The sequence below is a fragment of the Stegodyphus dumicola genome, chromosome 2, assembly GCF_044657685.1.
Source record: "Stegodyphus dumicola isolate Sdum_Otavi_A_Nest chromosome 2, ASM4465768v1".
In the NCBI taxonomy this organism is placed as follows: domain Eukaryota; kingdom Metazoa; phylum Arthropoda; class Arachnida; order Araneae; family Eresidae; genus Stegodyphus; species Stegodyphus dumicola.
In genome coordinates this window covers 164,812,061-164,937,181 of record NC_140769.1, presented here as the reverse complement: position 1 = coordinate 164,937,181, position 125,121 = coordinate 164,812,061, and the positions used below count along the sequence as shown (strand labels likewise).

The following is a 125,121-nucleotide window of genomic DNA, read 5'->3' as shown; positions in this document are numbered from 1 at the left end:
AATTACCTTGTAACTGTGAAAAGAATTCATTCTGAAAAAAGCAGCACTAGTCAAGAAATTTAGAACTGGAAGGTCTTAAACTATTAACAAATCAATGTATTTTCTTGGAGTACTTGGTTCATGTTTGTCGTATAAGTTCTATTCCTAAAGTAAAAATTATTCAAAAACATACTAGGAACATCTTTATCTGCCATAGCTAAGTTACTAAATTCAATCTCATCTGAAAGCTAGTTTATAATAAATATAATGTTCTTTAATAAGTAAAATAGATTATGGTAAAGTACCCAAGAGCTCTGTCAAAGGGAAGGGAAGATTTAAGAATTGGTTTGAAAGGCTAATAAGCTAGGGCCTTGAATAAAATTATTACTTTTAATTTTGCAGTAGATATAGATAGCTGTTATTGCTGACTAAAGTTAATAAGTATTTTTGAAATCTTTTCCATGGATCTTAACTATACTTCTTACCTTGATCTCTGTAATTGACATTAACCAAATCTAAATGAAGCTCTTCATATCCTTTCTGCATTATTGAATAGGATAGGCACTGTATGGAGAAGTGCTGTGCTACCACATTTCTAGAAATCTTCATATAAGATATCTCTTTCTGAAGGTAGCTAAATTAAGTATACTGTATTGTAAAATGAGCCAGTCTTAATTAACCCTTCTCATCATTTAAGAAGTAAGGTAACTGGCCTCTTCTAGACAAACCTCTTTTTCACAAGCAATCGTACATATGGAAAGTAGTTATACATATATTTTGTTTAACTACTGTTTATACATTTATTTTGTTTAACTACTGTTTATACCTATATTTATATAACATACACTATGTCTTTTCGAAACATTGTGTCATTGGTACACCAAAGCAGTCTCTGAAGCCATATAGTGGGAGCATCCTGAATGTGTGAATTGCTTGTCTTCCAGGTTCATCATCATGCTTTAAGAGATAATCCCAGTGGGTACAATATCAAGACCAGGGAGAAAGATTCAGTACCTTCCAAATGTAGTGCTACAACAAATTAAGTAGAATGTTGGCAGTGTGTACTTAGCGTTTCAAAATAGGAATGGCTGTTAATGGGTTCTTCCGATTCTAAGAGTATGTTGGTACCCGGGCGAAAGGCCCTACTCCATGTAGAACAGTTTACCTTTCCTAATTGTTATAAAGAGAGGTTGTAGCTGACTGAATTTACAGAGATTTAATAATAATTAGACAATTGAACATGATACAGCACCCTACATTCGCAGACCAGAAAAGGCAGTTCGAGCTGGTGATTTGGCTAGAAGCATAGAAATAGAATGACATAGGCAGTTGATGCATTAGGTAATACCATAAACAGAAGAGGGAAGGAGCAACATTGCATTAGTGAGATATGAGGTTTGGAACTTTAATAGTGGCAACTATTTATTTACAAGGAATACAAAAGTGATTCATGTCACCATTTTTACAGTCCTTCCATATAGTCGCCCGTTTCCAACGGTGTGGAAGTCGCAGAATACCTGTAGCAGCACCTGTTTTGTTGATAGTTTGAATGGACTGGTCTACTGCCACAAGAATCTCAAGAACAGTTGGAAGCGAGTGCCACGAAGTGGTTCCTTCATCTTAGGAATTAAGTCATATAAACAAGGGCTTAGATATGGGGAGTATGGTGGATGCTAAAGCACTTCCCAGCCCCATCGCTTGAACAAATCAGTCACAGCTTGCGCTGCATGCGGCCGAGCATTGTCATGCAAAATGAGAGGAGCGTTCTGCAGAAAGTGTTGCCGTTTTTTCCTCAAAGCTGGTCGGAGATTGTGCTCCAAAAATGCGCAGTGATGGTCTGCTGTGGGGGAACGGTATGCGTTAGGATGACACCATGACGGTCGTACATGAGAGTCACCATAACTTTCACATTGCTGGGGTTCTGACAAAATTTTGAACGTCGTGATGACGCCTTTCGTTTGATTGGCATTTCAGTTCTGGCTGGTACGATCGGGCCCAAGTCTCATTCAGCGTAATGATACAGCGTAAAAAAGCATCTCCTTCGTGCTCCAGGTGGGTTCGGGAAGCATCGTATCGTAGCCATTTCTGCATTTCCGTCAATTGATGTGGAACCCATCGTGAAGCAATTTTTCTCATGGACAGGCGTTCCTTCAGAATGTGCAGCACAGTCGTATGCACTAATCCTGTTTGTTTGGCCAGCTGATGAATCGTTTGGCGGTGATCACTGTCCATTAGTACGGCAACAGCTTGCACGTCTGCATCGCTGACACTCGGGACGACCTGGCTGCAACATGTCTGACATGTTTTGGCGTCCTTCATTGAATGCTTTCACCCATCTTGCTACGGTTCTGGAAGCCAATGCAGATTCCCCCCAAGCCTCTTGAAGCCCTGATGACACTGTCGTGCTGTACGACCTCTGGCACATTAAATTTTTATCCAACGTCGTTCTTGTTTTGACAACACTTACTTTAGACCTCGAGCTAATACAAGCATTCATTCTTCATGTCACTCCGCATGCGCATGACGTAGGCAGGACGAGTCTTTTTGCTGAGAGGTAAGGTAGGTATGTAGTTTACGTGTGGTATACGCGATATTCTTTGGTTTTGTTGCGTAGCGTTTTTTCAGCTGTATTGCCACTATTAAAGTTCCAACCCTCGTACATCGGTATAACAAATACAATTTTACATTATATAGTTGTTGAGGACAGCCCCTTGGCCTATTACTATTTGCTAAATCATTGTAATCATAAGAACATGTCTTAATAACGGCTTGTTTATAGACTTCTGCCTCTCATGAAGTCTTTGCTAGAAAATAGTAATGCATCTTGAGCCTGAACAATATTTAGTTCCTCATGGTTGCGGTTATTACAAAGGTACCACGGGGCATGTACTGTGTGGGTTTCATGAGAGTGAATTATTGAGGATCATAACGGTTCCTTATGCGAAAATTTTCTAAACAAACTGTGCATGCGTCGTTTGTTTTTACCGCCAACAAGTGATGGTAAACCGTAGTTTCGCGTTTCATTTGCATTAGAATAGATACTGTTAGTGACTTAATAACAATTTATAATAAAAAAGTTCTTATCAGAACCCTTAAGCCTTTTTTCATTAATAGTAGAATAAGGTTTAATATATCTACAAATTTTATCTCATGCCCTGAATGCCAGCACACTATTAAAGCTTAGAAAATTTTATACAACCATGTAAGAAAGTTCCATCCTTTTTTAGTCTTTGATGGACTCATGAGCTAAAGGAAATTCAGTTTTTGCACATGGACTTAATAATATCAACGATCCCAGTGGGTTTTAGCCGCCCGTACTGCTGCAACGGCTCAGGATCTAGCTCTGCTTGCATAAAAGAAGTGACCAGATTTCGAGGTGCTATATATATATATAAATTTTTATAAATAAATTATTGTTATGGTAGAGGTGTAGAGCAATATATATATATGTAAATAAGTTATATTTTTAATTAAAAAAATAATTGTTTTTTTAATAAATCAAAGCGTAATATTCACTTTTAAACAAAATAATAAATTTGTAACACTTCTAAATTATTTTTATGAAGTAGTATGAATATTTCTTAGAACGTCTAGTTCTTTTTTGATCTTATAAAAGTCCGTGCAATTTTCTTAAAAATTTATTTTGGTTAAAAATTGTCGGCGGTAGTTAAATAGTTGCTGACAAAATCGGATGTTTCACCTAATAAGGATTTAAATTCTAAAATTTTTACTGTGATTCTTTAACCCTTTAACTGCTTAAGACGTGTTTAAACGTTTTTGGAATTTCTTTTAAAATGCTTAAGACGTCTTTACACGAATTTCAAATCGCACGAAAAATGCTTAAGACGTGTATACACGAAGCCCGAATTTCGCGAAGATTGCTTAAGACGTGTTTAGACGACGCGATCTGGTCTTCCTTCCCCTACCTTTCTGCAGGCGGCTGTCAGTTGACGCAAAGCTCTTAATAGGGTGAGAAGTCTCTTTCAAAAGAGCACTTTAGGAAAAAGTCCTTAGAGTGAAGTATCTTTGTCAGACAGCAGGTATGTATTATCTGTGTGCCGACTAAAAGTTTGCGAAAGAAGATAAATCGTTTTACAACTGTTTGCCTTATGGTACAGTCAAAAGTCGTTAATCCGGACTCGTCGGGACTTCGGCGATTCCGGATTATAGATCATCAGTTTAAATCTGGTAAGATGGCATGCAAAAATTACAAAATTAGAAATATGAAACCGTAATTTATGAAATAAAGAATAATTATGATCTAAAGGGTATCAAAATTTACAAAAAGAAAAAGCTTAATATTTATTTGTTTACTTTATTAAACATTTCCTTCAATGTAAGTTGCTTCGTTTCATGTGATAATACTTTGTCTTTAATTCTATTAAACAGACATAATTTCTTGTTTAGTTACAAAGTTCCGCTGTTCAAGTCCTATAATTGCTGTGTTGAGAATACCGACTAATTTGTCAATCGAAATGTTTTCGTTTTCAATAACCTCTGGGTCACTTTCTTCACTATCGGAAGCGAATTATAATGACGAGGAACTTGATTTAAATCATATCAAAGACGGAGTACATCGAGACGAAATACTAAACTTAGTACGGAATTATAATCCAAATAAAATAAAAACATCTGCTCTGAAGATAAGGATAGTGTTGACAGATCAACTTCCAATCCGCGGCGTGAAATTCATAAACAGATTTCGGATTTCAAAACATACTTTCGCTTTGTAGATACAAATTACATATTAGTAAATATATATTGGAAATTCTATTTGACATAATCTTTCTAATCTATCATAATCTAATAATGACGTTTCTGCCCCCCCCCCTCTGCCGCAGAGCAGCGTGAAATTGATAAACAGATTTCGGATTTCAAAACATACTTTCGCTTTGTAGTAAATATATATCGGAAATTCTATTTGACATAATCGAAAGTTCAAGCTTACTTTTATAAAATTGCTCTAACAGTCTGCAAAAAATAATAAGCCGGATCCAATTCGAAGATTAAGGAACAACGCAATCTGCAACATTAACTGAATTAGATAACTTTAGCTTAGCGTATAACTCCGTTACACATTAAACGGGAATGCGCACAAACATATTCGCAGCCGTAAAGGTCTTACGCGCTCTCGTGAACGCGAAGCATGCGCAGAAAGTTTGTAGCTTTGAGGTCCAGATTATAGATCATTCCGGATTATGGGTGTCCGAATTAACGACTTTTGACTGTACTTTATACAAATGAAAGTCAAACAGGATCCGACGTTGTTATAGTACATTGCCGAATTTTAGTAGAAACAAGAAAAAATAAGAATTGTAACGGAGGACGCCTTTATGCCTATATGTTATAGAATCAAATATTTTATTTTTGTATTGAAAAATGATTACAATTTCTGATTCGTCAGGAAACAATATAAAATGTTGCAACCAGATTTCTTGTTTGCCTTCGTATTTCAAATGCGCGTTATTAAAATGTTATATTCTTCTTTTTACATTCTTAAATGTTAAAACTGTGCTTTCAGCATGCCTGAGTTTTGTACTCGTATGTGTGGCTCTATGCTCCGTAGAAATGGCGAACTGACATATAAAAATTATATGAATGTTCAAAGGAAGATATTCTACTCGAAACTTCAACTAAATGGAATAAATGAATACGCCGAAGGAATTTCTAGAAATATTTGTTTTAAAAATTTTATTATTAAGATTTTAAATACAAAATGTTTTGAAATCTAAAGAAAAAAATATGTAATCCTTGAAACATTTTTGGAAAGAAATCTATCGATATAAAATCTCTTAAAATTAATGGAGTGTAAATTAATTAAAACAGTTAGTGTACGGAAGGGTTAGATATACTGCGCACAAAAAATTACAGTCAGAAGATCAATTATTTAAAGATATAAATTAATTACATTAAAAGAATTTAAAATAAATTAACATTTGTCCAAATGTCAATGCTAACAGCAATAGCACGAATGAAAGTTATTCTTTAAATTCCGAACTTAGTTCATCCGTCGGTACGCAATGATTGTGTCTTTGCGATTACTTTTCTTATAGATACTACAAAAGGCCGCCAACGAAGTAGCGGTAAAATCGTTGAATACTAATAGTTTGAAGCGGGTTCAAATCCTGATGAATGGATTGCCTGCATACCAGTTTTAGCGAATGTTTGTTGCGCATGTTTAATGTGAATATGAGACAATTTATTTAGCTTTTCATGATGACGTGCCTTGACTACGAGTCCTCGCTCGGGTTGTGTTTGGTTTGGCTTGTTAGATTATTAAGCACGTGAAGGCGATCTGTCTAAGGGGAGGTATGCTTTCGTGACAGATTTTCTAAGGGAAACAATCTCGCACTGCAAAAAGTTAAAACCATAAAAAAGCCCATGCAATCAGCTTGTTCACGGGGGTTTGAATGCAGGTCAAACTACCAGTATGTTAAGAGAAGCGATTCCAAGAATGTTTAATTATTTTATTTAGTTTGTCATAAGCTAAATAAAATAATTAAACATTCTTGAAATCTCTTCACATTACTGAAATGGCAATAACTTCGAATTATACTATGCTACTACTTTTCCTCTAATATGAAATTTTGAACTTTCCCGTTATCGGACAGCCCACCAGGGACTGAGCGGAGTCTAACGGAACAACTGGTGGTTCTGTCCGGGGTTCGAATCCCGGCAAACGAGCTGGTTGCCAGGATGATATTCTTAGTTTTCCATATGTGTAACATGTATGCAAGCTAATTTCCGTTAGGCAGTCCTCGAACGAAGGCATCCTTCACCTTAGGCAAATAACCATCGAGTACTTTGCCATAATCAAATAAACCTTTATCCATAACATGCTTCAAATATTTTTATGTTGAAAAGTTCATGCGCCAAAATTGGCCCCCGTTGAATGAAATATGTTGTTTATTTTTTCTTTGTTTTTTATAACAACAATGTTCTTGTTTTCAGAATCTGAATTATCAATAAAATTCTTTTAATAATATGCGATTCTATTTTGTTTTTTTTGTTTAATGAAAAATTAATTTAAGCGACAAATTTCTTACATTTAGAAAAATTTTCGATTTTCGAAACGAGTTGCTGTCAAAAGCGCATCTTCTCGTTGCTGCATATATTTATTTAAAGCAAACTGCTTGGCGCGCGTGCTTTTATATTTGAAAAGATTCAGAGAATTTTCAACATGGAAATAAAGTTATTAATTTTACTGAATTTTGTGGATTCTTTGTGTTTTGAGGTAAAAGTCAAACCATCAGATATGTGATAACCTTAAAATAAGGGTATATATAATCAGGATTTTGCGGCCAGACATTCCCAGCGAAATAAATTACAAAAAATTACCTATGTAGAATTAATGTATATTCCGTTTAGTATTTTAATTTATCAGTGTTATTACACATCAGTTTATCAGTGTAAGTTATATCGAGTTTTAGTTGTGTTCGATATAAGAATTTTATTTGGTTTATATAAATCCGATTCGTTTAATAATATTATATTTATTAAATATTATTTATTAGGTTTTCAAATCTGTCAAACCCAATCAATGGCCTCCTGGCTAAGATATCTGATTATTGCTATTTCGACTCGTATTCGAACCCAAACAAACGAACTGGTTGAATTTTGTGATTTCCCCTATGTGTAACATGAACATGAGTACGTTTTACTTAGAAAGTCGTCCATGGAGACATTCATTGCCTTCGGCTGATAGATCTCGTTTCCGTTGCCATACTCAAAAAATCTAAAAATTTTTCAAAAACACTAACAGATGCATATAACAAAATAAAATTAAGTAAATGCATATAAGAAAATAAATTAAGTAAATGCATATAAAAAAACTGAAGTAAATGTATATAACGAAAAAAAAAATGAGGTAAAAACAAATTTTCAATAATTTTTCAATACAGTAGTTTTTAAATTGCTTGTTTTCAAATTTTATTTCATTTTTTAGTATGTACTAATATACAGTGTATGTGTGCGGAAGTGTGCTTGTTCGGCATATCCATATATATTAATTAAATAAATCTGATTTGAAAATGCATGCACTAACGCGCTATTCTCGTAATTTGAAAAACACTAAAGTATTGTCTGAGAAAAATATTTATAAAGAAAATTAAATTTCGTCTCCTTACTCGGTGCTGTGTAAAAAATTTAAATAAGCTTATTAATTTTTTCTTCTTTATTAAAAACAAATTAGTTTCTTTTCATCTATATATGAAAAATAACAAAATCTTGCTGTCAGAATGGAAATTCTTAAAAATATGAAATTCGTTTTTTTCGAACAAAAGTTTCTGAGAAATTTCTCTAGGTCAGCAGGTAGTAACAGGACCACTGACTGCTTTGCTTGAAAAACCCGATGAAGTGGATGATTTTACCCCCAAAAGGTTTTCTTTAACAAAGCAGATGCGGTCCAAATGGCTTTTCTGAGAAGCGTTCGTATTTGAATAGCTTGAAGCTTGAAAGCTTGAGTTGGAAGATGTTCCCGAAGTCAGACAGCAATAAAATTTGTTATAGATATTTCTCTATCTCTCTGTGTGAGTTCTTGAAATCTTGGAATGGGTGAAAGTTTATTTTGTTTTACATATATAAGGAAACTGCATGTAAAGCAAAATAATTCAAGGCACCCATTGTATGTTAATCATTGTACGTCCCCTCAGCTCTTCGGTTGGGTATTAGGAAAAGAAATTCCTATACTGCTTTTGTATTACTTGTATAGTGAAAGATTTGAAAAAAATAGCTTCATATGAAAAGTTTTTCTCCGATGAACGAATACAGCTGAAACATGTTTCTGTCTTCAAGTATATCCACAAAACATGAAATAGTATTGTACTCTTTTGTATTCTATTGCATTTTTATATTACTTCGTGGTAAATTTTTTTATTCTTAAATTTCTCTCTCTCTTTTCTTATAATACACAAGTACTCTTTCAAATATGGCTGACCTATGAACCTAAATTTTTATACTATAAAATTTTATATAAAAATTAGCCGTAATCATTAGACACAGCTTTGTGTATATTATATTCTTGAATACATGCCTGCAATTAATACTAAGAATACTATTGATAAAATTCGTGATATAATTAATAATGAAAATACTGTTTAAGCTAAAAACCGATTTGAATCTTTTTTTTCATTATAGGGTAACATGAGCCAAACAATTTTCGTTAGAAATATACAATTATGCTAACTTGACACATCAGATAGAAAATATTTTATCGTCATCATCGGCTATGATAAAAGATTTATACGCTTAAGATTTTGGATTATGATAAAGCACACAGGACCTATTTGTCTAAGGGAAAGGAGTAGATTTTTTTTTTTTTTTTTTTTTTTTTTTTTTTTTTTTTTTTTTTTTTTGTGGGAAACAAACTGTTAATTCACAATCGATTGTACTTATGAAAAACCCCTAAGCCTCCCATGCAGCCGCTAGAATTTACCGGTGCTCAGCTATCTTACCGCTTGGAGACTAGTTGGCTTTCTGAACTTACACAATATCTATCTGAATTTGAATATTTGCATAAAAAACGAGTAAAATAAAATGACACATTGTAAATAGTACATTTTACTGAAATCAAACTTTCTTTGAAAAAGGAAAATTAATTGTAAGGAATAAGATGGATGCATTTAATTAAACGGCGGGCAATAACAGCGCTGATCATATGTTTCGTATAGGAAATCATTTTCTTCATGTTATCGTATAACGGAAAATATCCACAGATTATATTTTACTGTTTTTAAGAAGTCATGGGTTATCTTCTTTAAGAGAACACCTTCGTGGGCAATTTTCTAAATAAAACTGGCTTGAATTCACGTTACGCATCGAGAAAATCATAAATACCACAAGCAGCTAAACTGTTCGGTTGCCAACAACAAAATATCAACATCCAGCAATCTTATTCACTCAACTATAGTGAACTTAAACTAATGTTTGTATATTATTAGTAGTATTAAAATAACGAAAATATTTATTCTAATAAAAATTTTTGTTTGAATATCCTCCCTAGTAAGGTATTTCCTTTGGTTGGAGATTTGTCAACAATAAATGCTGTGTTTAAACAAGACATTTATTTAGAGCATAATGCTTCAAAAATGTATGCTGGAATCCCTAGGAAAAAAAATATCGCCGGAAAATATATCTCCGAAAAAATATTTAATTATTCACATTGTTATGATTAATTATTAAATAATTAATAACTTTTATAATTATTAAATGAAATGCTTATTTATACTTTACCAAATGCTTTCTTTACAAAAATACCATATTGAATAAATTATATTGTAAGCTAATAAGTAACAATATTGCTTTGTTTAATTAAGATACAATAACAACCCGAACAAACATTAAATTGGAAGTCAAACAACAAAAATCAGCGTTATATTTTCAAATTTTCACAATCTAATTTTCATTATATCTTATCTCGTTCATTTGCGCTTTTGCAGCTGAAGATGATGGTTCGGTAAAACCATCGAAACTAGTCCTGTGAAAATTTGAAAATATAACGCTGATTTTTGTTCTTTGACTTCCAAATTAATTGCTTTGTTTGTTATTAATATGTCTCATCCTTCCTATTTCAGATAAAATTTACTAGTGTTTCTTGGACAGGAAAGCAAGAATTTTTAATTTGAATCCATAAATTTATGATACACTGAAAACGGTTTCATGTTATAATTCCCTTTCTGAATATCTTGAATTTATATGAAAAAGTAAAATGCAAATTTAATATTAATATTACCACCCTTAAAAACACCCAAATATTTCGTTTATTACTCTCTTAAAACTACGTAATAATTAAGGAAAAAAGAAATTATTTAAAATAATTATTAGTTGCCTGCAGTCGAAGAATATAGGAAAATGCAGAAGGTTTTAAAGATTTTTAATTAATGACAAAAATACAGAAAATCGGAAAGAATACGAAATGTTTCAGCAATATCTCATAAGGAATGAAAATTGCACCAGATATTTGTCAGAATATAATTTTAGTGATAGCAGTTTAATCAGTCTGCATTGAAATTCCGGTGATAATCAGTGACATACAGATTTAGGTTACTTAGGTTAAAAATGCGTAATAATTTAAAATTTAACCGGGTAAATTTTAAAACCAATTTATTGGAAAACTATCAGCTTCGCTACGAGCCTTCGTCTGGCTTTTAAATGTACCGGAAAAATGGCTGAAGGGAACTCCAAACTTTAAATTTAAAAACTGCGTAGGATTTTACTCTGCAGAACAACTTCATAAAAAAAGTTATTACGTATAACAAAATTACAATGAAATAAGCAATGTCCCTTAATACAAATATTAATTATCCTAATAAATAAATTAACCAAATTCCCTTTGCAAAATCTTAAGAACTCAAATGGTATAAAGGAGGTTAATAACTTTGTTTCTTAAAAAAATCAGTCAAAACTTTGCAATATCTTAAAAACAGTGAAATGAGCAATAAATAAAATAAAGAAATGCAAAAAAACAAAAAATTCTGAAAAGCAAAGTATAATTAATGATATTTTATCTTATGTTTTCAAGGGAAAAAGTTACAATGAAATAAGCTATATCCCTTAATACAAATATTAATTATCCTAATTAAAAAATTAACCAACTTTCCGTAGAAGAACAAAAATCATGTAAAACTTTTCAATATCTTATAAACAGTGAAATAAGCAAAAAAATGACATGAAAGCAAATCAAAAAACATAAAATTCCGCGCAGAATTTTACTCCACAGAACAACTTTATCAGAAAAAAAAATCAATAAAAATATATTATATTTATATAAAAATGACAATGAAATATGCCAATCTCTTAAAAACAGTGACATAAGAAATACGATGAAAAATTGTTGCCAAACCCATATTTCTAAAAGAATGAAACTATTCAAAATGATGCGATTTCATCAAAAATCTATCAACAACAATAAGACAGGAAAATTGTTGCCCAAATCACATTTTTAAAGATGTAAGATGTGAGAAATGTACTCGGAAGCTTCATTTAAAAAATCTTTTAAAAATACAAAATATTATCATTTTTCCAAAATTTTTTTGTAAAAGCATTCGCAAGGATGAAAGTTTAACGTGTCCAAAAATCAAAGAAAAATAATCTGTACATTTTTAAAAATAAACTTTTTTAGAAAAAATCCCATTGAAAAAGTGTTAAAGCTCCCTTTGTTAAATAAATTCGTATTTAATCGATTTATTTTAAGTTCGTAAAATAGCTAAGTGCCTACGTTTCATGATGATGTGAAAATGGAGTGTTTAGAGTAAAATCTCACTTTCCCATAGCCCATTATGTTTCAAAATGACACGATTTCGTTACAAAACATGAAATAAAAAAAATTCGAATTCGAATTTCGAAAAAATCGCTTCGAAGTGCACTGGCTCTTGTGTAGATGTACCTATGTACCAAATTTCGTAGCCGTGGGTCTATTAGCTTACGCGCAGCGCGAACGAAAGGCGCGCACACACAGACAGACTCTTTCTTTTATTATATGTAGAGAAGATATGTAGAGATAAGATTGTTTAAGGGAAGGAAACTTTCAAGTTTCGCAGCTGTAACCTGCAGCATTAAGACGGACATCACGGAGAGTCTAGCCTTTTGCAATTCTCTTGAGAGCTCACAGGTACTGAACAATATATAGCAATCAATCTCACTTAGCGGAATCATTGAAGTAAAATTCTGGGATGGATGGGAAATAACAAAAAGAACTGCTTGACAATTTTCAGAGGTTTAGGGTTATTTTCGCGACATTTTACGGGAAGTTCGGTCCAAAAACTAGCGACAGTTTTAAAGAGATTCGCAGATAATCACTCGACAGGCTAAGGGTTAACTGCAATGTGAAAAATCTAACAAGCACCCGAGTAAATACGGTAAAATATATGCATTTGAAATTTTATGTTGCGACGCTACTGCTTTTCGGGACAAATGCTTTAAATTCCAGACAGGGACTAAAAATTTGGGACATATGGTCACCTTAGTAAAAGATGTGCACAGACAAAGTAGACCATGTCTTGCTTTGCCCCCGCAAGACAAAAATCAAGCTGAGGTACAAAGAAAAGGCAATTCTGTTTGAGAGAAAAATAATATTGTAGTTTTTGATACGAAGCCAGACAAAGTAGGTTAAAAAAGATAAGGTTCAGACTAAATAAATATAGGCCTAAGTAAGATCGAGAAGATGAAAGAAAAACGTGAAGAAACCTAACCGTAAATGTATCCTCATGTACAATGAACGATTGGTCAAATATTCAAGGAAGAAGTCCATGTGACCTAACACTTAATCATGAACGCCCTAATGTGCTATTGTAAATATACACTGCTGGCCACCGTAAATGCAACACCCTGAAGGAAGTATGCAAATAACATGAAATTTACAAAATGCATTAGCGGAGGTGAGATATGCAAATGATTAGAATTTCAGCGCAGACGCACATCACGCGCGATTTCAAGTTGTGTTTTTCGTGTGGTTTTTTCAAAAAAAAAACCGATCAATTATGCCTCGTAGTAAACAGCGATCATCGTTTGATCAAGTATCCGAATTCAACAGAGGAAGGATAGTGGATTATCTTTTAGGGAAATAGTCGTGTTGAACGAAGCCAAACAACTGTAATGCGGATATGTGACCGTTGGATGCAGGAGGGTATGACGGACCGACGTGTTCGATCGCATCCACTTCACGTGATGACAGGAACATTGTGTGCATGGCAGTGACGGATCGCTCAGTCACGAACCATAGCACAGCACATTCAGTCTGTAACGCATCATCCAGGGGTCTAGTCTGGACACCGGTCGAAATCGATATCTGAAAACCAGTCGGGATTCTGTTTACTCGACAGCAGAAGGGAGAGCGAGTCTGGCCCCTTCAAATTCCGTCGGCGGAAAATGAAGTGGAAATTCCGTGCGGAAGTGACGTTTATTGCATAGCAACCAGTCTATCTCACGCCTACATTGCTCGAGGCTCAGGAGAAGGGGGTAGTTTGTTGTCAAAGGGGCTGTTTCGTACGTGTTTATTACTGAAGATGGCGGTAGCAAGAAAAAAAAAGCAACAAGTTCCAGTAAATGGTGAAATTTTCCGAAAAAATCCGCTGCTGTTAAGCTGCTGGATAGCACATTTAGTAAAGAGTATGGAAAAAAGAAATTGTGAACGTTAATGGATATTTTAAACGTAGAAAGAAATGGCCTTTTTAAAACTTCAGGTATGTGAAGAAACGTAAACATATTTTTACGTATGATCTTTTGCAAAATGGAAATTTTCTAAAAGGTTACATGTTTGTAAACTATTTGTTAACAGGATTTTTATGATTAAAATACATTATTTTGTTTGAAAATGTTATGCAACAACGTCATAAATCAAACCATTGAAATATAGCATCGAGTACGCGTGTTTAATATTCCCAAAGAAAATAATCATTTTTAAATTATTCAATAATAATTCAAAAAAAATTAATTTTTAGCAACCCATGATTATATCAATAATTTTATTTATTCAGGAATTATACTTATCACGTAGCTACAAATATACTATGTATCGTAGATACTAATAAGCAGAAAACTTTGGTTTGATGCATTAAAAGACGATTTACTAGTGAGTAAAAATATAACAAATTTTTAACAAAAGTAATAGGAAGAAAAATAAAAAGCATTAAATAACAATAGATTAAATCATAAAACATATCATCTTGCACACACACAAACATATATGGGCGAGCGGTAAAATCTCCGAATACTGGTAGTGCGGTCCGAGGTTCGAATCCCGCGAATGGGCTTGGTAACTTCCAGAAGCATAGAAGTTTACGCAAAATCTGTTTTAAAAATATATATTTATAACTGTATTATAAATATATTAACAGATGCAGTGAAAGAAATTTCAGCGCATATTCCTATTTATACCCTTTTTAAATCGATCCCACCAGCGGCCGAGCGATAAAATCGCTGAACACTGGAAGTTCGGTCCAAGGTTGGAATTCCGCGAACGGGCTGGCTGCATGGACGTTTTCGTGGTTTCCTTCATGTGTTACGTGTATACGAGCTAGTTTACCTTAGAATGTCCTCCACGAAGGTAACCCTCACTTAAGGCAGATAGCCCTCGAGGCTTTGCCGTAATTACATAAATCGCGAACCAAACACTTTTTGTATCTGAATAAAAATACAGAAAATTGATGTAATATCTAAAAGTAGACCACATTAAAAAATCTGATAACTAATTATAAATCATGCATTATATTATTTACAAGAATTTAGTTTAACCGAAAATTATATAGGAATTTAACTTGTTTAGCTATCAATTGACATTCATATCGGTACAGTTAAAATTACTTAAATAAATTTTTTAACTCAAAGCAATTTAATGTAAATGTTGAATTTAGGATGTGCATAGTTTGAATTATATACTGCAGATTCTTTAATGCATGTCTGATGTATTACATTTTTATACACTACAAATTAAAATAAAAGTAGAGGAAATACATTATAATTTAAAACATAAAATTTCAAAATTTACAAATTACTCATCAAAACATGAAATTAAGTTCATTGATATATACATTAGTTTAAAAATTGCAATTCTAAATTAAAAGTATGCACCCCTTCTTAATATGTAAAATAGGAAAAACACTAAATATATTACTTTCACTAAAATTTAATTAAGGCATTGGTAAAGTAGAATAAATAAATAATGTAGAATCGTCAGCATCAAATGCGTTATTTCTATTGCGAATACTCGAGTTTTTCACAAATCTTAAGAAATTAAAATATCTATTACGTGCACTTCCAAAAACAATCCGTGACCTCCGCCGTCCTCAGTTTAGATCTAAAACGACAGTCAAAAACATAAACGGCAGCTGTCCAGCTGACGGAAAAATTTCCGACGCGTCGATCTCTGTAATGATCGAGACGATGACACCAGACTCGCTCTCTGTCGAGTAGATCGCAAAAAACGACCCATTTTTCTATCTCGACGGTGTCCAGACTAGAGCCCCCAGTGTCTGCGCGTACCATTCGACGCCGTTTACAGCAGAGTGGTCTGTCTGCAAGTCGTCCCATTGCTTCGTCTACCCTTGACGCAAAACCACAGATGACTCCGCCGCCAATGGTGCGATGAAAGAAGGATGCGGACGGCAGAATGGAATGAAATTGTCTTTACTGACGAGTCGCGCTTCTGTCTGCAACACCGCGATGGTCGGATTCGACACCGTGGAGAGAGGATGCTGAACAGCTGCGTTATGCACCGCCACACTGGTTCTGAACCGGGTATTATGGTATGGGGCGGTATTGGATATCACTTTCGCACTCCTCTAATACGCATTGCCGGTACTTTAATCAGCCAGCGCTACATCTCCGAGGTGTTGGAGCCAGTTGTTCTTATTTACCATCAGGGCTTGCCCACAGCCATATTTCAACAGAATAAAGCGCGACCACACCTGGCACGCATTGTCCAAGGGTTCTTCGTCAATCGCCAGATTGAATTGCTTCCCTGGTCGGCTTGCTCTTCGGATCTTTCGCCGATAGAAAACATGTGGTCCATGGTTGCTGAACGATTGACCCAAATTACATCCCAAGCTGCCACACCAGATCAACTTTGGCAACGTGTGGAAACTGCTTGGTCTGCTGTACCCCAAGAACACATCCAAAGTCTCTTTGAATCAATGCCGAGGCGTGTGGCAGCGGTGATCTCCAACAATGGTGGCTACTCTGGCTACTGATTCTGGAAGGGGCCACACTTCACAGAAGTCTATAAATTTAATCATTTGATACTTAATCAACATGTTATCTACTAAATAAATTTTGTTGTGATATTTCTTGTCTTTCTTGGTGTTGCAATTTGGGTGGCCAGCAGTAAGTGAGATGCTGAAAATGCTGGCCGAATCTAAATGAAAAAGGTGGAGGATGCTTCGTCCTTCTGAACATTTATTTCTCATCAAAGAAAAAAAATGAAGCTAAAATGTCCTCTGATCGGGGAGTGCGACGCTTTGAAAACTCTAAGTGTGCTTGAGCTAGTTAAGAGCGCCGGCAAAACCAAAGGGGGTCCAGTTTGATAACAATTTAAAATCTAGTTAGGAAGCTAACTGTAAGCTAAGACAGGAAAGTAAAATAATGATAACATTTATAAAATAAAAAATAAAAACAATAAATAAAAAGGGAAACTTCAAACAGGGAATTCAAGGCAAAGTGCATACTTCTGCCTTGAGACACATCAGCAATAAAGAAACACAACCTCAGAGAAAAATAGATTTTCACACACGTTTTTAGAGCACTGCCGCATACAAAAGTAAATATGCATAGACAGTTTGAGACTACATAAAAAAAAGAGATAGAGAATATATTCATACTGAGATGAGTTCAAAAAAAGATAGCAGTAAGTTAGAACGCACAGTGAAGCTTCAGATAGAAGCACAAAATGTTTGGAGTAGATAACGAAATGTTACGAAACAATCACATAGTCCTAAAAATCGGAATCTTTAAAGCCACTGTGTTCTAAGGCGATGGTTATTTGAGTTAAAAGGCGAAAAATCGTCCCGCCATAAAGGCGAATTGGTAGATAAATAAAATTTGTAGGAAAAAAACTGTTCGAGCTGAGATCTTCGCATAGTGAAGATGGAGTTTGATTTGCCAAAGCCAGTCACGTGAAAGGTCACCCTCCCAAGTACTGAAACCGAGAGATGCATTGGTTGAAGCAGACATGATAATCATGCAAAATGGGAAAAACAGAGTTCTTTATTGAATGATCAGCAGTTTCTTCTATTAAAACATAAATTAACCCTCTTCTTCAGCAAACTTCATTAGATCGTGGCTGCGTGGAATCCAGCGGTGAACTTCTTTGGTGTGGATTTAGCAGCTCAGATCTTCTCAATGTGTGTGATAATACTTTTTAAGTCTGCTTATTTTCTCGTCTTTCAACCAGGAAATGGCTTTGTTGAAGTCATTAGGGGAAGCTTGGAGTGTTTTCTTCAGTTTCTCGCTGTAAAGTACTTTTGGGAAACTTTTCTGTTCAGTTGCTGCTGTTCTTGACAGACAGACGGACAGACAGACAAAGTAGACAGATGTTTTTGTTGCACCCGCTAAGTCTTTCTGCGCCGATGGGCGAAAAATCAAGCATGGGTGCGAAGGAAAGGTATATAGAAAGGAGGGCAATTTCGTATTTCAGAGGAGAGTAAAAAGGAACTTCGTATATTTTATACGAGTTCGAAAGGCCAGGAAGAAAAGATGGGACAAAACAAAGTAAAAAATAAATGGCCCAAAAGTAATGGAGAGGAAAAAAAATTATATTTTTAATTTTACAAAAAAAAAAAAAAAAAAAAAAAAAAGGCCTATAGAAAGAAAAGGAAAGGAAGTAAGAGAATTTTGTTTAAAAAAAAACCCACGATTGTGTCCATGAGTGTAGTCAAAGGAAGTTGTTATCCTTTACATTAAATAGAGTCTTCCAGGTGTGTGTAATGAGTGTGTTTTGTAAAGCTGAATAGATGTGAAGATGGGGGAAAATTAATAATAAAATATAAATATTGGGGGTCCAGTCACATAACAGTATAAGTCTAGTTTAGAAGCTAACTTTTAATATAACAGGGAAACTAAAATTTAAAAATTTTCGAATTAAATTTTATTTTTTAACATGGGAAACAATATGTTAGCCTCTACCTTGAGACACAGTAACAGAAGACACATAAGATCAAGATACATATAATATCATGCAAAATTATACATTAACTAAAGTAACATCATCTATTGCGGTTTCCAACATATTCATATACTCAGAAAACACCATCAGATAAAATCATAAATCTAAAACAAGGCGAGAACACATCAGCAAAAATAAATAAGTAAATAAAGTACAGAGTTTTTTATTTTAATATTAATTAATTAAAAAAAATAAGCATTTTATTTATTTATTAAGTCAATGGTCATAATTTATGATATGTGTACTATTTTATCAAGTTGAGGCACACTGTATTAATATATGCTTTTAATTTAAATAGATAGGAAATATAGATTAAAGAAGTAAAAACTACAAATCTATACATTCATTGAGGACCAAGATCGTGTTTTTTCCCTCTCGAGAAATTCCTCAAAGGGGCCCCAATGGGTAGCGCTAACAGACTACACTACTGATAAGGATAGCGTCCCTACGAGATGGTAACACAACCAAAAACCCAAACAACACAACCAAAAAAAGAAAAAAAAAAGAAACCACATGATTTAAAGCAATTACTAAAAATTTAATGCCAGAATATACACTGGTGTGCAAAAATTAAGCAACAGGTGTTCTTTTTGGCATAACTGAGAACATCTGAGAGACATGAAATTCAGAATTAAGAGACAGCATTTTGTATTTAAACGATGACGAAATCATAATTGCTCTAAAAATTAATACAATGCATATAGTATGGAATCAAAGAAAAACAGGCTTTATTGAACTCATAGTATCGTTACACATAATTGTCTGTACAAGAGGAAGAACACCAAGCATGTGTTCCTTAGTATGGGATATGCCCTCCCCTTATTGCAATGGGTGCTTCGAACGGTTTCTCCATACTCAGCACCAGATTGTCCAACAGATTTGAGGTAAGAGTGCCCATTCCTCAATCAGCATCTGTTTCAGTTGCTGAGTGTTCCCCGGAGGATGTAATCGTGTCGCAAGCGTCTCCCCAAAGCATCCCACACAGGTTCTTAGGGGTTTAAATCAGGTGAGCACGCTGGCCAATCCATTTGAGTGATATCTTTAGTTTTCAGTAGCTTCTGAACAGCAAGATTCTGGTGTGGCCCTGCATTGTCATCCATAAAAACGAAGTCTACTCCAATGGCACTTCGGAACAGACGCACATGGGGAAGGATCACCTCCTGACGATAGTGATCTTCGGTTACAAAACTTCTGTCGAAAACGTGGAGCTCTCTCTGCTCTTTCAGCATAATGTCTCTCCAGACGAGATCTTCAGAACACCGTAACGGTCTCTTTCCCTAATGTTACTGAGATTAAATGTGTCCCGACCTCTCTCCAAATCAATTTGTGTTGAGAATCGCTTGTAGCACTAAGAGATTCTCATCCGTAAAGAGGATACGATTCCATTGCTGAGATGCCCAGTTTTTGCCCTCCTTGCACCACTGTAAACGGTGATGCCAATGGCCAACTTTCAAAGGGATGCAGCGTTCAGGACGGCAGGCGCATAGGCCACCTTTGTGAAGGTGTTTGGACACAGTAAACCATGACAATTGTCGCCCGTTGCTGTTTACAGTTGTTGAACTGGGGCTCTTGCTGACTGGTTTTGGGCTCTTTTCATCTGCAGGACTATATATCGATTATTTTCTGCAGTTGCTTTCCTGGGATGGCCACCATCAACCTTTCTAATAGCTGTACCTATGGTTTGGAAGGCTTTCCAAACGCGCGAAACGCCACTTTTGTTGATTCCGAACTCTTCAGCTATACCGACCCCTACTCCAGATTTTCGATCATTCTTCCACGTGTGAAGTCATCCAGAACATTTCTTCTAGACATATTTCACGAAAGAACTCCTTGTATTTGCAGCGAATGTCTTTAATTGCATCTCCATCCTTCCTTTTATGGTAATCTCGAGTTGAGCGCACCGACCGTACGCGTTTTGCGTACGCTCACGTAGCCTGTGACGTTTTTTTCTTGACATTTGCATACGCATTACCTTTCTACTGAATTGCGTGTTCATTGTACTGAACGCAAGAACCCCTTTTCTACAATTTTATGGCTATCTGATTAAAATTCACATTGTTGCTTAAGTTTTGCACACCAGTGTAATAAGATGAGCATAATAATAATGATCATAATAAATAAATGAATTTAAAGGTACTTTAGTGACAGATATTTGATTTAGCTTAGAGAAAAGAAGTTCTACTTATCTGAATGTTCCGTCTTGGTGTTGTAAAAGACTGCAAGGAAGATAAGAGCTTTAGGTACAGGAGAACTTTCGGTTTTGAGAACAAGACAATGTAGAGGATATTCGCGAAAATTGTTCTTAAATAAATGAACATTTTATGAAAAACACCTTTGAAAATTTAGGAGCTCTTCTAAGATCCTGCCTCCATCCACTCCATCGTACGTGATCACAGCGCATCTCCGCTGCTGTTCTTGAGCGTTGAGGGAATTCATCTTAGTTAAGAATAGAGGATCTTTGTGATTTTTATTGCCGCCTATCTAGGGCATTTTATGATAAACAGGAACTTCTGGACAATCCTGTGGTTGTTAACTATTGTTATGATACTAGGGACCCCAATTTCAGTAAACGCCCAAGGGCGATCCTAAATGTTAGTAATGTGTAATTTTGTATATGTGTTATGCAAATTGTTGCTCAGATTCTTTATTGTATATTGTTCTACTTTCCTCCTGATTGCTTTTTGTTTTTACTAGTGGCACTAAGGCGTCGCGCTTCGTATTTTGTTTCTCTTGTGTGTACATGTATTCTTCTGTGAAATAGTTGTTAAAAAATAGTTAATTATGTATGGATTAGTAATTAGGTACTTAAGGAAAAAATATGTATTTAACTATTAGCAATTATGAATTTAACCTCTTGCTCATTTAATTATTTAGCACATTCAGTTATATTTCTCATTATTCGAAACTTTTATCATGTTATTCGATGAGGGGTAGGGCTATGGCGCCCAGGCACCCTGGTGGTTAAGCACCGCAGTTCAACATCATCAGGAATTCATCTTGCGTAGGAATGGAAGTTACATTCTTACATGGCAGGTTTCTTTTCAAACTTCTCTGTGTAGGTTGCACATCCTCTCTAAAATCCTTCCGAAGCTCTTTTATTTAAGGTTCTGACTAGAATTAACGTTTATCTCAAAACAGAAACTACCAGAATGGGCTCCAGGACGCTAAGACGCAATTTAAGCTCGTGCTTTGATTTTCATGTAGCAGTAATTCAACTAAACTTCGCTTTTAATCGCATAGCTGATAGCAAAGCTGAATACATTGTATTCAAAAGAAAAGTGCAGTTTTTATCTTAAAATAAAGCGTCGTTTTACTTTATTTTTTTTTTCTTACATAGAAATTTTATTTACTTTATTGAAAGAAAAAAAAATCATGCCGTATGTTGTAATATCTACTCAAATACGTGTGGTAAGGTTTCTTGCAGAAATTTGGTTAACACAGTATGGGATGTTTTGACGTGTCACTCTAAACATATTTTATCATTTTTAGGAGAATGGGCCAACAATTGTTGGAGATGAGAAATCGGATCCCGATTTGATGAACTACTTAGGAGCAGAGTTAATTACGCAACTAGGAAATGATTTGTAAGACAGTTTCGTGAAGTATTTCGTAATTATATAATAAAATCATGTCAGTTTTCTTTTTCCCTTGTACAAAAACTTAGAAGTATGACTGAAAATCAATAGGAAACTTCGAACTGAGCTTTGTTTGTTGAAAAGAATATAATTTCATTAAATTCTTATCCTGAATAAAATATTGACTGATCTTTACTTGACAATAATTATAGTTGTTAATTTTCTAAGTAACAAGATATCCGATGATTCCCCCAAGATATTTCTATTTCAAGCTGTAGTCAATAACAAAAATATTTACGAATAGAAAGTAAATTAAATTTTCTTTTAATGTAATAAATAAAAGTTATAATTATGAGAAGGTTATTATAAACCTTATTATAAAAAGAGGTTTTTTCTTGGTTGTTGTTGTATTCTGGCTTATTTTATTCAGATGAAATTCTAAGCATAGGTGTATGTAATCAACGAAAGGCAGAGTTATTATGAACGGTGATAATGTTTTCAATGAAATGCAAAATAATCAAATTCTGTTCTGTGTCATTAAATTTGGTAAGCCAGAGAGTAGTTGTTTGAGTATCCTCATGTAACGTTAATCTAGCCTTCAAAAGATGTGGAATAACTCTTGGCTGATTATAGAGATAGTGACTAGAAAGTGCTATAGTTGATGCTTGAGATTTGACAGAAATGTTTATTGAAAACCACTCAAGTTCTCAACCTCACTCAGTTCAATGAAATAATGTTTCAACATGGATGTTGTGAAGTTATTCCAGTAGAAAGCAATTTAAAAAATATTTTATCTGTATACTTATAGATCAAGCCCTTTCTTTGAAGTAAAAGTTTGAGCACTTCAACATAGTGAATGTATACTGATCATATCTATATAAACTTCAAAAATTATGAGATGATTAGCAGAAAATTAAAACAAAAAAAATTGCTACTTGCTTTAATGCAGAAGACAGCTGAGGGCAATCAGCTGCCAGTCACAAATTAATGTTGAAGAAATGGTATAGAACTTCCATTGGTCTAACTTTTAAAATGGCTAAAAGCACTAAAAGAAGTTGTTTCACAAACACATTTATATAGTATAAATTTACAAGATACTCACCTGTATGTATGTGTCGCCAGATGAATGTTCTTGATTATTCCATTATCATTAGCTGCTGCAGAAAAGAATTTTTGAAAGCTAAAATTGATGAAAACATGTTGAAGGTTATGTTTAAATTAAAAAAAAAAAGTGGAATCCTCTTGCACTTATATATATAGAAAATATTACTGAAGAATTGTAGTATAATTACATAATCAACATTAAGCTTATAAAGCTTCATAATAATTTGCATTTATAATAGATTGCAAAAATTATAAATGTTCTATTTTTTTATTAATTGAGTAAAGGTATATTACAGTTGAAATATTAATTGAGTAAAGGTATATTACGGTTGAAATATTAATGTGTTTAATTTATAAGAGATGCTAATTATATCAATCACCTGGGGTGTTCAAAATGTGAATTACTGATAATCTAAATATGGGTATGCAGATATCATTAAATCAAAGGTGTAGATAGGATTTTTAGCACCTGGGGACAACTGAAGATCTTGTGACCTTTCTGTTAGCCAAGAGTGGAAAACATTTAACTCTAAAAATTCTTAACATTAATTTAGTTGCACCCGCGAACAAATGCCTCCCTTGCCCCCCTCTAGCTATGACCCTGCATTTAATTTAACTTCTTAAATTAACCTATTAAAATCTTTGTTGTGATCCACCTGTTGCAATTGAAATGTGATAATGGTGATGTTGCCCAATAAGCATCTTTTTCTGATAATAGTAGTTTCTTGACATACAGATTTTTACAAAGGGTAAATTAATGCAGAAATTTTATCACATTTTTACATTTCTATCTAGGAAGTATGCTTAAATAATAAGCCGAAGGATTTAAAAAGTAGTAATTAAAAACTGAAGGATATGATGTTGTGAAATAAGAAAAATAATGCAAGAAAAAATAAATTACTTGAGTAGTGAGACATTTTGGATCCATTTGTAGAGAACTTTATTTACATAGTATTTTACTTTTGTCTTTTATGAACTTCTATTCATAAAGATAATATCGCGACCATTTAAAAATGTAAGAGAGTAAAATATTTTGAATAACCTAGTAATATATACAATGTGGGAATAAATCTTATACAGTAAAATAACGTTGTGAAAAGCTTCTAATTTTGTTTTGCCATTTATAAGCATTCAGCAATATCATTAGATTGTGTTTGTGCTATTAGATTTATATAAATAACATTTACAGACTATTTAATGTAGATTATATTTTTTACAGCAAAGAGTATCGGTGTTCAGATCCTCCCAGAGTTATTCTAGACAAGCTAGAACTAAAGGGTTATAAAGTTATAGCAATGGCTGGAATAGGACAAACCTGTGTTTGGACTTTAGGCAAGCCTCCAGACTTTTTGTCCTAAGCATCATATGTATTTTGCAATAGATATTTATATGACCAAATATATCAATACAAAATTTTATTTCTTTTGTAAAATTTCTGATAACATTTCTCTGCATATTTTTAACTTTTATAACTATATGCATATATTTTAGATTGAACAGTTGAACCTTCATCAATAGGTGTTCCATTTTTAGCAGACATTCCCCATTAATGAACTGTTCTTGAATTCCTGGGCCCTTGAAGTAGGAGACCAATGGCTTCTCATTTAATGGACACTCCCTGTTAATGGACAAAACCTCGATCCCATGAGTGTCTGTTAATGAGATGTTTAGTTGTATTAACTACTTTAGCAATGATTAAATTTTATGTATATTTTAGTTTTAGAATATAATTATGCTTCTATTATTTCAATTAAATATGTATTATTTTACACATATAAACAGTTTTTTATTAAAGACAAGCTGATTTATTTTATAAATTATTTAGAATTTGTTTAAATTTTTCAAATTTAAATATTAATAATTTTGTTTGCGTTGTGTGCACTGTAATTAAAAACTAATTTCATCAGATAAATTACTGTTTAATATCAAGTCAAAAATTTTTGAAGTAATTTTTCATAAAAATTAACACACTTAATGGAGTACAAAAACAGAAGTTTGATATAATCTATTTATTTTTTAAACATCAAGAAAAATTCCTAATCTTGCTTTAATTATATTAGTTTAGAGATTCTATATATGTTATATTTTCAGAGCATGTTTTAGAAAGGCAAAGTTTTATTTTATTTTGTGCCAAGTCTATAGTTTTTAATTTTTATTTAAGCGAAGTCAAGAAGATTTTTGTTATCTTATTTTTCAGCAATTTATTATATATATATATATATATATATATATATATTTTTTTTTTTAGTGTAGATAGATTTTATATGTTGTTATTAGATTTTATATGTTGTTATAATATCAGAAGGTAACTTGGAAATGCAAGTTTTTTCAAATATTTTTTATTTTGTGCCAAGTATATATATATATAGTTTTATATTTTATGTAGCATTAGTTAAATCATAGACTTTATAAAGTATGATTAAGACATTATGGACACACTGTATAATAGTAAGGGCACTTACCTATTATATTGTTAGGGTGGCACAAAATTGACTTGCCTCTTGTGCCTCTGAAATGAATTAAGGCTATTCTGAGAAAATCAGAAATTTAGACTCTAATATGAATTTTAAGAAATAATTTTTATTTTTTCAAAACTTCCCAAGAATCATTAGAATATGAATTTCAGCCAAAGATTATTAAACCTATACGTGTGAAATTTTCTTTAACGCATTTCAAATATTTCTACATAATAAAGAAAATTTTACATAATTATTATATTATAACATGCTTATGAACACTGTTTAATTTGAGCTGGAGTATAGTGGAATCTCACTTTGGTACTTCTTTCTTGAAAGTAATTATAATTCTTTATAAAGTTTCATAAAAGTCGATTAATATGTTTCGTTAGATATTATGTTAAACCTCTTATACATGGTTTCAATTATTAATATTGTTGAGAAATTGCCTTGCTTTGACTCCAGTTTACTTTTAACTTCAAATGCTTTAAGTTTGTATATATATATATATATATATATATATATATATGGTCTAGAATAGTTTTTGCAACTCTTTAAAAAAAGTATGTATATGTGTATATTGAAATATGTTAAAAAATTTGAATCAATACATATGCACATTTTCTGCTGTAAGAATAACATTTTGAGCATCATGGTGAATGTTACTTCGTTTCCAAAGGTAAAAATGTAACCATTTTAATGCAGAAAAATTAAATGTTCCCCCAAATGAAAAAATGACTATCAACCCAGTTAGAGTTGTGGTACCATCTATTTTTTAACATTGATACTAACTAAAAAATGTTAAAAAATAAAAGTGATATTCAGCAAAAATTTATTTATAATAATATAAAATATGCCATTTTTTTAATTCTGCAGAATTTTGAAGATATATTCAATGTAGCAGCAGACTCTTTCAGTACTTCACTACATTTTTTTATGTAATACAGTCAAAAGTCGTTAATTCTGACGTGCGCGCAAGACATTTACGACTGCGCATATGCGTCTGCGCAAGTGCAGAATTCGTTTTCGCGTGCGCGTTTAATGTATAACGAACGGTATAAGCTAAAATTATCTAATTATCTATTTCAGTTAATTTTGATGATTGCGTTGTTCCTTAATCTTCGAATTGGATCCGGCTTATTTTTTTTTTTTTTTTTTTTTTTTTTGCAGACTGTAAGAGCAATTTTATAAATGTAAGCTTGAACTTTCGATTATGTCAAATAGAATTTCCGATGCTGGAGCCTCAAAGGATCTGGAAAACGAAAGTATGTTTCGATGTCCATCAAACAAAAAACGAATTGCTACAAAAAATGGATAAAGGCATATCCTTTGTTTATCTAACCGTTCCGAAATCTGTTTTATCAATTTCACGCTGCTCTGCGCGGGGGGGGGGGACGTCGCGGCGCGCAATGAACTGGAAGTTGATCTGTCAACACTATCGTTATCTTCAGAGCAGATGTTTTTATTTTATTCGGCTTATAATTTCTTACTAAATGTAGTATTTAATCTCAAAGTACTCTGTCTTTGATATGATTTAAATCAAATTCCTCGTCATTATAAATATCACGAATACAAATCAAATAGCTTTCTGGTTGCAATTTTCTAATTTCGGCTATGCGTAAGGTATGCTTTACGCATGTGCGCGTTGAAAGAAATGTTTAATAAAGTAAACAAATAAATATTAAGCTTCTTTTTTGGTAAATTTTGATACCCTTTAGATCATAATTGCTCATTATTTTATAAATTACGGTTTCATATTTTTAATTTTATAATTTCTGCATGCCATCTTACCAGATTTAAACTGATGATCTATAATCCGGAAAAATCGTTAATCCGGAATTGCCGAAGTCCCGACAAGTCCGGATTAAAGACTTTTGACTGTAATATACTGCTAAATTTGCTTATGTTGAAAGAATAGCCAGACATTTCTCAACTAATCATCTTTAGACTATATATTAAAAGTATATAAATCCAGGTAAGAAGTACCAGGGTCAGTTTGGCATTGAAGTCAAGAAAATATCTCTTCCTCATGGCAGTTTTGAGACATTTGATGTTTATTAGCAAAACCTTGGCTGGTTGGAGGGTTGTCATTTAATATCATCCCAAAGTGTATATTAGGCTTTTAGACAAGTGCATTTATGCTTTCATGCAAGCTTTTAGACAGGTGCTAATGATAATGCACAGAAACTATTTTATTATTAAGAGCAGTCATTTTGTAAATGCAAACATATTTGGAGGAGGAGAATTTAGAGTCATTTGTTTATTAATACCTTGTCATTAGAAAAAATTGAGATATAAAATCTAAATATTAATTATCTGCTCTGGTATTAGAAGTTAAAAAGTTTTTACCTAAGCCTCAGGTTTTTTTTATCTGCATTTAGAATCGTTGCAAAACTTAATCCTTTATAAATTATTTAAAAAAATATCCATAAAGTATTGAAGTAAAAGTTTCAAACTGTGTTATATTAGAGGTATGAAATGACTGGAAAAAATATTTACATTTAATCTAACTTATTATTTATTCTTATCTTTTCACTATATTTTATTTTAGTTTTTATTTTAAATTTATTTATTTTATTAATGTATATGCACATATATAGTTTTAATTAAATTTCTTTTCCTTGGAGATGATGTATAAATACCTTTTATAATAATAAATTATATATATATATTCATCATTTAATATTTTTAGTAATGAATGAATAATTTCTGACTATCTTCTTTTAGGTGCATATGCATCTTTTAAGTCCAAAATTAAACTCTGTTTGTGAAAGTCTTACATATTTACAAAAGCCATGCCAAATATTTATATTAGTTTATGTACAAATTACCCCGATGTTTCTTTCAAGTATTTTTTAACATATAATTTCTTATATAAGATACTTTGGATGGGTAATTTACAGAAGTAATTTTGAACTATCAGTGTGAGATATGTGATTTATATTTATTATTATAATTATATGCAATTTTATTTTTGTGTAGTTATTATTTTTTATCTGCTTAAATTTTTCATTTAATGCTGAATAATTATAAGAATTGCTTATTAAAGTCACTGTATTAATTTAAAAGATGCTAATTTGTGTACAATAATGCATTACTAAATTTACTGCATGATGAATTTATGATATAATTAACTGGATATTGAATTGAATAAGTACCTAGGAAGCAATTGTAGTGTACCATAGATTTATTTTGTGTTTATTCTTTGGTTTCTAAATGAGATAAGTCTAATTTTGGATAAACATCAGCTATTAATTACATAAAGCTATCTGCAACTTGTGTAAAAGTGATGCAAGTTTAACTTCAAAAATAAAACATAAAAAAACAGAACACTATTTCATGATATACTATAATTTCAATATAATCACAAATTCCTAATCTGAATTCTCCAAAATTCACAAAATTAAATTTACAGACTTACTCAAGACTTTGTTTTCAATAGTGTGAATTATTTAAAATGAGCATGTTTTAAGGTTATTGAATTGATCATATTATAAGATTATTAAATCAATCTCTGTTGAAGATTGTGTCAGAATCATTTATAACTAAGAAGAATTTCATATTGAATCCTGGGTTTATGCAGTATTTTACAAATGCACTGCATTCACAAATATAAACTAGTAAAAAAAGCTTATTTTATGGATTTATTTTATTAGTAAGATTTTATAAAATTATTTATATGATTTATTATTATTTTTTTATAACTCAAACAGTTAACACTCACCACATACATATTTATTTACCAATTCTGCTAAAATATAATTTCAATAAAAGGTAAAGAAATCTGAAACTTGACAAACTGACTAGCTAATTCAAAAATCATTTATCTGAATTTTGAATTATATTTGCTAAATTTTCTGTTTATTTTGATTACATATGTGGCTGCTGAAGTTCAAAAATTCACCTCTTAAAAATTATTTATGAAGTGAAATTAATTGTAGATTTTTCAGCGATACTATTCGAGTTGTTAATGCAGCTCTTAAAATTTTTAATGAAGTATAAAAGTATGAGGTTGGAAAAGAAGATGTTAATAATATGTATGCAAGTGGTTGCTGTGGATGCTAAGTGATGTATAGTAAATATAAGGAGAGTTTAATTTTAAAACATTATAAAAAAATCTTAACTAGTCATTTTCATTGATGATGTATGTATAATGTTTTATAAGATAACACTATAAGAATGTGCATTTTCATGTTTTTTGTAACTCTGCTATGTTGTCACTTTTTATGTACATATGTCATGAATCAATCTGCATTATTAAAATGACAAAGCTGTATTCTTGAATTTAGCTGTTCATATTTATTTTTATTGAATGTTTCTAATTAATACCATTTTTTTTCTTTATCACAATTTGCATTTTTTGCTAAACCCAAGGTATTATATAAAAATCTGGACTATTTCAGTATGCCAGATACTTTATATTTGTAATTGTCTCTGTTGTAATATTTTTTTACTTACATTTATTGTAAATTGCAGTTGTCTGTACTGTAATGTACTATTTACTTGTTCATTAAAAAGTGCAAAAGGATTTCAAATCAGAATTTTTGACAAATAATAATTGATCTTTCACTTGGAAGATCATGCAGTCTTGTATTTAAAATAATCTTTTAGTATTATGGTGGAATACAAAGATTTTAAAAGAATAATATAATTTTTATTGCTACAAAAAAGGTAATTAATTACATGTAGCATCCTCTAGAAATAGTGGGTGCCTATTAATGTTAGAGTGAAATAAATATTGTGTCTATAGCTAATAAACAATCATTTTAGACAGAATCTAAGAGTCATTCCAGAATATTAACATGAGTTTTCTCAACAGTGATGATGTGTGATCATGCCTGGTTAGAGGGTGACTTTATTTTTGAAACAAGTGGTTAATGATTATCATCATATTAAACAAATTACAATAAACCACATGCTTCCGTTAAAACTTCTTTGATAGTTTTCACCTTAGTTTATTACATCTACAGATAAGATTATACATATATCTGTTCCAAATAGTCTGGTTAAAAAGAATTCTGTTGTATATAATTTAACTGTGCCATGTATTTTCTTCTAGCTATTATGTGTTAATAATACTGATGGCTTTATTATATAAGAAAGTTAAGAAATAACTATGAATTAATCTTTATCATTTATGAGAATGTAGAATACTTAGTAAAATTTTCTTTAAAAAGAAAAATGGGTACTTGCATATTATTCTGTCAACCTTGAAATAGCCACCAAGAAGGGCAATTTACTACCAACTATGTATGGATAAGAGTGAAATGATAACACCCACATAACATCTGCACTTTGATTTGATGTAACCCTGACTGATTCTGGATAAGTAACATTTTGTTTATATGAACAAGAACATAAATAAACTGTTATTGCTACATTTTCTTTTCCTGCAGTTTGGAAACAATTATTAAAATTTATGACCTATCTTTCATAGAACAGTCAGCAGCAGATTATTTTTCAAAGTTATGGGATCTTACCTCCAAAAAACATAGGTATGAATGGACACAATATGATCAGCTGAATATGGCCAACAAAAACAATAATGGATTGAAACAATTACCTATGGAAAGTTTGTACTTATAGCTTTCTAAACAAACTCCCCATTAAATCAAAGTGTTAACAAAATATTAGAAATCCAAGAGTGTTTTTATATGAAATGGGTCAAATATTTATTGTTTATTAAATAAAGAGGATATCAATTCCTTCAGAATTCTGCAGGAACAATTGGCACAACTTTAGTTAACATATGAAAGAAGGCAGTAAGATCTCCACCATCTTGGTTCACTAGCCAACTTTCATGGTCAACAGAAAATACATAGCTACCAAAAAATATTATTTCAGATTTAATATGTTTCATGGTAGATTTTAACTTCTTTACCAAAAGGATCATGCTTTTGATATAATAAATCACATATTTGATTTTCAAACAAAATATAAAGAAACATACTGTACATAAAATAAAAAAAAAAAATTTGGTTTTATCTTTGGCACAACTGTTTGTTACTGTTGTGGATTTGACTATTTGGTTTTACTTAAATTTATAGTGTGGGTAGTTTACTGAATAGTCAGAGTGTAAAAACTGTTATATTTCATGTCATATGATCATCATCATATATACCTTCTGGCACTGTCAGTATTTTGCTCAAAAAAACAGAGTTTTGATAACTGAAACTTAGCAATCTGACTTTTTTTGTATCCATATTATGAGTATGAAAGAAATATATTAAGCTTTTATTCAGCTCACAAGAGTTAAATATATATTCTAATTTATATAGCGTTCTGACTATCATTATGCAGGTCATTATCATTATGCCATTATGCCTACACATGGTGGATGGCCAAATATTTCTTACTGTAATATTCCTTTCTTTTTTTTTTTTTTTAATGAAGGGGAGAGACTTAACAAAGTAATGCATTTGAAAGCTCAAGAAAAATTATTGTGGAAATATCTTTATACTCAGTGTTTATTTTCTTTTATTTTATGAACACCACTCCTATAACGAAAAAAAAAAAAAAAATTATCAAGATTTATTATTAGCATTTATGTAAAATGAACTTTTTGTGCATTTATTTCTTCTTTTTGGCTCATAGCAAATTGCTATTAATATTATGGCTAGGATATATTGCTTTTTCATACTTTTTGCAATTGTAAAATTTTAGCTCTTGTTTTATCATAAAATTTTGTCAAAATGAATCTATTTCTTAAAATATTTTATTTCTGTTGTGCAATATAAATAAAAATAAAAATTAGTGTTATTAATCTTAATATCAAATGAATTATGCATAAATAAACATGGAGTTTTTCCAATATGCAGTCAGTCATATAAGTTGATTTCTTTTTAAAGATACAGGGTGATCTAAAAATTGATAAACATAAGAATTTTATATTTCAGAAATGTTTTTATTATAGAACAAAACAGTTAGCTCATAAATATAAAATGACAGTCTAGAAAGAAATTTCAATTATATTATTTTTTTAATTTCAGTTAGATCATCTGAAATCTGCATTTTGCTTCATCTGAAGCAAAATACTGATAATAAATGCTGAATGAGAAGAATTTGGTTATTTCCTGAAGATAAACTAGGATGTTATGGGCAGTATGAAAATCATTTCTATAAGAATCACTTATGCATGTAATCAGATATTGCCTTTCAATGTTACTAGCAACATTGGATGATCTTTATATTTTCTTGTCATCAGGTGGCTCCACAGGGAAAAAAAAAAAAAAAAAAAAAAAACAACACCATTTAGTATTGACAGTCAACTGTGCCATTTTTATTGAAAGTTGAGAGTAAGAGAGAAGTGGTATTGGGTGATGCTCCACCCTACATGAATATCACAAAACTCAGTGCTTATGTTTCTTCCAGGTTAAGAATAATATTATTTCAAACAGGTCAAAGTTCAGATGCAGTACTGTATTTAGGATTACAGAGTTCTAATAAATGAAATATACATAACTACATAGTGGTCTCAAAATTACATTGTTAATCCATTCCAGATCCTTGGACATATATGAAATGAACTTTTCCAGTGAGAAATAAAGGTCAAATAATTAATCTGTTCTTATAAAAAATCCTTTTGTTGTTCTAAAATTTAATATTAAAATACAAATGTATTGGATGAAACATATACTTTACTTAAGGGAAATGCTGCATGATACTGTACATAAATGTTTTTCTGCTGTCCAGGTCAAAAGCAATTTTTCAGTATGCTCTAATATCTGTGATCTTTGTTCGGGAATCAGTTTTACTCCTTTTGCAATAATTGATTTAATAGTATCTTTGTTTTTCACAACTGTACTTGGCATGTGCTATGTAATAACCAAGTCCTGGATATGCATGCCATCTTTACACTTGACACCTCCATGGTGATCCTAAGAATTTCCTTCATTGCTTGACTTTTCTCATTAACTTTCCTAAAACTTGTTTTTATGCTAATTGCATTACCATATCATATAAATTTGCTATAAATGTTTATCGACATTTGGATCATCTTGTATATAATGCAGGCCTTAAAAACTGTTCTGCTGTAAATATATTTTTTTTTTTTTTCTGCATTTTCTTACAGAAAATTGTTTTTATGTAAATGAAAGTTACATTTCATAAAATTTTGTAAATTTCAACTGAATATATTTTATTAAAATATGTTTTATGGTATTTCACATTATTTTTGCACAGTTTAGAATTTTGTACTGCACTGATATATGATAATTTCATGCTGTATTTTGGAGTACATTATTAATGTTTTATATAATGAAGAATAATATATTTTTGCAGCAGTGGTTATTACATTTTTATTAAATGATTTAATTAATATATAAATAAATGTGCAAAACTATCTGCATGTTATGAGATATGAATAAATATTTTTATGAAAATTTGCATATTTTTATTTTTCAAAAACTTGAAATATAATAATCAATGAATTTACTCTTTATGAACTAAAACCAATTTTTAAAGCAATGCACTTAAAAGATATCATTGTTATACATAAATTAATATACCAGTATATTTCTGTTGACTATTTCATGATGACTGTGTTCAAAAATTAGGAATTTAAACTTTTATCTCTCTTTCTATGAAATTAAATTAATCATTCCTTTTCTGATGCAACATTATATTGAAAATAGTTTTAAGATAAATATGCATGCTCACTTTGTACGACATTATTCTCAAACTTTTTTTTGGGGGGGGGAGGAGAGAGCTTGACGGATTATTAGTCTCAAATCGGCATTTTGCATCCCTTCTTTATAAATGTCAGTTTCACTTTTCAAATTGTTGCCACCAAATATTATCGCCGTATATTATATTGTTGCGTGTGTATGGGTTTGTAATACGCTGAATGCACAAGTCTAATGAAAAGTTAATAAAATTTATTAACTTATCACAAGAAATGAATATTATTTCTTGTGATAAGTTAATAAATTTTTATCACAAGAAATGAAACAAAATGCTGGAATTTTTCCTCGCAGATATTCGTATAGTATCACACAGAAGTTATATTTTAAACTACTAAAACATTAAATAGAACACAATTCAAAGTGCAGAGAAAGCTAATCCAATCTCAAAATTACAGCAGCTAAGTAAAACAACAACTTAGTAAACAACTGAACTGAGATGTTTTTCTCCGGCTTTTAAAAGCTTTTTAATCAGTCATGAGAAGCTTCTCATAATTTCTTGAATCCCTCCTCCCTTCTTGCTAGAAAAGAATTATTTGTAAAGAAATTAAGCTTACTACTGAAGTGTTCTGCTATTTTGCAAATCTTATTTTTTTTCCTTTTTATACAGATTTTTCATTTAGTATTAATTTTATTTTATTGCTGTGTGCTTATTTCATTACTGCATAGAACAAAAAGTTTAGAAACAGACTTCAAAAACAAACTGGGGCTCTACTCTTATATGTGCACTAAGATCACCAAATGTGGCAATATGTGTTCTGTGCTGGTTTTTGGTGCGATTCCGTGTTGTGGGATGGTTTGGTGGACGATGCTGTTTGTATGGCAACCCTTTTGATGTTGAAAATTAACTCTTTTGCTGCAGTGGTTTAATTGCTCGTTGGTTCTTCTCGTGTGTGTTTTGAATGTTGCAATGAGAGACATGATGGCAAAATTTCAGTCGCGTATTTTAGATTGTGTGCAAAGTAAATTTAGTATTAAAAGGTAGGATGTTGGAGTTGTTAACGAGTCTTTTGTTCAAGGGTTTGCTTATGCCGATAGAAGTGCATTTTTGGAATTTCTGTGGGAGTCAGGACTTTTAAGACAGAGTTTGGCGTGTCCAAAATGCCGAGCTGATATGAGAACTCAGACGAAGAATGGTGTTTCTGATAGACTTGTGTGGGTTTGCAGTCAAATGGTTGCTGGTAAAGTATGTGGCTGTCAGCGAAGTTTAAAATTTGAATTGTGGTTTTCGTGTAGTAAGTTACTTTTGGAGGAAGTTTTTATATCATTACGTTCGAAATTTTGAATCACAGAAAGACATGTAATATAGCAAAGTCGTGGTACTTTTGTTCACAGACGAACGACTGGCGAAATTTTATTCACGTATGTATTATAGTAATCGCATTTTATTTTATTGTTTTTACTTTGTAGAATGTTATGTTCATTGTTTTTTTACTATGAATTTCTGTTGCTATTTGAATTGTTTGCAATTTATTTTGTTGATTTGTGCGCAATGGCTAAATTGTGCAATTCGTAGATGGTTTTTAAAGTTTAAACTTAATGCTGTGTACATGGTATTCTTTAAAATTTATTGTTGTTATGTTAATTTATTAAAGCGAGATCTGCGTAGTTCGTAGATTCTTTCGCTGCCTAGATCGTGCAATTCGTAGATTTTTTTTTAAGTTAAAATGTATCGCTGTGTACATGAATTCTTGTCAAATATTTTTGGTTAGAAACTATGTTTTTGCTATCTAAATTTTTTGTTTTTGTTTTGGATTTTTAGCTTAAATTGCGTATTCAGAACGTGGTTTTTGCATGTACGAAAACTGCGTTTTTGGAGACATTTTAGGCTTAAAGTTCGAAATGTAGACACAACATTTAGGTAGTAATATGGCAACTTGACGAGAAATTTGGCGACCTGAGGGTGCATATATAAGAGTAGTTCCCAGACTGGAATTTAAAATAATTGCAATGAAATCTGCCATTTAACTTACAATTTTTTTCCCGTTTTACTACTATATAAATTTTTTTTATCAGCATTTCACTTTTGGAGTCAATTTTCTGAATTTTACAGTGATATGTAATATATTCATTTTCAGGATGTGAAAAATTCTAGCATCCAAAATAATATTTTTCTTTTTTTTCAAACTTGGTTAGTTTTGTGGCCAAATTTCAGTCTAGCATATGTAATTTGTTAGATCATATGCAAGCCAGATTGGATGCTAGCTATATAAGTAGCTAATGCTTGATCAAGAGACTTGTATTAGAAGACTAACATACACAGATGATTGACTATTCATTTTTGACATTGGATACTAATGGTTAATTTGGTATATTTTTTGGTTTTGTGTAATCATTCCTTTCTTTTCCCATTTTGTATGCAGGATATTAAATCATGCGCTTTATTATTTACTTTAAAGAAAGTGTTTTTTATTGTATAATATTCTCAGCAGTGTTACCAGTAAGAAATGAAGGAATTGAAAAATAACTTGATTCATTAATACAAATTAGCAACAGGTATCCTAACATTCAAATATGTCTCCAGTCTGGATTTTAAAAACTGAGTGTGGTACATGCAGGAACGGATTAACCTATTTTAGGGCCCTAGACATTTTTTCCTGCCGGGTCCTTACATCCGAGGTGTTATGTAATTTTTTCAATAACTTTTTAACAAAATAATAAATGATAGGTATATAATAATAATTAACAAAAATAGTCAGTTTTTCAAAAATCTTTAATAGTTTCCATTGTTAGTATAATTATAAATATGCATTTGATTATGTATCATCAATACAATAGAATTATAACTTTTTGTTTGCATGTCATAAATTAAGAAAACAAAATTTATTGTGTTAAATGACAAAACCATAGTTTTGAAAAAATTGGTATGAAATTAACTCAAAAATCCTTTTTTCTGGCTTTTTCAATTCAGCAATTTATCAATTATTTCTTTGTAATTAATACTGTCCAACACATTTTGTTCTACAGTTAAATAAGTTAATTTTGTTTCACTTATTGAGTTTTGTAAATAGTTTTTTACGTGTTTCTACACTGAAAATGATTCTTCACCAGATGCATTTGATGCAAGCAAAGTTATGACTTCCCCTATTGAATATTCTATACTGATATATTCCATATAATATGGCTTCCATATTTGGAAATGTTGATACAATTTTTGTAGTCTTTATAAATCGTAGCATGTCAGATGGCAATGTTAAATTTTGGCTTTAATAGAAATTGTAACAATTCCCTTTTGTATCAACATCTTCACTGCACCATTTTTTTAGAAATGTGGTATTTTCAGATTCAAGCGATAGATTATCATTTGGGTTTTTATGAAATATTTTAAAACCTTATTAACGTCTTAACTTTTGCTATGCAGTTTTATTTCAAAAAATATTTTGTCACATATTATGTAAAAGCAATTTTGTTTAAAGGTTCTTGACCCTGATTACATGAACTTTTGTCATTCTCATCATGATGAACTGTATCAAAAACTTCTTTTCGTTTTCGCATCGGAATAAGTTTTTATTGCTGATGCGTTTAATGCCTCCACTTCTATATCCAGAAATAAATATCTTATTAATTAACATAATTAAATAAATTGTCAATAATACTTGCCGCAAACGAGATCGATATAGTAGGTCTTGTAAGGATATACTGCTTGCATTTATTCTGGAAAGTATTTTATCCTATATAACTGTTAATTAAATGAATTCTACATTATTAATTTTGTTTGCTACTTCTCAGGATTCCAGTTTTACAGAACATTTCTCAGATCCATCCAGAGATATATAAAGCAGAGCATTTTTTATTTCACTGAACACAGATCACATTGCTTTAACTGCATCAGCTCTAGCAGACCGCCTAGTAGCACATAATTTTTATACTGTAAAATTTTATTACTTGCTGAAAAACTTATTTCTAACGTGTTACACCTATGAGTAGACACCAAAAGAAATGTATAAATGTTCTCCAATAAATTATGTTATTACTTGAAAACATGATTCACTAAAACTACTTACTATCAAATTTAATGAATGTGGAGCACAAGGAACATAATGAGCAGTTTGATTATGTATTTTAATATGGTTTTGGAGCCCATTGTATTTTTAGACACATATGCCGCATTGTCATAGCTTTGTCCTCTACAGTTGCAAACATTCAGACTTAATATTTTAATGTTCTTTAAAACTTCATTTTCTAATGAATCTCCTGTGTGCGAATAAATTAGTAAAAAAAAAAAAAAAAAAAAAAAAACTCACTATTAGTATTCGATCTTCCAATACATAACGCAATATAATGGTTAACTGGTCTACCTGTGTTATATCAGGGGCAGAGTCAATTATAATTGAAAAATATTCATCGAAAATAGTTGACAAAAAGCAACTCATGTTGCCTCTTCTAGCTGATCCGAATTTTTTTATCCGAGAAGGTAAAAATTTGTCAAATTCTGCCAAATATTCTAGAGCTTCTATGTAATTTCCACTCTGGGAAGCAGACAAGAGTTCATTACTCCTACGAAATGCAACAGAATTTTTAGCCAAAAACTTTATTGTTGTACTACCCGTAGCAGTACTTTTCACCAATATTTTTTTCTTCTACATACTGTTTTTCAACGACAGTGCCTATACGTCCATCAACTAAATTTCTTAATATTAAATTTTTAATAGAATGTCTATGATCAGTAGAATTTTCATGTTCTTGCACTCTTATATTTGCATTTAGTCTGAGTATCCTTCTGTAAAAGGTGTTTGTTTGATGGAAAATATATTGCAAACATAGCAGTAAATTGCTTTACTTTTTGGACTGTACACTAACCTTTCTCGTTCAACTTTTTCACTATTTGCTTACTTGCGAATAAAAATACTTTTCTTTAATGACAGAGTTACAGTTTCCCCCACCCACCTTCTGTAACTACATTTTTAGCGATATGTACAAAAGAAATATTTGATGGTGGTTTATTTTTAAGCAAATAATGTTGCATGTCTGTTGTTAAATATAAAGGCTACAAAGAAATTTCCAAATTTTCCAAAATTAAAGTATCATTAGCGGTGTTAGGTATATATTCTATATTTGAATTTCTTCTTCATCATTTGCATTTTGATTTTTTCCCACAATATCTGGTATACCTCCTATTTTTTTTTTTTTTCCTATTACTTCAATTTTGGTTTCATTGTTTTCTGTCATTTCTGCGTGTACTTCCTAGTTTCCAGAATATTCACCAACTTTTTCCATAATCTTTGCTTCAGACTAAACTTCCACATCAACATTATCTGTTGTGTATTAACAACATATTTAAACAGAACGTTTTTTTTTTTTTTTTTTTGTTTATTAGTTTCTTCGTGCATTTTCTTCTTACACTTTCTTTTCCCGGCACCGAAAGCATGATGATAATTGATTTTATATAAAATATTTATACAATTTATTATATGAAAAGCTGTTTCAACACTTCAACTAACTAATCACTTCCAGAAATTTAATATTTAAAGCCAAAAATCGTCTCTCTACTTTTGCTATATTTAATGTTTTTACTAGACTTCTGTACAGATCAGCTAGTTAGCGAAATGTTGTTCATGTACAGTGGACCATTTATATCAGTACATTTTAATAAAGAAGGAAATCTGTAGATTTAGATTAAATTTAAATTGAGTATATGGATACATTTTTATTTATTTTGTGAAATAAAAGGAAACTTTTTATATTTTAATTTTTCTTCAAAGTGGATGGTTTGACACTAGACATTTGTCTATGTTATGGTCCAGCCCTGGGCACATGATGATAATATTTATTTCCATTCAAGTTGTTAAGTAAGTTAACAGCAGAAAACTGTCTGTTTGGAATTTAAAGGCATAATGATTTTTGCTTAAGAACTTTATTGAAGGTTTTAGTCCTGACACAGAAAGGACTTTTGTCCAAGTTAAGTGGCAAAAAGTATACAGAGAAATCATATGATAAAAAATAGAAACATACTACTCACTATTAAGAATACACCCACGGTTAAAAAAATATAACATTGTTATTGTTTCTGGAAATATGTAAATTTTGATTTGGTCAAGCATGCTAAAAAAAAAAAAAAAAAAAAAAAAAAAAAAAAAAAAAGGGCCACAAACACAATGGCCATTATTATTGCTTATGGTGAGTCCAAAAGATTCTTATGCCATAAGTAAAGCTATGGCCACATGCATGAATCCAATCTTCAATTCAACACATAATTCATTCTTGTTATTTAATACATGTGAAATTGATCATTCATACATCAGTAAATAAATGGAACAACAATAATTTTTTTTGCATTAACTTTAAACATCCATGCTGGCCTTTATTTTTTATGCAAAATCAGTGAATGATACTGTTATAATCTAGCTTCTAATAATGTCACTGAAAATTAACAGAAAACACCAAAATTACATTTTTAAATAAAAAAAAAATTCTCTAGTCCAGTGAACATGTATCAACTAACATATGTTTGATTGTATATATGTGATATGCATATTTCTACTCGGCAATCTGCTACATAATTTTTTTCCTGATTTTATTTTGGAATTTTTTTCCAGGGCCTTGTGTATTTTATCTCTTATTCAATTTTTGCTGAATTTAGATTCAATAGTTCACCAGTTTTACATTCTAAAGTACAAACGTTAAGTACGTCACAATTTAATATATATACTTACAAAATGTAAACTGGAAATAACTACAACTCATCCATATTTTCTGATATTTAAATTTAATGCACATTAAGAATTTAACAACTCAATTCATGAATCCTTAAAACCATAACATACATAGATACACACATACACAAAATATGGCATTAAGAAAAGTTTTAAGTTATAAATCTGTAGGCTTTGTATGGTCTATCTTCCCAATCATAGCCAACAATGACTATGGGAAGGTAATTGAATATACATTGCTTCAGCCTTCATCAGCCTATAGCATCACTTTTAATTATAATTAAAAGGAGCAAAACTCAATCTAAAAATAATAAAAATTCATCTGGTTTTATTATACTTTCTGATGGATTAAATTCTTTTTCTGAGCTTATTTCATGAATTCTTAATATTTGGATACAACAACTAAAATACAGTCAAAAGTCATTAATTCGGACACCCATAATCCGGACCTCAAAGCTACAAACTTTCTGCGCATGCGTCGCATTGACGCATAGGCGTTTACACATGTGCGTAAGACATTTATGGCTGCGCATATGCATGTGTGCATGCGCATAATACGTTTACGCATGCACGTTTAATGTATAACGGACGGTATAAGCTAAAATTATCTAATTATCTATTTCAGTTAATGTTGCAGATTGTGTTGTTCTTTAATTTTCGAATTGGATCAGGCTTATTATTTTTTGCAGACTGTTAGAGCAATTTTATAAAAGTAAGCTTGAACTTTCAATTATGTCAAATAGAATTTCCGATGCTGGAGCTCCTAAAGGATCTACAAAGCGAAAGTATGTTTCCTTGTCCATCAAACAAAAAGTGGAATTGCTGCAAAAAAACGGATAAAGGCATATCTTTTGTTTCTCTAACCATTCCCAAATCTGTTTATCAATTTAACACTGCTCTGCGGAGGGGGGGGGGGAAACGACATGGCACGCAATGAATTGGAAGTTGATCTGTCAGCACTATCCTTATCTTCAGAGCAGATGTTTTTATTTTATTTGGCTTATAATTCCTTACTAAATGTAGTATTTCATCTCCATGTACTCCGTCTTTGATATGATTTAAATCAAATTCCTCGCCATTATAATTCGCTTCCGATAGTGAAGAAAGTGACGCAGAGGTTATTGAAAACGAAAAAATTTCGATTGACAAATTAGTCGGTATTCTCGACACAGCAATTGTAGGACTTGAGCAGCGGAACTTTGTAACTAAACAAGAAATTATGTCTGTTTAATAGAATTAAAGAGAAAGTATTATCACATAAAAAACGAAGCAACTTAAACAACTTACACTGAAAGAAATGCGTAATAAAGTAAACAAATAAATATTAAGCTTTTTTTTTTGGAAATTTTGATACCCTTTAGATCATAATTGTTCTTTATTTCATAAATTACGGTTTCATATTTTTAAATTTATAATTTCTGCATGCCATCTTACCAGATTTAAACTAATGATCTATAATTCGGAATTGCCAAAGTCCCGACGAGTCTGGATTAACGACTTTTGACTGTAATTAAAATAAATTTCCCCCTTTTTTCTGGTTTTACACCACTGTTATTTTAATATAATTTTAACTAATTTATAAGCTAAAATTATCTAATTATCTATTTCAGTTAATGTTGCAGATCGTGTTGTTCTTTAATCTTCGAATTGGATCAGGCTTATTAGCATAGAAAAATCTGTCTCATACTAGACAGATTTTTCTATGCTAACATCCCTATAAGGGGAACAAAAAGATGTAATTTAAAAACTCCTGAATTGGTAAAATAATAATATGGCTTGACTAAGTATATTTAATTTTATTTGATATATTTAAAATCATACGTCTGTCACTATTCTACTGAAATACTTATCATACGTCTTGTATTTGTATACTTAAAATCATACATCTGTCACTATTCTACAGAAATACTTATCATAAGTCTTGTATTTGTGGATACACATGGAAACTTTATATTTCAAATTCTCCAAAATTTTTGTTTTAAGTAAAATTTAATAATATCAGTAAAATTTCCATATATTAAAAAAGGTAATGGAAAGCTATATAAATATTTAATTTTTCACAAGTTCAGAAAATTTTATGTTCGTTTACACTGCATGTCAACATATGCAATTCTATAATTAAGATACAATGACACGCCTAGCAAATTTTAAGAAGTCAAACAACAAAAATCAGCATTATATTTTCAAATTTTCACAGGACTAGTTTCGATGGTTTTACCAAATTATCATCCTCAGCTTTCAAAAGCTGTGAATCCATCGTCCTGTGAAAAATTTGAAAATATTACGCTGATTTTTGTTGTTTGACTTTTAAATTAATATGCAATTCTAGTTCAATGCATTTAATTCTTTGAAACACCCTTTAAAGTACACAAAACATTGGAATAATTCAGTTCATGTTATTTTTTATATTTCATGTTATTTTTTATAATTTTTAAGACACTTAATATCAAATGGACCCCCCAATAAAATTTTAAGAAATGTTTTAAGATGTTTTATGAAAATATATTTCCATTTGTACATTCATTTTCTTTTATCCAAAGTTGTTGCATACTGAAACTGAAAATGTTTCCCCCCTTTTTTTTAAAGTATTAGCATGCAAGATTATCTGCTTTTTTTACAGTTTTATTTATCTTATAACAAACGTAATATGAAATAAAATCTGTACAGTAAAATTTTAAATGCCTAGACTGGAAGGCACTAAAAATTAATATAGTATATACACAGAGTACTGATAAACCTTTGGAAATTTTTCAGTCATCTTCCTCCTTCATTTGTTGAATAAGTTTTTTCCTCTCTTCTGCTTGGCGAAGTCTCATTAAAACTAAACTTTCATAATCTCTTGATGTAAGAGCACTGTCTTTCCCAGGTTCTGGTGCTGGACCTTTTGCAGCTGCTGGATTAATTGAATGAAAATTGCGAGTCATTTCTTGGGGCTGTCCACTGATCCATGATAGTGACAATGGATTTTCAGGATTTCCCTTTTCTGATTCATATGCCATTTGCTATAATAAAATTATATTTTACTGTTAAATTTTAACAGATGATAGTACAGTGATGTGCCTGATTAATTTGATCACATTTGTCCATGTCTAGTTTGATAACATTAAACGATGACAAAAAGTATCTTTGAAAATATTAATGGAATTTGACAAATTCAATATAACTCAAAACATATAAATACCATGGTTTACCGAAAATAAGACCTGGTCTTATAATAATTTTTACTGCAAAAAGACATGCTAGGGCATATTTCCGGGGGATGTCTTATTTTTCATGCACACTAATTATTAACATTTGTTCATGTTCAAGAAATGCATTTATTCATGTTCAAGAGACATTAAAAAATGAACAAAATTATTTATTCTAATACAGCCATGTCGTCTTTTTCTGCAACATCATCATAAAGCTTCAAATCATGAATTCTGGCTTGAAGTTTTTGCGATTCCATTTATTCTAAGACCAATGGTCCTAGCCTCTCATGTTGAGCAGCAGAGCTCTTCTTGACCATGTAACCTGCTCAAAGAACATTGGAAACACAGCTGTCCATTATTTTATCCCATGTATTCTTCCTCCAGATTACAACTTCATGTAGTTTAGGCTTTACAAGTTTATTTGCTTATTTTATTGCATTCTATTTTCAACATAGTCACTGATTTGTAATAATGACTTTAATTAGCTTGTTTATTGCAATATCAAGAGTTTGGAGATATGCAATAATTATTGCAGAAATCCTTATTTGATCAATTTTTTGTGCAAGGAAGTTCTTCATTGTTTTAGCATGGCAGAATCTCATACTAGCCAAATCTCTTTGGCCACCAAGCAAAACAAGTGGTAGAAATAAATTGCCCCATTCCTTACTGTTGCTTGTGTGCACCAAACTTTTCAGTCTGAAGAACATAAATACCTAAAACACATTCAATATCCTCTTTCTTGCCTTCACAGTTGATTAGAGGGGTTTTTCTTTTCATGAAGATGAATTGCCAAAGGTATCCCTTCGATCAATCGTAGTTTGGAACCCTTGACCCATAAACACTGCAGTTTCATCCATAGTAATCCTTTTCGAGAGTTGGTACATACAGAAGTTCATGTCATCAACAAAACACTTGAATGGAAGTGCACTTCAGTATCTTCCAATCTGAACAGCGTTGCATATCTTACAGACAATTCATATAACTGAAGGAAGCCATTCACCCAGTGATGCTTTGACTTTGTCTGGTGATATGTCTAGCTCTAGTGCCAATACAATGAAAAATACTTGAATATCAGCACAAACAGCCAAACACTTTGCTCTTCTATCAGCAATCCATTTACAGATGGTGTGCTCCAATTCAAGATATGATACCTGCTGACCTGATCCACACTTACAATTCTTGCATTTGCCTTGTTGACCCACTGACTGACGTTATTGTGGTCTGATTATCATTTCCCCTTTAAATTTCTTTTTAAAATCAAGTGTTAAACATCTATTGCTACCACAATGTATTGAACACTGAAGATTCTAATACGGTGCAATCACATCTATTTGTTTCAAATGTGCATGTCTGTTGCATTTACATTTGGTCATTTGGCAATAAGGCGCCTGTCTGGCTGCTGGGTAATAAGGCAACAATCTGGTTAATGATGTTAATTAGGGCTTATATTTATCAGCACCCTGAAAAATCAGGCTAAAGCTTACTTTTTGATTAGGTCTTATTTTCAGGGAAACATGGTACTTCCACAGCATTTTAATTAGGAAAATACAAAACTCTGCTTATGAACCTTTTACAATATCACAAAATTTCATTTATGAAACTATTCATAATGCTTTCTGGAAATTATTTGACCAATACTGTTCACCTAGTCCTAATACTTGGAAGGCATCTATCACTGAAAAAGAACATGCTAATGTAAGATTCAAAATTAGGCAAAAAATCTTAGTTTGGCAAAGATGTTTTCAAGGAATTATTCATCCCCCCCTCAGGAAGAGGAGAAAAAAAAAAATCTTTAGACATTTTTATGCTTATGTTCTATGCTTGATCACAATGAAAATGAATAAAATTATTCAAAATCTATGCCAAATTATATTTGCTTTTTTTGCCTGATTTTAAAAAGTTGACTAAAATCCAAGCCAAGTTGTTAAATGACCAAATCCCTTACATGGTAGCATTTCTCTGTTACTTACCAATTTTTATAATTTATTTGGATTTTATTTGATGGCTTTACTTCAGCTTGAAAGAAATTTATTCTGTAATACTTTGATCATATTAACCGAATTATTGATCACAATAAGTGATGTGTTTCCACATTCTTGTACACAAATGGGCAGTATTTTGACAATTCAATAATAATATCCAAATCATAACATTAACCACAATTACATTAAGCAGCATAGCATCTACTGTAGTAGGAATTTTTTCAAAGGTATCAAATATAAGATCTCAAACTTTCAACTAAATTAGTCTTTAAATTATTTTTTCCATTTATATTCTTTCTTTCAATTCAGAAATATCAAGACTTTTGTCAAAGTAAATGCTGACTTTAATTATTTTTTTAAATGATTTAACAGACTTCCAGAAAAAGATTAAAAACTTTTATAACACTTAAACATATGAGGGAATTAAAGAAAAAGCAAATGAAATTGGATAAATTGTCAAAAGCATTTTAATATAACTACGTAATTCAAAGTAATTACCAAAAAGTTCAATTCTCTTTATTGGCAAGAAGCAAAAATACATCAGATTTTGAAAGATACAGTTTTCCAAAAAGCCACAGAAGAGGCAATACACAAGACATAGAAGAATAGATTGATCTGAGATGCAAAAAATCAATACAAATAATAAAATTTTTTTCTGCCCAATCAAGGACATAAATATATAAAAATACATCTTCACAGTGAAAATAATATATCAATAATTAAAGAAATGAAAGAGCAAAAAATATAATCTATGTAAAACCTAACCATATTTATCCATTGCCACTTTCTAACAATAGCTTCATTCATTTGTACAAGAACAGAATTAAATTACTTTAAAGATTTAGGTTTTCATGTTCATACTCTAAGAATGATATTCTCTGCATGGCACTGGAAACCATACTATTATTGGATTTCTGATAATTCAGAAATTTAATTATTTAATAAATGGTATAATCACTCATGAAGTCATAGATTACAATATATTTCTGCATGATTCCTGGTAATATGCCACGTTTCATTTCAGTTATGTTTAAATTTTCCAGCCGATTCAATAAGATAATGCATATGGCGGAAGAGAAATTATTATCAACTAAAGAAAGGCCTTTGAAGTCTTTCTTTAATTAAACTTGCAATAAGTAAAACCTAATTACATACCTTTTCTTTTTTAATGATGGTGAAAAACTGTAAATTACCTAACAAAATTAATTTATATTACTTATTAATTTATATTTCAATTTCTTCTATCAAACACAAAATGAGAGTGTAAGACTAAATTAGCAGTGAGAGATCAAATATGTTTGAAGACAAAATTGTGGAAAATCTGCTACTCCTGCTTTATATTTTCAAAGTCAAAATTATTTACAAAACATTTCTGTTAGAGTGCCATCTCAACCATAAAGGAAAATTCTGAGAAATTTCATTTATGGCTGAGAAGTCACTCGGAAAATTCTTGGAATTTCCCCCTAACACAAGTACATGCTTTACAATGCAAGTCAAAGGGGGAATTTTTAAAGATTTTTTAAAATCATACAGTCAAAAGTCATTAATCCAGACTCGTCGGGACTTCGGCGATTCCGGATTATAGATCATCAGTTTAAATCTGGTAAAATGGCATGAAGAAATTATAAAATTAAAAATATGAAACTGTAATTTACGAAATAAAGAACAATTATGATCTAAAGTGTATCAAAATTAAAAAAAAAAAAAAAAAAAAAGCTTAATATTTATTTGTGTACTTTATTAAACATTTCTTTCAATGTAAGTTTTTGGTTTTTTATGTGATAATACATTCTCTTTAATTCTATAAACAGACATAATTTCTTGTTCAGTTACAAAGTTCCGCTGTTCAAGTCTTATAATTGCTGTGTCGAGAATACCGACTAATTTGTCAATCGAAATTTTTTCGTTTTCAATAACCTCTGTCACTTTCTTCGCTATCGGAAGCGAATTATAATGACGAGGCATTTGATTTAAATCATATCAAAGACAGAGTATATCGAAATGAAATACTACATTTAGTAAGCAATTATAAGCCAAATAAAATAAAAACATCTGCCCTGAAGATAAGGATAGTGCTGACAGATCAATTCATTGCACGCCCGCTGCGGCGTTAAAGATAAACAAAGTTTAGATAAACAAATGTTAAAGTTCAGATAAACTTTTTGTTTAATGGACTCCGAAACATACTTTCGCTTTGTAGATCCATTACATATTAGTAAATATAAATCAGAAATTCTATTTGACATAATCGAAAGTTCAAGCTTACTTTTATAAAATTGCTCTAAGAGTCTGCAAAAAATAATAAGCCGGATCCAATTTGAAGATTAAGGAACAACGTAATCTGCAACATTAACTGAAATAGATAATTAGAGCTTAGCTTATACAATCCGTTATACATTAAACGCGCATTCGTAAACGTATTTTGTGCACGCGCTCACGCAAATTCACAGCCTTAAAAGTCTTACGCGCATGCGTCAATGCGACGCATGCCAGAAAGTTTGCAGCTTTGAGGTCCAGATTATAGATCATTCCGGATTATGGGTGTCCGAATTAACGACTTTTGACTGTATTAGCTTAAAAAATATGGAAAAAGAGAAATGGACTTTTTTAAAACTACATTAAATCAAATATGTATATGAAAAATCCATGAAAAAACAGAATAGTATATATTTAGAGTCAAAATATCTCATGCAATAAATTCTTCAAAAATATTGCTGCTGTTATGCCTTCATCATTCTATTTATTATAAAGAAGTTAATATACATGAAATAACAAAATGACTAATTTGATCTAAAAATAATAAAATTATACGTGATATCTCCTTAGGTACAAGTTTAATTAATTCAAAATGTTAGATTATCAAATGAAAATTTATTGAAGACTATTAATTTGAAGAACCTTGGAACTTAACCAGCACAAATAAGTAACACATTGACTGAGGTAATTCAATTAGTTATTGATTCCATGTTGCAAAAGAGAAAACATATAAAATAATGTATGCATTTATCCTGAATTCATTCTAATGCTATCTCTTTTAAGAAAGCTTATAAAAGTCACCGAAATAGCTTCTGATTAATACTTTTTAAAATAAATATGAACTAAACCCATGCAGGTTTAATGCATCTAGAATCATCACACATTTTTTTTTTTTTTTTTTTTTATGTTTATTCTTAATTTCAGAGTAACAGTATTTATAACAATGCATATGTGAAAAAACAACACATTAATAATTGCAGTTAAATAATAAATAAATAACTGAATACCAAATTTTCAAACATCTTTTTATCAGAAAGCAGTTTCTATTAACTGAAGCACACACTTTTGATGAGTAGCATATCCCAAAAATTCAAAATTCTTATGTGGCATCAAGGAAATAATAATATTATTTTATACGATAGATAAATTTATTTATGCTTAAAAACTTTAAAAATATAATTTTTTTTTTTTTTTTTTTTTTGGAATTAGAAACTATAGTGCGGAACAAGTAACACATTTTTTGGAAGTGTATTTATACAGAGTAAAACATTTTAGTACAGAAAACAATATATTTAAAAACTGTTACTTGTATTATATAAATAGCACATCACTGTAGATGAAAAACTGAAGTTGAATCCTAAATTCCCTGATAAAACTTAATATATATTAGTAGTTCCATTACTTACAGCTGCTTCAGGTGTTGAAAATTCTATAACTGCACTTCCTTTTTTCTTCTTTGAGACAAAACATGTCACATAACCATACTAGAAAAATAGTTTTAACTAATTAACATTATAAATTCCTGTAGCAAAACTATATTCCGAAGCACAAAGTAAATATTACAATGGCCATATCATTAGGTTACCTTCCTAAATATATTCAGTAGAGAAGATTCATCATACACATCATTATGTTCATCATTCTTATGGCTTTTCCATTTAACCTGATGTAAGAGAGAAAAATTAAGTAAAAAATTATACGAGGTACATGTAAAATTATCTTAAAATGTTTAATAAAAAATAAAATTTTAACACACAGAATGTAATCAGTCAACTATTTTGTTGTTTTGTACTTTTATGAAACAGCACTAGAATATAAAGCAGGGAAAAAGATGTGATTCAAATAAATTTCAAAAAAATTAACACATTCTGCAGGCTATATAAAATGTGTGAGACTCTGGCTAAGACTGAATTGCTATATCCATCTTAGCTGGAAATAGCAAATTATTTTTGGTACCTTTTCAAGGGCAATTCACAAAATTCTAAAAGAAAAAAAATTATCCCTTTTTAAAACATAAAAAATCTTACATTTACTGAAAATAACTGTACTATATGTACGATATGAAGTGTGACAAAATTGTGTACTAGTAAGAAAAAGTTTTCTGGTAATGGTTAATCAGGTTTCCTTCTAGAAGAAAAATATATCAGCAAATCAGAAATATTAAAATAATTAGTTAACTTTAATTGAGTGCAACTGTGTTCATAAGTTTTATCTGTCACTGAGAATAAAAATTTACAGAAGATAGAAATCGTTATTTTACACTTTTACAACAAAAAATCCAAAACACAAACAATTCTCTAAGCAGATTCTTTTACATAATTCTACATTCATACATTCATGTTTTTTAAATTTAATGTTATTCTACTAACCTAAGATCACCACTTAGCATTCATGTTATTAGGAAGCCCCCCATTTCATTAAATTAAAAGAAATTTTAACAGGTAAATTCATACTTATTGTTTAACACACAAGTAGTGTTCATTCAGAACTCCAAATCAGTATGTAAAATCAAACCTAATTTCAGGCATTTGTCACTGACTAACCCTTTGCGCTTGAGGCGCTTTTCTGTCGGGTGAACCAACAACTCGAGAGTAATCAGCCATTCCCGCTTATATCATGAGTTCCTTATTGTTAACTTAAAATAATTTTAGACATAATAAAACACTTTAAACTCGTATATTTTAACATTATACATATTTTTTTAACTTAATGAAACATATGTATTAAACATACGTTCTAAAATTTTGCTTTGTATGATATTTTACAAAACAATCTCGAATATGCATCCTTGGCTTTTTGGGGCATGTCAAAGTAGTATACAGTTTTTCGCCTTTGGGAGCAAACCTTGCAATCTTTTTTCTGCCCCATCAAAATAATATGCAGCTTCCAATTTAGTCGGATCGCTTCAGAAATGCTGTGTGAAGTAGGAGCTGTGCTGGGTTGTTTTTGTCGAAAGTCTCCTCTCAGTTGATCCACTAAAGTTTTCAAATATTGTAGGTGACTAAGCAGCCATTCGTTTCTCTGTTTCTTTACTTATTTATAAAGAATGTATGAATTGATGGAGCAGATCTCCAAACCCCCAAAAAATAGTTTTCGCCACCATTTTACGGATTTTCTTAAAAAACAATATGTTGAAGCCAGTTGGTCAGCTCGATGAACACCGCTCATAAATTTGACGTAATTTACAATAACATTGGGCTTTTTTATAAAGACTTCAATACCGCCTCGTAGAGTTCTTCTTACAGGAGTTATTCCTGCATTATTCCAAGTAGTCAAAGCCGTCACAATCCTTTTGTCCTTCCACGCAAGAACCAAAATATTATCTTTACGATATGCACATGTGGTTCGATACTCAAGTTTTGGCTTTCTATTTGTCATGATCATCCCAGTTAAGTGACACTTTTATTTGCGCAATTCTCCTGCCAATATGTAAGTCGTATAATAACGGTCCGTGAACATGTGGTGTCCCTGAACACCGGGAATTTTATCCTGTATCATTTTGTATAGATGTAGTGGTTTTTTTGGTTGATACCGGTAGATCGGGTCTTATCAAAGTCTCTGTTGTTAGAGATCCATAATACGGCAGAAAAGCACAAATGAAGCCGGTATTTGAATTTGCGAGCGTATAAACCCGAATACCCCATTTTGTAGGTTTCATTGGAATGTATGTAATGAATGATATGCAGCATTTGAATTTGACAGTCGACTCATCCGCACAAATCTGCTCTCCGGGTACAAAATAATTCAAGAACCTTTCATTTATATATTCGAGGAAATCAGATACTAACTGCAAACAGGTTCTAGGGCTTGTGTTTTCTGAGGGTATTGTCTTGAGGTGAAGTCTCCAAAATATTTTACAAAATCGGTCTCTCGTAAACGTGTCTGAGTAAAATGGAATATAACTAGTATCATTTTTCGACCAGTATTCTTGTATGTTTGCCAGTGGCATTGTCCCCATATTTATGATTTTCCAATAAACGCCCAAAATTCGGTAACTGTTACATCGTATCATGATCGCCATATAGAACGGGATGATAAGGTCTTCCCTTCCACCTTTCCTGCAGCGTTATTGTTAGTTTCCTGCACTATGTCAGTAACTAATTCCTCGGTGAAAAATAATTTGAAAAAATCTATTGGTTCTTTTATGTGTGCAAATACGTGCGGTCCTACTTGTCTTTCACCAGATACAAATGGTATTCTTCTGGGGATTTCTGAGGATTCTGTGCACACTGTCCATTCTGAAGGTTCAGTCTCTTCTGTACAATCACTTTGGCTTCCAGATTCACTATCGATTATTCGTCTTCTTGCTCCTTTAGCGTCGTCACTATCTTTATCACTTCCATCTTCGTTCTCATGGGCAAGCTGTCTATGTAGTGATGTAATTTCGTTCGTTATTGCTGAAAAATTAAACTTATCTTCGCTAGAAGTAACTTCTTCGTCGTGTTCTATACTTATTGGGCTCAGTAACTTTGAAAGAAATACTGCGATCGGCAAGAAGGTTGAGTTCGAACTGATGTCGAAGACAGAGTCCTACCTGCGTTCGCAAGTATTCTTGAGATAAGACATTTAATCACATAAGCATTGCAAAGACAACCTTTATTTGAGATAAGACATCCTTATAGCTATTCAGACACCTCGTAATATGATCTACAAAAGGCCAAGTATATCTCTTAAGCGATATTCCTTAGGTCAAACACAAATAAACACATTGATTCGAATGGTGCCTCTCAGGCACCGCTCGAGTTATCGCAACACATGCAGTGGTGCCCGAGAGGCACCGCTCGAACGCAAAGGGTTAAACTTAAGTTCATGATAATCTAAGTGATGCCATCATAACAAGATATGCTTCTCATGCTGATATTCAGTTTAATTTAGTCAACAAATGGCTAAATTCCATGGAAAATCAGCAGTCTATTCTTAGTGGCCAAAGAGATTGGCTGCATATGCTTTTCATATTTTTTTCCATATTCATTCAGATCATAGAGAGATTCTAAGTTATTGTAAAAAGGATAACATTCTAATGAAATAATAGTTTCAAGAATTAAAAACTTAGAAATTCAAGAAAGGGGTGTAGAGATTTGTGGACTATTACTGAATTTTCAAGCTTCTTTGACAAATATCAGTAAAGGAAACTACCTGAAGAAATGACTAATAAATTGTGATTATTTATAAATAAGCTGCATCCACTTTCAAGGTGAAAATAAAGCATATGAATTCAGTACCTTGAAGCAAAATTAGTAGCATAATGCAGAAGCCATAGTTTCACAGATAGCAACTACTGCACACATTTAATGCCATTTTAATTATGAAATTAGAGCAAATAATTTTCCAAATTTCCTGAGAAATATTTTTAAGGATTTTCAGAACTGTATGACTGCTGAAACTATTTTTAAAAACTACAAATACAGTCAAAATAACTACTCTTATATTCTACAGCAGTAGAAATATACAGATGAACAAAGTGAGCTCAAAGGAATGAAATTATTAAATCTAAAATATGGTATGCAATGAATATTTGCCTAATTACCTATTTTAAAAGAATGGAATCTAATGCATGTGGTTGGTAAGGATTTAAAACAAAGCTTCAGGTTCTTAGATAAAACACAGCAAATCATAATCTATCTATATATATAAAAGGAAGAGTCTGTCTGTGTCTTTCGTTCGTATTGCGCGTAAGCTAATAGATCAGGGCTACGAAATTTGGTACATAGGTGCATCTAGGCAAGAGCCAGTGCACTTCAGAGCAATTTTTTCCAAAATTCGAATGAGTTTTTTTTTTTTTTTTTTTAGTTTATGTTTTTTGATAAAATTGCATCAAAAGGATAAACAGCACACAGCCATTGTTGCTGAAATATCACTGTTGTTGATATCAGCACTGTTGCCACTTGGAAAAATGAAGGCAACAATTCTGTGCAATTTTTAAATTTAATGTTTCTGTTGGATGCTGGATGTTTGTCAAGAGAAGCCAACAGGAAGTTGGTTTATTTATTTACTAGGATAATTAATATTTTAAGGAATATTGCTTATTTCATTGTAATTTTTTATATGTAATATATTTTTATTGAAATATGTGTTTATTCACTCTTTCTTTCTTTTCTTTTTTTTTCTTTTTCTTTTTTTTTTTTTTTTGATAAAGTTGTTCTGCAGAGTAAAATGCTATGCAGTTTTTAAATTTAATGTTTGGAGTTCCCCTTAGGCATTTTTCCAGTACATTTAAAAGCCAGACAAAGGCTGACTGCATAGCAGTTAATATTATTAAGCAAGATTAAGATATTAAGCAAGAAGCAGTATGGAAATAACCTAATTCACGGTTTTATTACTAATTTTATGTCAGGGATATTTAAAAACTCTTATATAGTGTTTTTTTTCTTATGTTATAAAATATTTTTTTATTCCAGTACTTTTCTTTAATATTAAGTTACAAATACTTTAAATAATAATATTCATACCTGGATACTCATTTGGAAAAGTATATCTTCATTCTTTCTGGTGATATTATATATAATCAAGATTTTAGAATTACAGTTTTCATATACTTCTACTTTCAGTGCTTGCATTTTGAGAAATTATTCAAAATACTGTTATAAAAAAATGAAAGTCATGCTATGATTGTAATAATGAAAGCTATCCACGTTTTAAATAATCAATTTGTTCTCATTTAGGTGCATACAGTTGCTGGATAAGTCACTTTCAGTTTTGTTTAAATATTTGTGTTGCAGTTCATCTTGCACATTTTTTAAATATGTTAGTTGCCATTGGTAAAAAAGAATAATTTAAGGCCCTGCACACAAAAATCCATTATTAAATTATTACTTGAATCTAATCACAACCATATATATATATGCTTTGTGAAACTTGGGGGATTGGGGGAACTAACATAGTATAATAATGGGTAACATACCTTAAGTCTTGGTGCACCATCACTTTCTGATTTATTTAGACCTAAAAAATAATCAATATTGCTACATTAATATAACTATTTTTTGCAAATTAAATTACACTTCATTTAAAATTATTAAAAATATCTTATTATTGAGATTATACATATGCTTGATTCTGATCTTCAAACAAAACACGAGGAAACAATTACTCAGGAAGCATTTCATACATCAAAAAGAAGTTAATTTCACCTAGGAATAAAGTCTCATCTATAATAATACTTTTTATTGACAATTGATGATGCATAGGATCATTCATTTATTTTTGATATTATGAAAATATATAGTTCTTCAGAAAAACAATCTTTGGACCTCTTAATACTGTTTTGCTACAAGTGCTATTTTATACCATGAATGATTTTGTGCTATAAATAAAATACGTTTCCAGCAATCTCTAAAAGTTCTACAGTAAAATTTTTAATTCTCTCTCTTTACTTAATTACTTTCTCTGCACTGTCGTCCCCCCAAAAAACTGTTTATGGTATTTTGTAGCAATATACAGGTTGCAAGGTTTCCTCTGTCTCTTCCCCCTCTCCCAAATTTTCTTTATGTCACGATTCCCTCCTTTTTTTAAAGATATATTTTTAACTCTTTTTATTTACAATATTTTACGCTAAAAAGATATTCAGAAACAAATTCCAGAAGTTTTAAAATTGAAATTCTTTTTTAAATATAATTTTATTGTTGAGTATAAAGATTTAGTTTTAGGAGTTGACAATGGCAGCTATTATTTTTATTCATGAAGAGAAGGAAATTATTTGTGTGATATTTTACATTAAAAAATTTTTTTTAAATGGAAAACTCTTTTTTGAGGTGTTAAACTACTGTCTAACGTTTCCAGATTGCAAGTTCTACTTATTAATATTTTAAGAATATCATAATAATATAAATATCCTAATTTACTTTGTAAAAAGCAATCTAAATGATATCTGTTAATGCTCTAATACAATTTTATAAATCACATTCACAGTATAACTCTAACAGAAATACTGTTAGAATCCTGAAGGACCACTAATAAAAGATAAGTCTTTTATTTTTTTTCTGATATTCCTATTTTCATATTTTGAGGTATGCTAAACTTTGAAAAATAGAGTATAAAAGAATTTGGGACAAAATCACTAATATCCAGATATTTTAACTGCTTATTTTTAGAATATCTAATATGATGAGTGATGTGTTATGTTAATATACTAACAAATTACTTCTACGGTACAATATCCTTAAAATTTTTAGATTAATGACAAAATCGTAACAATAAAATATTTGAAATTTATGCTTTTAATGAAGGGAGTAATTTTTATAAGAGTGATGACTAATTCAAAAGTACTGATGTATTACATACTAACAGAATACTATATGAACATCAATTTTAATAGTGAAATAAAAACACCTCACGACTGTTCCACCAGATACACAATCTACCTTTCACAAGAATAGGAAGAAAGTTGAATTTCTGTTTCATTTCCATCGAATGTTAGTACTTTTATTATCAAGTTCCAATGGTAGGAAGATGACTTCCTATTTCATTTTCATCAAATGTTAGTAACTTGACAACTTTAGTATTTCCAAATCCATTCTGAAAGACAAAGACAAATCTATTCTAAAAGATAAACACTATGTCCTGAAGACTTACAAAACTTTATACATCCCCTCTTATTTCATTATTTGTATATGTATTTTAAACACTTTCATTATTTGTATATGTGTCTGATGTTTACTCAGTTCTTCACAAAAAAACAGCAGTAAATAATAATATTAATAAAGATAATATAGAATCATTTAAAGAAAATATAATATGATGGCCAAACTATCATTATGCTAGTCTTTAGATTATTAAATAAAATTATCTACAAGGTGCAATGAAGTTTTTAAAAGTCACCAAACAATTGTTAAGTAGAAAGGCATTGGCTCTTTTCTTATTTACTGGTCACACATTTCTGCAGTTAATTGGAAATTAAAATTAGGATTAACAAATTTAGAAACATAAATTAACTTTATAAAAGTTTCAGAAACAGCAGAAGGAACTACAAAAGCGTCACTGCTTATTAAAATATTTTATTTAAGCAATGGGTAATATATCACTATTCCTATTTTTCTAAAACACTGCAGATAAAATCTTGTTTTTGGTGTGATTATTACTGGAGATGTGTTTTAAGTTGTAATAATAAATAACCCTCTTTTTATTATTTTTTAATTTAGAAAAATATAACAATGATTGTTTTCAATATAAAACTTCATTACTTACAACTATGCATATCATGGAAGAATAGATAGTGTAGAGTAATAGTACGAAATTAAACTAACTGCAGTAAAAACTTTTGCTTACTTAAACTAGGAAGTTAACAAATCCACTTAGAAGATCATAATTACAAGCGCAGTCACAAGGAAATATGGAATTTCATACACAAAATATAATACAGTCAAAAGTCGTTAATCCGGACTCGTCAGGACTTCGGCGATTCCGGATTATCGATTTTTCCAGATTATAGATCATCAGTTTAAATCTCGTAAGATGGCATGCAGAAATTCTAAAATTAAAAATATGAAACCGTAATTTATGAAATAAAGAACAATTATGATCTAAAGGGTATCAAAATTTCCAAAAAGAAAAAGCTTAATATTTATTTGTTTACTTAAATAAACATTTCTTTCAATGTAAGTTGTTTAAGTTTTGCTTCGTTTCATGTGATAATGCTTTCTCTTTAATTCTATTAAACAGACATAATTTCTTGTTCAGTTACCAAGTTCCGCTGTTCAAGTCCTATAATTGCTGTGTCAAGAACACCGACTAATTTGTCAATCGAAATTTTTTCGTTTTCAATAACCTCTGTCACTTTTCTTCGCTATTGGAAGCGAATTATAATGATGAGGAACTTGTTTTAAATCATATCAAAGACGGAGCATATCGAGATGAAATACAGTCAAAAGTCGTTAATTCGGACACCCATAATCCGGACCTCAAAGCTAAAAACTTTCTGCGCATGCGCCGCGTTGGCACATGCGCACAGACGTTTTACGCGTGCGCGTAAGACCTTGACTACTGCGCATATGCGTGTGCACAAGTGCAGAATACGTTTTCGCCTGCGTGTTTAATGTATAACGGATGGTGTAAGCTAAAATTATCTAATTATCTATTTCAGTTAATGTTAATGATTGCATTGTTCCTTAATCTTCGAATTGGATCCCGCTTATTATTTTTTGCAGACTGTAAGAGCAATTTTATAAAAGTAAACTTGAACTTTCGATTATGTCAAATAGAATTTCCGATGATGGAACTTCCAAAGGATCTACAAAACGAAAGTATGTTTCGATGTCCAACAAACAAAAAGTGGAATTGCTTCAAAAAATGGATAAAGACATGAAGAATGTGACAGAGAGGTTAGTGAAAACGAAAAAATTTCGATTGAGAAGTTAGTCGGTATTCTCGGCACAGCAATTAACGGGACTTGAACAGCGGAACTTTGTAACTGAACAAGAAATTATGTCTTGTTATAGAATTAAAGAGAAAGTATGATCACATAAAACGAAGCAACTTAAACAACTTACATTGAAAGAAATGTTTAATAAATTAAACAAATAAATATTAAGCTTTTTTTTTTTTTGTAAATTTTGATACCCTTTAGATCCTAATTGTTCTTTATTTCATAAATTACGGTTTCATATTTTTAATTTTAGAATTTCTGCATGCCATATTACGAGATTTAAACTGATGATCTATAATCCGGAATCGCCGAAGTCCTGACGAGTCCGGATTAACGACTTTTGACTGTACTACATTTGGTAAGGAATTATAAGCCAAATAAAATAAAAACATCTGCGCTGAAGATAAGGATAGTACTGACAGATCAACTTCCAATTCATTACGCACCCGCCACGGCGTCCCCCCGCCGAGCAGCGTGAAATTGATAAACAGATTTCGGATTTCAAAACATACTTTCGCTTTAGATCCTTTACATATAAACAAATATATATCGGAAATTCTATTTGATATAATCGAAAGTTTAAGCTTACTTTTATAAAATTGCTCTTACAGTCTGCAAAAAATAATAAGCCGGATCCAATTCGAAACTTAAGGAACAACACAATCATCAACATTAACTGAAATAGATAATTAGATAATTTTAGCTTATACATCCATTATACATAAAACGTGCGCGAAAACGTATTCTGCACTTGCGCACACTCATATGCGCAGTCGTAAAAGGTCTTACGCGCACGCGTAAAGCCTATGCGCATGTGTCAAAGCGGCGCATGCGCAGAAAGTTTTTAGTTTTGAGGTCCGGATTATAGATCATTCCGAATTATGGGTGTCCGAATTAACGACTTTTGACTGTAGTTGCTAAATAGTTGACTCTCAGAAGCTGAATTTATATGATCTGATGAAAATGAAATCAAACCCATATTTTTCCTTAAAATTGGAGGTGCTGTATAAAAATTTAAGAATGATACTTTCATTTTAAGACTTTGTAAAAAGCATATAATTAAAAGGTTGAAAAAATTTAGATTAGAATGGATACACTAATTTCCACATGAAAATTCTTATTAGATTTTGTAAAAAAAAAAAAAAAAAAAAATTTAGAAATACTTCCATTGATGTTTATAGCAATGACTATTTATCATATACAAAAGTTTTCATGCATAATGGAAATTTCAAACACTGAAAAAGAAGACATCAATGCTGTTTCTAAGTTAGGCCATCTGAAGATTTTGACTGCAGATTGGACTAATTAAATAATATAAAATACAAACTGTAGTTTTTAATATAAACAGACATATCAAATGCTTATTGAATAACATGGGAAACTATAATTCATGCAATTTTGAACAAAATATTTATTTGAATAAATATTTGTTTTGAACAAGTTAAACAAAAGATCAAGGAAAGACACATATTTTATGATACAAAGTATCAAAAGTACACCTAATTCTTATATTGTCACAGTAATGGATATGGGGTTTAAAATATGAATCAGAAATCAAATGCATGTCCAGGGTTATTTCCCTTCCTTAAAAAGTGTTTTCAGAATTTGAAAATGAAGATAATTTACTTTTGGCTCAGATGGTGAAAATAATATTATTTACACATTACTTAATATTTGTGGTGAGCAATTATTAGAATTATGCAAGAATACTGACCTTTTGTAACTGGCACTAACTACATGGATGATTACATTAACCTCACAAATCCATAACAATGCATATTTTTGACATAATAATAATAATAAAAATTATCCTCCACTCGGCCTATTTATAAGATTTATTACCATATGACTATTTTCTGTTCCCTAAAATGAAAATGGTAAGGAAGAAAAAGCCTTCTGTTTAATATTGTATGACTCTTATTTTAGTGCAGTGTTTAATAACTCTTCAAATGGCCAGGAGTTTGGCCTCAACACCCTAAACTTCCCCAAAAGGCAATATTATTTTCTTGATTGAGTAAATGGTGTTTTCTTGATCTTAAAAAATCTTATAAATTTAAAATGAGCCTCCTACTTTTTACATTGACTCTTTCCCCCCCCCCACTATGTTTACTATCTTAATTGTCTAAAAACATTTCAAGATGAATTTAAAGGTGTCATGACAATTATTTTTGAACACACACACCACATACATATATATGGCTTGGCTACTTGGTAAATTATGGTTACATTTTATTAATTTTGGGTATTTTATTTAGCCATACGAGATGCAATAAATATGATTACCCTTTTCTTGTATTTGTTGTTATTTCAAGAGAAAATGTGCTAACAATTCATGGCATGGCTTTAACAGAAAAGCACCTTATTTTCATGATGATTTTTCACCCACAAGTTTTTGCTGTCACAACATTTCATAAAAAAAAATTATGCTAATATATTTTTACCTAGAACTTAACCCTAACATATTGCATACATTTGCATTGTCTCTTTCTCCTTATGTTGTACTTTTCCATCCTCAAGATAGAAAGAGAGATATAACATGTTTATTGCTGCAATCAAATCTGCAGTATAAACGACTGCTATGCTTTCTTACAATATTGTAACTATTGAAAATAAAATATTTTAGAAATTTAATTTTTAATTTTACAATGGCAATGATAAAAGTATATTATTTTTTATATTGCATTTTTGAAAACTGAAGAGGAGAACATAAATACTTTAAACTTTATTTAAATAATTTATAAGTCCTTCTAATTATTATATTTTTCACTAATGATCCCTAAAATTTTACATTTTGCAAAGAAAACCCTAAATATACAAAAAGCACATAAATAATCAATAAAACAGAAAAATATTAAAATGTATTTTAAAAATGAACATTACAAACCATCTTTTTCTTTTTCTATTTGTTGTCGAAGAAGTTCTTGTTCTTTTTCCAATTGTCTTGAACCTTCTCTTCGCAGTCTTTCAATCTAAGGAAAAACGGTAATTAGAGTTTTTCATAACTGATTCCTTAAAACTACTAATTCCTGTTAAATCGTTTCAATTAATCTTTTCTTTTCAATGTTCCAACATAAGATATTAACAGGCATTTTCTTTGGATTAAAGTAATAAAGGAAGTCATCAGTTTTAACAGTGACAAGCAATTAAATGTTAAGTTTTGGCAATATTTTATTGCCAAATTATATAGCAAATGCAAACTAAGTAATAAGAGTTGTGAAATTATTTATTTATTTTTAAAATTCAAAATAATAACAATTTTCAGTTTACTATGAAATGAAGATGAAAGTATGGCATTCTCCCAAGAAACAACTATTTTGTCTTCCTCCTGAATTTGCAAAAACAAACATGAATACACTTTTTTTTTTAAAAAATTAATTTTGTATGTTTGGAAATAAATAAAAGCAAGTTTTTCTTTTAAACTTCACTTTTATTACAATTTCATGATTTTAAACCACTCTTTTTTTGTTTTTCTTTTGGGTATGGTGCCTAAACTTGATAGCATTTTTTCCCTAGCAATTGGTTGGAAGTAAAACCAACACCTACTAAAATTTGATTAATAACATAAAAGCCTATGCATTGAAAAATACCTCTTTTTGAAGTTTCTGTGCTGCGTCTATATCCCTAAATTCTTGAGAAGACTTTTCCCTTGCTTCTAAATCTAAAATGAGAATTTCAATGAATATAACTGAATTGGTTAATACAAAGTAATATTTAGAGACAATTCTATTTATTTCATAACTCATTTACAAATCAAATCAAGAACAGATATTGACTTCAAATGAAAAGGACATTATATTGTGCAAATAAATTACCTTTATTGGTGTTATTTTAATATATTTACAATTTGAATAACTGAGTTCTCATATCATTTAAAGAAAAAGTTCATATCAGAATATCACATTACAATTATGGCAAAGTAAAGAGTATATTATCTATGTTACACATATTATAATCAAATTACTACATTTACCATTACAGAATATTTACAGCAGATTTTTTTTACGTTATACATAAAGCATTTAAAAATGAACATATAAATTATAAACATAATTCAGTGAAATACAATAGATGTAGTTTTCCCTTTAATTCTTGTACTCTGTCGTACCAATAGCTGCAATAGACATATAGGTAAATAAGTTCTCTGTTTTAGCAAAGTACATAACAGTCATCTGCCTGAGATGGATGATTTTATTGAAGACTTTCAAGGGAAATAGCATTAATTTATGTTCTAGATGAGAAAAAGGATGAAAATATACATGTAGCTTTTCTGTTCAGTTATCAAAAACCGAACCAATGTAAATATCAGTGTTCAGAAGTTTATTCATATGATCATTGGTAACCAAGTGCATGATGTTGATTCAATAAATGCTTCTTACAAAATTCTTGGCTAGCAGACTGTTACAAAAGATTATGGCAGGCAACTACATGCTGATGGGGTCTAGGTATGCTGTTTAATGTACAAAATAGGCCCATAAAATCTGTTAGCTCTAGAGTCCTTTAATTTCATTGGTGGAAGGAGAACGATGGATGAGATCTTCAGATACTACCCTCTGAGACATTTCAGTTAAAACTGGGATATTCTTTGATTGCTGTAGATGGTAGATTATATACTATTTATAACACAGACTTAGTAAAGTAAAAGCTGAGTTATTCAGAAAACTTGGGAGAATGCTGGACGTGTGAAAATTCCAGATAGTTGAGTGGATAAAAAAGTGCAGTTAAAAGTAGAAAAGCCAGGTGAATGAAATAAGAAATTTTGGTACTCATGTAATATCCCATCAATCGTGAAAGTTGGGAGAGATCCCACCAACCTTTGTCAATTGTTTCTGCAGAATTCTGAAGGAATCTAAAGTTGTGCCAACATTCACATGGAATTCTGAAGGAACTGATGCCTCTTTATTTAATAAACAGTCAATATTTGACTCATTTTATTTTGGCACTTCATAAAAATACTTTCATCAGATATTTTCATCTCTTTGATATCTGGTAAATAATCAGAGTTCAATGCCGAGTTTCTGTGATTCTCTGACTTTTTAAAGAAAAAAGAGAGATTGCTGTGTACATGGAGTGAAAAACATCATTAAAAAATGACAGTAGGACTTTTGCAAAAAATGTCAGTAAAAAAACTGCCAACTTTTACACCATCAGTAATTTTTTACTTTCTCAACAGTAAAAAACTGCCAAATCGCACTGCAGTCGCTGCATTAATGTGTATTTTTTTTTTCTTCTTCTTCTAAAAATATTTCTTCCACAGTTGCTTTTTGCTGTTGTTCCTAATGATGTTATACTTCATTTTTACTGAGCTAATTTTTATGGTCCACCAATAAATTTTTCCTGTCTTCATCATTTGCTGCCAGGTTTAATTGAGAGTTAAGCAATGGAAAATGTTAAAGTGATATTTTCAATAGTAACTGAAGTTTTGTTATGTGGCATAGGTTACCTTAAAGTACTTTTGAAAATCATGCATTACCAAAATCGAGTGTTCATAACTGAAGATACTGTTCATCATCTGATTTACTTTTTGTACATGAACTAAATTGTTTAAGAAGTAAGGTGTTCATGATCCCAGTTTCCAGTGTATATAATAATAATATAAGTCATAATATCATGAATATAAGAACTTGAAGGGTTGCAAAATTTTTTTTTCATTGCACTTAAGAGTCTGTAATAAATGGATCTGCTACATTGGTATTTGACTGGGGAAAAAAAAAAAAAAGAAAAAAAGTAAATGCTTCTCTTTAAGATTACCTTTCCTTTGGCAATAGCTAAATAAAAAGCAACTTTATCAATCAAAACAAAAATTTTACTCCATGATTTAAAAACAAAAAATGCCAATCACAGTAAAAAAAATTAAACAAATTACAGTCAAAAGTTGTTAATCTGGACTCGTGGGGACTTCGGCCATTCCGGAATATCGATTTTTCCGGATTATAGATCATCAGTTTAAATCTGGTAAGATGGCATGCAGAAATTATAAAATTAAAAATATGAAACCATAATTTATGAAATAAAGATCAATTATGATCTAAAAAGTATCAAAATTTACAAAAAAAAAAAAAAAAAAAAAAAAAAAAAAAAAAAAGAGCTTAATATTTATTTGTTTACTTTATTAAACATTTCTTTCAATGTAAGTTGTTTAAGTTGCTTTGTTTTATGTGATAATACTTTCTCTTTAATTCTATAAACAGACATAATTTCTTGTTTAGTTATAGAGTTCCGCTGTTCAAGTCCTATAATTGCTGTGTCGAGAATACCGATTGATTTGTCAATCAAAATTTTTTCATTTTCAATAACTTCTGTGTCACTTTCTTCACTATCGGAAGCAAATTATAATGACGAGGAATTTGATTTAAATCATATCAAAGACAGAATACATCGAGATGAAATACTACATTTAGTAAGGAATTATAAGCCAAATAAAATGAAAACATCTGCCCTGAGGATAAGGATAGTGCTGACAGATCAACTTTGACAATCAATTCATTGCGCGCCACGGCTTCCCTCCCCCCACCGCAGAGCAGCGTGAAATTGATAAACAGATTTCGGAATGGTTAGGCCATTTTTTGCAGCAATTCCACTTTTGTTTAATGGACTTCGAAACATACTTTCGCTTTGTAGATCCTTTACATATTAGTAAATATATATCGGAAATTCTATTTGATATAATCGAAAGTTCAAGCTTACTTTTATAAAATTGCTCTAACAGTCTGCAAAAAATAATAAGCCGGATCCAATTCGAAGATTAAGGAACAACGCAATCTGCAACATTAACTGAATTAGATAATTTTAGCTTAGGTTATACCATCCGTTACACATTAAAGCGCACACGCATATTCGCAGCCGTAAAGGTCTTACGCGCATGCGCCAACGTGACGCATGAGCAGAAAGTTTGTAGCTTTGAGGTCCGGATTACAGATCATTCCGGATTATGGGTGTCCAAATTAACGACTTTTGACTGTAAAAAAATTATTAACCTGATCAAAACTAACTATAGTTACTGTAAATAATTATTATGGTACCACAGGAAATATTCTTTGATATAGACATTTTTTTGTAACTTTTCATACTGCTTTTAAGAAAAATTAATAAATATACCAAACAACTTCGAATTTAAGACGCACTTTTTATTCAAATTTTCAAAGATATAAGGTTAGGGTTCAGTTTAAATTCAAAGCAAATAAACATCTTACTTCTGCCCAAGGTAATAGTATATCTGAAGATTCTCAATAAATTAAGTAGCTTAGTACTTATATTACTACTTATTTAAATAAACAAAAATGTTTCTTATTTTTCAACACCTACTATAAAACTATTTTTATTTTTGGTACTCTGTGATTATTCACGCACACCTCCTGAAAAATCGACAATTCTTGGCAACTGTTTTTTCGGCTACCTAACATGTGAAAAATGAAACTAAAAATGTAAAATATGTGATTTAAGTTTATATAATGAAACACTGAAAATTACATAAAAAAGAAAACTAATTAACTAAATTAAAAACACAACGAAGATACATAATAAAATACTTAACCCTTTGATGGTCATGAACAAGCTCAGCTTGCATTCTAGTTATGCACTGCAGTGGGCACACATGGACAAGACTGCACTACAAATTTATGACTGACAGATATTGTACATATTTGGTAAGAAAGAAATATTTCTATAATATAATGATTTAATCTTGCAACTGCCAAAGGCATAACTTTCTTTTTAGCCAGTTCTTCCCCTGTTCACAGCAATGTTTTAACTTAAAAATAATCAGAAAATTGCACAAATGAACTTCACAGAATGTGCATACATATACTGTCTATTACAAAATCTCATATTTCTGAAAAAATGCAAAACTTCTCCTTTTATTAGCATGGAAGCTCTATAGTGACATTACAATTTGTTACAAGAAAGAAAAAACTCAATAAGCTAATCACAACAAGCAGACAGCACAAGCATGACCTTCAAATTTCATTTAATGCACAACCATTAGTGAATTGCCAGATAAATACATACCTGTAAAATTTTGCATTGAATACTTTGGTGACATAGCACTTTGCCTGGTGATTCTTGTTAGGGCTGGGCAGATAACCAGAGAATACCATATTTTAAAATTTTTTTTCCTAATTCTCCAATTCAAAAATTTTAACTGAGCTAAAATTTGAGGGTTCTTTTTTTCAGTATGTTTTTCTGATTTTAAAATTCCATTGCAGCTTAAATTAGAAGAAATATGGCATTAATCATTTTTACTTAGTGATAGCAAGTAATAAGATTACAGAAAAGAATTAACATATTTAAATGCTTAAACTATGAATTTCGAATCTAATAAATTCAGTAATTAAATTTTAATCATAATAAATTATACGAATAATTTGCTTTGTTAAAATATAAATTTTAATTGTTGAATTATTTTAATATGCCAAAAGTATTTTAAAGATCAATCATATCATAGAGACTTGGAAAAATCAGGATTTTTAAGGCAGGTCGCATAATTGTTACCAGTTATTCTGGATATATGATCTGTTCAGTACCATAAATTCTTGTTTCTGTTGTATTTTGTTTTATTTAATACAAAGATCTAATGTATTTTGCTACTTAAATTCATTCATAAAATATTAATTTAGAAAAAGAATTTTACTACAATATTTAACAAATGTTAAATATGTTAATGTTATAAAAATGTTAAATGTTAAATCGTCGAAATATTAAATAACCTATCAAAATTGATGGGTTATTTAATATTTTGACGATTTATAAAATGTTCAATTTAATGTGTTTAACAAAAACAGAAGTTTTTAACTATTTTAACACTATTATCTAAACAAATAAATTAAAACTAAACATACTGTGGGAAGGAAATTACCCACTGAAAAGAAGAAAAGAAATATTTTAGAATATGAAATTACCTTCCTTTAACTTCTTTCTTTTGCTGTCCAATTCTCTATGCCTGACTTGAGCTGCTTTCCTGGCTTTTAAAACTTTATCGTATGCAGCCTAAATTAGAGAAAAATAATTTGGTGGAAGTTATACAGAATAATAAATAAATAGCCTGTATGTATAGTTAAATCCCATATACATAGTCTGGACTATGATTTTCCCATTTACTCAACAAAACTAAATACAAAATCTTAATTTAATAAACTACCAAAGATTAAATTAATTAATTTTTTAGAAATTAAACTTAAAGTCACTCAGTTCAACAGACAATTTTAACATGTTGGCTGCCCTATGAGTTTTCACAATTTGAGTACAGAAGCCAATTTGATTTAATCATAGTATTTCAAATCCCAATCATAAAAATAGTCATAAAAATATACGGATTTTTTTTTAATGTTTTGTGATATTTTCATATTATGAAGGTCTTCCAAGTTATTTCGCAACTGGTATATGTATTATGCTATATTAGAGAATTATCTTCATTTTCATGTCACCAAATTCTGCTGCTACTGTGTATAGGAACAAGTTTATCATTTAAAATAAAGTATAAAAACTAGTGACTACAGAATAACTACAGAATGATTCAGACACCTTAAATCTGATAGTTAAACACAATACAGTGGCATAGCTAGAGTTTTTGCCACTGGGGGTGGTCCCTTAATTTGCTGCCCCTCTTGATACATAAAAAAATAACTAAACAAGTGTTAATCTGACATATAGGAAAATAAATTAAAACTCTACATTTATTTTTTAAGAAAAGCTTTAATTCCAATATTTTAAAATTATATTATTTGGTACTTTTCCATTTCGGCGGCACAAATCTTGCCAAGCAGACTTTATTAGCGACAACACATAGTATACACATAAAAATATTAAAAAATTTTAGTTCTAAGAATTTTTTATTTTGAAGACATAAACATTTTAATATTGTTTAAAATTTTTAAAAAAGCTAATACATAAACACAATAAATTTATAAAAAGACATTAATTTAAGAATTTACCATGCTATCATGGTTCAACATCCTGATTTGCCGGTTCATATCACATGACCCCAAGTAATCTCATCTCACATAAACTATGCTACAAAAATCTAATTCTTTCAGTAATTATCTAGATTAATTTAAGTTAAATCTTAATTTGGAATATAAGTTTAAAAGCAAAAATTATTTCAAACTGTTTGAATAGCTTACTCGGAAATTATGTTAACTACAATGCTTTACTTAGCTAGTGCATTCTCATTAGAATTGATGAATTTAACCCTTGACTTTGCCTTTTCTATATTTTCAGCTTTGGGTGAGTGGTGTGATTGCATCCTTGGCTTAATTACTGTGAATGGCCTTAGGGCATAAAATTGAACTACCTATTAAAAATTCTATGTATGCCAGTATTGAAAGAAACAATCAATCTGATAAGAATAATGCGACTTGTTTTGAAAATGAGGTGTAAAACATTACCATCGAGGATAATCTGTTTGGCATCAGTTGTACCATTATTGGCGACTTTATCACCTGTGCTAGCAAAATGGAAAAGTACCTATTATTTTACTGCTTGCTTTTCTGTAGCCAGATCATAGATGACATTGTAGATGTATGCTTGATCGCTCCAGTTGCTATTATGAAGACAGTATAAAGAGGTTTCTTAAATACAGAATAAACATTTTTATTTCTTAATGATTTTTATTTAGAACACTCTTTCCACAACTAGCAATAGTTACAACAATGGTGAGGAAAGTTAGTTACTGTTAATGCTCACAATGGAGCTACAACAAGACGCTTACTGATCGTGCATAGACAACTGGACCTGGACTGATCTAAAGTGACCACGCGTAGGTGGTCAGCTGTATCATTTATCTATGCCTACCGGAACAAACATTGTGATTCCTCTTCTAAAACATACTCGTTCCATCTGTTCAAACACATCCCATTTATCTTTTCTTTTGTAAATCAGGAAATAAAACCTGATGCTTGGAACAGTGGGTGTGATCTCTGTTTAATGATAAGACATCACCTCCACAATTATGAGGTGTCGAAGCTGGTTAATTTCAAAATAAGGTACTATGAAAACTTGTTTTAGTGCTACTTCTGTTTTGTTTTTAAAATGAATGTCTTAAATAACTCAAACAAAACAAGAGTGATTTAAACTTAATCACTGAAAAAATTGGAGAGAAATATTCCAGAAAATGCGAAAAAAGCTGATATTAAAAAAATTACTGAAAATTCGGATGTCTTCAAAATGAACATTGAATTTGTTCATGGCACTGTCAACTTGACTGCGAAGAATTGGACACCTAAAGTAATGAACACTATCTGTTAGAGATCGAACATCTTAAGTTAGCCCAAATTGAAAAGCAGATCAAACTAGACAATTTAAAATCATAATCGTTATCTGGTAATAGGTGAAATGCACAGGCTGATATTGAAAATTTAATAAAAACTATTAAAATGCGTGAAATCTCTGTTTCTGAGTGACCAGAGGCATTGCATTTGTTTTTCATTTTATTGGAAAAAGTGTTTGCAACCAAAGAAGTTCTGAAAGACTTACAATCTGAGATGGGGTTAAAGCTAATAATGTTTTAATGTATGCAACTGAAGAAATTATCGAATAATGGGAAAACTAAAAGAGTTACTTTTAGCTGAATTTAAGTTGACACTAGGAGAGATTCTTAACACCTTTAAACATGCTCAACGAGTAGCAAAGGAGTCGCATGTTCAGTTTGCATCGCCATTGACTGCAACATTCCAATACTATTGTGAAACACAGAAGGATTTTAAGGAGTTACATGATTTAATTGTTGCAGATAAATTGTATGAAACTTTGGATTTTAAGATGAAAGAATATACAGGTGCTTGTGAGGGATGAATACGGTTTAATCCAACTCAGTTAGGGCAAGAATGTGATTTATATTTTTCCTCCCGAGAAAAGTCACCATATGAAATGCATAACGCTAAAATTCAGTCTAATGAATCGAAAATAGCAGGTGTTCAAAATCGAAGTATTAAGAACGACTCATTCCATCAAAATAAACACAAAAGCAAACTGGATATCATTTTATCTGCACCTGAAAGATCATGTTATGTTTGTGAGGGATAAGGCCAAAATTTTCATTTTGGTAGGGATTGTGTAAAATATAAACAAAGTGAATCAAATAAGGAAAAAAGGGGGCAGTGTTAATGATGTCAGTTTTATTCAAGAGTTGCAATATGCTGATGTTTTACAGGAAAATGTAAAAATAAAATTACTTCTTGATTCAGGTGCTCAAGTTCATGTGATAATTCATCATTAATTGAAATAAGAACACCACTGGAGGGTAAAATAGCACTTAGCCTTTGTTTTATAAAGGGAAAAAAAAAAAAAAAAAAAAAAAAGAGAGAGAGGCAAATATTTATAGAATCTTTGAACCACAATTCACCAAGGTTAGAAATTATCATTGCAGTCATGAAAAAACTAAATTTTTCTTTTAATTTTAACACCAAACATTTATTCTCAACTTCTAAAAGTAAGGAAAAAAATAAAACACCATTTACCAACACTGAAATTTCTTTTCAGTGAATCAAGTGAAGATCATTCATTCATTTCAGTGAATAAGTGAATCATCTTTAGAAGAGTATTTTTTATTAAATTTTGCAAATGTGACTAATGGATGTGATCCAGATTTCTTTCAAGTTACTGATATCAATATTTGAAGGATTTATTGCTATTGATTAATAATTATAAACCAAATAAAAACAAAGACACGAATTCAAAAATGACTGTTGTGTTAAAAGATGATATTCTGGTATTGCAACGGTCTCAGAGACTACTGCTGAACAAAAAAATGTTGATAAACAGAGAGATGAGTGGTTGCAAATGGGGATAATTAAACCATCTTGTTCTGAATATGCATCCCCAATTCTATTATGTAAAAAATCATAATGGAACACATCGATTATGTGTTGACTTCAGACAATTAAATAAAAAAGTGATGAAAGATTCTTTTCCTATGGCTCAGGTTGAGGAAGTGCTTGATCATTTAGTGGAAGCAAAAGTTTTTTCAACTTTAGATTTGAAAAGTGGGTTTTTCTACATGCCAGTCGATGAAAAATGTACCAAATATTTAGCATTCATTTGTCATGCAGGTTTATTTGTACTTTTAAGGGCTCCATTTGGTTTGACCACAAGTCCTAGTGCATTTTAAGTTTTATCTATAGTGTATTCAGGGAATAATGCAGGATAATACAGTTATAATTTATATGGATGGTTTTATCATATCTTCCCATGATGAAACAGAGGGTTTACAAAAACTTAAATGAGTTTTAAAAGTAGCTTCAGAATATGGACTACAAATTAATTTTTAAAAATGTCAATTCCTAAGAAGAAAAACTGAATTTCTTGGTAATTTAATTGAAGAAGATACGAATCATCCACCTAGTGTTGCCAGATCGTGCAATTTTTTGCAAATTTGTGACTTTTGACAAACTTGTGCTACTAAAATTTTAGTATTTGCGGCTTTGCAAAATCCATTATTTTCTTTTGCTACTTTTTTTGACTTCAAAGATTTTTTAAATATATCGAAAAATGCTTTTATGTTAAAATAATGTATCAATTAAAAATAATTTATATATATATATTAAAAAAAAAAAAAACAACAACTTTATTTAGGCTTAAAAGGAAGTTGGCATCTGGCAATCTGGTTTACATGTGGGCTTCCCTTTTCAAGACTTTTTGACCTGATGCTGGTATAACGAGAAAAGGGTACGGGAAGTGAGAGAAGTGGAAAGAAAGGGGGAAAAATGCTTTGGGACCTCTCACCACCCTCCCTTGTCGCCCGTTTGTTTTGAAAGTCAATTCCTCCCCCCAGTTTTATGGTGATAATGAATCAAACCAAAGAACTTGCAACTTGCATGCCTTATACTGAGTACACCAAACAGATAAAGAAATGAAATTCATACTCCTGATAATAATATTGCTAAGAACTAAGTAATGGAAATGACTTAAAAATCAAAGCAATGACATTTTCTAAATAACAACACAAATACATTTAACAATGAAAGAACTAAGGCTTTCTTAAGTAATCAGAATCTGAAACAGATCTATCACATAGAATGTAAAACTTGTTGAAAAGCATTCTACAATTAAAATGTTCAGAATTAAGTGGAAAAAAAAAATAAAAAAGTTGACTGCCAAACTCAAAAAAATTAGTGCAAAAGTGCTAATTGTGTAAATGTGAGGAATCACTTAATGGATATCCACGAATTAATTTAAAAATAGAAATCTAAATTAAATGAGATTTAATTAAAAAAGAAATGGATATTTAAACAATAGAAAATGAGCAATACAGTTTTAAAATTTTCTTTAAAGCTAAGATACCTAATTAAAAAGATTAAGAATCAAGTGCATTCTGTAATTTAGAGAACCAATACACAGTAAATTTGTGATGATGTCAGATGTCATGTGAGCATGCAACTATGACATCACAAAAATTACATGATCTCTTGACATCATTTGCATTTTTTGCTACTTTTTGAGTCTTCTTTTGCTACTTTAGTTGAAAATTTTCTGCCAACACTGCATCCATCCCCAAATAAGATGCCTGCAGTTAAAAAATTTACTCAACCTAAGTGTGTAGGCAAGGCCTCCACATTTATTTTTGAAAATTTAGGGAAATTACTAAGAGAGAAATTTGCTCAAGAATCTTTTCAGGTTATTCAGCAAAAATTCTCAAATATTTCACAAAAATGTAATCAGTCTGTCAGAGAATTAGCTGAAGAGATAAATACTGCAGCTATAAAGTACATTAATGAAGATTCGGTTGAAAATCCCAGCTTGCACAAGTTAAAAGCAAATATGAAACTCGCAAAATTTCTTGAGGCTCTTAGAGCTGATATCAGGATTGAAGTTAAAAAGTTAGGTTAATTTTCATTTGATAAGGCTGTAGAACTTACTAGTAATATAGAAAATGCTTTGAATGACCAAAAAATTTATCTTAACAGTATTAATGCTGAGCATAATTTAGAAATTAATACTCTGCTTAAAGAAAAATTTGAATAAAATAAAATCATTCAGGAGTTAAAAGATAAAATAAATGAATTGTCTCAAAATATGCAGATGAATACCTCACAATCAAAATTTAATTAGAATGCTTCTACATCTCAAAATACGAACAGATTTGATAATGTATCTTGTCATATATGTAGCAAAAGACACTTAACTACAGATTGTTGGTATTTTCCTATGCAAGATAAACATAATTATCCTAGTAGAATTTTCAGATGTCATAGAGATTTTCATGTAATAATTGGTGTAGGACTTATCATCCTTACAGAGGTAACAATCAGTACAAAAGATGGCATAACAATCATTTAAACTGATTAAGGGTTCTTGCCACAGATATGACACTAAATTTAGACCCCTTGCAAGGATCCATAAAGACTGGGGGCATAAAAAGTATTTCAACAGACAAAATACATATAAAAAATGCTTGAAGGAAATAGTAATTAATTCCAAAATAAATTAGTAGAAAATACAAGAAATTAAAATAAAAATGTTACTAAATTGTTTATGTCTTGTAGCTCTGAAAATTCTAATTATCTACCAATAATTAAAGTTAAAATTGTTTCCCAGACTTATGAAGTTCTTCTTGATATACACTGGTGTGCAAAAATTAAGGACGAGACGGTTTTTTCAATATAACTTTGTACAAAAGCTTTCCAAATCAACACATTTAATACCGTAAGATCCCCAATACGTAAGGACATGAGTAATGTAAGCAACACTTACTAAACAAGAAATCAGAGGGATAAAAAGAAGCTTTATTGAAAACGTAGCATGGAGCGCAATGCGGCCGAAGGCCGAAACATCCCTCTGATGGGTGTCCAGCAAGAAACATCCGGTCTTTAATAGGATATATGATCTCCCCTGACTGCTAGGCAGGTTTTACAGCATCTGCCCAGGCTGAAAATGAGGGTGTCAATGAGTTGTTGAGACATTGCTGCACATTCGTCTTGCAGCGCCAATCGAAGCTCCGGAATCGTTACTGGTGGTAAGGTACGAGCTGCCAAGCGTCTGCCTAGAAAATCCCATACATGCTCGATGGGATTGAGATCAGGAGATCGTGCTGGCCAATCCATATGTTCAATACCCTCACCCTCTTGGAGCTGTTCGGCAGCTACTGTGCGATGACATGGTGCATTGTCGTCCATCAAAAGAAACTGCGGACCCATAGCGCCTCTAAAAAGACGCACATATGGAAGAAGAATCTCGTTACAATAACAGGTCCCGTTGACTGAACCTGCGTTGAAGATGTGAAGGTCTGTACGACTACCAAGCATGATGCCTCCCGAAACGAGAACACCGCCACCTCCATACCTGTCCCTTTCAATGATGTTTGAGGGATGATTGCGGCTTCCCCGCTCTCTCCAGATGAGTATGCGATGAGAATCGCTACTCAGACTGAATCTGCTCTCATCTGTAAAAAGTACTTGTACCCATTCATTGTCTCTCCAATTCCAGTGTTCCCGGCACCACAGAGAACGCCTTCTCCGATGGGCAGGCTTTAGAGGTACACACCGTACAGAGCATCGTGCAAACAGACCACCACCGTGCAGTCTTCTGGCCACGGTAAAACGCGATATCGGTCGTCCAGTCGCCTGTGTCGTGTGTCTAGCGATTTCTCCTGCTGTCTGCCGCCTGTTCTTCTGGCCTGTTAGGCAATATACCGGTCATCAGCAGGTGTGGTTCCTCGTGGACGACCACTACTAAACCCCCGGATAGCTGTTCCTGTAGTTTGAAATTGTCTCCAAAGTCGTGAAACGATGCTGTGAGCAATTCCGAACTCTGCAGCCACACTTGTCACACTGCGGCTTTCCTCCAACTTCCCAATGATTCGACCTCGGGTAAAAGCATTCAGACGTCGTCTAACAGATTGATTATTCGCCACTTCTCGCTGAGGCAGCAACTCGGTGTGATTTTAACTGCTATACGACGTGCAATCTCTTTGCCAGAAATACTGATCTTACACCGACAACATGCTTTATACTACTCAGACACTCCCCCATTACGTCTACCTGCATATCTGCGCATGTGCTACCGTACATCACCTTACTTAATCTCCTGATTGGTCTTTCTGTCCGCTCTGCTTCTTCGTTCAGCTGATATGCTAATTTTTCGACTTCGTCCTTAATTTTTGCACACCAGTGTAGGTGCTAATTTGTCTTTGGTTCAGCCAGATGTTATTGAGGAAATTAAACGGTTCTCTAAAGTTGAATTTGTTTCTCGTATGGTCAGAATAAAAACTATTGAAGATTCATCTATTCCTTACATGTCTGCAGTTAAAATTCAAAATAAATGGTTTGCTAATTTATTTTATGTTACTCAAAACAATGTAATTCCACATATCAGATAATTCTAGGGTATGACTTTATTCAATGTAACATAATTTTGTTAGATTCCGTAAATAAGAAACTCACAATTGATAACACTCATCTGAACTTCAAAGAAAATTCTCCTAATAAAATGGTAACCAATTTTGTTAAGCAGTTTAAATGCAGTAAGAATGGTTTCTAACATAACTGTCATGCCAGGTCAATCTCAGATCATTTCCTTAGCTGTACCCGAGGCCTTAAAACAATTTAAGGAAATTTTACTTTGTCCAAAAACATCAAAATATAGATTTCACATTAATGAATCTCTGCATACAGTTGGTCGTTACAACCATATTCAAACTATCATTGAAAATAATACCAACGAAAAATTAATTTTAAGAAAGAATTCTGTCATAGGAATGCTGTGCCATTCCATTTTGAAGATATTGTCAGTCCAAAAAATCATGAAACATTACAAATCAATATACTAAATCTGCAAGAAGTAATTAAGTTCAGAAAAGAAGAATTAAATGTATCAAATTTTAAATTAGATCATTTAAATGAAAAAGCAAAAGGTGAAATGATAGAATTGTTAATGAATAACTATGCTGTATTTTCAAAGTCTTATAACACTTTAGGATCCACTGATAAAGTTGTACCAGAATTTAGACTTCTTCATAATTTTCCTATTCAGAAGAGACCTTATCCCATTCCTAAAATTGCTAAACAGTATGCACAACAAGAAATTGCAAAATTATTAGAGGCAGACATAATTAAACCATCTTCTTCCAGTTATAGTTTTCCCTTTATATTTGTCAGAAAAAAGAATTTACCTGGTGAAGATAAAAACACACCAAAATTTTGTATGGTTGTAGACTATTGTCTATTAAACAGCATTACAGAATCATACAAAATCATTGCTAGTAGGAATTTATATTGTGTACTCGACTTGAAATCAGCTTTTTTCCAAATTAAGTTACAAGAGTCTGATAAAGAAAAGTTGGCATTTTGCATTGAGCTTGGCAATTTTCATCCTTGTAGACTTCCCTTTGGTTCACGCAATAGTACTTCTTACTTCCACACATTAACTTCAAAATGTTTAAATGACATCAAAGGTAGTAATGTTCAATTTTTCTGAATGATATTATTGTTGCTGCTGATAGTGTATCTGAATTGAAAGTAATTCTTCAAAAGGTTTCTGATAGGCTAAAAGCATTTAATTTGACTTTGGATCCAGTGCTATGCAAATCTGATATAATTTTAACATTTCTAAAGTGGGTTTTTCTCCTTCTGAAGATAATATACCAAAGGTTTCAAAATTCCCTATTCCAAAAGATGTTAAACAAGTTCAAGCTTTTCTTGGAATGATGAATTATTTTAGGCATTTAATCCATAATTTTGCTGAGATCACTCAGCCAATAGTACACTTGACTAAAAGAAATGTACCCTTTGTTTGGAATCAAGATTGTCAAGATGCTTTTGATCTATTACAATCAATAATGTTGGAAAAGTCAACAATAAGAAACGATGATAACCATGAATTTTTTAAAATTACTGATGCTTCTAAAGTAGCTATTTGTGGAATTCTTTTGCAAAAAATTGATGACAAATTCTTTCCTGTAGAATTTTATTCGAAACTTCTTTCTCCTGCTGAGTCTAGGTATTCATCTATTAGATGTGAGCTTTATGCTATTGTTACAGATTTGGTATTTAAATAGCCTATGTTAGTTGCATTGTAAATTAAATGGTTTTATTTCCTGCGCAGTGCAGCGCGTGATGAATATTAAAAGAAAGCTAAGCCAGAAAATTGAAAATACAAGAGCGCGTGCATGTAACATTTAATAAATATCTCTTTTTAATTTCGAGAAAGTACTAGAAAATTCTCGTGCGCGATTTTAAAATCTTATAAAAGGAGGAAAATCTCTCAGTTCGTAGTAGTTACTTAGTTTGTTGTTATTTAGAAAACTGCTCTTGTTGATTGTAGTGAATTCGCGGATTAGCTTTCTTCAGCTGTTTTGAGTTAAGTTCTATTGAACATTTGAGTAGTTAAAAGATAACTACTGTGAGATATTGTAATACTGCATGATAATTTGAGGAAATTTAAGCATATTTGTTGTGATAATAGTAAATTTTTGTTCATTTTTCATCGGACTCGTGCATTCATTTCGTAACGAACCCGTACGCACGCAACAATTTTTGGTGTCAAAAGTGGGATCTTGAATGCCAATCACAAGAGCGATGGAAGAAAAGTTAAAACAATTCATGGCAGCCTTTGCTGCATTTAAAGAAGAGATGAAAGACTCTGTTAAAGAAAAAAATGAAATCGGGACAGGAAAAAATGGAAGAATCTGTTAAAAATGAGATGAAAGCAGTTAACGAAGAAATGAAATCTAATCAGGAAAAGATTAAAGCGGGACAGGAAAAGATTGAAGCAAGACAAGAAGAGATGAAAAGAGAAATTACCTGCATAATAGAAAATAAATCTGAGGTTATGGGAGGCAGAATAGACGCGTTTGAAATTAAAGTTGGACAAATTGAAGGAAGAAAAAGTCTTTTCTGTGAAAGAGCAAATAGAAGACAGAGTTTCGGCCATGGAACAACAAATAGGTTACAGAGTTGATTCTGTCAAAGAAGAAAGAGAAGGAAGAGTTTGTTCTGTTCAACAACAAATCGAATCCCAAATTGATGATAGGGTTTCTGCTGCCGTTGCCAAAGAAGTTGACAGCCTAAAGAAACGCATAGTGACAGCAGGAAACAATTCTGAAGGTTTTACATTTCTATATATGCCTGCTCGTTCCTCTCTGAAGCTATGTACATATGATGGGAAGACCTCCTGGCAAGTATATAAGACGCAATTTTCTATAGTGGCGGAAGCGAATGGATGGGATTCCCAAGTTAAGGCCTGTCATCTTGCCGCTTCTTTGAGAGCAGACACAGCGAATATCCTGCAGACTCTTCCTGAAAACCAGAGATTAGACTTTGAAGCTCTATGTTGGAAAATATAGCTTATTTTAAACCTTTTACTGCATCATCTCTCCTCCTTGAAATGTTTATTTAGTTTAGTTCTTATTTTAAAGTAATATAGTAGTTACTTCCACTTCTTTTTCTTGCTGCCACTGTTTGCATTGAGAACGGACTGTTTCAATTTAATTGAGATGCAAAAACGAAACGTGAACTTTTGTATGTCGTTTAGATAGAGCCTTGTATGGTTTGCATCAGAGTGGGCGATTATGGTACTACGAGTTGGATAGAACACTATGTAACCTAGGGTTTATCAAGTTTGAGTGGTGTAATTGTGTCTATCATTTTAAAGATTTTGTCATTCTGTTGGTTTATGTTGATGATATAGTAGTGTTTGGGAAAAGTGAAGTTCAGGCCAAAAGGATATTAAAAGTCCTGAGTTCACATTTCGATTTGAAAATTTTGGATAAAACAAGAAAGCTTCTGGGTGTGGAATTTGAATATGAGAACAATAGTGTTTTAATTCATCAGCAATTATATATAGAAGACATAGTTGATCAATTTAAGTCTTTTAAAATACAAATTACTTCCCTTCCAATAGTTAAAGGTGTGAAATACTCAAAGTCTCAAAGTCCCAGTACACAAGAAGAAACGACTGAAATGATGAATTATCCTTATAGAAATGTTTTGGGATGTCTCTCGTTTCTTTGCAATCGTACTCGTCCGGATATAGCTTATGCTGTTAATATATTTTCTCAGTTCCAAAGCAATCCTGGTAAGTTTCACTGGGAAGGATTACTTAAACTTTTAGGATACGTTTCCAATACCAGACAGCACAAACTTAAACTGGTATGCAAGGAACTGAAGCTCAATATATATTCAGATTCGGATTTTGCTTCAAGCAGGGATGATATGGTGTCTATTGGTGGACAAATAGCTTTGTTGGGAGAATCACCTGTATCTTGGCGTACATTTAAAGAAAGGGGAGTGAGTTTGTCTACTATGGAGGCTGAATTTATCTCCATGACTGAATCAGCAAAAGAATTAGTTTGGTTTAGAAATATTTTGGATGAATGCATTCAGTTTAAGATTGCAAGTAACTATGTTTCGAGGCCAATATTGTTTGCTGATAATATGGCTGCTATATGTTTTACAAAATCACCCATTGAAAACTCAAGGACAAAACATATAGATGTGAAACTATTTTTTATTTGTGATTTGTTGAACAGGGAAATTTTTGATTTAAAATATGTTCCAAGTAAAGATAATCTGGCTGATCTCATGACAAAACAGCTGACTAAGCATAACCTGATAAGATTTTGTGGAACAATTTTCTTATGAAATTTGTTTTTGTGTGTATTTAAATTAAGAGTTTTGTTTATTTGAAACTAATATGTTATAAGTCATATTGTGATGGATATTAGGTAAATGTAAAACTGTATAGTGTAGAATGTTGTATTATTGACCAGGGCCCTGGGTAAATGTATTGAGTGTATGATCATACATGTCTTTGTATTGTTTTGTAACATGTTGAACTTTCTTGCTATGGTAAATTTTTGAATAATGGGATAAGATGTTCCCAAAGGAAAATTTTCTTAAAAATTTCTGAATGAAATTGTGATATTTATTTATTCTTGTTTTGAATTTTGTAAAGATACTGGCATTCAGTCTTTATTTCAGGTCGGAGATGATGATGTGGGGGGCATTTGTTGGAAAATATAGCTTATTTTAAACCTTTTACTGCATCATCTCTCCTCCTTGAAATGTTTATTTAGTTTAGTTCTTATTTTAAAGTAATATAGTAGTTACTTCTACTTCTTTTTCTTGCTGCCACTGTTTGCATTGAGAACGGACTGTTTCAATCTAACTGAGTTGCAAAAACGAAACGTGATGTTACGTCATCTGAAAAGCCGATTCGTGCCGATAGCTGATTAGTTGCCGTGAGATGAAGTCATTCCTACTTCTGCTATAAGTATCTCGCGTCGCTCTGGTTCAACCCTTCTAGTTCCTGCTTTCCTGGCACTTGAGTGAGCGGTTTCCAGTCCCTTCAGAAGGATGCATGCAGTCCGGTGATTAAAGTTCCTTGGTTCCAGTTTGCGAGATGGCTGTTCCTGAATAAAGTTCCTTGGTGCCTGTCCGCGGGATGGTTGTTCCGGAATGGGGTTCCTTGGTTCATGTCCACAAGATTATTGTTCCGGAATAAATTCCTTGGTTCCAGAGGCTACCATGTGAGTGACTGCCGTGGACGGCATCCATGTTCTTCAATAAAGGCGGCAATTAAAATACATGAGCGGCGATTCCTTGTGCAAACGGAGTTAGGCCGGTTTTAAGTGTTTTCAAGAACTAGATTTAAATTTCAGGTGTTTTTCTTCACCATTGATTATGGACTTATTGAATGTGTAGCCAGCTTCATTTTTAGGCCGCTTAATTACTGTTTAGGACATTTTATTTGTATTGAATGCCAGTGTTTTGGAGACCAGGTAAAAATATTATTTGATGAATGATGGTTATATTATATTTTTCCTAAAGGCCTCATTCAATTGAAACATTTAGTGATCGTTAGTCATCATACGTCATCAGTTGCGATTGATTTTGCTGTTTTGGTATTCAATTGAAACACAACGATCACTCTGAGCTCGCAATCGCTCGTTCTCATAGCGATCACTTGGAACCCATCATTCCGCGGCGAAAAACGATCGAATCAATATGGCGGCTGTGTTGTTTGTGCTTTCACGAGGACAGAAATCAAGTGTGCTAAAGAAAATGCTTTAGATCTGCTGAGTGAGCAGCAACTTATATCAAAGTATAGGGTGTATAAGGATCCTAGCAAGGGCAGTCGACACATCATCTGTGTTGTATCCAAATTAAGTGCACTTGTTGCTAGTGGACATTGATTTAGCGTTGTGTTGTTTACATTTGTGTTGATGGATTGCTACCTAATTCAGAGAAATATGCGTGGATGCACTGCATCAAATTATTCATATCATTCCAGAAATAACTTTAGTATGTTCTATTTCCGGAGAAATGAAGAAATACGAAGAAAATGGATAATCAATTCTTGTCCATTGGAATAGATTCCGATCGCAAGACCGCGCGCTTTTGAAGTATGTTTTCATAATTGTTAAAAAAATAAGTGTTCATGTTTCAGTGAAATCAGGGTTCATAGCCACATTTTAGTTAAAAAAATAAGCACCTATAAGCACTTTTCAAGCACATTTTAAGAAAAAAAATAAGCACCTGTCTAATTACATCATACACAACTGCATAACATTAAAAATTAGACTTGTAATTTAAAATATGAGAAATGAAGTACTTATTAAGAGACAACAAGCATTACCTCAACCATAAAAAATAATTATTTTTTTTTTTTGTTTTTAGTTTTAAATAATAGTTCAATTTACAGAACTTGTTTACATTGAGAGAATAAAAAAACTATGAAGAACTAAACTATATTACAAAATTTAATGATGAAATTTCAGTTCAAAATAGAGAAAATAAATAATAATAAGGTATATTTATTGTATTCACTTGGAACCTAATAATAAATACAATTTATTTTTCCACTCGTATTGATATTTAAATAATTTAAATCTAAATTCTGAACATTTTCTAAATTTTCATTGTATATCAGTTTTCTTTTAACAGATATTGCAAGCAAAATAATTTAAGTAAAAAAGAGGAACATTTCTGAAATCAGAAGACAGAAATTTGCTTCATGCAGTCATCTTTAACAGTAAAAGATTAACTAACCCGCACACTTGGAAATTGGCGAATATTCGGACAATCGAGCGTAACTTGAAGGAGCGGAGGGTAAACTGTAGCCGCTCTTTATATTTTTCCGCTAAATAAATGCTTTTGACATTTCAATATGTGCATCATATAAAAATAAATCAACGACAGTAAAAAATATTCTGCTTAGCAAGCACAGTAAAACTCTTTTAAGTGTTCATAAACAAATCTCGGACTGAACATCAAAATTAATTATCTCTGCAAAATATCGCAAACGTTATTGCGCAATACGTACGCCTTAATTCTTCCCTACGTGATTACGTGATATTACGCAATCGGAATCAACAACTGCCGGTATTGGGAGAATAAAGAACTAAATAACTGGGGTGTTTTTCATTCTAATTTTCAAAAGATGGCGTTAAATTTCCGGAATAGAATCATTCTTCGCTTGGGTTGGTAGACCGCAGAACTTTTAGTCCTATTCAATCCAAAGTGAAAAAAAAAAAAAAAAAAAAAAAAAAAAAAAGAGGTCCGTTGCTTGTTTTGCAGCGAACTGTAACGGTTTCAATATTCAAGATTTTGCGGAGAAAGGCGAGACCTCCCAACCTTCGTACTGTATAATACATTGGCCAAAAAAATGAAATTATTTTGACTATTCGATTACTTTCCCTTTATTTAAGCCATTCCGAATATTATTCCTTAGAAAGCTAATCTGTGTTAAAACAAAACCATTTTTGTAAGTTTACTATACTTCAGCAGTTACTGCAACTATGTTATTATAAACATTCATACATATGCTCATAATATAAGCATAACAATCATAATAAACACGAATATGAACTGACCAAGCGGAACGAGAATGCAAATTTTTAAGATCTTGATAGAAATTCAAACGTGTATAGTATTTGGGTGGGAGGAAAAGAATGCCGAATGTAGTGGAATTTTCACTGCTTTCGCAATTCTTTGACCAATAGAAGGACGGGCACCTGTCTGTACTCTTCGTGCACACCAAAGGTTATGTTAATGCAGAGAAAGGGGGAAAAGCTATTTCCGGGAGTATGACTCACCATCTGACATTCCATATTAGGAAGAAAAGTTGTTTATTTAGTTTTGGCTTTGGTACGGGGAAAAATAGCGCATTCATTAAAAAAAAAAGCACTAAAAGCAAAAAATAAGCACTAAAAACAAAAAAATAAGGGCTTTAAAGAAAAAGTAAGCACCTATAAGGGCCTTTATATTTTATTTTCAAATATAAGCACTTATAAGGACCACTACGAACCCTGGAAATGTGTATTATCATTTAAGTATTGCTAATTAATGACAAACTGATTTATATGTACAAAATGAATATCAGAATGTGTATAGTCAATACACAGATACCGACGGCGATAAGTAGATGCTGATGTGATTTTCTTTATTGTTATTATCGTGAAAGGACAAAGTTTAAATAATTATATTATACATTTGATTTCAATTTTGTGCGTGATTATAACTATGAAGTGCACTTTTTATTTAAATTTTAATGCGGGATTCATGGTTTAAAATCGTATGTTATTTTTTGACCTTATTATATTGTCACCAAATCTGTCAGTCGGCCCTCCAATGTAAAAAAAAAAAATGTAAACATTGGATAATATGATTGAAATTATGCATTATATAATGTTTCCCTTAAAGTAACATTATTATATCGTATTTATATTCATTTTGAAGAAGGTAAGCATCAATTTAGGTATTTAACGAATAATTTTGACTGTATTTATACATCATGTAGACTGTATTTCCAGCTCTTTCATTTAACTGCTATTGCTGTCAATTTATTTCCAATGTATCAACATAAAATATGTTTTAAAATGCTGTACAAGCTTAGTCAGTGATTCTTAATTTAATTCAGACAATTTTTTATGTGTAATTAAAATAATTTAATAATATATGTTACTGTAATTTACTATTTTTGATTTTAATGTTTTAGAAATTTGCTAAATCAAGTTTATTTGTGTGTGACCTTACATCAGAGGTGCCAATAATAAATTTGTTTTGGCTTTCACTGCTAAAGTTTTTAGTGAAAAAAGTATTACTGATGTAAAAGAATGAAAAAATGATATTTACTTCCTAATCAGTGCCTTATGATATTGCAATAACTTAAAAGGCTTCCTACTGTTTCTTAAGTTGCATAACGTGTTTTCATAACTTCTTGTCATCTTTATATTTTTTCGTCTATGTTATCAAATAAATATAAAAGGTACGTTTCTAATTAAAAATTCGTCCTTTCATAACAGTGTTATGTACTATGATGTGATATGTGTTGGCGTTTATTATATAGTTATGAACATTAAAGTCATTATAGAGTTTTATGTATTTATTAAATATATGTAATCTACATCATTGTGTATTATATAATTTTCCTTTTAGAATATATTACATTGTATTTTTTGAGTTGTTAATAGAACTAACTAGGTGCATTTTTCTTTTCTTTTGCTTTAAAAGGTCTTTTGAATCGCTTTTTTTTCAGTATGCAAAACTTACTTGACCTATATTTTTCACATGTATATGATTTGTGTGAATGGAATGTGTCTTTAAGGTTAGCTGTTTTCATAAAGGAATTAAAATAAAATAATACCTTTGAGGAATTTTCATAGATAAAACTTTGAAACAATAGCGCTGAAAAGCCAAAGATGGCACACCAAACGTGAACTGCAACCCTAAAGAACGGTTACGAGGAGTCAACTTGCACATCTGGTAGCTCTTTCATTGGTTATTTCGAAACAAACGCAACTTCCGACCACGTGACAAACAGCATCGCGCATCAAGTAACCTCTGGCAACCCCCCTACGAGTTCGACTGGTAGGGAAGTGTTTCAAATGAATACGAAAAATCACTCGCTTTCAAAAGTGATCGCTAATGCTGGATACAACGATCGCCGTTTGAGCGATCATCGCTGTTTCAATTGAATGAGGCCTTAAGACTCTGATATTTTTGAAATTTATTTTCTGTGTTTTTATTCTTTATTATATTGTTAATAAATCGGTTAAGTTCAAAACCTTTTATTGTCTTCAATGTCTGCACAACATATCTCAGGAAGCTTTTATTGCTAATACTGCTGAATGTTTAATTTTTTTTCAAACTTTAAACTTTGCTTTAGCATCACTCTATCCGGCGCATTGGAGAGAAATGTTTAAAAGACTACAGCAGGCTTCAACTGAAATCCCGTCAGCAGAAGCCCACCAAAACACTTCAGGAGCTCGCCACAGATGTTGAAAGGCTGTCACATCACGCCTTTTCAGAGTGCCTGACAGAAACAAGAGAAATCCTGTTGCTGCAATATTTCATCGAAGGCATCCGGGACCCTGAAATACAGAAAGCACTACGAATGGCGGATGTTAAAGATTTAAAAAGCACTGTACGCCATGAAATTCGAGGCAGCCCAGCAAGCCACTCATCGAGACCGCCACCCAGTCAGAGCTGCTCAAGTCCAGGAGCCAGGGGATCAAGTCACCGCTCATCTAGACGATTTAACTAGACAACTGAATGCCTTGGGACAGAATATTAGCAAGAAGAAACCGACCATCAAGTGCTGGAACTGTGGTGCTGAAGGACACATACGACGAAACTGCAGAAAACCCCAGGGTAAGGATGTTAAGACCGCTACTAACAAACAGCAGGGAAACTAATTAGTGGCCATCTTGCGGGCCAAAGTTGCCAGATAATGAAAAGCCCCAGTTTAAAGCACTTCAGATTTCTGCAGTGAGAGGCGGCAGTAATGGACTTTTCATAATAGGACATATTAATGGAGTTCCCTGCAATATGACTATAGATACAGAAGCCAACGTTACCATCATTCGAAAAGATTTGGCTCAGCAACTGTAAAGCAAACTTATCTGAATGCCACCCTGTGTTACCCTACAGACTGTGTCTGGTGATAAGATTGGCATCGATGGAAAAGTAAACGTTAACATCACGTTTGGAAGTGCCGCTTACCATCACATGGCATATGTAGCAGAGATCACCGATTCTTGCAAACTCGGATTGGACTTTGTAAGGAAATACAATTTTCCCTTGGATTTTAAGAATGACGAATTGCATTCTACATCTGAGGACATAGCCCTATTCGGAATTAATGATGGAGTGAAATCTATCCACAAAATTATAGCTCAAGATGATATCACAATACCCGCAAGAACCGAGTTTTTACTTCCTGGGTCCATAGCCGAAAACAGAAATTTCTGCTACGGCATCATAGAATAGCCCAATAACTGTAATAGCCCGAAAGGAGTACTAGTAGCCTCAACACTCGTCGACCTATCCAGAATGGTTATCCCGGTGAGAGTCGCCGATGTAACTGAGAAGGCGAGAGTTATTAAGAAAGGTGAAGTGGTTGCAACACGTACTCCAGTAACCAGCATTGAAAGAAAGAGTAACATACCAGAATCCGTGCCCTCAGAGAGCATTACATCGGAGTTATTGCAGAATGCGCAATTAAATGATAAAGAGAGGAATGCTGCCGAGTGCATCATTAAAGATCTTCAAGTAGTTTTCTCCCGTTCGTCTTCTGACGTGGGTTGAACTAGTTTAACACAACATAGAATAGATACTGGTGATCATCCCCCGATCAAGCAACATCCAAGACCTCTACCGTTTGCTAAACAGGAAGAGATGCGAACACTGCTAAAAGATATTGAAGAAGGCGATGTCATCGAGCCTTCAGCGAGTCCATGGGCATCTCTCATCGTTCTCGTCAGAAAGAAAGACGGCTCAACAAGATTTTGCGTTGATTATCGCCGGTTGAATGAGGTTACGAAGAAAGATAGTTACCCTCTTCCTAGAATTGAAGACATTCTAGACACTCTTTCTGGAAGCAAGTGGTTTTCAACACTTGATTTAAAGAGTGGGTATTGGCAGGTAGAAATACATCCTGATGACCAAGAAAAGACGGCATTTACTACGGGACAAGGGCTTTGGCAATTCAAGGTGATGCGCCGGCAACATTCGAACGCTTCATGGAGACTGTTTTGAAAGGTCTTTCCTACGAAGCCTGTCTGATATACCTGGACGACATCATCATCGTCGGAAAGAGTTTTGAAGAACATCTAGAAAATCTTAGAAAGGTGCTTCAGAAACTGAAGGAAGCCAATCTTAAGCTGAGTCCCGCTAAATGCAAATTGTTCCAAAAGGAAGTGACTTACTTGGGACATGTCATCTCTGCAGAAGGTGTGTGCACGGATCCTGAAAAGGTATCAGCCGTGAAACTCTGGAAACATCCTGAAAATGTTTATCAGCTGAGAAGCTTCCTAGGGCTTTGCACCTACTATAGGAGATTCGTGAAGGACTTTCTTCCATTGCAAGACCCTTTCACAAGCTGACAGAGAGCAAGCAAAGGTTCTTGTGGACAAAAGAATGCGAGGATGCATTTAACAACTTAAAGGAAGCTTTAGCATCTGCTCCAATCCTGACATATCCTCAGATCGACAGACCATTTATTCTCGACACGGACGCGAGCAATGAAAGTGTCGGTGCGGTTTTGTCCCAAGAAATAGACGGCCAAGAATGGGTAGTAACTTACTGGAGCAAAAACCTGTCTAAACCGGAGAGGAATTACTGTGTCACTAGGAAAGAGTTGCTCACCATAGCTAAAGCCGTAGAGCATTTCCATCACTATCTATACGGCAGAAAATTCCTCTTCTGCATGGACCTCATTGGCCTAGCTTTTAAATTTCAAGAATCCTGAGAGTCAAATAGCCAGGTGGATACAGAGACTCCAAGAATATGACATCACTATCCATCATCGTAAGGGATCATCACACGGGAACGCCAATACCCTGTCTAGAAGACCTTGCCCAGAATGCTGCCGATATTTTTCCAGGGTGGAAGCGAAATACGAGCTGTTGACTCCGGTTGCAAGACAAATTATAACATCAACATCGCCTGTTCAAGACCCGTGGAGTGATGATGAAGTCAGGAAAGACCAGCTGGAAGACCGCAACATTAAACCCATAATTGATTTAATGGAGTCATCAAACAGAAAACCTACCTGGCAGGACATTTCTATCTGTAGTCCTACAACAAAACAATACTGGGCACTCTGGGATTCACTTCACATTCGAAACAGCATCTTATACCCGAAATTCGAATCGGATGATGGGAAGACATTCCGATGGCAACTGATACTTCCAAGATCCCGGATTCCTGATGTCCTTAAAGAACTACATAGCAGCCCTACAGGAGGTCACTTTGGAATAATGAAGACCTTGCAGAGAGTTCGTGAGCACTTTTACTGGAATAATGCAAAGGATGACATGCAAAAGTGGTGCCGATCTTGCGATGTAATGCGACGGCAACATTCAAATGCCTCATGGAGACTGTTTTGAAAGGTCTTTCCTATGAAGCCTGTCTGATATACCTGGACAACATAATCGTCATTGGAAAGAGTTTTGAAGAACACCTTCAGCAGGACCGAAGAGATGCGGCCGAGGCAAGCTGTATTGTTACAATGTATGGGCGCCTTTCGAATGTATTGCCTTTGACATCTTGGGACCTCTGCCACGAACTGCTGATGGCAACAAATACATACTCATTGTCAGTGATTACTTCATTAAGTGGCCTGAAGCGTATCCTATTCCTGATCAAGAGGCTGTCACAGTAGCTGAGGTGATGATACAGCACTGGATTTCCAGGTTCAGAGTGCCTATTCAGTTACATTCCGATCAGGGAAGGAATTTTACCTCGGTAGTAATCAAAGAACTATGCAAACTACTCGGCATTGACAAAACCCAAACGACGCCATTACATCCCCAGTCAAATGGCATGGTAGAGAGGTTCAATCGAACCATCCTTAATAACCTCTCATTAGTGGTTTCCAGAAACCAGCAGGACTGGGACAAGAAATCATTGCTGCTTTTACTGGCTTACCGCAGTGCTGTATACGAGACTACCGGCTATTCCCCATCACAGATGCTCTTTGGTCGTGATCTTCGCCTGCCTTGTGATCTATTGTTTGGTTGCCCTCCGGATGATCCTTCATCGCCTGAGGAATATATTCAAGATCTCCAGGCCCAATTTGAAGTGACGTACAACTTTGCACGAGAGCGAATCAACTTGGCGATGGAGAAGATGAAGACCTGCTACGACACAAGAGCTACTGAACATCAATTCCACGAAGAAGACAAGGTGTGGTTGTGGAATCCGACTTGATGGAAAGGACTTTGTCCGAAATTGCAATCACCTTGGGATGGTCCGTAGACGGTCCTAAACAAGCTGAATGACGTCATCGTTCGGATCCGCAAGTCTTCGAACTCTAAGCCTAAAGTCGTTCATTACGACAGGTTAACTCATTACTATGGCCATAGTACGTAATGTAAATAATTGTAAATAGTGTAAGACCGTGATCCTTTTTGTTTCTAAATGTGTATTTTGTATACATGTATTTGATAGCATTTAATTTGTTTTATTTATTGCATTTATTGTTCATGTTGCTTATTATAGTAATGTAATGCTTATTATTGCATTTATTCCACAGTTGTAAGTTTGGCTTCCTGTCCAGGGATTGTACTGCCCGGGACATGCAGTCCTTGGGAAGGGGGCAGTGTTACGGATTTGGTATTTAAATAGCTTATGTTAGTTGAATTGTAAATTCAATGGTTTTATTTCCCATGCAGTGCAGCACATGACGAATATTAAAAGAAAGCTAAGCCGGAAAATTGAAAATACAAGAGCACGTGCATGAACATTTGTATGGGAAACAATTTACTATTTTAACTGACGCTAAATGTTTCCCTTTTCATATGCAATTGGATAAACAGCCTGATATTGTTGCCAGATCGTTATTGTATTTACAGGATTTTGATTATACTTTAAAGCACATACTTGATTTTTCTAATCCTGCTGATTTTCTTTCCAGAATTTCTGAAGAATCTCATAATGTAAACAATATCAACTTATTTCAACCAAAAAATAATCAATTAAGCATTTAAAGTATAGTTAATCACCAAAAAGATGATAAAATCCTTAATAATATCATAAACAAAATTAACAATAACAATTCTGAGATTTGTAGCAAATGTTTTATTAATCAGAAAAATGGTGTAGTAATGATTAAGTTAAGACCTAGAGCACATCATTTAAAGACAAGCCATTTAGAAAACAAAATTCTACTTCCAAACTCTTTAGTAAAATTTTGTTTAGAGATTGCTCATGCTCCACATTTTGGTACCAACAAGACTTATGACTTGATTAAAAAAAAATATTTCTGGAAGGGCATGTTTTTAGATATAAAAAACTTTTGTGATAATTGTCAACAATGTTTGGAAAACAAACCCAGATCTTCTAGAATAGTCACAAGTAATATAAAGAAATCTGATTTAGCCCCTGGAGAAATGTTTGCAATTGACCTTGTAGGTAAATTACACAGGTCACAAGATGGTAAATTTTTCATTTTAACAATTATTGATCATTATTTGAGATATTTAGAGGCTATTCCTTTAACCAATTATCACTTCTGAAACAATCATAAGATGTATGCATTTGTATTTTTCAAAATTGGGTATTCCAAAGATAACATTATCTGACAACGGGTCAAATTTTTTAGCTGAATTTCAGAAATTTTTAAAAGATTTAAATATTGAACACAGGAAAATTCCATTTATTACCCACAATCTAATGGGATTATAGAACCAGTTCACAGAACTATGAAAGAAAGCATAGCTTCTTTATCTAATAAGGTGTTTGAATGGTCAGATAGACTAGCATTTTTAAAACTGTATTACAATAATTCAAAACACATAGTAACAGGTTTCACTCCTGCTCAGTTATTTTTTGGGCGAGAACTCAATACACCTTTAGACATAAATAATGAACCAGCTGTAGTAGACAATCCTTCACAATACTTGTTGCATCAAAAGGAACACATTACAGCCACTAAAGAATTAGTGAAACAAAATAAAGAGAAGTATTTTCAGACTCAAGATAAAGTTGTGAAAGGCAGAGAAAGTCCTAAATTTAACATTGGAGACGAAGTATTTTTAAAGGCTTTACAACCACCTCATGTTTTACAGCCAAAATACACTGGTCCTTTCAAAATCATAAAAATTTTTCCAAATGAAAATTATTTAATTCAAAATATCACTGACAACAAAACTAAAAAAATTAATTGTAGTAAATTATTTAAAAGAATTCCTCTGAGGTCAAATTTAACTAATTAAAAGCATTGTTTTCATCGAGCTTGTTTTCCTTGTTCACTAAGTAAAAAAAAAAAAAAAAAAGAATTAAAGAAAGAAAAAATTCACAGGTTTTGTGTTTGATTATGAATGTAGTGAAATTAATCCCAATTAATTTTTCTTTGGAGTTTCAGAGTTTCTTGGTTAGTATGGGTGTAGGTCGGCCACCTTCATTTATACGTTTGGTCAGTTGCAGGCTGGTCGGGTTGACTAAGGTCATGGATTTAAAAAAAAAAAAAAAAAAGAGAGAGAGTAAGAAAAAAAATTCTAGAACACTTAGTGGGTATTACAAGTATCCAGCTAGTAACGAAAATTTTGCTATTTTAACAATTTGAGTAATTTGGAGTAACTAAGTTGTAAAAGAAAATTGTAGAAGAATCATTCTTACACATTTACAAAAATAAGAAAAAATTGATGGTATTTAAAAGAATTGATAAAAATGTTATTTGATGGTATTTAAAAGAGTTGAAAATTGTTAAGTAAGAAATATTATAGGTTAGGTTAGGTTATTTATTTATGGCAAAGCCTCGAGGGCTATCTGCCTAAGGGAAGAGATGCCTTCATGGAGAACTTTCTAAGGGAAACTGGCTTGTATACAGGTTACACATGGGGAAAACCACAAAAACGCCCATGTAGCCAGCCCGTTCGCAGGATTTGAACCTTAGACCAAACTACCAGTGTTCAGCGACTTTACCGCTCGGCCGCTGGTGGGCCCAAGAGATATTATAATGATCAAGAGTTGTTAACAACAGTGAAAGATTGTATGAAATATGAGATGTATTCAGTTACAAATGTAATCTGTCTACAGATTGTAGCGAGTTTTATGCTACTGTATGTGAAACATGTATTGTATGTATTAGTTCTTAGTTTTGATTTTAATTTACTTCACATGTGTAAAAGCTTATCCCATTTTTTTATATATGTATGCCAAACAATGAGATTTTGATAATTTAATACTTGATCATAATTTGGATTATGCCAGACAGATATATTCGATTAAGTAATATGTGCTCATTTCAAATGTATACCAGATCTTAAAATTCTGATTTACGTAATTTCAAATATACCAAGTTTCATCTGCAAATCAGTGTTGTGCTTCATCAAGAGTTATGGTATTGTGAACTGTGCTACGTTTCTTCTTCTTTGGCCGGAGGGAATGTGCAGGCAAGCCTCCACGTTTATTCAGCGTCAGGTGTACTAACTGCGACCGCCGAATGACAAGGCGAAATTGATTGCTGCAACCGTTTTCTCCTCCTTCTGCTGCTGGGGTCCGAAGGTGTAGGTCTCTGGCTGTCTTCACTTCAGCTGATGCGTGTGCCATTTTTCTTCTTTCTTCTCATTTTTGTCTGCCATCTCCATTGCTGGATGTAGAGCCATGGTATTCCTTCTAGCAAAAAATTGGAATTAAAGATTCAACTAAATAGATCCATATACCTAACACCTGTCGAAAATTAATGATGTTCTGCAACTAAAAAAACTCGAGAAGTCTTCGTATGCACGTGCTTTAATCTTTCCTGATGATTTAAGAATTCACCTTGTTCTTCTTTGAAAAATATATTGGTATAGGTTAACTCAATTTCTGCCGTTAAATTTTGACTGTTGTTTCTCACCGAGACTTAGTTTCACGTTGATGGAGTGAGATCTACTTTGATTTGAGTACAACGCATAATTCGTATGAGATATTCCGATTCAAAATTGTAGGGCTGATATTCGTCTGTCTGGCCGATAATTGCTTAATTTACGCTAATACTTATTCAAAATTTAATGATGTCAAAGATATAATAAATATTAATTGATTTGTGTTATTTGAATCGTCATCCTTTGGGGTAAGTTATTTTAATTTCATATTTCTCTTTTAGAACACACATTTCTATCTGCACATTTTCAAGTATCATGGGTCATTGCAGTTTACATTTGGCCCCCTTAAAACTATTCTATCATTACGTTTCGGTTATTATCACACTAAGAACGTCAAGCAAATGCAAAGCTTTCTAGGTGTCAGAATATTTTAGAAAATTTGTACCTGGTTATTCAGAAATAGCCAAACCATTGAGCGATATGCTTCATAATGGTGTAGAATTTTAATTTTGGCTAATGCAGAAGCAGACATTTGACCACCTCAAAGAACCTTTGAGCCAAGGCCCTGCACGACACCAAAGATAGCTAGATAGGCATTACTACTCGAAAAGTTTGAATATGAAGTTATGCATAAACCAAGTCAACAAATGAGATATGACGATGTAGTAAGCAGGCATGCTATGTGCAGGGTCACTTGTTCACAAAGTGAAATCACCACTGAGATCGCAACAACGCAAGAGGATGAGGATCTTCAATTATTGAAAACTCTGGTGGAGAAAGGAATCAGAGATTATTACCTGCTAAAAGTTAGTGATGTTGTACCTGCAGGAGAGAGTTCAAGAACTCATTGTTGTACCAGAAGTGATGGAGTTGAGATTATTCTTGGCTTACATAGCAAAGGACACTTTGCTGTACAAAAGATGGAAGATTTGTTAAAAAATGATTTTCATATTTTGAATGCTACAATGAAAATACAGCAAGTTATAATGAACTGTGTAGAATGCAGCCTCTGTAATAAAAAGTGATTCAAAGCAGATCTATTGAACTCAATCCCAAAAGACAACATTCCTTTACGCACATACCACATTGATTTCATAGGACCCCTGCCATCTACAGATATGAGATATCAACATATCCTTACGGTGGTAGATGCGTTTTCAAAATTTGTCTGGTTTTACCCAGTTAAGACAACATTAATAACAGAAGCTGAGCAGAAGCTAAAAATCCAACAAGCTGTCTTCGGAAATCCCTCAAGAATTATCTCCGACAAGGGAACTGCTTTCACTCTAAAGGACTTCGATGATTACTGTAAAGATGAAGGAATTCAGCACATACAAATCACAACAGAAGTGCCAAGAGCCAACGGCCAGATTGAAAGAAGTCATGGAACTCTTATCCCAAAGCTTGCAAAACTGTTAATACATGATCCTGCCAAATGGTTCGAGTTCGTTCCTGATGTCCAATGAATCATCAACAGCACTGTCAGCAGATCCACGAAATTCACCCTCTTTAAGTTGATAACAGACGTAAAAATGAGAAACAAGACAGAATCAAAGACGCCATTGATGAAGAATTCCTGAACTCTACAATCCAGGAGAAAGAGACTATTCTTAAAGAGGCCAAAGTAAATATCTTAAAACTGCAAGAGGAGAACTAATGACAATACAATCGACGTCGTACAACAGCTCCACTCTACAAAGTCAACGACCCAATAGCCTTTAAAAAAACCTCATTAGGAGGAGGTCTCAAGTTAAGACCTAAATTCTTACAAACTTATAAAGTGGTTAAGATTAAGCCACATGATTGCTATGATGTAGCAAAAGTAGGATCTTATGAAGGACCTAAAGCAACTTCCTCTTCAGTTGACCACATGAAGCTCTGGACTGATAGAATTGCAACCCAAGATCATTCTCTTGCAAACTGTTTTTACCAATTTTTTTTTTTTTTTTTTTACAGATGTGTTCCAGTGTTTGGAAGTCCTTATATGTCGATGACCGAGCACTGTGGGAAACGTGCCCTAATGATGCACCAAATGGCACTATCTACACCTACAGTATGAACCCTCCAAATAAACACACTTCACTTTGTTCGAGAAGTCTGATAGAAGTGGTCTAACAGAACGCTTGTGAAGGGGCTAAAACAAGATGCTTAATGATCATGCTTAAGTGATCTGACCTGGACTGATCTGATGTGACGTAGGGAATCAGCTGCATAATTTACCTATGCCTGCTGGAACAAACATTGTGATTCCTCTTCTAAAACATACTTGTTCCGTCTGTTCAAACTCATCCCATTTTTTTTTTTTTTTTTTCTTTTGCGAATCAGGAAATAAAATCTCATACTTGGAACAGTGGGTGTGACCTACGTTTGAGACATCACCCCCACATTTATAATTCTCATTCAAAAGTTTCAACAGAACAAATTAAGTATAACAACAGTACACATCTGTTGAAATCTAGTGATGATTTTATAAGGTATTTTTCCCCTCCTTATTCCATGCCTTCAGGCTGTAACTGGACAGCATGTCTGGTTAGAAGTTGGGAGGTCAGTTGTTCAAATCTTGGCAAATACACTATGCATTTTTTATGTCTCCTGCATTGATATAACCTAATGATTGTAAAATTTCTTTAACTACTTCATGTACAGATAAAACTATTTTTCTCGTCGATTTAATTCCATATGGCAATTCAGAATTTCACAGTTCTTCATCTGCCTCAATGATCGACATAAATTACCCCTATACTCACATGAACAATGTGCTACCCTGGACGGACTGTCCTTGTCTATGCTATTGACTCAATATTCTTGATGTGATGAGTTTGATTTGAAATTCATTGAATGAAGTGATCAATAAATAACTAATTTTTTTTAAAAGAAAAGATTAACTCGAAAGGCACATTTGGCAAAATTTTATGTTTAAATATGAATATTCACATAATAAATGCATAATTGCCACATCTACAAAAAATATTTACTTCATAGAAAATTAAGATTTAGTTTCAAATACATCACTTTTCTAAATAACATTTACAAAATTAGCAAAAATTATTGTATAAAGATTGCATAATTTAAGATGCTTTAAAAATAATATCAAAATTACACACACACAAATATTATGCTACATACCCTTGCTGAACCATCAGTTAAAATTTCTAGAGCCTTTGAAAGCTCTTGGAAATGCTGGGCTGTTAAATGGGGGGAAAAAAAAATGTAAAAAGATCAAGTTTTCTACACATATATGAAAATCATTAAAAGATTTACAGATATTGATGATAAGCAAATGAAATTTTATTTCAATGATATTTGTTTTGAGCTTTATAAATCAAAAGAGCTGAAAAATAAATTCTAATTATAATGTTAAAAATTTTTCAAATACAGTGGAGCACCCTATATAAGTCTTTCAATGGACCATTCACAAATGACATATACATGAGATAAACAAAATTTTACTTCACAACGTGAAACATATATATATATACTGTCATACTGCAGAATTCCAGAAATCCGCAAAGCTTGGGATCAGAGGTTGTGCGGATTTCAGGACAGAAAAGATAAAGCGTAATATTCGGACTAAAAGTGCAAAATGAATAAGGCGTATTAGATACATTTAATTAAATTATTATATACATTATTGTAATAATTTATTATATGCAATAAATTATTATTACATACATAAATTGATTATATTATTCATTGTATTATGTGTACACAGCATCGAAGTTTGCCGATTTCGCCTCGTGCAAAGATTTCCGGTTTCAGATTCTGGTGTTAGAATTACTGTTGCTGTAAAATTTTAACAGCTTTTATTTATTTTTCCGTATATCATACATAATCGTGTTGCAATTCCATACCATTCTGCTATAAATCGAGGAGTAGCACCTGCTTCCATCTTTTGCAGAATTTGCACTTTTTGCGTTACCATCAATGCAATGTGTTTACGTTTTTTAACGTTGCAAGCAGTAAAATCACAAGTGCATTTCTTATCTGTCATTGAATTAAAAAGGGCTTAAATTAAAAATATTAAAAAAATTAAAAAAATATTCTTAATTTATCCAAAAAATATCTGGATAAAAAAAGGCAGCACTAAACAATCTCATGAAATGAAATAACAAAGCTCATAAAATACAACAACGTGAATCGTGAACTTGAACAAAGAGTTGAGTAAATCGTCTGCTTTTTTACCTTGATGCAGATTAGAAGGGGATAAACTTATCTTATTTATATTATCTTAGTTTTTGAAACTTTTTTATAATCAATAATATGGTATTTCCGTTTTGACTCATTATTATTCGGTAATTATGACGTCATTATTCGGTAAGTATTTTTTTCTTCGATATTTCATACTCAATGTTGTGGTTTCCGGAACCTATAAAATGAATGATTATATTCCGAGAGGCAACGCGGATTTCAGGTCGGCGGATTTTCGGTATTTGACTCTATATACACTATCTGACCATTTGTCACCGGACACCCCTAACTACTACATTAATTCAATTTCATCAGTCCATCAGTAATGGGTGGGGCCACCTTTCACCACAACCCTTTGAGGAAGACTTTCCACCAACTTGTGATAGGTTTCGATGGGAATCTTGCTCCATTCTTCTTGCAAAGTGGTGAACAACTCTCTAGTGTTTTTTGGGCGACACGGCCTGGTTCTCAAGAGGCGCTCCAATTCGTCCCAAAGATGCTTAGTAGGGTTGATATCAGGATTTTGGGCTGGCCAGTCAAGTTTTTGCACATCTATGTCCTCGAACCAAGTGTTTATAACACCTGCAGTATGACATGAAGCATTGTCTTGCTGAAACAGATATGGACCAATACCGAATTATGCCCACAATGTTGGTACCGCATAACTGTCCAGAAACATATACAGTATGCATCAGCATTCATTTTTCCTGCCAATAAAACAAGTCGACCAAGACCATACCAGATCTTTTTCTCAGTAGTCCTGAAATAGGTATCCCATCATCACTCCGCCGCTTCCGGAATCACTTGTATAAGACAGCATCAAAGTTCGCCGATTTTGCCTCATGTAAAGATTTCCGGTTTCGAATTCCGGTGTTAGAATCACTGTTACTGTAAAATTTCAACAGCTTTTCTTTATTGTTCCGTATATCATACACAGTCCATGCGGCAATTCCATATGATTCTCCTATAAACTGAGAAGTAGCACCTGCCTCCATCTTTAGCAGAATTTCCACTGTTTTCATTACAGTAAATGCAATGTGTTTACATTTTTCAATGCTGCAAGCAGTAAAATCAAGTGTGCGTTTCTTATCTGCCATTGTACTAAAAAGTGTTGAAATTTAAAATATTCTTAATTTATCCACAAAATAGCCGGATAAAGAAAAAATGACATCACTAAACAATCTTGTGAAATAACAAAGCTCTGAAAGCGAAGCATGAACAACACGAAGCATGAACTTGAAAGAAGAGTTAATCGTCTGCTTTTTTACCTCGATGCAGATTGGAGGGAAAAAAACTCTTACCATGATGTCAATAATTTGGTATTTTCGTTATGACTCATTTCGAGAGGCAACGCGGATTTCAAGAGTTGGCAGATTTTCGGTATTTGACTGCACTAGCCTACTGATGATATTACACAATTTTATTATCGTACTTTCAATTTGTTAAAAATATTAATTATGTTCAAACAAATTTAAAATTAATATTGAATTAACATTATTATTTTAAGCAATTAAAACAATTGTTTTATCATTAATATTTAAACAATGATATTAATACAAATTTAATATTTTTAAACTCGTAAGAATGCAAATTTCTGTATGAAATGTACAATCAAAAATAAAAAAACTCATATCTTTATTTGAATTACTATCTGGAATAAGTAAATTTTTTTTCCAAGAACATTTTAAAGCAAATTTTATCTTTGTTTAAAGAAAAAGTCTTTAACTGTCGTCTGACGTGTCTTTTGATTCTGAACCTTCAGTTATGAGCTCACTATGAATTGAACTCGGTTCTTGAAATGTTTTCTTGTTTGTATTATATACAAAGATATGATATCATTTTGAAAAATATGGGATTATTTCTTCATTTTCTTCTTCAACTCCACTATTTATACAGTCATCTGTTAAAATGTCTTCAATTAGATCTTCAGCTGTGCATAAAACTGAAGTCATTACAGTTTATATATTCCTTGAATGTCATACCTAATCCCAGTCGTTTTCAATCTTCTTTATTTATAATCACAGTTTTATCATCATAAATGTAAAGGACGTATAAAGAAGAAACACATAAAGAGTGCTCCACTGTATATGAAATATGCGCACAGGTTCTATTAAACAGACATAATTTCTTGTTTAGTTACAAAGTTCTGCTGTTCAAGTCCTATAATTGCTGTGCCGAGAATACCGACTAATTTGTCAATCGAAATGTTTTCGTTTTCAATAACCTCTCTGTCACTTTCTTCACTATCGGAAGCGAATTATAATGACGAGGAACTTGATTTAAATCATATCAAAGACGGAGTACATCGAGATGAAATACTACATTTAGTAAGGAATTATAAGCCAAATAAAATAAAAACATCTGCTCTGAAGATAAGGATAGTGCTGACAGATCAACTTCCAATTCATTGTGCGTCACGGCGTTTCTTCCCCCCCCCTGCCGCAGAGCAGCGTGAAATTGATAAACAGATTTCGGATTTCAAAACATACTTTCGCTTTGTAGATCCTTTACATATTAGTAAATATATATCAAAAATTCTATTTGACATAATCGAAAGTTCAAGCTTACTTTTATAAAATTGCTCTAACAGTCTGCAAAAAATAATAAGCCGGATCCAATTCGAAGATTAAGGAACAACACAATCTGCAACATTAACTGAATTAGATAATTGTAGCTTAGGTTATACCGTCCGTTATACATTAAAACGCACATGCATATTCACAGCCGTAAAGGTCTTACGCACATGCGCCAACGTGACGCATGCGCAGAAAGTTTGTAGTTTTGAGGTCCGGATTATAGATCATTCTGGATTATGGGTGTCCGAATTAATGACTTTTGACTGTACGATTAATTTGAAGTTTCTGGACAATTTGGAACGAAAGGGGAAAAGAGCATTAATTGACTGGTGTGTAAATGAAGGTTTACTTAGAAGCCATTATAAGTGTCCTGTTTTAGGAAGGAAATGTGCATGGTCGAACATCGGAGGATACCGGCACTACGTAGAATATTTTTTTACTCTCATTTCTGTGAATTTATGTGACATTGCCAGTATACAGATTCTAGTTCAGATAATTTTAGGAAGTTTTTGGATAGTGTTAAGGAATTTTGTTTCACTGAAGAAAGGGAAATTTCTAAATAAAGTGGGTGGATATTTCCTTTGCGTAGTGCTAAGACAGGTCGATATAGCTGAAGTTGGTATAGCTGGTCGATATAGCTGAAAATAGGTCGATGCGTACATGGATAGCGAGTTTGTGCAATTCTTTGACTTGTTATTTTGATTTTGCATAGTGGCAATTTTTGTGAAGCTACACAAAGCCAAAATAACAAGTCAAAGAATTGCACAAACTCAATATGCATATACGGCTAAAAATCGCCATTTTTCGCCAAGGGGCACCCGTAAATATATTTTTACCTTTTTTTTGTCAGAACTCAGAAATGAAAACCATCTAAAGCTGTATTTTATAAGGTAGAACTCAAATTTTTAAAATATTCTTTTAGGAAACCAACACTGAAATTATTATCTTCATAATCATGAAAGAAACAACTGCTGCATAAATTTACTCATATAAACAACAGCTTTAACTCAAGGATTCCATCTGGTTACAACAGGTGCAGGATAAAAATGCTATCAGATGAGATGTGATTTCTTTAAATTACCTTGAATACAATTTTTACCCATACAATTTTTTTTTTCAAATGGGAGAAATATATATATATATTTGTTTTTGCTATGATAGTTAACTCTTTTATGAATACATCTTCTACAAGTTTCACTTTATGTGACCAACACTGATAATGCAAAATACAGTCTCCAGGAAGTATTTTCAGTAAGCTAAACCGGGCAGTCATGTAGCACACAGAGTTTGATAACTAGTCCTTCACTTAAGAGTATTCTACTTCACACTCCTTCAATATGTCAACTATTACTTAAGACCTAATAGGAGAATTCACATTGCATTTGAGAGAGAGAAAAAAAAAAAAAAAAAAAAATGACTGCTCCGTTTTTAAATCAATATCTTTCATACAACAGCAAATAAACTATTTCCTTATTTGACAGATGTATTTCCTTATTAGATGTACTCTCTAGATTTCCTTATTTGATGGCCAACACAATTATTGACTTATCTTTTAGTTCTTTTGTCATTTATTTCTCAGAATATGAGCAAAGTAACATATATTTACAAGTATGTTCAGAAGAAAGATTACACGAATCAGGAAAATTTTTACTAAATAAGCATGCCCAGATGCATGATCTAATTTATGAATACATTTTTAAACATGATTTCAGTGTATCCTAATTAACTTCTCCACCCCTCCCATTTTAGGACTTTTTTACCCTTGAACATTACCTATAGTTTAGTCTGCTACTTAATTCTTTATGGATCTGCAATGGGTATGCAAAGACTAATACTAGGCTGCTCATGTTTTATTTGAGTATTCTTTTAATGGCTTTTGAAATGAACTTTAATTCATAAGTGTGTCACTTGAGTACCAAACATGCGAGTTCTTTTATTTTGTCAATTATATCATTTTTAAGGTGAGTGGGTACAAGCGATACATTGTTAGAAATTTATGATAACAAAGTTAAAGTACACATTTAGAAAAAGTAAAAGAAATGCATGCATATTCCACAGTTGATGACATAATTGCACTGAGTAAATGATATGACTGGTGAGAAGAAAGTGAGTAGATATGTATACGAGAGAGGTGTGTAGTAGGTATATGTGTGCAAGAGAGAGACAAGCTGTGAACATGCGTGGAGTTCCTAGATGTCAAACATCATGAGAATTAAAAGAATTACCTTTATATAAATACTTTTCACCAATTTTCATTTAAAAGAGGCTCAAAGGCATTAATTAATATTTAGTAGCTAACACTGAAAAAAATCCACGCTCTACTCTTATATGTGCCCTAAGATCACCAAATGTGGCGATATGTCTTCTGCTCTGGTTTTTTGTGTGATTGCGTGTTGTATGGCAACCCTTTTGATGTTGAAAACTCTTTTGCTGGAGTGGTTTAATTGCTCGTTGGTTCGTGTTGTGCATGTTTTGAAATGGCCTATGTTGCAATGAGAGACGTAGTCTAGGAGATTATTTTTAATGGCTGTGCATGATAGAAGTAAGGAAACGCTGATGCAGTGTATTAAACAGTGGATTGAGCGTTGAACAACTACTTTTTCGGATGGCTGGAAATCTTACAAGGATTTAGGAAAAGAAGGTTTTGAACATTTATTTGTGAATCATAGTATGAATTTTGTGGATAGCGAATCTGGCTGTCATATAAATACCATAGAGAGTACGTGGCGGCATGTTAAAGCTACGTTCTGCTGTCCGAAGAAGCATCCATTATTATAAGTGCATTTCATTTCATGGTTTTTATTTTGTAGAATGTTAAGTTTATTGTTTTTTTATTATGAATTTCTGTTGTTATTGCTGTTTTTTGAATTATTTGTAATTTATTTTAGTTATTTTAGTTTATTTTGTTGATTTGTGCACAATGCCTAGATTGTGCAATTCGTAGATGTTTTTTTGGCTGATCTTTGGAATATGGTAACTGGTAGTTTGGCGACATTTTGGAGGCGTTAAAGGTTACTACCTAGGACTTTGGTAATAATGTGAGAAGCACTCAGTTCCGATTACGCATTATTTTGGGTGAGGGAAATGAGAGATCATGAGATATGTCATATGACATTAATGGACGAATTACAGTTGTTTAATCGGGAAAGGGGGGAAATCTGGAAATTTCGTATTTAGCTATATTCTATGTTGTGTGAAACGTGACATTAATGGACGAATTACAGTTCTTTAATTGGAAAAGGGGGTTAATTTGGAAAAGCTCCATTGTGTGTTGTGTGAAATAGTGTTGATTAATTTTCGGATTGAATGGCGCTATGTAAAGTGAATTCTAAATTTTTAATGCATTTATCTGATAATAATAATAAGTTGAGATTGTGTGAAAGGAAGGATATTACAAGTTTAAATGGTGGTGCAAGAAATATGGTGAAAATGGACATTTTGTGAAAAGGAGCATAAGGAAGGGTACGTGGTTTGCTGAAAGTAGTTTGAATATAGGTGACATTTTATTAATTTCTTATTACTTGGTGAACAGACTTCCAGTTGACTACTGGATTTAGAAATTAGCAGTAGTACTGCAGCAACGTAATGAAGATTCTGAAGAAGATTAGGTAAGTTAGTATTTTTAATCATTTGAGGATATTATTTTTATGCATTGTTCTAAATGTAAGGAGTAAATAAATTAAAATGGTATTATTTGAAAATTCTTATTAGCAATGATTTAGTTTAAAGTAATTAGGATTGTAATCTAATTTTTATTAATTTAATGTATGTGCTTATTTAGATTTTAAGTAGTGTTTTTTAATTTAATTATATTTTAATTTAATGATCATGATTTTGAGTGTTATATGTTTGTAGTATTTTGGAATACGTTCGAGTAGTATACGTTGAGTATTTTCATGCATTTTCGTGAAATTTTTCTAATTTATGAGAAAAAAGCAGTGTACATGGATATAGTGAAGAGTGTGCGCAATGCCATTTTCGTGCAATTCTGGGATGTTTTTTTAAGTAAAAATAAGTCAACGTGTACACAGTTACATGTACACAGTGATATTTTAATTAAATAATAGTTATTTTGTGAATTTTATGTTTGTAGGAATTTGGTATACGTTTTAGTTGAAGTAAACGTGCATGGAAATAATTTAAATATTTGACACTAAGTATTTGTAATGTTTGCGGTATGAATTCGTTGGTGACGTTTATAATATAATAGATAATTTAGAGGTAGAAGTTTTTAGATATTTTATTTATTTTATACGTGGAAATGTTCATATTTGGAAAGGGTATATACTTTTTCGCAATAAGGTAATTTCATATATGTTCTTTATACCGGGTTTAAAGATTCAGAAAATTGTCATGCATTTTCGTGAAATTTTTCTAATTTATGAGAAAAAAGCAGTGTACATGGATATAGTGAAGAGTGTGCGCAATGCCATTTTTGTGCAATTCTGGGATGCTTTTTTAAGTAAAAATAAGTCGACGTGTACATGGTTTATGTGTATGTGTTATTGTGAAAAACGCGCAAGGAGTTTGCGATTGTGCACTTTTTCCCAATTTTGCAGTGAATGTACACAGCGATAGGTCATGATTAAGCAGTTTTGTTAGATAAAATTTCTAGTATAAGTGTAATTTGGCTAGTAGATTGTTGGAAAAAGTGTTCAGTAAATAAAAAGAAAAGAAACATGTCTTTACTTCGTGAAGACAAAATTGCAGCGGGGGGGGGGGAATAGAGGGTTGCTGTAGCAGAGTTGGTCGCCAAATTTTCGCCAAAAAATCGCCAAGTTACCATAATCCAAAGATGAACCGTTTGTTTAAGTTTAAACAGAATGTTGTGTACATGGTATTCTTTGAAATTTATTGTTGTTATGTTGATTTATTAAAGCGAGGTGTGCGTAGTTCGTAGATTCCTTCACTGGCTAGATTGTGCAATTCCTAGATGTTTTTTCAAGTTAAAACATATCGCTGTGTACATGGATTCTTGTCAAATATATTTGGCTAGAAACTTTATGTTTTTGCTATCTAAATTTTTTGTTTTTGTTTCAGATTTTTAGCTGAAATTGTGTGTTCAAAGCGTGGTTTTTGCATGTGAGAAAACTGTGTTTTTGGAGACATTTTAGGTTTAAAGTTCGAAATGTAGACAAAAAATTTAGATATATTATAGATATCTAAATTATATAAAAAGATAGTAATATGGCACCCTGGAGTTTCTCGCCAAAAATGTTTGGCATTTGGCGATCTGAGGGCGCATATAAGAGTAGTTCCAAAATCCACATCTATTTTATAAAAACAAAAATAACAATTCGTTATTTATGATGTCAGTGGAACTGGTATTCTCACAGAAAATCCCACATGTTTGTTTCAAAAGCTATAGCTTGCATATTAATATGATACAGCATTTAAATCTTAACAAATCCAGCATGTGAAACTACTCTTATAGGTGCCCTCAGGTTGCCAAATGCGGTGACAAATTTCTCGCCGAAAATTCCACGTAGCCATATTACTATCTAAATTTTTTGTCTACATTTCCAACTTTAAGCCTAAAATGTCTCCAAAAACCACGTTTTGAACAAACAACTTAAACTAAAAATCCGAAACAAAAACAAAAAATTTAGATAGCGAAAACATAAAGTTTCTAACCAAAAATATTTGACAAGAATCCATGTACACAGTGATATGTTTAACTTAAAAAACATCTACGAATTGCACAATCTAGCCAGCGAAGGAATCTACGAACTACGCACACCTCACTTTAATAAATCAACATAACGACAATAAATTTCAAAGAATACCATGTACACAGCATTCTGTTTAAACTTAAAAAAAAATCTATGAATTGCACAATCTATGTATTGTGCACAAATCAACAAAATAAATTACAAATAATTCAAAAAACAACAATACAGTCAAAAGTTGTTAATTCGGACACCCATAATCCGGAAAGATCTATAATCCGGACCTCAAAACTACAAACTTTCTGCGCATGCGTCGCATTGACGCGTAAGACCTTTACGGCTGCGAATTTGCGTGTGCAAAATACGTTTACGAATGCGCGTTTAATGTATAACAGACGGGATAAGCTAAGCTAAAATTATCTAATTATCTATTTCAGTTAATGTTGCAGATTGCGTTGTTTCTTAATCTTCGAATTGGATCCGGCGTATTATTTTTTGAAGACTGTTAGAGCAATTTTATAAAAATAAGCTTGAACTTTCGATTATGTCAAATAGAATTTCCGATATATATTTACTAATATGTAAAGGATATACAAAGCGAAAGTATCTTTCGGAGTCCATTCAACAAAAAGTGGAATTGCTGCAAAAATGGATAAAGGTTAAAACCTTTGTTTATCTAAACTTTAACGTTTGTTTATCTATCTAAACTTTGTTTATCTTTAACGCTGCGCAATGAATTGGAAGTTGATCTGTCAGCACTATCCTTATCTTAAGAGCAGATGTTTTTATTTTATTTGGCTTATAATTGCTTACTAAATGTAGTACTCCATCTTTGATATGATTTAAATCAAATGCCTCGTCATTATATTTCGCTGCCGATAGCAAAGAAAGTAACAGAGGTTATTGAAAACGAAAAAATTTCGATTGACAAATTAGTCGGTATTCTCAACACAGCAATTATAGGACTTGAACAGCAGAACTTTGTAACTGAACAAGAAATTATCTCTGTTTATAGAATTAAAGAGAATGTATTATCACATAAAAAATGAAGCAACTTAAACAACTTATATTGAAAGAAATGTTTAATAAAGTAAACAAATAAATATTAAGCTATTTTTTTTTATGTATTGATACCCTTTAGATCATAATTGTTCTTTATTTCGTAAATTATGGTTTCATATTTTTAATTTTATAATTTCTGCATGCCATTTTACCAGATTTAAACTGATGATCTATAATCCTGAAAAATCGATAATCCGGAATCAGCGAAGTCCTGACGAGTCCGGATTAACGACTTTTGACTGTAACAACAGAAATTCATAGTAAAAAAACAATGAACATAACATTCTACAAAATAAAAACATTGAAATAAAATGCTCTTACAATAATGGATGCTTCTGACAGCCAGACTCACTATCTACAATATTTGGTACTATTCGGTTTCGAGGGCCGTAAAAAATTACCAAACTATTGTTGATGCTAATGCTGCCAAAAATAATTGCGGCAACCCTAATAATTGCGTCAAGAAAGGAAGTATAATAGTAAATAACTATCCAAGATTGATGTTTAAATTTAGATGAAAGGTTAATTTCACATAATACCTTTTTATTTTTATAATTTATATGAAAAAGGCTAAACTTGACTTAACGGAAGGATAAGAGTAAATAAGTATTTCAGATCATTATTATAATTTATATAAAAATTGCTAAACATAACTGAATGGATGCCTGCATTACTATTTCGCTAAAGCATAATTACTTACGACTTACCACTAAAGCATAATTTCACCTCGTTGGTTGTTTAAACGTAATTTTCTATAATGAATGATGCATTTTCTTTGAAAATATTCAGAATCAGAATTTAGAAGTGCAGAATCGCTGATTTATTTGTTTGCCGCTTTTTACGAGGGTAAAAACAATTGGATTTTTGTCAATTTTATTTTACTTTTTAAATGAAAATAGGTCGATGTGTATATAGATTAAGTCAAGGGGGTGCGCAGTGCTATTTTTGTGCAATTCTGAAATTTTTTTTAAAGTGACAATAGGTCGATGTGCACATGGATACCGAGTATGTGCAATTCTTAAAAACGCATCAAACAGTGAGTGATTCTGCACTTTACCCAAAATTCTATTGCTGACATTTCATCATGGGCAATTCCCAAATTGTTAAATCCATAAGATATCGAAAAAGGATTTAAAATAAAAAAGATATTAAACTAGTATTTCAATGGTGTCTTAAGAAATATAGAACTATATAAACGTACACACACAATCTAAAACCAGCGCGTACGCTAGATTTGGGGTGCTGTTAAATCGGCGCGTTTGCTAGATTTGGCGCTTTTGCTCATACATTTTCGCTGCAATTTTTTTACAGCGCTCAAAACAGAAGAGTACCCAAAATTCATACTATGGTTCACAAATAAATGTTCAAAACCTTCTTTTCCTAAATCCTTGTAAGATTTCCAGCCATCCGAAAAAATATTTGTACAAGGCTCAATCCACTTTTTAATACACTGCATCAGCATTTCTTTACTTCTATCATGAACAACCACTAAAAATAATCTCCCAGACCCTCTTGCAACCACGTCTCTCATTGCAACATAGGCCATTTCAAAACACGCACGACACGAACAAACAAGCAATTAAATCACTCCAGCAAAAGATTTTTCAACGTCAAAAGGGTTGCCATACAACATGCAATTCTGCTAAAAACCAACACAGAACACATATCGCCACATTTGGTGATTTTATTACGCATATAAGAGTAGAACCCAGCATGTAAAAGAAAAGGGTGACAGAGCTGTAGAATAATCATGGCATTAAATGATTTCTATGGTACAAAATTAATATGCATGAAAATTTATGAAGAGTAATAAACTTACTATGCACACTACAACAAAAATAGACAATAAATGCTAGTTGAATATGTGCATAATATTACTCAGTTTTACATGTAAGTCTATAATGGTATGAAATGGGCAAAATTTTAAACTTTAATGAATAGCTAATAGGATAAGATACCCTACAAACTGATTAAAAAAAATTATGGATTGAAAAGGCTCAAAATGATGATCAAAACATCTGACCGAGAAGAAACATGTTTCATTACTATTCTAGTTTGCTGTGTTGTCTGAACAAGTTTTGTGTTTTCTAGACAGTAGCCAAGATATCACCCAAGGAACGAATGCAAAGTTGAATATCAATGCATCCCATTTACCATTCTTAAAAACGAATAATATGTTTACATAAAATAATATAATAATGAATACATTTACCTGCTTTAGGATTATCCGGATGTTTATCGGGATGGCATGTTAACGCTTTTTTCCTATATGCCTTTTTTATCTATAAAGAGAGGTTTATATAAATAAAGCATAATGAAAGTAAGCTGTGAAAAGCAGACTACAATAACAACAGAAAAACAACTATATTTACATCATTTATATAGATATTAAGATAAAAAAATCACATATTTTTTTGAGAATGAAGCCATACCTCCTTTTCGTCAGCATTAATGCTAATATTAAGTAATTCATATAAATCTATTTTCATTAAATCATCCATTACGATAATTTCAAATCAAGTCTACAAACAACAAATAAACGTTAATATCTTATTTTGCACCTTGTACTAAAGCTTTCAACCTATTAAGACAGACCGATAACAAGGACACATGTCTTTTTTAAGATCTCTTAAGTCTTTTAGCCCGCAGGATCAAGCATGTTTTGGTAAACGTGGTGCTTGGAGAGGTACAACAGCGCTTAGAGAGGAGCCTTATACAACACGGGAGGCAAATAAGGCTCTTGTATACCAAGCTGAGTCACCATTCGGGCCAAAATAGCCGTTCGAGGTAATTTCCCTTTTGGGGGTAATAATTATAAATATATAAATATTTTTAAGGCAAACCTGAAAGCATGAGAGAGAAAATGAAATGTAAAATGCACTGAATTTCTATGAGGATAACGATCCTAAGCATTCGTTCGTGGTTATTATACATCTGTCCTAAAAATTCCCCCCTCCCACACACACAGATCGTACGAAATTTCTCTACATTTTTCGAACATGTCCTATCCAACATGTATGGAGTGACTTCTAAATTAATGTTTGACTCTTAAATTAATAATGTATGTAATTGTTGTTTGAGTTCTAAATTAATAATGTATGGAGTGAGATGGAGAAAAGTGACATTTCTTCAAAAGCTCTACTTAAAGGAATTATTACAGGGAAATGGTACATTCTAACACAGAAAAATTAGTTAAATCAATGCCAAAGCGAATGAAAAGTTTAATTTTAGCTAGAGGGTGTGCAATGAAATACTGATTGTCTCGTTATTTTCATTATTTTATTACCTATAAATGTTATACTTCTATTTTTCATCCCAATTTTGAGGGAGAGCACCCCTAGGAAGATCAGAGGGAACCCTCTCCTCTCCCACTAATCCACATGAGAGGACTTTCGGCTCGCCGTATATTTAGCGTGCCGCCATGCCGCACTGACACTATACATTTACAAATATCCATGTCTTTTTCGGGATTCGAGCTCGGTCCTTCGGGTACCGAAGTAGTCTCTCCTATCCACTATACCGTCTGGACGACCCAAATACAATAAAAGAATTAATATGATAATAGCTTATATGGGGTCCATTACCCTAACAAGAAACAAAAAAGTTGCTAATAGCAGCTATTTATTTAGAACGCTGACATTAAGGAAATATTTTCGACTTAGAATGACGTCACATGCAATCGCGTGCTTTCTTCAACGTCAGAATATGACGAGCTGCTAAATCTAAGGCTCCTAGCCTAGAAGAGCTTTAGCTAAATCGCACCAGGAATTGAAGAAAGTCAGCCAATTAAAAAAGGTCTTTGCACTAGGCACTTTTGGTATAACTTTCTGTTTGCCAAACACAATGCTTGTTCAAAAGTACGAAACACTGCTTTTTAATATTATGGTAACTCTTCGTACTTCTTGGATAGAAGAAGTTTATTTTGTTATGGTTATTATTTTGCCGTATGCTGATATGATTTAATATTTAATTTACTATACGGGTGATAAGTCAAGAAGATACAGTATTCATTGTGACTAATTTAAACCCGAATTTCTAAAATACAACAGCTTTATAGCCCACTCATTTTGGTCTCTTGATGCTAAATTACCTTTTGATTATTTATACCCTTTATTTACTATTGATAAAAATTACTGTACTGTGAATTTTCTTCGCTCTTTTCATATTTGAAAATGTTTGGGGACATCTAGGTCTTATTATTTCATGTACTGTAAACATCATAAAATTCAATAAGAAAAAATATTTTTAGAATGTGTCTTTTTTTTTTTTCAACTACTAGATCTTAGAAATATCTTTTTGTGAGTGTGTGTGCGTATTTTTTCTGTAGGCAAAACTATATTATCAAACGCTCCTACTTAAATATAGAAAATACTATGTGTATTCAGATAATTTTTATATTAAAGTGCTGACGTGGGACAGCTTATAAAATTTCAGCCAATCAATTGACTCCCAAAAAAAAAAAAAAAAAAAAAAAAAAAAAAAGAATTGAGGAATTAATAAGAAACTTATTTTAAACATATTCTCTGTCTAAAGAATAATTCCATTTCATTGTGTTTCATAAAAATAAAGATGCAATTTTTTAAGTCTTGCGAAAATGGAACATTAGCATAATCAAGTAATTTTTATTCATGATAAGCCTGTGAAGCATTGTAGAGTCATTAGGTTAATTGGAAGCAGTAAAGATGAAAAATATGCAACCGCCTTCGCCGGGAATCGAACCACGGACCTCTGGAATACCAGCCCAGCGTGCTACCGTTACACGACGAAGGCACGCTAGGGAAGTGGGAGAAATACCTTATATACTCCCCTTTTTAAAGGGCGACTAGGATTTTAGGGGACCTAGTCGCCGAATCCTGGGTGCGGAAAATCATCATCCACAACCTTTTTAGTTCGGGCGCCACTTGTAGGGTCATTAGATTAATTGGGAGCAGAAAAGATGAAAAATATGCAGCCGCCTTCGCCGGGAATCGAACCATGGACCTCTGGGATACCGGCCCAGCGTGCTACCGTTACACCACGAACTCACGCTAGGGAAGTGGGAGAAATACCTTCTAGCATAATTAAGTAATTTTTATTCATGATAAACCTGTAAATCATTTTACTCTGTATGTTCTTTTATTGTCAGGTATTTCTGAATAATATGGATTAATTTATCAGCTTTACTAATCTCCAAAATTTATATATTAGGAAGTCACAGAGTATTGAATCTGCAATTAGAATTTTGTTTGCTTATGATTGCTCGAAATGGTTATGATTTCAGATGTGATGTAGAAATCCCTAGCAGAAATTCTATAAGTCTTCTTGAGATCTCATTTATTTGCTTTTCCTGTATCAATAAAATATTCTAACAACAGCTACCACCATTTGATTCCTCTAATTTTTATTTTGCAAGAAGTAACAAATTTTATTCTGTAGCCTACATATCTACTTCGTATTTTCTTATAATTTCCTATCATTTCTGATTGTAGAAATGTGGTGAGTTTTAGCAATTCTGTATTTTTTCAGTAGAGATGTAAACATGAAGAACTAAATCTATTGTTTTTCTTAAATAAATTTTAACATTTATAAATATATTTCAGCTGATAAAAGATTGTACGAATTTTTGCTTGACTTCTACACTGACAATAGTAAATGAGAATGCTTTCTTATTTTCTTAATGGATTATTGAAAAGCATAGAAAAAGAAGACTTTCATGATGTATATTAAAAAAATGGTTCAAGATCCTGCGACACAGGAGAAAAATTCCATGCAACTAGCCTATTCAACAGGGTTCAAAGTACCAGTGCTCTGTAGTCATATTCACTCGACTGCTAATGAATACTAATTATGAAAGATGGTAATAACTTTTCTCAGTCTGAAAGCTTTTTGTCTATTTTATAGATGGTTTCTCACTTTACTGCAGAATCTTTGAATGACGTTTTCATTACATGATGTGTCATCATTGTTATTCCTTCATATAAAAACTGATTCGGAAACTTTTTCTTTTTTCATTTATGATAATTATTTGTAGTGGCAGAGTAACTGTATAAAAAGGACTGCTTTTATAATTTTTAATATCTAAGCAGATTTAATATTGTTGCGTTCTACGGGTTCGTGGATTAGAAGTAATTGATGATAACACTTGATGAAAAATCAAGACACAATTTATTTGCCTGTATTATACAGAACTGTTCCAAAGACATGTTTACAGTCGTAGAAAAACTACGACAAACACCCTGAAACAATCAGCAACACAGCTTTCAGGCCATAAAAGTGAAAACAGCTTCACGGCGAAGCGCTAAAATACAGCACCCGACTCGGTTGATCGCTCTCAAGCTAATCTCTGAACTCAAGACACTACTACTCTACTCGTACTGGAAAGGTATATATAGCTTTAAGCTACCTTCTAGAATATTCTGGAGGAAACCTGCTAAGAATGCGTTTTAGAATGCTGTCGTTACGTCTATGACTCTCGCCAAATACCGCCACATAGATGATTTCGCACCAAATTTGGCAACCATGCCTTTCCCTGCCACTTTCTGGCAACCTTAACCCCACCTGCTTTGCAGGGAAGCTATCTCATCGCGTAGCCGTTGCCGTTTCGCAATACTACATCATTCAGTTCATTATGTCACTGTTGTATAAGAATTAAAAATGACTTTATGACAAGGGGGGTGGGTGGGTATCTGAGAATAAGTGTGCATTTAATTACATAATTAGAATTCATTTATTGTTTGCAATGGTTTATACTAATATTATGTTCTAACAATATCTAACATGTTAAAAAGCAAGTCTATTTTGCTTGGCTTAAGGTTGGTTTCTAGGGACCAGTGCAATATTTAATGTGTTATAAACAATTGCTGAAATGTTAAATGAATAAAAAAAACTTATTTGTACAAATGAAACAAGGAACTGAAATATTCCAATTTCAGGTTGTATTTTGTGATTCTGCATATGACACCATATAGGTGCAAAAATATTTTAAAATATAGTATTGAAAAGCTTAAAATTGACAAATTTTTAAGAATTTATTAAATATATTCATATTATGCAACATAATCTGATGTTTTGCCAATATATATTAAATTGTAATTTATCAATGTATGTAAAATTTTGATTAAACTATCCAGTGGTGAGCTCTCGCACTTTGTTTTATTAAAAATAAAATACCAAATTATAATTAAATATTTTATTGTTTACAAAAACAAAATACAAATAATTGTGCATGAAAAACATTTGAAATATAAAATATTAGAGAAATTACATAAGCTATGGAATAAATTTCATTGTATATAGAATTTATGCTGGAATTACCATACACTGTTTTTTTTCTGTCACCTCAATTGATCTTTTAGAGGTTTTGAGAGCGAAGCAGCGATTTCTCGAAAAGTTTTTACATTCTTCTAAAAATTTCCTTCATTTAATTTTGTCTTTAAATCTTAAAGTTGTTCCGAGTCAAAGAAGATCTTATTCTGGAAGTACTGTTCATCGGGCTGAAAGTCTGTTTAGCTTCAGCTCTGTTAATAGCAATAGTCTCCATAATGACTGTAAATTCCTTTACACTATTTAGGAATTTCATTATGCAGTTTTCATGTTAAGCCTTCTCAATGAAAACTCCAACATAATTTGTTTTTATTTCATGCTTTAATGTAAAATGTAATGTTTGTCAAAATATGTGTATAACATCTAAGACATGTGTTTTACCTGGAAAAAATAATAAGCGAAAAAAAGGGGGGGGACATAGAGTTTGCAGTTTCGAGACATATTTAACAACGACTTACGTAAATCTTCTGCAGTTTACCACTGAGGATAACATAATGGGCATTTTCTACCTAATTTAATCTTACAAAAGCTTAATATTGCTATTACTAAGAATAGGCTACATAGATCTTACTTGTATATATGAGAGCTACTTTAAGCTCGGAGTAATTGTCCAGTAGGTTCCTTTCCATTCTAGAATTAATGGTGATGAAAAAGCTAATTTCCTCGTAAAGATGAAACAAACATTAGTTTTTACTTTCTAAAGCTTCTGACAAATTTAATTTGTAGATTTTTCATGTAGAATCATCGCAAACATGTAATCGCCAAACTTGGGGTGTGTAGTGTCGCTTCAGTTCCGTTACATTTCTAATTAAATTTAGTTAAAGCGGAATGGCAACACCTTCTAGTCTCCGCAAAGAACGAAGTAAACAAACTCCGAGTTTTTGTCACGCGATGCTACGTGCATGTAAAATGTAAATAAATCTTATGAATAAGAATCTATAACATCGTATGGAATAAAATATTGGTTCCATAGGAGTCAGAGAAGTGTTATTTTTCTATATTTGTACACCAGACACTTCACTGGTGTATCCCGGCGTGATCGAATTCTACAATGGCTGACGAAGACGAAACCGAAATTAAAGCAACAACTGCATCTGTCGCCAAGGTAAGCGTTAAAGTTCCTCCTTTTTGGAAGCCAGATCCTAAAATATTGTTTATTCAACTAGAAGCACAATTTAGAAATGCAAAAATTAGTGTAGATCAAACAAAATATGATTATGTTATAAGTTCCATTGAACCCGATATTTTGTCACAGGTATCTGATATTCTGCTAAGTCCACCACAAGATAATAAATATGAGGCAATTAAAAATAGACTAATTTCATTATATGCTGATTCAGAGACTCAAAAAACCCAAAAATTACTGAGTGAGTTAGAACTGGGTGACAAAAAGCCATCTCAATTGCTATGTGAGATGCGTAATTTGGCTGGCGATAAAGTAACAGATACTTTCCTAAAAACATTGTGGCTACAACGTTTACCCGTTAATATGCGTAGCATTATATCTGTTAGTAGTGAAGATTTGTCAAAAGTGGCTACAATGGCCGATAAGATTTGGGAATTAAACCCTGTTACTCCCCAAATAGCTGCTGCATCATCCATAACGGTAAAAACGGAAGTGATTGAAAGTTTACAAAAACAGGTTAGTGAACTTAGCTTACAAGTTTCTGCTTTAAGCAAGCAACGTCATAGTCGTCCCTATTGTCGTAACCGATCCAAATCAAGAGATAGGAGTTACAGTGGTAACAGATCTAGTGATATTTGTTACTATCATAAAAAATTCGGTGATAAGTCATTTAAGTGTAAACAACCCTGCAACTACTCATCAACATCGCAGACAAATAGTCCGGAAAACCAGCTCCCCGTCTCTCATTGACGACGGAGGGACAAGGGGTGCAGCTGAGTCGTCTTTTCATCAGCGACAAAGAATCGGCTACCCAATTTTTAATAGATACTGGGGCAGAAATTTCTGTCATTCCTCCCTTGCTTGCAGATAAGAAAAACATCTCAAAATTAGAACTCTTTGCTGCAAATGGTACGAAAATTAAAACATATGGCCAAAAATTACACAAGCTTGATCTTGGACTCACGATCATTCACATGGCCTTTTGTAATTGCGGACGTAAACAAACCGATAATAGGCATGGATTTTCTTGCAAATTTTAACCTTTTGGTAGATTCTAAAAATCGCAAGTTGATTGATGGTACTACATTCTTAACAACCAATGGAACTCCTTGTTTTCAAAATAACAATAATAATATTCCGATTTTAAATGCCGTAAATGATCCATACAGACGTATCATTAACGATTTTCCGGATTTGTTAAAACTCAATGTAGTTAATAATAAAGTTAAAAATCATAACATCGAACATTATATCGAAACCAGAGGTCCACCAGTTTTCGCTAAAGCCAGGAGACTATCAGCTGAGAAACTTAAAGCGGCTAAAAAGGAGTTTGAATTTATGCTCCAAATGGGTTTATGCAGACCATCCAAAAGTAACTGGTCGAGCCCACTACATCTCGCTATGAAGAAATCAGGTGATTGGAGACCTTGTGGAGACTATCGAGCGTTAAACAACGTCACGATTCCTGATAGATACCCTCTACCATTTTTAACAGATTGCAGTTCCATTTTAGCTGGAAAAAGAGTTTTCTCATCCATAGACCTCATTAGAGCGTACCAACAAATTCCAGTTCGCGAAGAAGATATACCGAAAACGGCCATTCTCACTCCCTTTGGCTTATTCGAGTTCCCATTCATGACGTTCGGCCTACGAAATGCGGCCCAAACGTTCCAACGTTTCATGAACAGTGTGTTGAATGGACTAGAATTCGTGTTTTGCTATTTGGATGACATTCTAATAGCCTCCCCAGATGAAGAAACTCGCCAAAAACATCTACGAGCAGTCCTTGAGAGACTAAACGAATATGGCCTGTGTATTAATGCGGCAAAGTGTAAATTTGGTCAAGCAAAACTTGCATTCCTGGGATACGAAGTGTCAGCTGAAGGACTTAAACCTCTCTCAACGAAAGTTGATGCCATCAAAAATTTCCCAGAACCAAAGTCATTTACTAGTTTAAGACGATTTTTAGGTATGGTGAATTTTTATCACAGATTCATACCAAATTGTGCGAAATTGCAACAACCTTTAACAACATTGCTCAGTGGTATTAAAAAGAACTGCAGAAAAGAAATAATCTGGACGGCAGAAACAAGAAACGCCTTCCAGATCTTAAAAGATGCACTTATTCATGCCACAAACTTAACTCACCCATCCGAAAAGGCTGAAATATCGCTAACAACTGATGCTTCCGATACTGCCATTGGAGCCGTTTTACATCAGATTGTGAATAATGAAAAACAACCTTTAAGTTTCCTTTCCCGAAATTTGACATCAGCACAACAAAAATATAGTGCCTACGATAGAGAACTCTTAGCCATCTATACAGCAGTAAAACATTTCAAATACATCTTAGAAGGGCGAACTTTTGCAATATACACGGATCACAAACCACTAACATTTGCCTTCCAACAAAATTTGGAAAAAGCTTCCCCACGACAAGCTCGACAACTGTCATATATTGCCCAGTTCTCAACCGATATCCGATTCATACAAGGGCATGAAAATACCGTCGCTGACGCTCTCTCTCGCATAGACACCATTTCTGTACCATCTGCAATAGACTTACAAACTATAGTAGACTGTCAAGAAGATGACGACTTGGAGATACTTAAAAACAACCCAAACTTAAAAATCCTACAGATCCCTATACCGGACAGCGACAAGAAAATTTACTGTGATACTTCTACAAATTATAATCGACCATACATCCCTGCAAAGTTTCGGCAGAAAATATTTTCTTCAATCCATAATTTATCTCATCCTGGAATAAGATCCACGATAAAATTGATAACACGACGTTTCATATGGCCCAATATGAATAAAGACTGCCAACTATGGACTAGAGCATGTTTATCTTGCCAAAGATCTAAATTTCACAGACATACACATTCATCTTTGGGAGAATTCAAAGTACCTCCACACAGATTCCAGCATTTAAACGTAGATCTGGTGGGTCCGCTACCTCCTTGCAAAGGATTCAAATACCTTCTAACCATCATCGATCGTTATACACGATGGATCGAAGCGGTACCGTTAGAAGATCAATCAGCAGACTCTATTGCTAAAGCTTTGATTTATACTTGGTTTTCACGCTTTGGAATTCCGAATCGCATAACATCTGACCAAGGTCGGCAATTTGATAGCCAACTTTTTCAAGCTTTAGGAAAATATCTTGGTTTTCATACAAACACTACAACTGCGTACCATCCACAGGCAAATGGCCTGATCGAAAGACAACACCGAACTTTAAAAGCAAGTCTCAAATGTCATTTACTCGAATCAAAATCATGGTTGGAAGCATTGCCTTTCGTTCTTTTAGGCATAAGATCTGCCATCAAGGAAGACTTAGGTTGCTCATCCGCAGAACTTGTATACGGAACTTTTTTAGCATTACCTGGTGAATTCTTTTCAACAGTACCTCATATGAAACAGTCTGAATTTTCTCAAAACCTTCAGAAAATAATAAGAGCTATGAAGCCAAGTTCTACCACCACCCATGGAAATAGAACAGTCTTTGTTTCTAAACATCTTTCCAACTGTTCTCACGTATTCCTATACAACAACATTAATAATTCGTCGCTACAGCCTGTCTATCTTGGACCGTATCCTGTAAGAGCAAGAAAGGATAAGTACTTCGATATTGAAATCCAAGGAAAAGTTAAAAGAGTTTCAATAGACAGACTAAAGCCATGTTTCCTAGTGCAAGATTCTGATATTCCTTTTCAAAACTCCCATTCCAAGAAAGCGGAACTTGGGGAAACACCTGCACTCAAGAACACTGAAGAAAATTCAGACCCTCATCATGAAACTAAGACTACTAGAACCGGCAGACATGTGAAGTTCCCCAGTCACTTTAAAGACTATCTTCCATAATCGCTGTCACTAGGAAGGGGGTGTGTAGTGTCGCTTCAGTTCCGTTACATTTCTAATTAAATTTAGTTAAAGCGGAATGGCAACACCTTCTAGTCTCCGCAAAGAACGAAGTAAACAAACTCCGAGTTTTTGTCACGCGATGCTACGTGCATGTAAAATGTAAATAAATCTTATGAATAAGAATCTATAACATCGTATGGAATAAAATATTGGTTCCATAGGAGTCAGAGAAGTGTTATTTTTCTATATTTGTACACCAGACACTTCAGGGTGTGTTTGAATGAATTCACCTGTGACCCCAGATTCTCGAAAACATGTAGTTGTCATAAAGTTCACATTTTTTAACAGGCCATAAAATTTAAAACAAATAATCAAATTTGAAATAAATCAAAAAAGCTTAGACTGGTGCAGAATTTGAATCATTCTGAACAATTTTGAGGATTATCTGATATATGTGTTTTAAAAAATATGGGAATAGAAACTTTTTTCTGAAGAAAAGGAATTTATGTCAATTAATTCTTAAAAGTGACACAAGATTTTTTTTTTTTTGCTAAACTGTGTTATTCTTGCCTTATGTTTGATATGTGCATATTTAGTTATATTGTAATATTTAATAATTTGTAAATGGTAACATTTAATATTTAGTAATTTGTAATTGGCAACACTTTGGATACAGATTTGAAAATAGAACTATGCTGGTATTGCAGTTCTCTGTGATTATACATTCTAAGATTGTAAATAAATAGTTTCTAAAAGCTAAAAGTGTACCCTCATAATTTTATATGGTGTCAGGAGTGTTTTGCTTTCAAAATGGAAAGTTTAAAACCACCAGAGCCGATGAAATTTGATGGAAATCTGGCTTCGAATTGGCAGAGATGGCTGCAATCATTTGAAATATATGAAGTAGCAAGTGGATTACATAATAAAGAAGAGAAGGTAAGAGTTAATACTTTTCTTCATGTAATAGGAATTCGTGGTCTTGAAATATATAATACATTTCCTATAGAAGAGGGTAAAGAAATTAAATTAAGTGAAATTAAAACAAAATTTACGGAATATTGTATTCCTAAGAAAAATATTACATATGAAAGACATTTATTCTTTACTAGAAATCAAACCGCGTCAGAAACCATAGATGAATACGTAACTGACCTTCGAAATAAAGCTAGAACATGCGAGTTTGCACAATTAACGGATAGTTTAACCTTCCAGCGGGCGCGCGTATGTGTGACATACACTAGATTTTAATTTCGCGTTTTTTTCGTAGACCAGAAGGCGCTATGACCGCGTGTTCTTGGCTATTCTCTCCTCTTCGTTCGCCCTTCTTTCAGTCGTCTGCTGGATTTCGAGGGGTTAATGCGAGTCTGCAGATTTATTATTTGTATTCCAGAAATACGCGCGACCGTTGAAGTAAGTTTTTGCTATATCTAATTTCCTTTTTTATTATAGAAAATCTTTATTCTTTTGCATCTAAATCTTATAATTTTGTATAATTTGTGTGCATAATTACTTTTAATGATACAATAGAAGCACTGTATGCGTCACATACGCGCGACCACGTATGATATTTTTGTTCTTTTCTTTTCAGTTATGGCGAATAAAAGTAAAATACTCGACATGAATGATCCGAAGAATCTTAAGATTATAAAAAATATACTTTTATGTGATAGTGATGACGATGAGGACATTATTTTAGATGAAAGCATTACAGATGAAGAAGAGCGAATTTCAGAAAAAGGTGATTCAGAATCGGAGATAAGTGCAGAGGGCAATTCTGAAGATGGAAATAATGATGATAATTCTTCCGAAATGTATATAGTTCATAAAATAGAAAAGTCATCGATTCTTGGACATGGCATAAAAAGAAAACTAAACGAGCGTTCATGTTTCTGGAGTCATCGGTGAAGCTAAATATCTAACAAATATTTTGGATATATGGAAATGCTTCTTTACTGATAGTTTGATAGAAATCATCGCTGAAGATACGAATAAGTTTATTTCTTCTGCGAAGTCTAATTATTCTCGTATAAGGGACAGCAGAGAAACGAATGGGCAGAAATAAGCTTTTTTGGGCTTACTTTACTTAGCTGGTATTTATCATGGTAACAGAGTTCTGGAATCTTGAGGAACTGTGGAGAATGGAGGAATTTAAAGTAGTAATGAACTTGAAGAGATTTTTGTTTTTGCGGTTTACGGTTTGATGACATAAACACAAGAGCAGAACGAAGAAAAGTCGACCGCTTGGCTCCAATAAGAAACATTTTTGAAAAGTTTGTCTCTAATTGCCAGAAGTGCTATTCACTTGGAGAGAATGTCACAACCGATGAGAAATTAGAAGGATTTTGAGGAAGATGTGGTGTCATTCAATACATTCCCAAAAAAAACCGAACAAATATGGCATAAAAATTTATGCCATGGTAGACGCTCGTATGTTTTACACATACAATATGGACATTTATGCTGGAGCGCAGCCAGATTGTCTTTTTACGTAAGCAACAAACCACAAGATGTAAAAAGGTTGACAGAACCTATCGATAACACTGGAAGAAATGTAACCGCAGACAAGTGGTTTTCAAGTTTTGAGTTAGTACGAGAAATAGATGAAAAAAATTGTCATTTGTAGGTACTTTGAAAAACAATAAACCTCAAATTCCGGATCAGTTCAAGCTTGGGAAACTCGGGAACCCAATAGGAGTCTTTTTGGATTTAGAAAAAATATGACACTTCTCTCCTATGTACCCAAACGTTATAGAAACGTCAATGTTGATTTCAAATCTTTATGATGACGCAGCAATAGATGAAAACACCCAAGACCGAAAAAAGCCTGAGATTATCACATTTTACAATCGTACCAAAGGAGGTGTGGACTCTTCTAGTTTTCTTCTCTATGCTGAATATAGCAGCAATCAACAGCTACATAATTCATTCAACGAATAATAGTGAAAAATTACTTAGAAGATAATAGCTGCGAAAGCTAGCAAATGCTCTTGTGAAGGAAAAAAAGAATCCCTAACTAATAACTAACTAACTTGAAAGAAGAATCCCTAACTTTCTTCAAAGTGAGCTGAAATTTAAATTGTTGAAACGAAAAGCAGAATTAGCTGTTGTTGAAGAAATGACTTCAGGAAAAAAAAGATGCAGACTCTGCCAAAATGACAAGCATACTGGAATTACGAGGTTCAGTTGTGAGATTTGTTTAAAATTCATTTGTCTAAAGCACTGTAAACATATTTGTTCAGACAGCACCGATGCAATGAAGTGACTATGAAATTAATTTGTTATGTAATATTTAATGCGTTTTTTCACTTACTGATTAAGAATATAAAAGTTCAATTGAAATATTGGCAGTTTAATTTTGTTTTACTTTCAAGTTAGTTTGATAAGTCTTTAGTCCATTTTATATTGTTTTTTTCTTTATACTTATTTTATTTTCCTTAATTTAAAGTTAATATTGTTTAACTCAATTGTACTTATTAACATTTAACTATTTACAAGCTAATTTTAATATTTTTGCTCTGGAAAATTTATTTTTTATAATAGCGTATCTAAGAAATACGCGCGACCTTTCTTGTTGGTGCAGAAGACGCGCCCGCTGGAAGGTTAATAAAGGATAAAATTGTTTGTGGTATTGAAGATAATGTAGTGAGAGCAAGATTGTTATATAAAACAGAATTAACATTAGAAAAAGCTCTTGATATATGCAGATCTGCTGAAATAAGTGCACATCAAATGAAAATCATAAAAGATGAGGAAACTGCATTAAACTTAGTGAAAAAGAAACTAAGTAAACATAATAAGAATACCTACAAAGAGGTAAATACCGATAAACAAAAGACAAAAATTTGTTCTAAATGTGGAACATCTCATGAGTATCGAATGTGTCCAGCATATGGAAAAATCTGTCATAAATGTAAAAAGGCAGATCATTTAGCGAATCAGTGTAAAAGCTATATAATAAAAAATGAAGCAGTCAAGGTAAACAAAAAAGATAGACAAATTAAATTAATAAATCATGACTCCGAGGGAGAGTTAGAATTTTATGTTGGCACATTAAACCTTAATTCAGATAACAAGGAAGAGAAATGGACTGTTGACGTTAATGTAAATAAAAGTAAACTAAATTTGCAGTTAGATACTGGAACAATGTGCAATGTTATTTCTAAAAGCAAACTGAAATTGCTAAATGTTCCGATACAGAAGTCTGAAATTAAAAGATTAGTTACATTCTCTGGGAATAAAATGGATACTTTAGGAAAAGTAGTACTTAACTGCCAATATGAAAAAAATAATTATGTTGTGGAATTCCAAGTTATTGACAAAAAAGTACCTTCTATATTAGGATTAAAATCATGTTTGCAACTAGGTTTGATTCAGAAAGTAATGTCTGTTTACACTGAATTCAATAACCTTTCTCAATAACATTTAAATTTTCCATTCTTTGTAATTCTTTCTTAACATTATCACGTATAGCTATGGGTATTTTTCTTGGAGGATAAATGACTGGTGTTACATCTTGTTTTAACTGGATTTTATATTCTCCATTCAAACAACCTAAGCCTTCAAATACATCTTTGTATTCCTCTAGTAAGAGAACCAACTGAATGGGTAAATTCAATGGTCACAGTTGTCAAACCGAACAAAATAAGAATATGTTTAGATCCTAGAGATTTAAATAAAGCTGTAAAACGAGAACATTATCCGATGTTAACCATTGACGAAGTTGTCACTAGAATGCCTAACGCAAAAATATATTCTGTTTTAGATGCTAATAGTGCTTTTTGGAAAATCCAGCTTGACGAAGAAAGTAATAATTTGTGTACATTCAATACACCTTTTGGCAGATACAAATTTAAAAGATTACCTTTTGGCATATGTTCAGCTCCAGAAATTTGCCAAAGAAAATTAAGCCAAATAATAGAAGGTCTAGAAGGCGTTGAATGTATTATAGATGATATCTTAATATGAGGATCTAATGAAAAGGAACGTGAGTACTCCAGAGAGCACGAGAAAATAATTTGAAGTTCAATAAAGCTAAATTTAAAATAAAAGTTAATCGTGTGAATTATATAGGGTACGAGTTAAGTGAAAATGGACTAAAACCTGATTTTTCTAAAGTGGAAGCAACTGTTAAAATGCCTGAACCTACAGATGTGCTTTCGCTACAAATATTTTTGGGAATGATTAATTATTTAGCCAAATTTATTCCTAACTTAACTACTATTACTGCACCATTAAGACAGTTACTTGAGAAAAGTGTTCTCTGGCACTGGACTGAAAAGCATCAAAAAGATTTCGAAACACTTAAAGAATTGATTGCAAAAGCACCCGTATTAAAATTCTATGATGTTAACAAGGATGTAACTCTTTCAGTAGATGCAAGTTCTGAAGGATTAGGTGCTGTTTTACTACAAGAAAACGAACTAATTGCTTATGCTTCCAGAGCTCTAACAAAAAGTCAGAAAAATTATGCTCAGATAGAAAAAGAGCTTTTAGCTATTACTTTTGGATGTTCTAAATTTCATCAATATGGCAAACGTATTACAGTTGAAACTGATCATCGACCATTAGAAAACATAACTAAGAAACCTCTTTTAAAAGCACCACAGCGATTGCAAAGAATACTGTTAAATTTACAAAAATATGATCTAGATGTACGATACAAAAAGGGGAAAGACTTATTAATAGCAGACACTTTGAG

At 32.2% G+C, this 125,121-nt stretch overlaps 2 protein-coding genes across 4 annotated transcripts; one reads left to right on the top strand and one right to left on the bottom strand.

Annotated features, from left to right (window-relative positions):
* Positions 1–21,820: 21,820 nt before the first annotated feature.
* LOC146998637 (GTP cyclohydrolase 1 feedback regulatory protein-like) lies at positions 21,821–33,011 on the top strand. Of its 3 annotated transcripts, none has more exons than XM_085811410.1 (4): positions 21,834–22,039; positions 22,121–22,215; positions 24,530–24,642; positions 24,802–33,011. In XM_085811410.1, exons 1-4 carry the CDS (start codon positions 22,004–22,006, stop codon positions 24,804–24,806), a joined length of 249 nt encoding a protein of 82 aa, XP_085667536.1. In that variant the 5' UTR covers positions 21,834–22,003; the 3' UTR covers positions 24,807–33,011. The 3 variants fall into 3 exon arrangements, with proteins under 3 accessions (XP_085667535.1, XP_085667536.1, XP_085667534.1); XM_085811408.1 differs by having other exon boundaries at positions 21,844–22,039; positions 32,756–33,011; XM_085811409.1 differs by having other exon boundaries at positions 21,821–22,039; positions 24,530–33,011.
* A 7,480-nt stretch (positions 33,012–40,491) lies between these two features.
* LOC118201141 (dnaJ homolog subfamily C member 17) lies at positions 40,492–109,709 on the bottom strand. The gene is made up of 10 exons (XM_085811406.1): positions 109,555–109,709; positions 109,335–109,404; positions 96,754–96,812; positions 67,784–67,871; positions 62,477–62,547; positions 61,774–61,858; positions 55,431–55,471; positions 50,115–50,192; positions 49,936–50,013; positions 40,492–44,102 (listed from the first exon to the last, which is right to left on the bottom strand). Exons 1-10 carry the CDS (start codon positions 109,621–109,623, stop codon positions 43,851–43,853), a joined length of 891 nt encoding a protein of 296 aa, XP_085667532.1. The 5' UTR covers positions 109,624–109,709; the 3' UTR covers positions 40,492–43,850.
* Between the last annotated feature and the right edge of the window lie 15,412 nt (positions 109,710–125,121).

Bases quoted from the DNA above. Each gene is read 5' to 3' on its own strand.
- LOC146998637 (XM_085811408.1), top strand. From the start codon at position 22,004: ATGCCGTATGTTGTAATATCTACTCAAATACGTGTG. The intron at 22,040-22,120 runs GTAAGGTTTCTT...TATCATTTTTAG, and splicing joins TATCTACTCAAATACGTGTG to GAGAATGGGCCAACAATTGT. The intron at 22,216-24,529 runs GTAAGACAGTTT...TATTTTTTACAG, and splicing joins ACGCAACTAGGAAATGATTT to CAAAGAGTATCGGTGTTCAG.
- LOC118201141 (XM_085811406.1), bottom strand. From the start codon at position 109,623: ATGGATGATTTAATGAAAATAGATTTATATGAATTACTTAATATTAGC. The intron at 55,472-61,773 runs GTTTGTAATGTT...ATTATTTTTTAG, and splicing joins AATAGAAAAAGAAAAAGATG to GTCTAAATAAATCAGAAAGT. The intron at 50,014-50,114 runs GTAACCTAATGA...CTATTTTTCTAG, and splicing joins TACTGAATATATTTAGGAAG to TATGGTTATGTGACATGTTT.